The 140,191-nt window shown below is 51.1% G+C and overlaps 4 protein-coding genes across 5 annotated transcripts in view; 3 read left to right on the top strand and 1 right to left on the bottom strand.

Annotated features, from left to right (window-relative positions):
• The first annotated feature begins 3,582 nt into the window (after window positions 1-3,582).
• Window positions 3,583-45,931, top strand: TMEM94 (transmembrane protein 94). Of its 2 annotated transcripts, none has more exons than XM_054393805.1 (31): window positions 3,583-3,636; window positions 12,880-12,999; window positions 14,080-14,207; window positions 16,081-16,217; window positions 16,879-17,075; window positions 18,414-18,565; window positions 19,177-19,279; window positions 19,591-19,677; window positions 20,193-20,309; window positions 24,523-24,579; window positions 26,790-26,894; window positions 27,483-27,647; window positions 27,897-28,106; window positions 28,271-28,586; window positions 29,296-29,469; window positions 32,633-32,735; window positions 33,966-34,183; window positions 35,437-35,618; window positions 36,303-36,441; window positions 37,034-37,149; window positions 38,066-38,165; window positions 39,622-39,730; window positions 40,651-40,840; window positions 41,386-41,463; window positions 41,841-41,926; window positions 42,484-42,565; window positions 42,868-43,022; window positions 43,392-43,486; window positions 44,600-44,693; window positions 44,812-44,982; window positions 45,859-45,931. In XM_054393805.1, exons 1-31 carry the CDS (start codon window positions 3,583-3,585, stop codon window positions 45,929-45,931), a joined length of 4,113 nt encoding a protein of 1,370 aa, XP_054249780.1. The 2 variants fall into 2 exon arrangements, with proteins under 2 accessions (XP_054249780.1, XP_054249781.1); XM_054393806.1 differs by having other exon boundaries at window positions 35,440-35,618.
• A 4,785-nt stretch (window positions 45,932-50,716) lies between these two features.
• On the bottom strand, window positions 50,717-80,871 carry CASKIN2 (CASK interacting protein 2). The gene is given in 21 exon segments (XM_054394034.1): window positions 50,717-51,682; window positions 51,932-52,269; window positions 52,466-52,520; window positions 52,522-54,760; window positions 55,113-55,251; window positions 55,470-55,571; window positions 55,694-55,804; window positions 56,019-56,113; window positions 56,224-56,305; window positions 56,715-56,836; window positions 57,269-57,451; window positions 57,692-57,809; window positions 57,890-57,984; window positions 58,291-58,399; window positions 58,542-58,650; window positions 58,865-58,995; window positions 59,854-59,949; window positions 60,102-60,247; window positions 60,354-60,451; window positions 62,365-62,416; window positions 80,590-80,871. Coding segments are annotated over 21 exon segments (4,611 nt in total). The 5' UTR covers window positions 80,684-80,871; the 3' UTR covers window positions 50,717-51,585.
• A 16,386-nt stretch (window positions 80,872-97,257) lies between these two features.
• LOC128976664 (melanin-concentrating hormone receptor 1-like) lies at window positions 97,258-101,915 on the top strand. Its single transcript, XM_054393982.1, has 2 exons — window positions 97,258-97,315; window positions 100,867-101,915. Exons 1-2 carry the CDS (start codon window positions 97,258-97,260, stop codon window positions 101,913-101,915), a joined length of 1,107 nt encoding a protein of 368 aa, XP_054249957.1.
• Window positions 101,916-129,071: 27,156 nt separating this feature from the next.
• TSEN54 (tRNA splicing endonuclease subunit 54) overlaps window positions 129,072-140,191 on the top strand; it is a 15,397-nt gene continuing 4,277 nt past the window's right edge. Inside the window, exons 1-9 of the mRNA XM_054394054.1 lie at window positions 129,072-129,168; window positions 134,160-134,377; window positions 134,485-134,660; window positions 135,479-135,542; window positions 135,687-135,770; window positions 137,661-137,759; window positions 138,051-138,103; window positions 138,457-138,555; window positions 139,648-140,191. The exon at window positions 139,648-140,191 is cut by the window's right edge and continues 91 nt beyond it. Of these exons, the coding sequence (XP_054250029.1) occupies window positions 129,072-129,168; window positions 134,160-134,377; window positions 134,485-134,660; window positions 135,479-135,542; window positions 135,687-135,770; window positions 137,661-137,759; window positions 138,051-138,103; window positions 138,457-138,555; window positions 139,648-140,191 (1,434 nt within the window). The remainder of the gene's footprint in view (window positions 129,169-134,159; window positions 134,378-134,484; window positions 134,661-135,478; window positions 135,543-135,686; window positions 135,771-137,660; window positions 137,760-138,050; window positions 138,104-138,456; window positions 138,556-139,647) is intronic.

Consider the following 140,191-nt stretch of genomic DNA (forward strand, 5'->3'; position numbering starts at 1 on the left):
TGTCACTACAATGCCTTGTAAAAAGTCCCTCCCCAACTCTCTTGTAGCCCCCTTCAGATTCTGGAAGGCTGCTCTAAGGTCTTCCTGGAGCCTTCTTTCTCCAGGCTGAATAGCCCAAACTCTCTTAGCCTGTCCCCATTGGTACACACAAATGTATTTTACAACTTGCTTTGGCTTCTGAGGAAAGTCCATGGTTTATTGTTGCTAGCAGTGTATCACTTGGTGTTAAGGAGTTTGCTCCATTTTTTTGTGTGTTTTGTTTTTAAATACTGCAGATCTTTATTTCATCCCTTTTAAGGTAGAACTCATCTTCATTGGCAAAGTGCTGATAAAGAACCAAATGAACTTGCTGTGTAACCTCAGTAATAAATTTGATGTGCTAAGGATTATTTTAAAATGCCAAAACCAAAATGAATCCAAGCGAAAACAGCAGTCCCAAATCTAGCTGAAAGCAATCTCTTTGCTCTGATATATGTGTGTGATGAAGAGTTAGCACTCCTGGAACAGAAGATGTGCTCAGGGCACTGCTGCAGCACAGACACCTGTCACTCAGAAGATGAGACCCCTGTCCTCTGGCTCCAGTCAGATAATGCAGCTCTGCTGTCAAAAATGCCTGAGGGTCAGAATTTCTCAGGTGTAATGTAGGCTGTCTTCCAATTTTTGCCAGAAGCCAGACACTGCAGAGAAAGGCAGAGAGTATTTTAGGAATGGTGCCAAAACCTCCTTAAATTGAATGTGCTGATATCTTGTTCTTCCTCATCTTCTCCTGACTTTTTTAATTTTCTCTGTGTTTCTGAAGTGAAATTAATACCTGTGAAAGGTGCCAGAAGCTTTTGCTCTGCGCCCACTCAGCATATACCAAGGCAGACAGCAGCACTGATTGCCACCAGACAGTGTGAGGCTCATAATTTTGAGTTTTTTTAGATGCAGGCTGTATTTGCAGCAAAACAACTATTAAATCTTCTTGACATCATCCATGCCACAGTAGTTACCCATAACAACTGAGCAGTGTAATTGCTGCAGCCTTGGATACAGCCCTGTGCCTCCGGGCCAGAGCCCGGAAATGTGCTCAGGGTGCCTGTGCTGTGCTCCACATTGCTCCAGCTACAGCACTGCTGCTTCCAAGCTATCTTCTCCCAGGATATCTAACAAGAGCTGCAGTCATACCTTTGGACTGAAAAGCAGCCCAAGTCCTTTGCCTCTTCTCATTTGGACAGTAGTTGTGTCTCTTTGTTTTTATTCCCTGCTCTTCTCTAACACCTCATCTCTTCTTCCAAGGGCTTTTCACAAACTGGTCCTTTTTCCACAGAAATCTTTATGCTATAGTTTTTGTATGGGTCTTAGTCTCTGCCTTTATACTCAGCCTTTTATTTCAAGCCCCAGTTTTATCTTCAGATCTCAAGTTTACAGCTTCTGCTCTTTCATTCTGTTATTTGATGCACAAATGTACGTCCAGATGCAATTTTTGGTACCAGTTGGTGTGAGAAGGAATCTACATAGTACAGATCACTGCCCTGCACAAAGCACTTCAGAGCAAGGTCTCTTAACAGTGGAGTAAACAAGAAGAGACAATTTGATTCATTTCCATTTATGTTCACAACCAAAGCTTTACTTCATGAGCTGGAAGAAAGCTGTGTTAGGACTTCTCAACTGCATGAGGCACAAGGGTTAGTCCTGGTGTTGCACTCTCACCAGCAAGTTGTTTTGTTCACATTCATTCAAGTCTCTAGTAGGTGCAAAGCCATGGGAAACAGATCTGGGGGGGAAACAAAGATCTGCCATGGGAAACAAACAAAGCACTGTGGTAGGAGGAGAGTGTTACATGTGTGTTGTGTTGAGGGTCTGTCCATTCTTACCACATGCTGTTGTTGTTGATCCTTTTTTTTTTTTTTTTTTTATTTCTCCTTACTTTTTCCTTTATGTTGAAGCAAGGACGTGAGTAGTTTCCTAGCAGGAAAAGAGGAAGGAAGGAAGAATTGTGCCATTAGGACATTTTGTTCCTCTCTGCAGTTTAACATTGTTGTCTAGGAAACACAATGCCCTGCAAAAGGATGAAGGATGTCTTGCCTCTTTCTCCCCCTGCTTTCTCCTGAAAGCAAATGCAGTGTGTGCTCACCTTCAGCTTTAGCTTTAAGAGCTTTGTGAGGTTACACACCAGTGTGTAACTCTGTGCCAACTAAGAGGTGATAACTAGACCCTGCCTTGGGTTTATTGTAAATAGTGAAAGCTCTTTTAATCTCTGCACTTCCAGCTTTAAACACAGAATATGGGCTGTGCCTCTTTAGGCATCTGAATCTCAGGGAAGGAAAGGAAGTGAAGAGCTTGGCCAGGGAGCTTAGGTGAGTCCTGACACCTTTATGTGGTCTTCAGAGCTCTGAGATGTGCTGAGACTGGAAGCCTTCGCAGTGCCTGTCTGTCAGTTCTGTGCTGGCCAGCTGTAATCCTTGGCAAGCTATGGATGTGGCGCTTGGCAGGGCCAGTTCTTTGCCCTTGTCTATGTGGAATGAAAGCAATTGGTTTAGTGATTGCTCTGCAGAACTGGGAAGCCCCAGACAGAATTGGGACAGCACTGAAGCAGGAGCTATATAAAAACTCACTTATAAAGGTGCTCTCTTGTAACAAGGAGAAAGCATTCCTGTAATAGATGAGAGGGAAGGCTCGTTCCTTCCTCAGCTCCAAAGGCCTTTTTATCCCATTACCTCTCGTTCTACCCAGCCCTTCCCTGTCTGCATTAATCCTTTGCACTCTCTGTGCCACTGCCCAGGTGTCAGTAAATGGTCCCCCTGGCACAGCACATGGCTGTGAAGAATTTATGTGCACCTTTCTCTTTAATTGTGTGCCTCTGGGTATATGCATACTGGATGCCAAGAGGGGCTTTTGCTGCTTTCTTCATCAACAAGAGAAGGAAGGAACACTTCAGACTGACCTGTAACCATCTCAACTTGCCTAAATAGCAAATGCTTATATTTTTAAACTGAGCTTTGATCCAAAGCTGTGGAATCACCTGAAAGACTATCCTAGATTGATGTAGGGGAGTTAGTATTGCTAGGTCTCTCTGTCTCAATTTAGTCTTTTCCCTTGCCCTGCTCAGGTGTTCCTTCCCCTGTAGTGTACTTGATAGCACTTTGTCCTGACTGATTTGCCATCTGCTTTTCCACAGCCCCCTGTCTGTCAGCACCAACCTTTGCTGTGCATGCATATGCAACTCTGCAGGCAGGGAACCCAGGGATTCTGGCTGTGTCAGCTCCATCTGATGAATGAACCATTCTTACAGGCATCTGCTGCTATCCTGGGCAAACTTTCTTCTCTCTCTGCCTTTTTCCTCTTCCCCCCCCTCTCCTCCTCTTTCTCATCCTCATCCCCCACCCCCATCCACCGCCTCCTTGCTGGATCTGCAGCGTGACTGGGAACAGGCTGAATTAATCAGCAGCCTGGTGCTTCACTCTGCTGCTTCTGTCTCACTCTCTGCAGCGCTGTGCTCTGCACAGTCTTGCTCTCTCTCTCTGCCTCTTTGCTCTCTCATTTTTTGGAGGGCAGCAGCACTGCAAGTTGCTGGGGAAGTTGCACAGGATTTTAGCCCAGATGCTCTTCAAGCAGGCTGATCTCTGGATCCCCCGCCAAGGCAAATGCTGCAAAGTAAGTTTCTCTTCCTTAGCACCTGCATTCAAAATGGCTTTCCCTCTCTCCCTCCCCAGCCTGCATCCTGCCTGATGTGATGGTGTGTGAACAGCTTTGAGGTTTTGGGCAAAGAGGTTATGGTAGGACATGAGGCAGTGAATAATGGTTTTAGCTAGGGAATGGCCTGGTGTTGGAGGTGGTGGGGAAAGAAAGAAAGAAAGAAGGTCTGCTTTAAAGTGCAGATTTAACCCTAGAACCAACAGGAGAGGCCAAACATGATTTTAGCTTCTGACTTCTGCTTTGCTGCCCCTCTGCCTCATGACTTGAATTTGTTTGTTTCTCCTAGGGGCTTTGATCTGTGGCTGTGAAAGCTCCTTATCCCCTTAAAACGTGTCACACAGTACACCTGCTAGTCTGTGTCGTAATTTTAGTCCCCAAAGTCTTCAGCTAAGTGGGGATAAGAAAGAAGCTAACAGGGTTTTGAAAGATGTGCTGAAGTTCTGTGGATTTCTGAGCATTGCTGGCCTCTGGGAGGGGATTAGCATCCTCTGGAGTGAGTTCTGCATTGGCATAAAGCAACATGCTGTGTGCTGAAGCCAGAATAAGTACAGACCCCTAACTGCTCTCTGAACTTGGAGGAATAATGTAACTGGATAAATTACAGTAATTAAAGCTTGGTAATTACATAGTACAGGTGAGCTTCAAAGCACTGCATAAACACTGCCTCATCCTGCCAGCAGCCTGGTGGGGCAGGTAACTATGGTTGGGGATTTGCTGCTGCAGACAGGACCAAAGAGACAGACTGAGGAATGTACAATGCAGACCTTGCTGTTACCTGGGGAGCTGTCGTCTCTCTCTCTGCTGTTGAGCTGCTGCTAGCTGAGGGAGAAGCAAAGTGCTGGGCTTTGCATTACCCATGTAGAAAGGTTCGTTGTGCCCTCTTCTCATCTTACTTTGTGCTTTATTTGGATGTCATTGGATGAAAATGGACCCTGCTCACACCAAAATGCAGTGGTGAGTCAGTTGGCTGATTAGTGTTGCTTTGGCCCAGTCTCAGAGATCTGTGCTCTTTCAGCCATGTAAGTCTGAAGGGCCTCTTAGTGAGGAGCTGCTGGGAGCCTCAAAACCAGTGTCCAGACTGGAGTCCCCACAGGCACTCAGTTATGCAACTGCAGGAGCTTTTTTGTCCAGGGGCAGGGGGAGGTCTGGGCTGCCTTTCATACTGTGGCTGCAGATGGAGGAAGGAGACAGCTGTTAACTGTTGCTCTGTCTATTAATTTGGGCACTGCTGTGCTGAAGGCTTTGCTTGTTTCATTTGATTAGAGACCACCAACAGCTGAGCTGTGGCTGCCAAGCTCATGTCAGGTGGCATTTAAACCAAGTTTGCTATCTGTGTTCATTGTATTTTCTGTACCTTTCCTGGCACATCCAGTTTTAAAGACTGTGATCCCCACAGAGCCATGACCTGCTTGATGGAGCTGCCTGAACGGTGCAGCTACAGACTGATACCTTCATTTCTTTCTTCTGTGCTTTCCAGTAGTGTTCAGATGAATATTGTAATCCTCACAACAACTACACTTGGTAGCCCCATTATAGAGGTGAGAAATTAGGGTGCAGAGGAGCATCCAGATTGCACACTGTCATGCAGAAATCTGTGACAGAAGGAAAACCAGAATCCAGCTGTCCTGACAGTTAGTCCAGAGTCTTAATCAAAAGATCATCCTGTGGAGCAGGAATGTGTCAGGGTGAAGGCCTGGGTCATTAGAGAAGCACTCTTGCTAGGAGTCAGACCTCTTTTCAAAAGGAACCAGGTGAATACTAGGGAAGGCAAAAAGCATAATCAGGACCAAGGCTGTAGGTGGTAAAGGGAAACTTTTGCTCAGAGTGGCCTATCCATGAGCTTTGCTGGCCACATCTGGATCATTCTGTAGCACAGATATGGCATTTCAGTCAGTCTGAGCACCAGCTCAGCAGCTGTGGTTGGACAGAGCTGTAGCATACTGATGTATGATTTGCTTTAGAAGAATAAATCCCTCTCTTGCACCTGCCTGCTAAGAAATACTGCTCCAAGGAATTGTGTACTGTCATGCATATGATCACAGAATGTTAGGGGTTGGAAAGGACCTCTAGAGATCATTGAGTCCAACCCCCCAGCTAAAGCAGGATCATCGAAGGCAGGTCACACAGCAACACATCCAGGTGGGTTCTGTACATCTCCAGAGGAGACTCCATAACCACTCTGGGCAGCCTGCTCCAGGGCTCTGTCACCATCACAGGAAAGAATTTTCTCCTCATGTTGAGGTGGAACCTCTTGTGTTCCTGTTGGTACCTATTGGTCCTTGTCCTGTCACTGGTTGGTACCCATTGGTCCTGTCCTGTCACCACCAAAAAGAGCCTGGCACCTTCACCTTGACACCCACCCCTCAGATACTTATAGACATTGATAAGATCTCCTCTCAGCCTTCTCTTCTCCAGACTAAACAGCCCCAGCTCTCTCAGTTTTTCTTCACAGGAGAAAGTGTTCAAGTCCATCATCCTTGTAGCCTTTGTTGGACTCTCTCCAGCAGATCCCTGTCTCTCTTGAATTGGGAAGCTCAAAACTGGGCACAATATTCCAGGTGTGGTCTCACCAGGGCAGAGTAGAGAGCTCTGCCATCCTCTCCGATGAGACTCCAAACCCCCCACTTATTCTTATCCTAAGCAAGAATCTGCCTTACCACACTAAATGCAAATATATTCGGTGGAGTCACTCCTTCTCACCTTTTTTTTTTTTTTCTTTTAAGTTGTGAATAATTCCTACATTTCAGGAGGTGCAGTACCTGAAGTAGATTAATAGCCAGCCAAATGTCGTTGTCAAAGGAGAAACTGCCTGCTTTTCCTGCTAAGGAATGCAAAGTAGCTCTCAGAAAAGGGAAGAACGTTCTGCTGCCCAGCTTCCCACCTCCAACTCTTTAAACCTGAAAAGCAATTGAGTAAAGGTGTTCAAAAAGGGCCCTAGTGAGTGCAGCCTGGAGAGAGGGAAACAATCTGACAGCTGCCTCTTAGGGGCTTTCCATACCATGGAATCAGAGGGGTGGATCTGCAGTCTAGGGAAATTGAAGCTTCTAGCACACCTTCTCTTATTTGCTTAAACAATCTTTGTAAAGACAATTAGATTTAAGTGTACAGCAGTCTGGGTGAGGAGCCTTTACTCTGCAGCAGACTGAATCCACAGAGGATGATTCAACTCACGTTGGTCTGTAAAGCAAAGAACATATTTGTGCTCCAGTATTATTTAAAAAAGAAAATAATCCTTGGCACCTGTGATATAGCAGCACATGTTATATCAACATTGACTGCTATAGCAAACAAATAGGCTGCTGGAGATGTGTAAAGGCTGCTTGAAAATCATGGAATCACAGAAACATTCAGGTTGGTAAAGACCCTCAGGATCACCAAGTCCAACCCAGAACCCTACTCTACAAGGTTCACCCCTAGACCATAACCCTGAGCATCACATCTAAATGACCTCTAAGCACATCCAGGGTTGGTGACTCAACCATCTCCCTGGGCAGCACATTCCAATCTCTGACCAGTCTTGCTGGGAAAAAATGTTTCCTAATGTCCAGTCTAAACCTACCCAGTCATAGCTTGAGGCCATTGCTCTCTTGTTCTATCACTAATTACCTGTGAGAAGAGACCAGCACCAGCCTCTCTACAACACCCTTTCAGGTATTTGTAGACAGCAATGAGGTCTCCCCTCAGCCTCCTCTGTTTCAAACTGACCATCCCCAGCTCCCTCAGTCGCTCCTTACAACATTTATTCTCCAGGCCCTTCACAGCTTCCTCGCCCTCTGTGCTGGCTCCAGCCACCTCCACATCTCTCTGCTATTGAGGTTTCCAAAACTGAACCCAGTACTTGAGGTGTGGCCTCACAAGAGCTGAGTACTAGGGGACAATCACCTCCTTACTCCTGCTGGACACAGCATTTCTAATCCCAGCCAGGATGCCACTGGCTTTCTTGGCCACCTGGGCACACTGCTTGCTCATACTCAGCTGCTTGTCTGTTAGAACCCTCAGGTCCCTTTCTGCTAGACAGCTTTCCTGCTAGACACTACAAGAGGATGTAGTTATGCTAATGTGTTGCAAATGTCTGTTTAGGGACCAATATTAAGACTTGGATTTATCTGTCATTGTGTACATGCATGTCACCTTAGTGTTTGTTAAAGGGTATATGGTGTAGTATCATCTATTAATGTAAAGTCAAGCCCTTGTGCCTCCTTTCTTAAGGTTTTCCTTTAAATTTCACATAGCTGGAAATTTCCTTTTTCCAGCATAATCAAGTATTGTGGAGATCAGCAACTCGCTTTAGTAAATACTCCTTAAAATGTCTGTGTTAAAACTTTACTCCCACTGCTCCAGATATATCCAAACAAGTCCAACAGGCTTCAGACCTCAGACTTGGAGCATGGGAGAAATTTACATTCCTTCCTCTTTCAATGTGACAAGGCATGGTGACAATCTGATTACATCACGACCCTTTGCCAGGGGATGCAGGAGAAAGAATAGCCTTGCTGTGTCCTATGCACTTAAACCTAAACAGAAACTGGTACAGTGATAAAACCTTCCTTGAACCCTCCTGGGTGTTTAAGCCTCTTCTTGGTGTGGAGATTGTCAGTAAGATTGCTGCAAACCAATGCACTGCTGAGGCAGAGCAGGCTTAGGCTGGGTCTTAGGAAGAAGCTCTTCAGTACGAGGATGGTGAGACTCTGGAGTAGGTTGCCCGGAGAGGTTGTGGATGCCTCCTCCCTGGGGGTGTTCTCAGCCATGTTGGATGAGGTCTTGAGTAGCCAAGTCTGGTTGAGAGGTGTCCCTGCCCATGGTGGGGAGGTTGGAGATGATCTTTAAGGTCCCTTCCAACCTAACCATTCTATGATTCAAATGTTTTGTGTCTGTTTCTGACCTGTACACATTTTGACCTCTGTTTGTTTGTTGCTTTTGAAGGGAGGAGCAAGACCTCTGTCTGTTATCAGATAGCAGAAAGTGTGGGAAGAGCTGATAACCTTGTAAGATATCCTTGAGTGATTCTAAGTGTAAAAGGACAGGTTGGGAATTTCAGAAGAGATCAGGAACCAGTGGTGATTTCGTAAGGATGTGTAGCCAGTGGTGAGTTGTGTAAGGGTGAAGGTGGGCTGCAGAGCATCACCTACATGAGTAGGTGATACTCAGGAACAACTTCACATTATGGGAGGAAAAATCAGAAGACAACAGTTCTTTACCTCTGCAACCCATGAGGAAGATGACAGAAACATTTTCTCTGTCACTCAGCATTTAAAGAGGCTTCTAGATCACTGGACATTTGCCCACTGATTTCCTACTGTCAAACCAGGGAGGGCAAAGAAAAGTCCACAGATTCTGTGGCTCTCTGTCGTTTAGCTCTGAGCAGCTTCTTGTCTCCTTCCTGAGGAGCCAAACTGGCTCCTAAACGTGGGTGTTTGCTAGATCTAGTTCAGGTTCCCTTTCCTGAACGTTTGCAGGCCAGCTAAGCAGTCATTTAACACACAGGATATTTACTGAAAGTGAAGAAATTCACTCATCTTTTCAGCTTCCCGTGCAATCCACACCTCCCTCTAGAAGACAAAATCACACAGACAAACAAACCCTCCTGCACTGGGTGGTTTTTCTGCAGATTACAGCTCTTGAGGGCTGTGGTGTTGTCCTCAGTGCAGAGAGTTGCAACCATCCTGTGTTTACCTGGCTATCATCACGCCTCTCAGCCCAAGGCTGTGATAGCCAGGGCAGGGGTCAGCTCCAGAGGAGACCTAAGTGCACTTAAGAGACTCACCAGCCTCAGGGCACAGGAAAAAGCAACTGCTCATTTTCTCCTCAGGACTTTCTCCCTTTAGGCACAGGCAAAAGGAAAGCAGAGCCTTTTAAAATGCTTCCTGAAACTCACCAGGGGTTTGCTTTCACTGTAACCTGGAATTTACTGTCTGTTTTCTTCTTCTATCTTTTCCTTTTTAATTTTTTTGTTCTTCAGAGGAAGTCCTCTGCTAAGGCAGCAGGGTGGGAAGGTGTCTCACTGCTTTTGTTTTGTCCTGAGAATTTGCAGATTACTCTTTGAAAGCAACTTTCAAAGCAAAGATGGCAATGCTGAGGGCTTTATTAATGAGCTGCCACCTGCTGTAAATGGTTTCTTCACCCTGGGGTGCTCACCTCCTGTTTTGTGGCAGGAAGAGCACTCGGAGCTGATGAAAGGCTGGACTGATCCCTCTGGGACAGCTTTTTTGCCATATACAAAGGTTTACTTTAGGGCATTTGAAAAATGCCTCATTAGCAGTTGCTGGCTTAGAAGGGCAGTTCTTGTAGCAACCACCTAGAGCTGCCCTTTGGCAGGAGCTCAGGGTGGCTCTTCTTCCCTGTCCCTTTCATTCCTTGGTTCCAAAGCCTTCCCCTGGATGCTCACCAGCAGCTGGTTATCCCAGTCAGCCTCTCATCCACATGACTGCAGTGTTTGTTTACCAGGCTGCCTCTTGCTTTGTCCAATACTCCACATTTTAGGTGTCAGGATGGGTGTTTAACAATCCCTGCTCTTCCTGCTCTTCTTCCCCAGCCTTGTCACACTCTGCACTTGTTCTTTCTCACTTGCTGTAGCCACCTTCCTCTGTGGCTGCTCTTGCCTGGACTAATCTATGGCAAAGCAGTAACTCCTGTGCAAAGATTGGAGCAGGTGTGCATGAATTTCAGGAACCTTTTTGATTTCCTCTGGATTTGCTGCCTGCTGTGATGTGGCAGTTCCTCTTTCCAGGCTCTGTGTGACTGTCCTAGATGTTGGCATTAATTGCAGCTTCCCTCTCATTTCTTCTGTAGCTCTTGATGTATCCATTGGAACCAGCTCAGTGCCCAAGCAGACTTTGCCTTTCAGTTAAAATCCCTCTTTCATTCCTCCTTTTTATTCTGTGGCTTTTATTTATCCATCTGCTTTCCCTGGGTTGGAGAGGAGGGGTGTTTTTGTGGGTGCTTTGCTATGCCCTAAACAGCCAAGCAGTCAAGAGAGAGAGAGAGAGAAACTTTCTTGTCCTTTGCTCTGTGTTGCTCTCAGACACTCCTGTTTGCAGCACTCCTGTGGTGCAGCAGCAGGTTTGTTCTGAGCTCTGCTGCCTGCCATCTTCTCTGCCATCTTCTCCTCTGGGAGTGCCTTTGAGAGACTCCTATGTTTAGTGCTGTGCTGATGTTACCTGGGCTGCTTCCAAGAACAACACAGAACTGCTTCCTCTATTCCTAAAACTGACACAGAGAATGAAAACTACAGCAGGATTATTTTTAGTTCTGTAAAAGTGCAGCTAAAGCAGCATTGTTGGACTCTGCCTGGCCAGAATTTGCTGTTTCAAATTGTCCCTGATAGGTGAGGAGTGTGTATAGCAGATGGTGGTTTAAAGAGCATCTGTCTTGCTACTCCTTGACTCTTACGGATTGGACCACCAGTGCAAATGAGTCTGAAGTCCAAGATGAGTTTCCAGTAAGCATTCATCATGAAACCACTCAGTTAAGGAACAGGAAGAAAAGTGCAGATGATAGCTGAGCTGCACTTGCAGAGCTGGGTGTGGGCATGCAGCTCCTGAAGCGCAGAACTGCTGCAGTTTGAGACCATGGTGGATTTGGCAGGGATGAGCTTTGCCTCCTGCCTGAGCTGTGTCACACTGATGGGGACCAGAGGGGAAAGCTTCCTGCCTGCTTTGTGTTCAGCAGTTCTGTGCAGAGTGTGATACATCTGAGCATTTCTAACCTGCAGGGTATCCCATGTGCTGGACACCCTCAGCATGGTTCTATTTAAACATGAAATGCAAATGAGAACTTCTCTTGACTAGTTTCCTGATATCTGCTGTAGACCTTTCATGAACACCTGCCACATCTGGAATATTGTGTCCAATTCTGGGCCCATCAGTTTAAGAAAGACCTCAGGGAACTGCTTTGAAGAATCCAGTACAGAGCCACAAAGATGCAGAAGGGAGTGGAACAGCTCTGTACTGAGGTAGCTGAGGCTCTTTAGCTTGGAGGAGCCTGAGAGGTGCCCTCATTCATGTTTAGAGTGTTGGGAGGATGGAGCCAGGCTCTGCTCAGTGATGTCCAATGACAGGAGGAGGGGCAATGGGTGCAAGCAGGAGCAGAGGAGGTTCCATGGGGACGTAAGGGAAAACTTTTTCACTGTGGGGTTGCCAGAGTCCTGGAGCAGGCTGCCTAGAGAGGTTGTGGAGTCTCCTCTGGAGATATTCAAGACCCACCTGGATGCATTCCTGTGTGACCTACTCTAGCTCTGGCAGAGGGGTTGGGTTGGATGATCTTTCAAGGTCCCTTCTAACCCCTAGCATTCTGTGATTCTGTGACACCTGCCAGCTTTTCCTTGTTGGTTCACTTTCAGAGATCTGGCAGCCAGGGTACCTGAAGAGTCTGTGATTTGAAAGCAAGGGAAGTGCTTGTGTTCTTGCCCCAGAAATGCAAGTGGTTACCCCACTACTTGTTACCAGCACCTTATGGCAGTGTTTTCCAGGTGGCAGCTCCTGGGTTATGTCCTTTCAGGCTGCTGCCTCTTGGCTGACCACAGAGGGAGCAGTGTTCTGGAGTCTGTGTGCTTCCTTCGAATCCAAATGCCTCCCTTGTATGCTCACACAATTCAGCACTTCAAATTCTAGTGCTTTCTCTTCTAAAGGAAGAGTTGATGCTGGAGTCAGGTCCCTTCCTCAACTGATCCATGGCCTACCACTTAAATTTGGGGGCTTTCAGTCAAAAGCAGCCACAGAGGTACTTGGTAAAAAGCAGCTGTGAGAATCAGATCCCTCTTGTTTAGAATTGCAAATTCTCTACTGCTGTTTGCATCCTGTGTCATTAAAATTCTGCTGTAACTGTGTTGAGTTGTCTCTACAAGCTGGTACCAGTTCCAGCCTGTGTAACCTTGGAGCTGAGCAGCGTCCCTGTCCCTTTGTATTGTCCTCAGCCTCTGCTGATTAGAATCTTGTTTCACAGAAGTGACTTGGTATTGTGCTTTGATAAAGTATTTATCCAGCACAGTCAGGACCTGTTTGTTTACCTGATATTATCTAAGTGCTCAAATTCCAGCCAGCAGTCTAAAGTTCACAGGAGGGAAGATGATTTCAGGAAAATGGAGAACCAGGCTGGTGGTGATGAGTGCAGGGCTTTCACAGCAGAGTGCTCAGTCAGCCACCAGGAAAAAGCCTAAAAAGAAATTAGGACAGCACTAACCACTTTGTTTTTCTGCCACCTCAGGATGAGATGACCTCAAGTTTGGGCCTTACCACAAAGAAAGCCCTCACGATCCTGAGAGACCAACTGTCAGCACTGCTGGAGGGGCATCAGAAGGAACGGAAAAAAGTGACTTCTTGGAAGGTGAGGCAGCAAACAGCACGAGGCTGGGCACTCAGTCTCCCTTTCTTAAAGGGAAGCTGAAGGTGGAACAAGGGTTGGTTGCATTCCCTCACAGACTGCTGCTGGAAAGTCAAGGCCAGGTTTGGTGAGGCCTTGAGCAGCCTGGTCTAGTGAAAGGTGTCCCTGCCCATGGTGAGGGGGTTGGAACTAGATGATCTTTAAGGTCTCTTCCAACCCAAACCATTCTATCGATCTATGAATTCCTAAAGTCCTTGGGATAAAGGCAAGGAATCTACCCAAGGATCAGCCTGGAGAAGAGAAGATTTCAGGAAGACCTTATAGCAGCCTTCCAGGATAGCTGGAGAGAGACATTTTACAAAGGCATGAAGTGACAGGACAAGAGGCAATGGCTTCAAACTGGAAGAAGCTCGAGTGAGATTAGACATTAAGAAGAAATTCTTCCCCATGAGGGTGGTGAAGCACTGGGACAAGTTGCTTAGAGAAGCTGTGGGTGCTCTAACCCTGGAAGAATTTAAAGCCAGGTTGAATGGGGCCTTGAGCAACCTGGTCTAGTAAGAGGTATCCCTTCCCATGGCAGGGGTGTTGGAGCTTGATGATCTTTAAGGTCCTTTCCAGCTCAAACAGCTCTGTGATTCTATGGGCTTCAAGAGCCATTAATGGCAGTGTGCCTAGCAGGGTCCATATCAGGTGGAGAGAACGCTGTGAGGCTCAGCAGTTCCCCTTGTCCCCCATGTTTTTCTGGTTTGCCTGTGTTGAATACAAAGTGCTGGTGTTTATGCACAGTATTTAAGAGTGTTCCTGGCTTGGATAAAAGGGGACAGCCTGGCACAGAAGCCTTTTTCTTCTTCCAAGCAAAAGTAAAGCAGAAAGCTTTCACCCAACCTCACCAGCTGGGCAACTATTAATGCTGTGGCATTCACATAACTAATCTAGGATGCTCTGTGTCATGTTCAAGGGTTTCACAAAGTTGTGCTCACCCTGAAATATCAACTGCTGCTTTCATCCTTTCTCCCTCTGCTTTCTCCAACGTCTGGCTCTGTGTTTGATGAATGCTGACTGACTGCTGCTCTCCTTTTGTAGGAGGTGTGGAGGAGCAGTTTTCTCTACCATGGTAACCGCTGCTCCTGTTTCCACTGGCCTGGTGCATCTCTGATGCTTCTGGCAGTGCTGTTGCTGCTGTGCTGCTATGGGAGCCAGCCACAGGGGAGGTAAGTAAACCATCCTGTGCTGGGTAACTGAAGCAAGGTGACAGCTTTATGTCATCTCACTACTGTCTGTGGCTGACATAACAGCATTGTCCCTCATGTTGTTTAGGTGTCTAAGCAGTAGCATACTCACACTGGTAATTCTGTCCCTGTCAGGCTCATACACAAAACTCAAGCCAACTTAATTCTACTTAAAATAGATCCATAGAGTGTACTATGAAGAGATTGAGTGGTTTGCCTTTTACAGCATTCCTAGACCTTCAAAAGTCCTAAGCCATTACCATAGTTAGGAACTGGAGAAGTTAGTGGTTGTCTACATTTATCCTGTATCTGGAGCTAAACTATAGTAGTTGCTCCATCACCTGTATCTGGAGCTAAACTATAGTAGTTGCTCCATCACCTGTATCTGGAGCTAAACTATAGTAGTTGCTCCATCACCTGTATCTGGAGCTAAACTATAGTAGTTGCTCCATCACCTGTATCTGGAGCGAAACTATAGTAGTTGCTCCATCACCTGTATCTGGAGCGAAACTATAGTAGTTGCTCCATCACCTGTATCTGGAGCTAAACTGTAGTAGTTGCTCCATCACCTGTATCTGGAGCTAAACTATAGTAGTTGCTCCATCACCTGTATCTGGAGCTAAACTATAGTAGTTGCTCCATCACCTGTATCTGGAGCGAAACTATAGTAGTTGCTCCATCACCTGTATCTGGAGCTAAACTATAGTAGCTGCTCCATCACCTGTATCTGGAGCTAAACTACTATAGTAGTTGCTCCATCACCTGTATCTGGAGCTAAACTATAGTAGTCTGCTCCATCACCTGTATCTGGAGCTAAACTATAGTAGCTGCTCCATCACCTGTATCTGGAGCTAAACTATAGTAGCTGCTCCATCACCTGTATCTGGAGCTAAACTATAGTAGCTGCTCCATCACCTGTATCTGGAGCTAAACTATAGTAGCTGCTCCATCACCTGTATCTGGAGCTAAACTATAGTAGTTGCTCCATCACCTGTATCTGGAGCTAAACTATAGTAGCTGCTCCATCACCTGTATCTGGAGCTAAACTATAGTAGCTGCTCCATCACCTGTATCTGGAGCTAAACTATAGTAGTTGCTCCATCACCTGTATCTGGAGCTAAACTATAGTAGTTGCTCCATCACCTGTATCTGGAGCTAAACTATAGTAGCTGCTCTATCACCTGTATCTGGAGCTAAACTATAGTAGTTGCTCCAACACCCAGGGAACCCCACCCCAAGCAAGGAAAGAGGGATCAGAAAAAGAGGAGAACCCACAGTTTGAAATGAAAACAGCTTTCATGAAACAGCCAAACTGATACCAATGTAAAGTGCACGAAGTTACACTCCCCTCAGTGAAGGTGCAGTGGTCACAATAAACAGACCAGTCCTCAAGAGCAGAATGGTAAGCAAACCCCTCCAGAGATCAGGAGGAGCTCCAACACTTACCAAACTTCCCCCTTTATATATATATTTATTTATATATATATATCTCTCTCCCCTTTATGGTCTGGGATACATCTGTAGCCAACTCAGGTCAGCTGCTCTGGCCAATTGAAACTGCTAATGCAGCCCACAGCTGACTGAGGATTCTATACCAACCTGACCAGGACAGTGGCTCACAGAAGAGACCCCATAAAGGGTATTTTTTTAACTGAGCTGAGTCCTTTCAGGGTTCTCTGGTGGCATTGATCTAAAGGAAAGGTGTGATTGTAGCTCCCCTGCTTTTCTTTTTTAGCCTGTGGGATGTAGGAATGAACAACTGAGCGGGTGTGCAGTTAGCTCTGTGGGTGGCTGGCAGTGTGTTCTGCTTGTTTACTCAAACCTCATCTGCTTTCTTCTGTTTTGCTGTGCAAAGCCAAGGTGCTGAGATTGTTAATGCACTGGCACTCTTCTTCCTTCTCCTCCTGGATCTCCTCATGATTGGGCGTCAAGAGAGACTGAAGTGCAGAGAGGTGGAGAGGAGGCTTCAGACCATCATTGATAAGATAAATGGTGAGGTCTCATTCATCTGTCTCTTGTTTACATTTGTGTTTTCCTCCCATTGGATTTTTCTCAAGGCTGATCACTTATGTTCCTAATGAAGCTTATTAGCCTTCCCCCGTGTAACACAGAAACAGGCTGGATTGTGTCCTACTCATGCCTGTCCTGCAGAGCAGTGATTCTGAGCTGCCTGTGGCCATGTGCTTCCAGTCTGTGTGTTGTCAGGTGGGCGTCTGTTATGGCTGTGCTTTGGAGTCATCCAAATCCTCAGCATCTCACAAAAATATCTGCCTTGTAGCAGATGATGAGAGGGGAATACGTGGGGTTGTACCACAACACACAACAGAAGGAAATCAATTGCGGTTGCCTGAGCGTTCTCTCAACAGGGGGTTTTAAACCTGAGGAGGCAGTTCAGCTCAGCCTGGCACTTTTAAGGACAGCCTTTAGCTTTTCTGTTGTACCAGTATGTATTTAAGATTATAAAATGACTATGTTTAGTTGTTAATACTGGGTGTAGAGAGAGGGGAAGGCCATCAGAAAGATGATAGAAGGTCGTGGGAATGGACTGAGCTTAGCGCTGGAGGAGCTATAGGCGCTACAGAATGTAAACTGCACTATGGTTGACCTCTCCAGAATTGTTGTCACTTGACTCTTTCACACTTTGTCCTTTCAGATACACTTGGCAAAGAGGTGAAATGGCCAGACTCCATGTACCCTGACCTTCACATGCCTTATGCCCCATCCTGGTCCCTCCACTGGGCCTACAGGGATGGTCATCTTGTCAACCTGCCTGTGAGCTTGTTAGTAGAAGGAGATGTCATTGCTTTGAGGCCAGGCCAGGAGTCATTTGCTTCTCTGAGAGGGATTAAGGTAACTTGCTTGTCTCGTTTCCCTAGCATATAACAATGTATTTCCCAGGATTTTCATGTTAATACTCCAATTCCCTGTGTACAGATTATTAGGAGTGTTTGATTTCTTCTGACCTTGAAAGTAGTTTGCCATTCCAGTTCAGTCAATGATGGTGCTTTGTTAGACTGCATCATCTCTGTGAACCCCCAAACCCTGTGTGCTAGTTTGAGGCCAGACAGAACGTCTCTTGCCCCAAAAGGGACAAAAGAATGACACTCACACAAATGGATTGGAGAGTGATGGAAAGTTTAAATGGAAAAGCGATTGGTGAAGCTACAAAAGACTACAAAGGATAGTGCCAAGAATATCCCAAAAGCGTACAGAGCCCCTCACAGAATTCCCAAAGCTTCCCAATCCTTCCCTTCTCCCACCTGAGGGTCTACCCAAACCCTCAGGGCTCTTTCTTCCCCCCTCCCGCTGCTAGGCAAGTCTCAGGCTGGCCAGGTCTGAGACTGCCCCCCCTCCATTCTCCTCCTGGCATTAGGCCTAGTCAGGCCTAAGAGGCCTTGAGGATACTCCCCCGGCATTACCCGATAAGAGAGGACATCTCCCGTGGGAGCAGAGAGGGAAGAAAGAGGAAGAGAATGACTCTGCAGATGGCTTTATAGGGCGCAGGATTTATGGGTAGAAATACGCCGTTTCCTGTGTCCACTCCTATTGGGTGAGCACCCAGGACACCAGAGGTGTATCTCATGTAGCAGTGGCAGGGGGCACCCAGCCCAAACTGCCACACCCTGTGGACAGGAGACCACTTGGTCTCAATGTGATACTAAAGGACAAAATTTCTGTCTCTTCCAGGTCAAGGGGAAATTGTAAAGTGCTGCTAAATAGAGGTGGAGTTAATCTATCCAGCAGGATGATATAACATACAAACCCCTAATTTATCCTGGGTTTTATGTGAAGGGAGAAATTTTGTCTGCTTTGACCTCCTTACTACTGTTTTATTATAAAAGAAGAGAGTATAAAACACCTGGGGTAGAAGTAAATTAACCAATCAGTTACAAGATCTGTGCAAAGATTTTGCTGCTTGAAGAATAGTAGAAGGACTGTAAAGCTGGAAATTCACCTTTGTTGGGTTTTGTTGTAACTTTCACTCCAAATGCCAATTTTTACAAAATAATCAGACCTGCCTCAACACAAGCATTTAATTTTAGCTAATTTAGCTAATGAGTTTTTGAGAGTTGAGAGGGAGAACTGTATCAAATAGGTATTGTGTCACTTGCAGTGGAGGGGATGCTGCTGGACTAAATGTCCAGTCCCTGACTGTGCAGCCTTTGAGCTCTCTGACTTTTTTCCTAGGATGATGAGCACATAGTTCTGGAGCCAGGAGATCTCTTTCCACCTTTCTCCCCTCCACCCTCCCCAAGGGGAGAAGTGAAGAAGGGACCTCAGAACCCTCAGCTGTATCGTCTCTTCCGTGTCTTGAAGACCCCAATAATTGATAATGTCAGGTGGGTTAAATGCAGTGCACAGTGCCTGCACAGCTTGTCTCTGTCCTTGTGTCTGCAAAGAATGAGACATGCCAGCCCAGGACAGGAATTTTCAGGTCTGCTGTGCTGTGTCTTCTCTGTTCTCTCAATGTTCTAAATCTTTTACTGTCTGTCTTCAGTTGTCCTCCTGAACTGGTCAGTTGGGCTAATATAAAAACCCCACATACACACTAAGCCTTACTCTTCAGCTCATTGCTTTCCAGCTGCAGTTGAACAGTGCAGGCAGGTCACAGACAATCATGCATTTGATGTTATCAGTGATATGACAGCCTTTGGTCAACTGGAGAAAGAGATACCTGACTGTCCTGTTGGGGTTTCAGTACGCACTGGGGCGATGGAGCCTTCCTGTGAATTGGATGAGGGGACCTGAGGAGGTTTGCTCAACAGCACTGCAGATTTACTATGGCAAGTGTAATGCTGTTGTAGAGCCTGGCTTCTCTTCTGAAGATCATCCCTTATAGCATAGGGTGAATGCAGTGTTCTAATCAGGTCTACCAGGAGGTTTATATCTGTGGAGTGTACAGGGTTAGGGCCTTTGTTGCTGAAATCTGAAGGTGTTTTCCATTTGGCAGGTGGTGTCTGGAAATGGCTTTGTCACGTCCTGTGACAGCCCTGGATAATGAGAGATTCACTGTACAGTCAGTGATGCTGAAATATGCTGTCCCTGTTGTACTGGTAAGTCTCATTTCAAGCCTTTGCTGGTGAATGTGGCCACAATGTCAATAAAGGTGAAGAATTTGCAGCCATCAACAGGAAATTGAGGCCAGACCCTAACTCATGCTGCTGACACCATGTGTACGTTGGGCAGTTCAGCAAAGCAAAGATGCTGAACCATCTAGCTGTGAGTGTGGAGGGAGGAAGTGCAGCAGCAGACCAAGGATATCTTCCAGTCTTTCCCAGGGCTGAGAATGTTACAAGGCAGTGAAAACTCCTTCCCTACCAGTACTAGCAGTTAGCTGACAGTGTCACCTCTGTTTGAATTGCAGGCTGGCTTCCTGATCACCAATGCTGTGCGCTTCATTTTCAAAGCTCCTGGAGTTGCTTCTTGGCAGTACACTCTTCTGCAGCTCCAGGTAAAAGGGAGCTTTGAACTTCACCATACCTCCTCCCCAGAGCACCACTGGGACTGAATCTCTCCCTCAACAGCTTGCTTCATCCTGTGACAACATCCTAGGCACACCTTTGTGCATGCTGGATCCAGGAGCTTTCGGTGGAGCAGGACATCAGCTCTACCCTGGCCATTCCTCCTAGGCTGCCCTTTAAGTTGTTTGCTCTCCCTCACTTGCCATGTGTGTTTACATACAGATATGGTATCCTCTGCCTTTAAACTTGTAAGAGTTTATGCCAAATTCAGCAAGAAAAACAGCTGTAAGTTGGAGTGGTTTATTCATGGCCTCCTTGATTACAAAGCCCTAAGGGGAGTGTGTGACCCCTCCTGTGCTTCTCCCTGTGTTGCACTGCTTCCAGTGCAGTTTCCTTCCTTCCTGCCATTGCCTTTTACCCGTCCTCTCACTGTGATGGAAGAGATATCATCTGGCTTCTTGTCTCTGAGCTTGCTGGTGATTACAGGGTGTTTTTTTTTTCCCAGGTGAATGGTGTCCTACCCATCCTTCCATTGCTCTTTCCTGTTCTGTGGGTTCTTGCTACAGCCTTTGGAGAAGCCAGAGTCTTGGCCCAGATGAGCATGGCCTCATCCACCTCACTGGTAGGTATCTCTCCCCATCAAATCATGGCAGAGAAAAAGGCAGGAGATGGGAAGAGCTCTGTGAAATGAGCACAAGGAATTCAGAAGATTTATCCATGTCACTTTAAAAGCTTTGGATCTTTGATTGTCCTGGCTGTGCCCTCTCCCTGGAGCACAGTGTGGTTTCTTCTTGAATAGATGTCTTAATTTTTCCAACCTGTCTACAGATATCCCAAGGTGATAGGAAGCTTCAGTGATTCCATAAATCTGTTGAGGGCATGTGCTTTCTATCAGCTAAACATAGTCTGTCAGAGAGCTCAAGAAGATAAATGCCCTGTGGTGGCTATTACTAGGGAACATCTAGCCACTGAGAAGGGAAGGGCTACATGAGATCCCCTGCAATCCTCTGTTTTAACACGTGGGCTGCCCAGCCCTTTCCTGTGGCTCTGGGGCTTTGTTTGCAGGCATGGCCTTTGCAGTGGATCAGGGAGTAAGAGGAGCTTCTGGTGGTTCTGCTGGTTTGAGAAATGGAGTTTGTAGCCTGATGGGAGTGTGGTCCTGAACTGGCTGTGCTGAGGGATGTCTGTTGTTATGTCTTGGTTGTAGTGTTGGTGAGATGCACTGTGCTGCGTTTGTGTTCTGTGCTAACTTCTCTTCTGCCTGTAATTAGAGAGAGTTTCTCCTTCTTGTCCTTCCTTGGCCTCTGTGATCCTAGGTCTGTGTTTTCTGTTCTTTTCCCTGTTGGCTGTACATGACTAAGCTGCCTGTGTCTTGGGAGGGAGGACCTGTTACCTCCCTCAGTGGTGTCTGCACCTTTAACATCTGTTTTCAGTGTTCTCTCCACTTTACCTTTCTCACCTATTCTCAGCATTACTCCATTTCTGTCTTTGCAACCTTCCTCTCTCCCTTCACACCTTGCTATTTGGCTGGGAAAAGCCAGAGCTCCTTGGCTTCCCTGCTTCATCATTCTCAACATACCCATTTGCCCTGTCACTCATACTTGCACCTTCCTTGTCTTCTTTCCTGTCTTCTCCTCTTTCTTGTCCAGGCAACTCACTCCACTCTTTCTGTGACATCTCAGACTTGATCCTCCAGCCTTGCTGCTGCAGAACAACCGTTGTGATGTGCCTTCATCATTCTCCCCCTTGCTTAGGGCAGTCTTCCTTTGGCCTCTCTATTTCACTCCTTCCTTCTCTCTGTTCAAAATGTAGCAGGTAAGACCCTCTTCATCTCCAATCAGTTGGCCTGTGTGACCCCGTTCTTCACCTTCTGTTCCCTCCCATTGTGTCCAAGTTGGTTGATTCCCAGTTTTTCAGTGCCACAGGTGACCCTCATGACTGGTTTAGTCAGGCATCCTACAGGACACAAACCAGTGCTCCCCCCCCCAACAAGCCCCTGCCTCAAGTTGCATTGCTACAGCTGGACTACAGCAACATTCCTTTTAGAAAGGAATTTGATGTTGGTTTGAAAACATTTGTGCTGCCTTTGATAGGTTTTTCAGTAATTATTTACCTTCACTGCTAAAAATGAGTGTTTTACATCAGTGGGAATTTTTGTAGTATTTGATTTCCAGCCCTTGGAACATTTACATCTTTTGTCTCCTAGATTTTTAGGGCATGTCAGCCAAATTTCTGGTCTGTTGTAGCTACTCCTATTCCCTTTTACCATCTCTTGGTTAGGTAAACAGTTGAAGCACTTTGAGTCACAATAAGCATATTTCCCAACCCTCTAATCTTTCTCTCGGCTTTCCCCTTAGCTTTCTCCAGTGCTTCAGGATCACTATGGAATTATGAGCCTCCAACACCTACAAAATACTCCAGTCACAGCTGTGCTAGTGCTAAATTTAAGAATAGTTTGGATTTCCTAGTTTTGTGTTCTCTTGTTAGTGCAACAAAGGATCATGTTAGATCTTTTAGCCACTGCTATAAATGGCCAAGCTTTGTTTAGCTGATAAACTACAGATTTCTAAGACAGGGTCCTCATCCTATAAGTCCAGCCTTTCTTTTTGCTCCTAGATGTGCAGCCTTAGCTTTGTGCCTGTTGGTTTTGCTCTTTTTTTGCTCATTTACCAAGCAGTGCATCCTGTTCTGTAAGAGAGAGGTCTGTTCTCTTTGTTGCTGGAACCTGCCCCAAACTTTCTGTAGGTTACAGTCTCTGTCAATAAATGTGATTTTAGTTTTCATTCAGGTTGTTAACAAAGTACTCAGAACTTGTCCCTGCTTGAACTAAGAACACATCCTACTGCAAATAATTCCTCAGTTTCTGTTCCATTTGGAGATAGTGGATTTCTGATCCATTTGAAATGGGCCCCATTTCTCTGGTATTCATAGAATCATAGAATTGTTTTGGTTGGAAGTGACCTTTAAGATCTTGGTGTCCAACCTTCAACCCAACACCACCATGGCCATTAAGCCATGTCCCAAAGTGCCATGGCCATACATTTCTTGAAAGTCCCCAGGGGTAGAGACTCCACCACCTCCCTGGGCAGCCTGTTCCAATCCCTAACCACTCATTTAGTAAAGGAAATTTTCCTAATCTCCAACCTAACTCTCCCCTGGCACAATTTCAGGCCATTTCCTCTCATTCTGTCACCTGATACTAGGGAGTAGAGGCCAACCCCCACCTCACTGCAACCTCCTTTCATGGAGTTATAGAGAGCAACGAGGTCTCCCCTCAGCCTCCTCCAGACTAAGCAATCCCAAACCCTCCCTATTGCTTCAGTTTTTGCTAGAAAACCAGTAAAGCATTTAGGATCAAGTCAAAGTAGCAAGTGGTGTGTCAGAAGCATTGCTTTTATCAGCCAAATTTGTTATTTTGTCAAAAAAGGTATCACAAGAGTTTAATGAAATTCGTTACTCCTCTACTTGTGGTGTTTGGCTCTGGCTGTGTTATTCCACTTCTTTTAATTGAGCCTCATATTAGCTGCTCTGTTATTCTGTCTGAAATCAAAGTCTGTCTGGGGTCCTGTGGTAACTTGGTTTTTCTCCTCACCCTTGTTAGGCATTGGCACCACATTAACTCTTCTGCCATTGCACTGGGACTTAAGCCATGGTTCAAGCCTTGTGCAAAATCAGCAGAAGCAGAAAGTTGTCCAGACCTGCTAATTTAAACCTTTTAACTTTCAGTAGCTAGTGTTAGAATGGAAACTATTTCATAGTTCTCACATGGTAGGATTGCACCACTGAGGAAGGAACAGCAATACTGCTGTAACACCTCTGCTTTGCCTGCAATGTCATTTGCACTTCCACTCTCCTCAACAAGCTGTGGACTGATTTTAATAACCTCCTGGTATGGTTTTTCTTAATTGTATGTTAATTTTCACTTTCATTTTTACTTCCACTCCAACCTGGACTTTCTTTATTTTTACTGTGGGATTGTTGCTTCTTGAAATGTTAATAAATTATCATTTAAACAGTTCCTAATTATCATAGAGTTGTTTTGGTTGGAAAAGACCTCTAAGATAATCAAGTCCAACCTAATACCACCACCCTTCATAGGCCTCAGTGTAAATAATTTCTGACACATTTCTCTTGGCTTTTCTCAGCTTTTTTAACCATTCCTTTTTTTAATGTGCCAGATAAATGCAGTATTATTTGGGGTGCCATTTCATTCACATACAAATGTAATCACCTCATTCACTTCTCAAGGTACTTAACATTTAAACTGTTTTTCAAAATGACAGCTGCTCTGGAATTCCTTTGTGCTGGATCCACAGCTTTTGAGTTAGTATCTTTCTCAGTGGAATTCCAAGAGCCTCGTGGTGGTGCCCTGAGAGAATTCCTTTGCATTTCCTACCCACATCCCACTCACTTCACCTCATTCCCATTGTGTTCCAAGCACCTGCTGTTAGCACCACTCTCCCAGCTCCCTGCTTCTGGCTGACCCATGTGGCTTAAAACCAGATCAGTCAATCCTGGCTCTTTCTGTCTAAAAATAACCACCCAGAAGGAGCCTCCTCAGGGTCTAATTGCTATTATTTTCTCTGTGACATTTAGGTAATGACTGTGTGTTCTTCTGTGATGTACAGCACCAAGCACTTTGTGCTTCAGAAGTAGATAAAGACAGAGTCCATTAAAGACTTAATTGCTTCGGTGAATGATTGCTCTGCCTGGGTGCAGCAGTGCCCTCGGAGCAGGACTCTTCCCTTCTCCTCTCCACAGCATTTAGGGAAGGATGTTCCTCATGCCACGTTTCTGAGCACAATTATAGTAACTGGTCTCTTCTCTTGCTGCAGCTTGCTAAGTTTTCAGAGGACACTCTCAGCAGCTACACAGAGATGGTGTCTTCTCAGGTACTATTATTATGAATTATTTTCTTCCATCTTCTCTGCAGAACTTCATGATACCCTTTCCCACCCTCTCTGATTTCCTGATTGTTCCTAGACCCTTTTTACTTGTCAGTTGTCCATTGTCACTTGTTTGCTGCTTTAATTTGCTATGCATGCAGGTTGCACATCTTTCCCCTACACCTCCCCATGTGAATGCTGCTCTGCTGACCAGAGATGGAAGTGACTTTGATACTGAGTCCAGCTGAGCTTTTCTGAGTATTGCAAATGGTTTGAAATCAACTTTTTTTTTTTTTTTTCTGTCCTGAAGAAAGTGCCTATTTCAAGTCCTCCTGTTGCAGGAGTAAACAAAACTTTTTATGGTGTGTATCAGAAAAAAGTATTTTGTCCATACCAGAAAAACCTTCATCAAGCCAAAACTAAAGAACAGAGGTAATGGTGATCAGCACCAGGACCATGGTGGGGGCACCATGGGGTGTTCAGGCTTTTAAAAAGTCTGATCCTGTTTCATAGGCTCCTTAACAAGCTTAAGCACATTACTAGTACATCCAAAGCTGGGGCAAGTAAACATTCAGAAGACCTTTTTCTGGGGGAGGAACTGCATCTGGCCACTCTATAAATTGCATCATCCAGATTAAACAGGTGGGTAGAGGAAAGATACTTTTCTGTCTAATCTGGCATTAAGATTCCCCTTCCCATAAGGAGGCAGATGGACTCCAGGAGCGATTAAAAATCCCTAGACTTTACCAGAATCACACATACTCCATACCTCCTTGCTCCCGTTCCCAGAATAATGCTCATGGATGCACACACACAGACACTTCCTTTGCTGAATACTTTGTTGTCTTTCTGTTCATCATTTAGCTGAGATGTTTTTCAGCTGGTTTGAGCTGACCTTCCTTGTTGAGAGGATCTGCTTCTTTCCTTTTGTACCTGTGTAAACATTTTTGCTTATGAGGAACTGGTTTAGCTAAGAAGTTTTTTTTCTTCCTGGTCATACTTTATGATTGGTTTCCAGTTGAGTTTATGGTTGTACTAACCCTTATCATAAAATCATAAAATTATAGGGACCCTTATCATAGTATGGAAGGGACCTCTGGAGATCATCTAGTCCAACCCCTCTGCTAATGTAGGTACACCCAGAGTAACACAGGAGGGTTTTGAAAGTCTCCAGAGAAGGAGACTCCACAACATCTCTGGGCAGCTTGTTCCAGTGCTCTACCACCTTCAAACTAAAGAAGTTTCTCCTTAAGTTGAAGTGTAAACCTCTGTGTTCTAATTTGTGCCCATTGCCCCTTGTCCTATCACTGGCCACCACTGAGAAGAGCCCAGACTCATCTTCTTACTCCTCCACCCTTTAGATACTGATCAGCATTGATAAGATCCCCTCTCAGGCTGCTGTTTTCCAGGCTAAGGAGCCTCAGGTCTCTCAGTCTTTCCTCATAAGAGAGATGCTCCAAGCCCCTAAGGAGTTTTGAGGGAAGTGCTCCGCAGTGACAGAATTCCAGAACAACAGCTAAAAAGCAATAAAATAACCCTGTCACTGAAGCCTGGTTTTGGTGGCTTTAGGAGTGCACAGAGCAAAGCATTACAGCTCTGGTGCTTGGATTGACTGCTGCCATCCAGACCCCTCTGAAACATTTTCATGTGGAATATGAAGGGTGCCAACTTGAGGTTTTAATGTTGCAAAATATCCCCTTCTTTCAGTTTGTTACCATCTTGGTTACAATTAATTAGTAATGCTGAAGTAGTCAGGGCTCCTTGGCTTTATTTCCTACATTGTCACTGCCTCAGTTAGTAGCCTTGGGCCAGGTCACCTCACCACAGTGGCTCCATTTGCAGCATGGTGATTGTGAGCATAAAGCCTCAAACTCTACAATCCAAGGGAATGGGAGTTACTTTAGGAAACAATACTAAGAGGTAGCAACTGATTGATTCCAAATGACATCTCTTCAGAAATCCTTCCTGTGTTCTTGGATAGACAAAGGTAGTTTCAGTGAATTCTGGCTGCTGGCATCCTCTGGAAGGGGGAAGAAATGCCATTCCCTTGGGAAATCAGTGCTGTATCAGTTAACAGGTTCCCGTGGAGACCAATGTTTAACTTACAGTGTTCAACCTGAAAGCAGGTAATGCCACACTCCCTTTTTTCCTCCTCTCCCCTCACCTTTCACTGAGTGGGACTTTAATTGTTTGATGTCCTCTGCTTCCCTTGGCAGGAAATGATTCGCTGTATCTGGAGCCACTTCCTCTGTGTTTTGAAAGGCAAATCCCCAACTCTGAGCTTCACTTCCAGCTTGCTCCATAGTCTGGGATCTGTCACTGTGAGTATTGCTGAGTTGTTAGAAGGAGCCAGAGGTGGATGTTTCATTTGCATTGTTCTTGGTGTCCTTCCCTGAGCACAGGCTGTTAGCAATCAGTTCACTGTGCTGGAATTAGAAACCCTTCAGGCACCTGCCCTTGTAGAAGAGTTTATAACTGTCTTGTCTTGTCCAAGCAAGCAGCACATTTATAGGCTAAACCAAGGGTTAGAGAGATACTCTGTGGCATCTGACAGGACTTCTGTGTTTCCCAGCTCTGGCTCTGGTCTCATAATCTTGACTCTTGTTCAAGTGTCAGCTGGTTCAGGTCCTAGTAATGTACTAGTTGGTAAAACAGGTTGAGTAGTTGCTTCCTTCTCATGGTCTTCCTACCTGGTTTTGTAATAGCCTGAGATAAAATAGGTGTTAAACAGCCCATCAATCCTGCTAAAGCAAGGAATCCTTGCTTTTCTTGGAGGGTTATTAGGTGTAGTTTCTTAAGACAGAAGGTTGACAGAGACTTGTGCATTTTCCCTTATGTTCACTGAACTTGTGATATTTGCAACTCTCACTGAGGTTTTGCTTTCTTGGGGGTGTTGTGGGATGTTCTAGGTGCTCTGCTGTGTAGACAAGCAGGGGATTCTTTCCTGGCCAAACCCCAGCCCAGAGACTGTTCTGTTCTTCAGTGGGAAGGTGGAGCCACCTCATGATAGCCATGAAGATCTGACTGATGAGCTCTCTACACGATCCTTCTGCCATCCTGAGATGGAAGATGAGGTGAGTGAATGTAATCCATAATGTACTGTGTTGGCTCTAATCATAGTCTGCCTGACACACACAAAATGGTATTACAGAGGGAATCCTTTGCTTGTAGAGAAGTCCTGTGACACAATTCCTTGCTGAAAAGATCAAGAAGCAGTGAGGATGAGATCCACTTCTACAGGGCTCTTCAAGCAGCAGGTGACTCAATAGTGGCTCCTCTTCAGCCACTGAATGACCACTGTTTATTTTGTGTGTCTCTTGCAGCCCCATGAAAGAGATGCTTTGCTGTCTGGCCCTCTGGCAGACACAGTCCACATGAGCAATGAGCAGGAGAGGAACAACTGGTCTAGTGACACTCCAAAGGCTCCCGATGCCCATGCCCACCGAAAGCCAAACAGCAGAAGCAAGCATCCCTCGGGGTCCAACGTGAGTTTTAGCAAGGACACAGAGGGTGGAGAGGAGGAGCATAATCAGGTAAGACATACTGAAGGGGCACAGGGGTAGTCTTGTGGAGCTATAAGACAGACTAAACCCATAGAGTCTCCTCTTTTGGGAATTTAAGAGGGAATTCCCTGTGAGATTCTAGACTTGGGCAGTATTCATTGTAACCACTAGAATTTCCCTGTCTGTTGGACCAGGTGGTTGGTGACAGTGAGGTGCTGGCTTGTGAGGCTGAAGACTTTGTGTGTGACTACCACCTTGAGATGCTTAGCCTGTCCCAAGACCAGCAGAACCCCTCCTGCATCCAGTTTGATGACTCCAACTGGCACATGCACTTGAATTCCCTCAAGCCTCTGGGCCTGAACGTGCTGCTCAACCTCTGCAACGCCAGCGTGACCGAGCGCCTGTGCCGCTTCTCCGACCACCTCTGCAACATTGCCCTCCAGGAGACTCACAACGCTGTGCTGCCTGTCCACATCCCCTGGGGCCTCTGTGAGCTTGCCAGGCTAATAGGTAAGGAGAAATTGGATGAGCAGAGACAGAGAAATCAGAGCTGTCAATAGACACTTAATCCTTAGAGAGCACAAGAGAAATAGGTCCTCAGTCCGGGCTGCTGGGAAGGTGGAATTACAGAGCCGAGTCTGTTGTTGTACAGTGGCCAAAAGAGTCTATTAAAGAGATTGCTTTTGGCAAGTTCTGACGTTGTATCAAAGAAACAAATGTCATCAAGGATATTTCCAGCCAGCCCTGGCTAGGCTTGGTATTCTTCTGGCTGGAGTTTGCCAGTCTCATCAGGAGACCAAGAATATGTGGCTAGTGGACAGACAGCTGCCCTGTCCTTAAAGAAACACTTTACCAGGAGTGATGTGGAGTACCTCAGATGATTTTATAGATGGGAAAGGCAAGGTGTGGAGGAGATAAGAGCTTAAAGGAAACACTAGAACTGAAATTCAGAAACCCTTGAACTCACTTCTCTGCCTGTCCTTCAATGTCACAGTTCCTCTCTTCAATGAACCAGAGGCTTGGAAGCTGTAATTACTAACATCTAATCCTTCTGAATGTTTTTCATCATAGATCTTGATCCATCTTGGTGTAGATGCACAGTGAGCACAGCTCAGCTGTTTGTTGCTGGGGACATGTCAGAACAAGCACAGGCAAACATGGTGACACAGAAGCAGGAGAGAGGACGCTGATTTTTCTTCTCCTTGTATTCATGTTTCAGGTTTCACACCAGGTGCTAAAGATCTTTTCAAGCAGGAGAACTATTTGGCCTTGTACCGCTTGCCAAGTGATGAGATGGTTAAGGAAACAATCCTGGGGAAGCTTTCTTCGATCACCAAGAGGAGACCACCCCTGAGCCACATGATTAACCTTTTTGTGAAGGACACCACTACCAGTAAGGCTGCCCCTTTCCTTGGGCATCCACTTGGGACAGGAATATCTTTTCTGCAGGAAGATACCAAACTGAAGTAGCCTGGAGTCCCTGTGGGGTGACAGCATTGCTTTGCTTGTGACCAGGACAGATACGCTCAGCAGCCCTGAATGATCAGCGCATTGACACACTGAAGAGGGGGAATTCTTCCCTGCCCTGGCTCACTCTAGGGTCATAAAGAACTCTTAAAATAGCACAGAGTAAACTTGTTTTCTGGGACCAAATGGCAGTGCAGAGCAGGGAGGGGGTTTTATTGGGTTTTAAATAGACTTCATTATGGCAGCGAAACTGATACTGCACAGGGCTGAATATTACTCAGGGTTTTAACTAGTGATTGCTCATCCTTCTTGATATGTTAAATACTTTATTTCTCTATTGCGTGCTAGTAAGACATCACAAAAATCCTGTGCAAAACTCATGGTGACCATGAATACAACACCTGAAGTTGTGCTGAATTCTCCACTCCTACCCCTCTCTATTCTACTAGGAACGGGCTATGATGGAAAGGATGTGCAGCTGGGCACCTCAAGTCTTAAGGCACCTCTGCAAAATTTAACAGCTTGCCTGTCAGAGCTCTTAGTCCCTTCATAATACCTTAAATTGACTAAACTTGGCTCTCTGGAGCTGACATATGTTCAATATTGAATCTGAAATATGATTATTTTGCTGGCCAGACATTTACCAGGTAAACTGCCTTCTCTTGCCAAGTTCTTCCTGAATTTGTATCTGAAGCTGAGGAAGGAGCTTTTTCACTTGTCCTGATTGCTGTTGTCTTCCCTTTGTGAGCAAGAATTTTTCTGATGCTGAGATTCTTAGTGTAGGGAAAAATCTTTAATGTTGCCTCATTTCAACTCCTTATCCTCGTTTTTAAACGGTTTAGTTCAGAGGCTGGAGCTCAGACGTGTGTACCCTGGATTATGCTGTCTAGAGTAAATTCTAAGAGGAATTTTACCAGTGGGAGTTAGTTAACCATTGGAACACCTCTCACCTTCTTGTTCCTTGACACTTTCTGAAGCATGTACAGCCAGAAATAATGGATTGTGCAGATAACATTGGGTGAAATCGAGTGGCTCTGTTTATGCAGAGGAGTCAAAGCAGATGCTCATACCTGACCTCTGTACATGACTTGTGAACAAATCTTTGAATCCACCCATTCCCATGACATGCTGAAGTCAAGGGGAGATACATAATAAATTCTCCAGCTGTAGCAGGAGGTAGCTCATCTGTATGTTCCATTGCTGTTCCATTGAAGTATGTGTCCTGCCATCTGGCAGTGTTCATCCCAAATCCATAGTAACCACATGGAAATGAGCTGCTCACCGGCATCTTCAGTGGAGTAAACTGGCTTGATATCACCTCTGTTTTCCTTTGCTGCACTCAGTTCCTTCTGCTCTGTCTCCCTGGCTCAGCTCTAGCAGTTTGGTTCTCCCTGATGAGTCCCAGCAGTCACGACTGGCTAGTCATACTCCCTGTCCTGTTCATTACTGCCAGAGAAATCCTGGCCTTCAAGTTCATGATTTAGGAAGGGAAGAGGCTGAGCTCACTTACTGGTAATGACAGCTGAATGCACTCCTTCCAGTTTATAGTGTGTGCTGTCACTGTCATTTACCCCTTGGAAGGACTGTTGGGTGGGATGCTGATGACACGGAATGGGAAGTGGATTGCAGTTGCTGTCAGGCACGAGCAAAGGTGTGGCTCTGCATGTGATCATCTGCAAGCTCTGCTCTTGCTCTGTGTCCAGGGCATAGGTTTTGCATGAATCAATAAACATTTCTCATTCCCTCTTTCCTAAGAAAGACTATTTGACCATAGCAGCAAGGTAGGGGAAGCATTAGGTGTTTATAGAATAAAATGACCCAGAGCTCTGCACAAGGACTCTTTGTGTCCCTCAGACAGGCTCCTTTCACACAGAGCTCCTATTCCTCTTGGAAGTTTGTTATGCTGATAAACTTGGCGTGTGATGACTATTTATAGCAGACAGCAGAGAGCTGCTGTGTTTTGGAAAATCCTCTGGTGCTCCTGAAGGTCCCTGCCTGGTTTGTGCCAGTGGATATTCTTGGCTCTTGGTTTCTCCAGCTAGTGTAAGCATTTGCAGTCAGCAGAGGTGCCCACAAGAAGCCTTTGGGCTCATTTTTCTTGGCAGTGATGTTTTTTTCATTAAATCAGCTTTGAAGCTGTTGGGGGCAAAGTCACAGAGCAGCTGGAGGAGGGAACCTAGACAGAGGAGTCGACGTGCATGCAATGCTGATGTAGCAGCATGAGTGAGAGGGAGCAGGACGTGTGGAGGGGGAGGCAGCTCTGCAGCCTTTAACCTGTGTCCTGTGCCTGGGACCTGCAGCAGCCAAGTGATATCAGGCACCTTTGAGAAATGCTTTTTAACACCTCTGTGCACAGGAGAGACTAAAAGATTCTAAATCTGTATTAAAGAGTAAAGCAGTGGAAGGAAAAAAAAAAAACAGAACAAGTTGTAGTGGCCATTGATTTTCAGTTCTTTCCTGACCATAACATGAGTTTCTTTTTTAGAGTCTGTTACATTGAACTTTTGACCCATCCTGATTGAAGATGTTTTCGGGACACTCTGTGAAAGAGGCTGCTCTCTGTGGGTCACACTGCTAAGTTGTCTTCTGCTACTTGAGTGGAAAGGATTCAAGGATAGCTCTTGCCTTTTAGATCCCTGCCTGGTCTAAAATCGAATGCACTTTCCAGTGCAGGCAGACTTTGATCCCTGTATGCTTCATCACTGGTGTTTGTGCTCTTGTGAGAAGCAGCATGTAGGGATATCTTCTCTTCTGCTCTGTTGGATAAAGGAGGAAGGTATTACCCCCTTCTGTAGGAGCAGGATTGCTACACGGTGTCAGGGGAGAATAGGAGCTGACTCCATGGCTCATGTTTTATCACAGTCTTGTATGAACTCACAGTTAGCCAAATAGCAGCTGAATAGTTGTCATCCCCTCTTGAAAGCTCAGTTTCTTGATGGAAGCTAAAGACTTTCCCCAGAGGACAGGGGGTGTCTGAAGTGCACCAAAGCAGTTTGTGGGACACTTCCTTTTAACAAATGAAGGTGTGATAGCCCTTCCCCCAGGAGCCTGCATGTGTGATGCTGATTCATTGTTCTCCTCCACTTCAGGCACTGAGCAGATGTTTTCTCATGGGACAGCCGACATCATCCTTGAGGCCTGCACAGACTTTTGGGACGGTACTGACATCTACCCCCTCTCTGGCTCAGACAGGTGAGCATCTTGGTCATTTGGTGCAGTCAAGAGCTGCAGATAAATTGAAGAGAGAAACTGATTGCCCTTTGTTAAAATTCCCTTTACTAATGCTTATTAAGCTGTTTAATAGAAACTCCAAGTAGGTTATGAACATGAGCCATCTCTGCTTATAATTAATTGTTCTCATTATAGCAGTGTAATAGATTAGATAGCAATAAGCAATCTGTTGGACTAAGACTAAGCCACTTCTCACTGTATCTGTTAATGTATTAGCTTCTTGTAAGTGGACTCTGACTGTACTGTGCAGTGGGACCATGAATGATAATCAGGGCATTTGCTGGTGGCGGGGAATGTAATTTGTTTTTTTCAAAACAACTGCCTCGTCTTACATGAAACACAGAGTGATCAATTCTGCCTGCTGTTGACAGCTTCAAACCAGTCCACCTCGATGCATCACACCCTTTTGGTCCCTGCTGCAATATCTGACAGCGTTTTCATCTACAGGCTGAATTGCTGCTCCTGCTAGCAGAGCAGACCAGTCATGCTTGCTTTCATTGACTAGCAGCAGCACATTGTTCTTCTAAGTCTGCTTATCATCAGGTATAAGAAAGCTCCCACTGGCCCTTGCTGGAATATTTATCATCTTAGAAAGCCAATGAAAAATCCCGTGTATGGTCTAACTTTTGACCTTTATGAGTCAACAGAAATAAGGAACTTTACACTATTCCAATGATTGGATATTGACTAAGTGGAGACTTCTCAGACAGCTCCTCTGACCCATACTCTGAAAAGGGACAGGAGAAAGGTCTGTTACTAACTGCCAGATACTACTAGCAGAGTTGTCAGTTCCCTCCTTGGTGTTTATCTCCCTCCAGATAAATTCTCTCTGATGAATTAAGCTCCTGCTGTCGTGCAGTGAACTTCCTTGGAGTCATCTGGCAGCCATGGAGCACGTTATGTTACTAGGAGCATGCAAAGCAGTGCTGTGTTCATCCACTTGAGTCTGAGCAAACACAAACCGTCACACTGCCACTGTTGCAATATGTGACTTTGTTGCCCTGTAGTGCCTGCAGCTTAGAGAAAGCAGAAGCGCTAAGGAAAGGCTTTTTCAGGGTCTCTGACCACTCCTCATGGGGTGCATTGTTCCAAACAGGCAGCTGGTGATTCCTGCATTGAGCCACAGTGCACCTTGTCGGAAACGCGGCACTGTGCAGCTGACTTTGTCTGGGTTTTGTCTCTTCCACGTAGGAAGAAGGTGTTAGATTTCTACCAACGAGCCTGCCTCTCAGGATACTGTTCTGCCTTTGCCTACAAGCCAATGCATTGTGCCTTGTCCTCCCAGCTCAATGGCAAGTGCATAGAACTGGTGCAGGTCCCCGGGCAGAGTGCGATCTTCACTTGCTGTGATCTCCCCGGGACCACCCCCATCAAACAGAGCAGCCGGAGGAATAGCTGGAGCTCAGATGGTATGTGTCTTCTGGGCTGCCTATAATAAGATCTGCTGCTGGGCCAGCTGCTTGCTCTCTGATGTCTAGAGCTGTAAGAACGTTGTTATTCAGAGTAGCAGATGGAAATTGAGCACTAAGGGTTTCTGAAGTGGATGAGTTTCCAGAGGAAGTAATGATGAAGCAGCTGGTAGGTGTGTTTCTAGTTAAGTTGCTGAAGCTTGCAGTGAAATTCCTCTACTTGTGGGAAGTCCATTTGTTAAATCAGGCAACTGAGAGTCAGGGCTAGTGGGTATTTTAGGAGTTGGTTTTCTAGTTGTCTAATTTTATGGAAATCACATATGGTGGGTTTTTCAGAGGAGTTAAATGGGTGGTGGTATGCAACTGTTCTCCCTTGATGGATTTTGTTGCTGTGCTGAAGGAACTGATTCCCACTGGATGAATTTTACATCTCCTCCAGAACAGCAATGGAAACTGGGAAATAAGCACATACCATTACTTAACTCCAGGAGGCTCTTTTGGAAAACCAGTTTTAATCCCTTTCTGCCTTGGTCTCCCATTCTGAATAATGATGTTTCCTGCAGCTGGAATGCAGCTGTGGCTGGATGTTCTCAAAACACTTTTCAGTCCCACCTGTGGCAAGCTTTGCAATGGTGTGAAGTGTTTTGGAACTTTGTTCCTCAATGCTGCATCCAGCTCCCATTCACCACAGGCTCATCTGGTGATGGTGAAGGAGCCCTGACAAAGAGCCTTTGCAAGCCCTTTGCGAGTGTCTGCAGTGTCACTGGAAGGACCTTATCCAGTTCCTTTCCATCAGCCCCTCCTGCTCTGACCCCACTCTGCCTCAGCTAGACTTGCCATGTTGTTTATGCACAGTGTGATGTGTTTAAAATGGACATGTGAACATCATGCAGCACACATCCTTTCCCTCCCTGCCCTGGTTCCTTCTGACGGATCCCTGTTTTCTCTTTTGTCTTTTTCCTTTCCATGCTCCCTGTTTCACACCCGTGTTCTTGGTCACATACATGGGGATGTCCTGAAACCGCGTCTGTGATTGGGTATGCTGGGCCAAATGGATCTCTTTTTATCTTCCTGGATATTCCTGGATGTTCCTTTGTTATCTTTTTATCCTCCTCTGTACCTGCATGGTTCTGTGTTACCTGGGTCCTGTGTCCTTGGGTGTTCTCTTGGTGGCCTCTCCCACCATGTGTACTTCGATGCACATGTGGCCCCTTGCGTCTCAACGTGATTGCGTGTTGTTTGCATGCCTGAAGAAGGGATTGGGGAAGTGATGGAGAAGGAAGACTGTATCCAGGCTCTGAGTGGACAGATCTTCATGGGAATGGTCTCATCTCAGTACCAGGCCCGCCTCGACATCGTGCGCCTCATTGATGGATTGGTCAATGCCTGCATCCGCTTTGTCTACTTCTCCCTGGAAGATGAGCTCAAAAGCAAGGTAAGCTCTTGGCTGAAGGCCCTGAACTTGCATGCCCCCTGCTTGTCTGACTGGAGAGTTAGCCCCAGTGCCACCTAAGGTTAAGCTGATCTAGCTAGCTGATGGGTCCAGAAGGTTCCTGCATTCCAATCTAGCATTGGACTGCAACAGTCTGGCCTGGACAGCAACACTTGAAGTCTTTATCTGCTCACCTATTACAAGAAAGATCTGGACATGGTAGAATGTGTCCCAAGAAGGGCCATGAGAATGATCAGAGGGCTGGAGCACCTCTCCTATGGAGACAGACTGAGAGATTTGGGGCTGTTCAGTCTGGAGAGGAGGTGGCTCCAAGGGGACCTTATTGTGGCCTTTCAGTATCTTAAGGGGGCTACAAGAAAGCTGGGGAGGGACTTCTTAGGGTGTCAGGGAGTGAGAGGACTAGGGGCAACGGAGCAAAACCAGAAGTGGGTAAATTCAGATTGGATGTTAGGAAGAAATTCTTCCCCATGAGGCTGGTGAGACACTGGAACAGGTTGCCCAGGGAGGTGGTGGAAGCCTCATCCCTGGAGGTTTGAAAGGCCAGGCTGGATGTGGCTGTGAGCAACCTGATCTAGTGAGAGGTGTCCCTGCCTATGGCAGGGGGGTTGGAACTGGAAAATCCTTGAGCTCCCTTCCAACCCTAACAATTCTGTGATTCACCTACAGGTGTTTGCTGAGAAGATGGGTCTTGAGACAGGCTGGAATTGCCACATCTCTTTAACACCTAATGGTGATGTGCCTGGCTCTGAGATCCCCCCCTCCAGCCCCAGCCACGCTGGCTCTCTGCACGATGACCTACATCAGGGTGAGAGAACTGCCCCTAAGCCACTTTGAATGCCACCCATTCATAGGTTCCTGTGTCCTCACCAGATAGCTGATCCTTCAGAGCTTTGAGCACATAACTGGATGTGCCTGAGGGGTGTGTGTGAGCCTTACACTTCCAACCTTCCTACCCAGGCAGTGCCACAGTTACCAGCAACAAACATCCTTGTGTGTGTCAGCTGCCAGGATTTTACAGCTGCTCAATGGTGCCTTGTTTCTTGCTGGGGCCCTGGTTAAGCTACTGAGGGCCTCTTACCTGTGCACTGCTCTTTGTTCTTACTTCAGGTGGGATTTCTTTACTCTTCTGCCCCTAGAAGAAGAAAGAGCAGGACAGATAAACTATCATGTCTCAAAAGAACAGCAGCTAGGTTCATGTATCCACCTCAGAGCAGATTAGTCATCTAAAAATACTGCATTTTAGATGACTGAGTGGGATCTAAGTGTTGCTAACCCAAAAAATCAGGCCTCACATTTCCTGGCTTCTGCAGTGCCACATGAATATACCATGTGGGTGGCACAGGGGTTGGCAGAGGCAGGTTTGTGCTTATTGTTTATGCTGCTTCTCTCTGCTGCAGTTTCTCGAGATGATGTGGAGGGGCTTCTGCTGATGGAAGAGGAAGGGCACTCGGATCTCATCAGCTTTCAGCCAACAGACAGTGATATCCCCAGCTTCCTGGAGGACTGTAACAGGGTGAGGCTCCCTGTCCCTACCCACGTCATGCTATGGTCAGCAGCATCACCTCATTATTCCCAGAGGGAATTCCTCTTTGAAGCAGATTGGTTGACTGGTTTGCACTGGGACTCCTAATATCCCTCACCTTCTTCCAGTGTGGTAGCTAGAGCCTGGGAAGTTTAGGATTCTCTCAGCTGATCATTTAGCTGACCAGGTCTGTTCTTTGGAGTTTAGGAATGGAGGTGACCACACATGGGGTATCCCTGAGAGCTGCATCCCTGTACATCTAGGTCCCCTTCCCATGTGCTGAACAGGGAGTGGGAACTTCCCCACCTTCCATGCAGACAGAAGAAACTTTGTCTCTCCTCCAGCTGTGTGCCATGTCTGATGCTGCCCAGCAGTCAGAGTGCAGGGTAAGCTCTTCCTGCCTCATCAAGAACTCAGACAGGCTCAGCAGAGTTATAGGAAGATTAAAAAAGAAAAAAAAAAAGTCTTAGGCCTGGTTTTAGAAAGCAAGAGCCCTTCCCTTGCTCCGTTGTTGTGTTGATGTGGCTGCAATTGAAATAGATCTGGTTGCTGGGAGACAGCACATAGTCTCTAACCAGATTCTCCACACAGGTAAAAGGTCTTTAGAAATCCTTGAGCACAGGTTTATCCTACTGACCTTACCTTGATCATACTGCCCTTAAAAACCCTGAGGACAAGACACAGCCAGCTTGGTGTATCTCTGTACAACTTCAGCAGTGTATCAGTGCAGAACTTTTTACAGTGGCTTGGGAAAGCCAGCTTCTGTCTGCAGGGACATCAATTTGTATCTGATCTTGAAGTTGCATAATTCTGGGAATCATCATTCTCATTTCAGCAGTTCTCTCTGAAGTCCCTCTCCCTTACACACACACAGTTCCCTGCTTAGTCTCTCTTTTCTCTTTTTCAGGCCAAACTTCCCCGGGGGATTCACCAGGTGAGACCTCACCTGCAGAACATAGACAATGTGCCTTTGCTGGTGCCCCTCTTCACAGACTGCACCCCAGAGAGTAAGTGGCAGAGAGCCCAGGTCTGTCCTGCTACTGCCCATGAATACCTTCCCCATCCATTTGCTCTGGCTCACCTGGGTGTAGAGATGGTTGAAGGGAAGGGATATAGCCCAGAAACAGAGAAGGGCATTTTGGTATTGATGACCCTCTGATGCTGCCTGTGGGAAGCCAGGTGTTAACTTCATGTTAATGCAGCTGTTTCCTAGCTACAGAACTGGGCTAAGAACCACTCCTCTGAATTTGCATTCGTAAGAGACACAAAAGCAAACATCCAAAATGCTGCTGCCTTCTATTAAATAAGCATTATCAGCATGCTGGGAGACTTTGATCTCTGCTCACTGCCTTATATAACTTGGAAATCTCTTCCCAGATGAATTTTCCTCTGGCAGTTGCTGTTAACACCTTCTGCTGCTGCTTTGCAGAGCTTTTGATTGCAGGCACCAGGAAGGACAACGTTTCTTCATCTCTCTGAGAGATGTTATTTTAGCTAAGAAAGGGGCTGAGTGCTCAGCTGGCCAATACTTGTCCAGCCTAGAGTAGAAGTGCTAAGCATCCTTATGATTTAGGTACCTCTGGGGACAGTTTCCAGAGTTCCAGTGAGAACCAGTTACAGCCCAGTCTGCCTAAAGAGTGAGTGCCCAGTAGATTTCCTCTCTTTGGCAGAAGTTCCCCACTTCACCTGGCTTTTCCCTGTGCTGTATATCTGAGGGCAGCATTTAGATTAGTTGTTTACACAGGAATCAGCAGAGGGTGGCTTTGGGTTGTGTTGTTTTGTTTTTTCCTGGAGCACTCTAGAATATTCATGCAGACAGAGAGCACTGTGCACTGAGCTACAGAAGGAAAATCAGATCAAACAGGAGCTTTGATTTAGAGGCCCTGGGAAGGTGCTGATAAAAAGATTGATGAAGGCTAGAGGTAGTGGTGGGAGTGCAGGAGCAGGGGCTGGCTCAGAGTGTGAGCTAAGTGCAGCACTGCTTTTGGAGTGGTTTGATACATTCCCTCTGTTCCTTTAGATCTGGAATGGTGGTGATGCACTGCTAGCAGAACTCCAAATTGTGTAGTTAGTTGAGGTTTGAATTATGTAGGTTTCTTTGATTTCTGCTGGTTTCTAACAAGACTGTTGGATGCTGGATCTGTGTTGTATATCCAGGCTATTCCTGCAAGTCTGGTCCAAAAGAGATGTGCTGGAGATGCAGATCTCTGGACCACAGTTCTGTGAAGCCAGCTCAGTTCCTGCAGGAGGCAGGTACACAGGGCACTTGGACTGCAATTAATTACCTGCCTAATTGTGCACTTCCACTTTAGATCTCACTGTAGATGGCTGACGAACATCATGTGGGGCAATTGTAAAAGATCAGACTGTTTGTTATCCAGCCTGGAAAGGGTGTGTGAAGCACTGCAGCTTTGTGTGCATAATGAGATAAGCAAATGTGTTTCTTCTTCTGTCCCTTGGCAGCCATGTGTGAGATGATCAAGATCATGCAGGAGTATGGGGAGGTGACCTGCTGCCTGGGAAGCTCTGCCAACCTGCGGAACAGCTGCCTCTTCCTGCAGAGTGACATCAGGTGGGGCAGGAGCCAGGCTCCTCCAGCTGCCTTTGCCTTCAGCTTAGTGAGTGCTCAGCCATGGGATTGTGCAGGGGGCTGCTCACAATTGTTCTGTCTGTTATTAGCAGTGTTTGTCACCTGAAGGGAGATTTAGGGTGGCACTGGGTGGGATCACTGCTTAGATCCTGTGACACACAGGGATGTTTCTCTTCATCATAGAAAGTTAGGGTTTGGAAGGGACCTTGAAAGATCGTCCAGTCCAACCCCCCTGCCAGAGCAGGATCACCCAGGGCAGGTCACACAGGAATGCATCCAGGCAGGTTTTGAATGTCTCCAGAGATGGAGGCTCCACAACTCTCTAGCCTGTTCCAGTGTTTTGTCACTCTCACAGTGACAAAAGAAGTTTTTCCTCATGTTCATATGGAACGTCCTCTACTGCCCTTTGTCCTGTCATTGGGCATCACAGAGCAGAGCCTGGCTCTGTCCTCCTGACACTGCCCTTCATGTCTTTATGAACACGAATGAGGTCACCCCTCAGGCTCCTCTGCTCCAAGCTAGAGACCCAGCTCCCTCAGCTTTTCCTCACAAGGGAAATGTTCCACTCCCTTAATCCATCTTTGCAAGGGAAGTGTTGCCCTTGCATGCTGAACCGTTGTGCACCTACTGGCATTCCAGATGCTTCTCATGGAGTGAAAGAGTGGAAATGGCCCTCTGGATCAGACAGTTTGTTGACCTTGAGCCACAAACCCAAATATGTTCATGATTTCTCTGGGAATAATTGAAAGTCTAGGGAGATTGACCCTAAATTCATGTCACAGCTCAGGACTTTTCTACCAGCAAGGCAGATAGAGGTGGTATGGCACAGCAGAGCATGACTTTACAAACTGGACTGCAGTGAGCTGAGGATTTCTGCTAATGCTCCTGTGTTGTCCTTGCAGTATAGCACTGGACCCACTCTACCCATCTCGCTGCTCCTGGGAGACTTTTGGCTATGCCACTAGCACCACCCTGACTCAAGCCTCTGATGAGCTAACCCCACTGCAGCTCTCAGGGCAGCTCAACAGCCTGCCTTGCTCCATGTCCTTCCGCCAAGAAGAGAGTACCAGCATCATCAGGCTCATAGAGCAGGTGAGTCAGAACTACTGACCTACTGCTCACTGGTGCTCCCCCCTCTGCCTGCAGCTCACACAGAGCAAGGCCAGGAGCTCTCCTGTGAGCATTCTTAGCTGCCCACAGTAAACTGCCAGCATTAGCTTTGCTCCTGTCTCCTGTCCTTTGTTCAGGAGGCACAACAGAGATACTCTTCCAGCCTGGCCCTTCTGGTGTAGGGGATAGTTTGGGAATGGTGCCTTGTGGCAACAGAACATGGATAATGTTCAGCTGGATAAGGATAAGCCTGCAGAGATCCCTGCTAAACTGCAGTGCTGGGGAGGAGAGTTACCCCAGGAAAGTCAGGAGGTTTAAACCAACTTACCCCTTGGCTAAATTCTGCCTTTCCTTCTCAACTTCTAGGCAGGAGCCCTTCCCCTTTTGCTTACAATGTCCCCCCAGATCCTCCTCCCTCCTACTTCCCCTGCAGGCCACATGTTCTGCCCCTGCCTGACAATAATTGCTCTTGGCTCATAGCTGCTCCCATCACAGAGAGGGCTCTGAGGATTTGTGCTTCCTTCCAGGCTAGGCATGCAACGTACGGGATCCGCAAGTGTTTCCTCTTCCTGCTGCAGTGCCAGCTGACCTTGGTTGTCATTCAGGTGAGTCCTGGCCTGGCTGGGGACAGCATTTAGCTCAGAGGACAGGAGTGCTAGCATGGGTATGTGTGGCTGCAGTGGGGCAGCCTTGTGGGAGAGGAAGGTGGCCTTCAATCAAGTTTACACAGCATGTTTGGAGAAATTACAGACAGAGGCTGTGGGATCTCAGCCCACATTGCCCCTTCTCCCTGGCCTTCTTACAGGGATTTCTCTTCAAACCCTTTTTCCCCTGAAGAAAGGCAACCCCAGCAGCCCTAGAACACATGAAGAGCCCAGTTACCAGAGCTCATACCAGTGTTTTGGGGGAGGACAGTGGCGTCCTGGGTAACAAGACTGTCCTAGCACTGCTGACACTTTTCACTCTGGATTGTTATGTCTAGTTCCTCTCCTGCCTGGTGCAGCTGCCTCCCATCCTCAGCACTACAGACATTGTGTGGCTCTCCTGCTTCTGCTACCCACTGCTCAGGTGAGTCTGCCACACAGGGTGGAATCTCCTGCCTCCCACCCATGGGGTGCACAGACCAGTCCCCAGATGTCATGTGTCCATGTTAAAAGAAAGCTGACCTCACCCACAGCGTGCTAAGAAGGCTTCAAGGAGTATTCCAGGCACCTGCTTTGACAAGGTGCTTGGAAACACAGATAGGAGGATGTGTGTACTGCTGAGTTAGCCCTGCCTGCTCCTAGACAGCAGTGGTTTTCTGGCTTCAACCTCCAGCTGAAAGTCATCTTCTAGTCCTGATACTGTTCCACTGGCTGGAGTGTGGTGGAGACCCTAGGATGTCAGGCAGAGGCCAGGGTACCATGGGTGGTTTTTCTTCCCATCACACATTTGGAAGTCACCTCTCTCTATGTCTGCACCTGCCATGAGTGACACCTTTTGCAACATAAGGCAGTGGCCAGATAAATGCCAATACTCCAGGTAGTCTGAGGAGGTTATTTAGGTGTAAATGTTAGACACAGACAAAACCCCAATAGCTCTGGTGTCTGAACTTGTTACCAAGAGACTAACTTACCTTCCTCCAGCATCTCGCTCCTGGGCAAGCCTCCCCACAGCTCCATCATGACCATGGCAACAGGAAAAAACTTGACTTCCATTCCCAAGAAGGTAGGTGCCCCCCACCAGATTAAAATTGTTCACACATTTTTCTCTTCTGCTTTGTCCCAGTGGGGATGTGGCCCTGTGCCTTCCCAGCTCGCTCGGTGCATCGATCCATGGCATGACTCATGCTATCCAAAAGCCTGGCACGGACAGGGAGGGAATCCCTTAGTGTCAGCATGCCCACAGGGCAGCATCTCATTTGTCCTACAGCTTGTCTTTTGCAGCCACTGATTCCTTGATGGTTCATGCAGAGGAGACTGGGCCAGTGACACGCCCACGTCATCCTCCTGCCTCTCCCTGCTTCACAGACTCAGCACTACTTCCTGTTCTGCTTCCTGCTGAAATTCAGCCTGACCATCTGCTCCTGCCTCATCTGCTTTGGCTTCACACTGCACGAGTCCTGCAGAGAGGTGAACACCACCAGCCTCAACCTCACAGCCTGCTCCTCCATCATGCTGCACAGGTGAGGAACTGAGCCTGGCACGCCTCCCCACACCCTGCAGGACCTGTTGCCCTTGCCCTCCCCAGGTAACACTGATTCCTCCCTAACAAGGTTCAGACTCCATGATGCAGCTCTAATGGTTGTTCAGAGGGCTGGGTGACAGTTGCATCTTTGCTCACTGTTGTTGCCTGGTACCAGCACAGCCTGACTCCAAGCTCACATTTAATTCTCTCAGCTATCAGAGGAGGACATAGTTTTGATTGGAAGAGACCTGTAAGATCCTCAAGTCCAATCATTAACCCATCACTGCCAAGACATAGCCCTGGTAGGAGCAGCTGAGGCTGTAAGTCCCCACTGTTGACTTCTTTCATGTGTCCTCTCATTTACCAGCAATGCTGATGGTGCTCCTGACTGGTTTGGGACATTTTCCAATGCTCTTCTTGTAGCCCAGAAGCTCACAGCTGGCCTGATTGTTTTACACACAGGTAAGTCCCTGTTCCTAGACTGCCATTCTGGGAGAAAATGTACATCCTTTGCCTCTTTGCCCCCCACACAAACTCCCTGGTAGAAACAGACACTGCAGTGGCCTCTCATCAGGCATGAAGCCCCTTGTCTTACTGAACATTGCCCTAACAGATTAAGGACATCACCTTCAGAGCTGATTCTGCTTCCTACCAGCCCAGTGAAGTGCTGGTCCTTTCCAGTCTCACCAGAGGAGCAGTGTCCCACTTTGTTTTCTTGCAAACCAGCTAGCAGCATCCTGCAGCTCTCCAAAAATACTCCCTGCCTCAAAAGCCCTTATATGCCTGCTGCCCTTTCATGAAGCACCCCACTTCCTTCCTCCACACAGCACTGGTGCAGCTGTGGCTGTGCTGGAGCTGGAGGCCTTTTTAAAGCCTCTGGAGGGGTGGCTTAACCTTCATCACCTGCACACCACTGCCTGGCAAAGTAGGTCCACCTGCTCTCTGACACCCTTAAAGGGTCTCTGCTCCCTTTCCACCCTGTCATGTGGTGCTGTGCCTTGGTGCCAGGCAGAGCATTGCACCTGGGGTGTGCAGGGTGTCCAGGTGAGCAGTAGCTCTTCCCAGTTAGAGAGGCAGCACTGCTTTGGAAAGATGTGGTGTGCATTACTGGTTTCTGTCCTTCAGACAACTGAGGCAGAGCTCTGCCTGGCAGGTGGGAAATGCTGTTTTGACCAAAAGCTGAGTAAATGCTCCATCCTCTCAGACAGCTCCGGGTCTCTAAGTGTTTCTCTGGGCTGGAGCTTTCCACTGGCTCAGGCCTGCAGTGACCCTGCACTCTGCCCCTGCTCCCTAGTTCTGATCCTTTGCCTGATCTCTTTTAGTATGCTAGACTGCAAACCAGCACACTGCCACAGTGAGTAATCCTGGCAGTGCCAGCACTGCATCCCCTCACTCTGCACATCTGGGCTCCTGGAATTGCTGTGGGGAGCCTGGTCTGAAAGGACCTTGAAGGAGAGGCTAGTTTCAGGGACATAAACCTCACATCCCTGTGGAGTAAGAGCTCTTGGTGTGTGTTGTAAAGTGTGGTATCTGTGTGTGATGCTGAGCAATTCCCTCTCCCACCTCTCCCTGCAGTGTTCATATCCATCACCCACGTCCACCGCACCAAGCCGCTCTGGAAGAAGAGTCCTCTCTCCAACCGGTGGTGGACACTCACTGTGGCTGTTGTGTGAGTAGCCCCAGGCCCTGAGGAGGCTCTCCAGTATGCTGGAGAGGAAGGAGGAGCTGCAGATCCTGGGAAGCTTGTTAGCTCTGCTGAGATTTGCTGTGTCTGTTTCTGATGTTAGATTGCTAGGACAAGTGGCACAGACGGTGCTGGACCTGAAGCTCTGGGAAAACCTCAGTTCGTCACTGACCTTTAACCACGTTTCCATCTCCCCAGTCTCATGGCTCCTGGGTTTTCTTTCCTTGGTCCTTGTGGTTATCATCAATGAGATTGTCAAGCTACATGAGATCAGGTATGGGTGTAGCAGGGAAGATCCTAGAATGGTTTGGGTTAGAAGGGACCTTAAAGATGGGAGGTAGTTCCAACGCCCCTGCCATGGGCAGGGACACTTTCCACTAGACCAGATTGCTTGAAGGGCTGGAACCTCACTGCAGCCTGGCCTTGAGCTGCAGAAAAATGATGGGAACAGGGTGGGGAATAAAAAGGAAAAGATGACTGCATTGTGTAAATCACCTGGCTGTTGTTCATGTTCCACTTCTAGGGGAGGAAAGAGGGTCAGGGAAGGGCAATGGCAGTGATTTGGAGCAGGAAGGGAGACCACAATTTCCTTATCTCAAACCAATGAGAGGGAGACAGCCAAGGTCCATGAAATGCTCAGTATGGAACTGGAGAGGGCTGTTCTCCCCCTCTGCTCCCATGAGGACAGAGGCATTGAGTCACAGCAGAGGAAATACATCCTCACAGTGCCTGTGCTGTGGGACTGGAGCTCAGGGGAAGCAGCCAAAGCCAGGAGTAGCAGCAGGCAGTGACTGGCTGTGCTTCCTAGCCTGGGGAGCAGAGCTAACCAGCAGTGCTTCAGGAAATGGGTGGTGAGGACAAGCAGCAGGGAGTGCAGGGAACTCTGATGGGGACAGAGCTGCTTGTGCCTTCATGGGAAGGATTTGTGGACATTTCTCTGCTGTGTTTGGTGGCCCTGGAGATGGGACTTGGCAGAATGGGGTAGGATTGAGACCATAGATTGCTCTCCAGCTTTGATTCCTCAAGGCCCCAGGCCAGGGGCTTCCCTGCTCTTGGGGCTGTGCAGCTCAGGAATTGCAGTGGGGCAGCAGTGCTGCTTACCTTTTACCTCTCCACATGCTCACTCTCTTCTTTCTTCTGCCTTCCCTAGGGTCCGGGTCCGTTACCAAAAGAGGCAGAAGTTGCAGTTTGAAACGAAGCTGGGGATGAATTCACCATTTTAAAGACTCCCAGCTCGAGTTCCCTGGGGCCAGGGCCACACAGCCACATCCTGCACTGGGAGAGTGATTGCACCAAAGGCTCTCAGGGGGTTTTCCCTCACACATGCCAACCAGCCAGCCTCCTTGCCAACTACTTTAGCACCTTCCAGGGGCCCCCAGGCAGGGCACTACTGTCAGGATGCCCCAGCAGGTATGCAGCCCCTCCCTAGCCTGCTAGGGTAGGTTCAGGGGGGCTTGCAAGCTCTGGTGGCTGTCTAGGCTGCTCTGACTTTATTTATTACTAGAGGTTTCTGTTAGTATCAAGGTGAAGCTGAAATGAAGTGACTCCTTCCCTCTGTGTGAGCAGTTGGGTTTCCTGGACCTGGCAGGAGAACCTGGGGCCAGCAGGGGGGACAGAGAGCTGCTGCAGCAAGAGATCTCTATTGAAACCCAGTTTGTTTTTCCATCTCAGCCTGCTCTCCTGGCTGATGTGTGTGTGCATGCCTGTGCCTGCCCTCACCCACTTCCCTGTCCCTGTGTCTTGGGGCAAAGCAGCCACCTCTTGCAGTGTCAGAAGTGCTGGGTGCCAGGTGAGGCCTGGAGCTCACATTCTCAAGAGGACACTGGGAGGGGTCTCTGGCAGGGTACTGGAGGAGCTCTGTGGTGGCCAGGCTGTGCCAGGCCTGCCCTCTAGCGTTGCTGCTGTAGCCATGTGCCAGCTGCTGAGTGCTGCAAGAGAGGAGATCGAGACAGGGCCTGCAGGAAAGCTGTCTGTCTGACCCTGGTGAGCTGGTGCAGAGGGAAGGAGGAGGGCAGCTCTGCCTGTCTGCAGGGAGTCAGCATGGCTCAGCTTCCACCAGCCCTGTTGAACCAGCTCTTACCTGCTTTGACAGCCCTCAGAGAGGTTTACAGCTGTCCTCAGTTCTGTGATTTCTGTTGCCCTTCTGCTTCAGCCAGCATCTGCTTGAGGGGGGAACCATAGCTAGGGATGAAACCTGAGCCCTGCCTGTCCTGCTGCGGAAGGAATTGTCTCTAACAGAGAGCTGGTGAATGGCTCCTTTCCCAGTCCTGGGCTTGTGCTGCATCCAGCAGGAGCTCTCCAAGGAACAGGGAAGCCCTCTCATTGAGTCTTTCTGTGATAGTGTTTGGAAGTCTCTCCTTTCCATGCTGCTGCCCTCACATCTGTTCCCTGGTTTTCTGGAGGTCTCCATTTGCCTTGGGGAATCCTTCCCCTGAGGGCTGCCACAAACCATGATTTGCCCCAATGTGGCACACATGCTCTTGAGCTCTGAGCAGACCCCAGCTGTACTGGGAACACTGGTGCTATTGTGGGCTGACAGTCCAGGACCACACAGGCTTGGCTACCAGAATGTCCCTTCTTGGTCCTAAAAGCTGGCTAGAGCTGGTAAATGCTGGCACTGGTTTTGCTCCTGCTATTCACACTACAGGGTATGGCTGTTCATTCCCCTTTGGTTCCCGACAGGCACTGGTGGCTGCTGGCCCTTCCCTAGCAGGCAGAGAGCTGGCTGGGACCCCCAAGCTCTGCCCTGCTGCCCCACCTTGTCTTCCTCACATTTCAGCATGACCAGAGAGCATGCACATTGCTGCCTGTCTCCAAGCAATACCCTTCTGAAGGAGACCAAGCAGGGGTACAGCCAAGCCTCTGTGCTCTGGGGCCAGACAGGGGCACCTGGGCCTGGTCAGAGGCCTAAACCTGGTTCCTGCAGCTGGACAGGGGATGTTTAGGCTCCATGCTGCTGTGGGATAGGGAGCTAGCAGCTCACTGGGGAAGAACTTGGGGCAGCTCTGCATTGCAGCAGCACCAGGCCCCTCCTGCCCCCCCTTTGCCAGCAAGGCTGAACTTTGCCTTCTCTCCTAAGGGGCCTGCAAAGCTGCATCTGCCTCAGTCTCACTTGGTTCACTAAATGCCAGCTGCAGGTCTGTCACCCCAGCACCTGAGAGTTCAGCTGAATGCCAGGTGCAGCATGGCCTCCTCTGTGGCCAAACTGAGTTGGAGCCAGGGGCAGCACCAAGCTGCTCCCTGCTGTTCCTACAGCACAGCTTCTCCCCCCCACACCTCAGCTCTTGGCCTATGCCACTAATAATTGTAGGTGAGAAAAAGCAGCAAACAGGGCTTCCTCCTGGCCACTCCTTCCTCTAGAGGAGGCACCTCTAAGGTGTTTTCTGGGTGATGAGAGATATTTATCTTCCTGCACCCTCCTCCTGCTAGACTTGGAGGGAGCTGAGGCATAGGAATGGAGCCTTGTGGATGGTCTTGCCAGTGCCACCCTTCTCTTGGCCATTGAGGTGTCCAAGGATCTGGGTGCACAGCTTCAGAAAGACATTTCCTACATCAAGATGTTTTTAAATGGTGTATATTTTATATTAAAATTTTTGGGATGTATGTTAAAAAAAAAAAAGCAGACTTGGTTTGTATTAAAACTTGGACATTGCATAAAAAGCAAAGCAAACTCCAGCCCCACACTCAGCCAAGGTATAAAGAACAGTAAAGGGTTGGCTTGGAGAGTGGTGAAGGGGTGGGGGTGGGGGGGTAGTTTGCAGCCAGCTAAAGGAGGAGGGAAAAGCTGTGACTGTTCATGTCATAGGGCCTGAATTACCTGCCTCAGCCATGGCAGGGACACAGCTCAAGAGCTTAATGCCCCTCTGACCCACTCCTGCCACTTTTTCCCCACCTCAGGCTCAGCTTTGGGCAACTCTGTCCAGCTCTGAGGGCCTCTTCTCATGGAATAAGAGCTTGCTTACCTCGTGGGCTGCTGGGTCCCAGGCACTGCTTCAGTGGTGGCTGCTGGCATGGTTCGAAGCTCTCCTGGATGAAAGGTCTGGGGCAAGCTGGAACGCACTGCAGAAAAGCAGCATGGGGAGAGGAGGAGGCCTGGGCTGCTGCTTCTGAGCAAAGCAGGACCTGGTGTCACTGTGGCTGCACGGACACCCCAGAGGGTGGCTGGCAGAGGTAGCTGAGGCTTCAGATGTGCCCAAGGCTGGGCAGCAGGGCAGTGGGAGGTGGTGTTGGTCCTCGGTGCTCTCACCACACGTTACTGCCTGGTTGGTGGGACTCAAAGTCCACATGAACCTCGCTGGAGGTGACAGCAGGACTCTTACCAGGGCAGATTGTCTGAGGAAACCCAGACCTTAAGCACTTGAGGAGCAGGCTAAGGCTGATCCTCGATGAACTTCAGAGTAGGAGCCAAGCTTGTGAGATCTGACACGAAGGACACAACGGAGCAAAAACTATCAAAAGGGTAAAATATGCCCCACAGTTTAATAGAATTTAGTCTCTATGGATGTTAGTGGTAAACAAAACACATGATTAACACAACCAGAGCAGATGGTTTAAAAATCTGTTGTCAGTCTGGTGATTACACAGGGGCTATTTTTTCCCCTCACTGTCTTGCTGCACGGAGCAGGTGCAGCTGGGGTCAGTTATTCCCAGTTGCAGTGTACACATAACTTACACACACCATACAGTAGCTTCAAAATAGAGATCTAGAGCTTAAAAAATAGGCATTCTTCTGCAAAAATCCCAGGTTTCAATTCCCTTATTGACAACGAGAGCAGCCTGGTGCTGCCCTCAGGTGGCTCAGACAGTGACAGCTCCACCACAGTGTCCTCCCTGACCCCCAGAGTACAGGACTTGCAGTTCTGGTTAGTAAATATATAATAAACCACATTTAAAATATATACATTGGCCTTTAAAAACAAAACAAAACAAACAAACCCAAACATTTACAGTTTATCCACATTGAAAAAAAACAAACCAACCAAACCAAAACTGGGCTCGACCCAGGTTGAGTCACAAGAGTAAAAATCAGCTTTAAAAGGTTTCTGCAAACCTTTTGATAAAGTGCCACTGGTTGTAGCTATCTGAGAACAGTGGGGCCCAGGACTTGACTGTCACATATGGTCCCTTCAGCACACTCACTGTGATAGAAGTCAGAGCAACCAACCAGTCAGGACAGAAGTGTCTTAACTGCCTCAAACTGACCTCAGCTCCTAGCCAACAATATGATTTCGTTCTTTTTCAGGGCTTTTATGTCTTTGGCCAGGCTGGCACCTCCAGCCCACCCAGCACCGGCAAGTGGAGACCCTCAGGAAGGTCCTGCTGGCAGGGGCTGCTCCCCTTCCCTGCAGAGGGGATGAGGGGCTGCAGACAGTTCTAGTTCAGGTGCAAACTCCCAGAAGGCTGGGAAGCTACTGCCCCTTCAGCCACCTCCCTTCCTGGTTCAGTTTTATGTCGGATTTTTTTTTAAAACAAGGAACATGTGGAATTTTCCCCCCACCCCTTTGTTTGGGATTTTTGGTAGGAAACAGCCCTTCAGTTACAATCTTGGGTTGCCTTCTGGCGCTCCGATGCTTTCATTTGCTTGGCATGCTGAGCGCAGGCCAAGTTTGGGGCTCTTGGACATATTTAGCCATGCACCACTAACCAGATCCTGCTGGAGAAATCTGTCTCCCAGCTATGCAGCCGCTTGGATGAGAGGAGCCACGGCTGCTGCTCCCCGGGGGCTGTGACCACAGCCTGCCCACGGGGGCGGGAGCTGCTGCCCAGCCTGGCTCAGCCAGAGCATGCAGGGTCACCGCTCCCCCTGGGCTCACCGCTCCCCGCTGGGCGCTGCGCTGCCAGGAAGCCTCTCGTGGAGTCCCAAACGCTGCTACTGTTCAACCGCTTCTGCCAGCAGCTCCCCGCAAGGCAGGGGGAGTGGGAAAAGGGATGTTTTCTCCCCCAAAAAAAGGGATTGGGGAGGGGAAAAAAAAAAAAAAAAACCACAAAAAAAAAATGGTGGGGGAAAAAAAAAAAAGCACTAAGCACGGTGCTTCTTCAGCCTGGAAGCGCTGGTGTGCCTAGGCTTGGTGTCGGCAGAGGGCAGTCAGCAGTTAGCAGCACGATCCAGCTGGACTGGCACAAACACACAGGCCTTCAGTGCTGCCATCACCATCCTCGTGGCTCCTGGGAAGGGGCAGGTAGACTCCCATGTCCAGCAGGTCCATAGCAGAGCATCTGCTGCTTTGCAGACTGTGCCAGCCCTGTCTCAAGGGCTTTGTGGGTCCCACCGGAGGGATTTGGATCCACTTGGATTACACGCTGCCTGACGCTGATGCGTTCGGAAAAGCAACAAATAAAGCAGAAAGGTTCCTTCTCGCCCTGCAAGCTGCCAATTTGTGACAGGCCCTGTCTTCTGTTAGCTGCTGTCAGGCCTTGCCGGGGCTGGGATCTGCTCAGTAAATAGCCAGCTCAGTGGCGGCTGCCCAGGGAGGTCTCTCCTTTGACACATTGTTGGCAGGGGATAAATAATAGGAGGCAGGACTGCGCTGGGGAAGAGAAAGGTCCCTTGTGGAGGCTCCTCGGCTCTGTGCAGGGGAGCGAGGGCTTCTCCATGGCCTCCAGGACCACATGTGCAGCCTCTCTGGGCTCTCGTCCTGATGCCAGTCTGGTGGGAAATGCCTGACCCCTCGGGAAGCAACCCATGCTGGCACATATGAGACAGAGCCAGGGGTGGGCACCAAGGGGCAGCTGCGTTCCCAGCCGCAGTGCAAAGTGAGGGGAGGGAGGTGGCTGGAGAGACCTGGAGGCACCGCTCAGTGCCGGATCCACACTCCCCCTGTCACGAGGGACACTGGCGGAGCAGCTGGACACGGGGAGGGGAAGAAGGGAGCAAGCCTCAGTCCAGCATTGCGTCCAGCTGGTCAGCCAGGTCGTCGAACATGTTGCTGATGTCCTCCAGGATGTTCTTGGCGGAGTGCATGGCCCCGGGGTGGCTGGGGAGGAAAGGCAGAGGGTCAAAACACTACCCAAAAGCTTGAGGTGCTGCTGGGGTAGGATTGGCCAGCCTGGTTCTGACTGTCCTGGTGGTAGCCAGAGCTCAGCATGCAGCCAGACTGGAGAATGTGCGAGCTGCTGGTGGCATGTGCCAGTGCACAGCCCTTCACTGCCCTCACTGGGGCCTTCCCACTTCTGCCCTGAGGGACGCAGCCCCAGCGTCACCCTTACCCCAAGCACTGCCTCACCTCTCTGCATCCTCTACTGTGATCTTCTTCTCGGCCACCTGCAGTGTAGTGGCCAGGGTGGAGTTGCTCTGCTCCAACCGCTGCTGGGCCAGGGTGGGCCCTGGGGCAGCTGCCAAAGGCTTCACCGACACCTTGCTGCCTGCCTCCAGTGTCAGGGAGCTGGGACCAGCCAGGGACCCAATCACATCTGGCACCAACTCGGTGGCTGCCCAGGGAGCAACAGTGTGGCGGGAGGGCTGCAGGACTTGCTGGTAGATGGTCTTGGGCCCAGAGAAGACTAGCTTGGTGGATGCCACAGAGGTGTGCTTGGCAGGGACATCTGCAAAGGAAAGGCACTCCTTAGATTGGATATTAGAAAAAGTTTCTTCACAGAGAGAGTTGTCAAGCCCTGGGCCAGGCTGCCCAGGGCAGTGGTGAAGTCCCCATCCTTGGAGGGGTTTCAAAGCTGTGTAAAGCGGTGCTGAGTGACACGGCTTAGCAGTGCTGGGTTAATGGTTGGACCTGATGATCTTAAAGGTCTTTTCCAACCAAAACGATTCTCTGATTCCGTGACTAATGGCAGGTGGTGGCACACATCCTCCTCACCTCCCATACCAACATGGGGGAGAGCCTTTGGCCCCACCAGTGCCTGAGAGGCAACCCCACAAACCCACATACCTGGAGCAGGCGTCCTCACCACGGTGGTGCCGAGCAGCTCTGTGGGGCTGGGGGCTTTGCTGGGGCTTGGTGCCTTCTTGATCCCCTTCTCCAACGACAAGATGCTTTTCTCTATCTCGGCGATCCTGAACTCCACACTGTCATCATCAAAGGCATCCCCAGCCAGCTCGGGCCGGGGGGCTGGTGCGGGTGCGGTGGGGCCCGCGATGCTCACGGCCTGGGACTGGGCATACTGGGGCACAGGGCTGGGCACCGCCTCCGCCTGCCCTGCCATGCTGAATGCCTTCAGCACCGCCTGCAGCGGCTCTCGCTCCCTGAAGCGGGGTCTGCGCTTCACCGTGTCTGACTCAGTGAGGTTAAACTCCAGCACGGGAGGCTCCTTGGTGGCAGTGGGTGCCACTGGCTCCTTCCCTGTGGAGCAGGGGGGCTCCACTGGCTGGGAGCTGGGCTCTGTGTCCGGCGTGGCCGTATCGGTTTTGGGGTGCCCAGTGGGCTTTGGCCGCTGCTTGATAGTTAAGTTGCCTTCCTCTGCAAAGGGGATGCACTCGCTAGAGCTGTTCTGGGAGGATGAGGAGGAGACCCCTGGCTTGGCCTCCTCCTCCGTGTCCGAGCAGGCATCCTCCCTCCCGCCCTGCGTGGCCACTTCTGTCATGGGAGCGCTGGGCTCGCTCACTGTCCGCCTCCGTGGCTTGCTGCTCTCGAAGGGATCCCTGCTGGCATCAGAAAGCGTGGTGCTGCTGCTGCTGTCGCCACCATCATAGGACTGTTTGTCCATGCCTGCTCTGGGGACACAGTCCTGAACCAAGTGCAGTGGTTTTGGAGCCAGAAGGGGCTTGGGTGGACTTGCTCCCGGTGACCCCTCCAGCGCAGCTGCCAGGCTCTTCACTGTCCTGCTGTGGCCATTGTCACCAGGGCTGGCACCTGCATCAGCCACATCCTGGGGAGCTGTGGGCTGCCGCTCGGGGTCGGGGGGCTGCTCACTGTCTGCCTCTGCAGCGAGGGCACTGGAGACGGAGCTGAGGCGCTTGGGAGGCGGCGGTGGAGGGCCCTTGCGCTTGGCCCGGATGGCGAAGGACTGGCTGCGGGTCACCTTGGCATCCGTCTGCAGACAGGTCCGTGGCATCTGGCTGCGGCCTGGTCGCCTTGTCAGTGTGGCATAGGAGCCCAGGGTGCTGGTGGGCACCCCCTCCTCCTCCTCGTGCTCCCCGTCTGACAGTGCATAGCGGTTCAGGCTGTGCGAACGCTTCTTGTGCTTGAAGCCTTCACCCCCACTGTGCTGCTCCCCAGCCTGCCAGGTGCCGGGGGCCACCCCTGCTGTGGGTGACGTGGCTGGTGGCTCTGCAGGGCCACACTGGCTGTGCAGGTAGGAGAAGGCTTTCTGGGCTGATGTCTGCAGGCTGCTCTTTTGTCCAGGGGAGACGGAGGAGTATGGGTGTGCCAGGGTCTTGGGCTGCTCTGCTCCCAGCACAGAGGGGACCGTTGGGGATTTCAAGGACACATGTGGGTACATGAAGACATTTGGGGCTGTCACTTTGCTGGGGGTCTGGGGAGGACTACAGGGGGTGACTGCTGGTGTCCCAGCACCTTTCTGAGCCACCGGCCAGGTGTATTGATCTGTGCCTTCAGGCAGGTTCCTCTCCTTGAGAGGGCTGCCCCCACCGTTGGCAAAGCCATTCAGGCCCTCAGGGGAGAAGACCTTCCCATAGGGCTCTGGACTGGGCCTCCCCGGCAGGCTGGCTGGACTCTCCTTGCTGCGGGGCACTGCACAGGACTGCCCACTGCTGCTGCTGCTCTCCCCACTGCCCAGACTCTCCTGTGAGGGGCTGGAGAGGTGCCTGGACAGCACATTGTCCTGTGAGTGCCCCGAGCCCCGCGACCGCACCCCGATGCTCTCCTGGCTCCGTGACATCCCCTGGCTGCTCTTGATGCTGAGTGTCTCGTGGCAGCTGTTGGACATGGCTGTCTGGAGCTCGTAGCTGAGCTCACTGTCCTGGAAGGTTGTCATTTTGGGGGTGTGTGGGGACTGGCACTCCCCGTTCTCCAGCGACTCGATGGTGACAATGTCCAGGGCTCCGGGGACTTTGCGTCTCGCCAGAGTTGCTTCTGCTTGGTTGAGGCTTTTGCGGAGGTCTCTGAGCTTCTTAACGGCCAACATGATCTTCTTCTGGTGGCCTGCAGGAAGGTTGCAACAGGAAAAGGCTGTTAGGTTGGCTCTGGCCCCCCAGGCCTTTGTTTCCTGGCCAAGAAGAGTCATGATCACGTCACCAACCAGGGCAAAGGCCTTCAGGTGATCTAAACTCAGCCTATGGGAGAAGGCAAACTACGGCCAGTGTCCACCTGGCCCAGCCCAGCTCCAGCCTGCCAAGGGAAGTCCTTGAAACAGCCCAAAGGACAGCCATGAACCGCCCTCTCCAGGTGCTGAGGACACATGTGCACCTCCCAGCTTGAGAGAGAATGGGGTGCGGGGACCTGGGTGGGAAACTTGGCTGTCCTGAGCCACTCCAGCACAGTGGCAGGGACTCACCAAGCTTGTTGATGCCAATCTCCTGCAGATCCTCCCAGGTCAGGTCCGTCACAATGGTGATGGAGTCGTAGCCGTTGTTCACCAGCTTTTTGTGGTACTGGGGCAACCCAATGGCACTGAGCCAGTCCATCAGGTCAGCCTGCAAAGTGCACAGAGATGCTGCCATGAGCAGCAAGACATGGGCAGCACCTTCACCCATCCCTTCCCTGCCTTTGGCCAGGAGACTGTGTCAGCACAGGCCACTGCAGAACGTATTCACCTACAGACCCTGCTACTGGCCTTCCTGGGGTGACAGTTCTGGGAAACGACCTTGGGAAAGTAGGGTGCTGGACCCAAGCCCCAGTGCCAGGGACTCACCGGGATGTAGTTGGGCAGCCACTCGGAGATGCTGAGCTGCCCAATCTCAGTGGAGATCTTTTTCCTGTGGCCCGGCTTGGTCACACCGATGGCTGTCAGATCCTAATGCAAACAGTGGGGCTGTGGTCAGCAGTGGCACAGCAGGGCACGGGGCAGTGGGGACCTGCTGCCAGCAGCTCAGGGGGTGCTGGATGCTGGCCAGGGTGGAGAAGGATCTGCCTCACCTCTGGGGTCATGCGGCTGATGGTGGGCACGTCATAACCAGCATTGAGGAAGTTGGCAGTGTACGACTCCAGCTGGAACTCACTCAGCCAGTTGTAAATGGCTTCTGCGTCCTGGGGAGAGGACAGGACACAGAGCAGTCCATGAGGGTGGCTGCAGGGGCTGGAAGGACCTGGCTATAGCAGTCAAGATGACAGGATCTTCTTGGGAAGCACCCATCTGTCCCCAGTACCCTCAAAACCCGGTCCCCTCTGACTCCAGTGTGGTGTGAGCTGGGCTGAGAGCCCCAGATGTGACCCTCTGACCCAGCACCCAGGTGCCCATTACCTTCCCCTCCAGGAGCTGCTCAGGCCGCAAGAACTGTTGGGAGAAGACCCTGTCTCCAGGGGGGCAGCTGCCTGGGGTCTGGTGGCTCTGTGGCCCTAGCACAGAGGAGAGAAGAACTGTCACAAGGGCATGTGAGCAGTGTGACACCCCCAGGACAGAGGAGACAGCTGTCCTGAAGGCCCCATTGGGCTGGGACATCCCTCACCTGCTGTGGAGGTCACCTGCCCATTGCGTGGCTCTGATCCCAAATGCTGTTGCTGGAGGTCATCACCAGTGGAGGGCAGTGGCTGGGTGAGAGAAGAAGTGAGTGGAGAAGGGACCCCCCCCCCTCCAGAGACAAGCTCTGTCACACCCCAGGAGCAGAGCCAGGGTCCCTGTACTGGGCTGCTGCAAACAGCTGGCCCCTCCTGATCTGGGCAGGATTTGGCCCAGGGCCATTTTTCTCCTCTCAGATTACACAGGACCATGGTGGAGATGCTGTGTGGTACCAGCCACAGCCCTCAGCTCCACTGGAAAAGGCCAACTGTGGTGTGGGGGAACAATGAGAATCCCCCCAGGAGCAGGACTCCCTAATGAGTCCTGGCAGCAAATGGGTGTTTGGTGGAAGACGCAGAGCTCCTTCACTAGGAGGTGTAGTGTGGGGACAGGGGAGGTGCTGGGGCTCCATCTCCAGCCTGGGGGAGCAGGGACACCTACCCTGGCATTCTCAATGAGGATGCTGGTGCTCTGCCCATTGGTGCCCTCGGTGCTCTGGCCGCTGCCTGCGCTGCGGATGCTGCCAATGCTGCCCTCGCTGCCCACACTGTTCCTGTCTCCTGCTGCTCAGGGCGGGGGAGAAGCTTGTCAGCAGTGCCCCAGGATTGAGGTGACACAGGACACAGAGAGCCCTGGCAGGGATCCATGTGCCAACACAGTGACACCAGTGAAAAACAGCCTCCCACGAAATCCCTCCTGGCCACAAACGATGCTTTGATCCCTCCCACCCCCCAACACACACCACACAGACAGGGTGACCTGGGGTGGCAAGGGACACACAAAAGGGATGTGGGGACACATCCTGGCCAAGGACACGGGGAGGGAAGGGGGCTGCTCTCTGGGCTCCCTTAAATTCCCTTTGCCTGTGCCTGCTCCCTTTCATCTGGCTGTTTCCCACCAGGAGGCAGAGTCTCCTGATGTGTCCCCCTGCACGGGCAGGGCTGGGACCAGCAGAAGGTCCCCAGTCCCTCTCCCTCCCCAGCTGCATCCCTGACCTGAGCTGTCAGGGCCTGGGGCCGTCCGGGTTAGGGTGAGGTGGCCATAGGCTGCTGGGACGCTCAGGGCTGCCTGCTGAGGACCCTCGTCGGGGAGGTGCTGCAGCCCACTGGGGGGCACTGGGAGGGCCCCAGGGGGACCCTGGCGCTGGTGCGTGGGTGGCACACGGGGGACAACCATGCCTGCATTCAAAGACAAAACACACATGGTCAGAGCTCATGCAGTATGCAGGGTGGGAGGATACCTGAGCCTCAGCGCCCAAACGGTCACCCCACTGATGGCACAACCTGCTGTGCCCACCCAAGTCCTCTTCCCCTCTAGCTAGCCAGGGCTGCAGGCACCTGTCCTACATGAGGCACCAGGAAGACCGGGCTGGTTTCACACGGGGCACTGTCCCTGGCATGCCCAGGGTGGCCACTGACCTGTTCGCTTGCTGATGACTTCAGCGATGGAGGGGGGGAAGTACCCAACCCGATCGGTGCCTTTCTGGGAGTCATGGATGTGCCCCTTCCATCGCCCATCCGGATGCTGCTCCAGGACCTGAGCACGGATGAAAGGGATGAAGTTAGCAGCCAGGGCCATAGCAGGGCAGGGGGATGGGGAGCTGGGAGCAGCCTCACCGTGATGACATCTCCTGCCCGCACATTGAGAGCTGTTGGATCGTGGAGGTTCCAAAAATCCTTCAAAGCTCGGACCTTCAGGATTCCTGATGCCTCTGAAGACAAGGGAGAGAGGGAAGAAAGAAGGTGCCAGAGCACAGGGAGGAAAGAGAGAGGTTCAGGGAAGGCAGAGGGAGAAAACGAGCAAGGAGAGGGGAGAAGAAAACATTAATACTGGAGCAGGAACTCCTGGGCACTGCCCACCTGGAGGGCATGTATGACATGGGACTGGGATGCTGATGTTCACAGCCAGGCTGGTTTAAACTGTTCAGGAGCACTGTGAACCCCAGGAATATCCCAGGGGGAAAAAAAGCCCCTCTCAGTGCCAGGCAGTGCCCAGCTGTGTGCCAGCCCCACCTCACCTCTTAGCAGCTGCTTGATGTCCTTGCTGGCATGCGAGGTGGTGAACTGGTTCACGATGTCCAGCGCTGTCTGGTTGTAGGTGTTCCTGATGTTCACATCAACACCGCCCTGCTTGGGAGATGATGTGGTCATGGCCAGACCCCACATCTGCCACTGAACCCACGGGAGATGGAGGGACCAAGAGGACAGGGGTGATAGCTGACCCTTGGGGCTTTGCTCCCCCAAGCAGCCCTGTCCCCACCACACTCACCTCCAGCAGCAGCCGCACCACCTCCGTCTTGCCGTAGAGCGCAGCCTCATGCAGGGCTGTGCCCGTCTTCGTCTGCTTGTTGATCTCAATCCCAGCCTTCAGCAGCTGCCTGGTAGGAAGGAGGGAGAGGCATGAAGAGCAGGACATGGACATCAGGGCCTGGTGATCAGCTGCTTTGTGATGGGAAGGGGACAACCCCTATGCTGCTCTAAGGATGAGGGACTCAGGCCCACAGCAGGGAAGCAGATTTAGGAGGAAGCAGGGCTGCAGCCATGAGGTGTGCTTCAGGGACAGGACAGTGCTCCAGGCTGGCAAAGTGTTACCTGATGATCTCCTTGTGCCCGTTCTTGGCTGCCAGGTGCAGTGGAGTGGTGTAGTTGGGGTCAGTGGCATCCTTGGACTGTCCCTCCAGGAGGGCGACACACAGATGACTGTTCAGCAGCAGCTGGGCCACCTGCAAAGGTCACAGGGGTGAGCAGTGAGTACCTGCACCCTCCCAGCAAGGGGCAAACCCTCAGGGCCAGCCCTCTGCTCCCCATCCCACTGCTACCCTCCATCTGCAGCCCCAGGGTTTGGTTGAAGCTGGCCAGTGCTTGGCAGGGGCACACTGTTGCAAGGGGCCATAAAAGGTCACAACAGCCAGAAATAGTCTTCCCATAATCAGGCTTTTCAGACCAAGCCCTAAAAACCTCCAGTCTCTCCAAGCCCAGAGCGACTCTCAGTGTCTCAGGGCAGCCCAGAGGCACAGAGGAGTTATTTTTGCTGCCCTGTTTATAGCTGCAGACATTATAGATACTCCAAAAATGGAAATGTCCCCCTGGTCCCCTCCCTGGTGGTGCACAGGATGGTCTGGCTGGCTGTGCTCCAGTCCAGCCCAGTGGTGTGGTGCTGGCTGGGTTGGGGTCTCCTAGAGCATGAGGAGTCCCTGTCCCAGTGAACCATGCTGAGGACTTCAGCCAGCTGGGCAGGACCAAGCATTGAGGGCTTGCAGGGATTAGCCAGCTCAGCCTTTCTGTGCTTAAAACGGGAGCAAAGCTGGAGTGGGCAGGGGAGGCTGCAGGAAAGCAGGAGCAAGGACTCCTGACTTGCCTCACAGCCTGAAGCGGCCCTGCTGCAAGCTCAGGAGCACAACCTGCAGCTCCTGGGTTCAGGATCCAGCCCTGCCTGGCCCTGGGAGGAGACAGGTGCTGCCTGCTGGGCTCTGAGGCTCGTGGCCAAGGGAGGGTGGTCATGGCCAGACCCAGTGCATTGCTCCTGGAGGAGCTGCCCCTGGAGAAGAGCCCAGTGCAGGGCAGAACCCCCTGGCACTCACCTTCAGCCGCCCAAACTCACAGGCCAGGTCCAGGGGGGTTTTCTTCGCCTTGTTGATGATGCAGGGGTTGGACTGGTGCTGGAGCAGCATCTCTGACTGTGGGGGAGCAACGCAGTGCAGGGGCTCAGCATCCTCCCACACCTCTGCCTCCCTCCTGCCCCGCACCATGGGGTTTGCCCCCACTTGCACACCTCCAAAGAGACCCAGGGTGGGGGTGGGGATATGGGTGGGGCTGGGCTCTCACTTACCACCTCGTAGTGGCCATACTGTGCTGAGAGGTGCAGTGGGATCTGCCCATCCAGCGAGGCCATGTTGACAGAGGCAGCAGCACGCAGCAGCACCCGCACAGGCTCCACGCGCCCCTGCCACGCTGCATAGTGCAGGGGACGCATCCCTGCGGGGGAACAGGGCTCAGCCGGGCTGGATGTGGCCCTGGCCTCGCTCAGAGGGCTGAGCCAGCTGCCAGAGGCATGGGGCTGTGGCAGGGGGTCCCTCCTTACCGTTGCTGTCCTTGATGTCCACGGTGGCCTGTGCCTCCAGCAGCAGTGAGATGAGGTCCAGGCTGCCGCCCAGGGCTGCGTGATGCAGTGCCGAGAACCTGTGACACGAGGCAGGGCTCAGCCTGGCCTGTCCCCACTGTGCCACCCCTATAGCCCCCACCTGCAGAGGGACTTGGACCAAGGGCTGGAACGGTCACCAGTGCCTCAGTTTCCCCAGAGCAAAGCAGAGATAAATCCTCTCATGCTGCCTGTGACCCAGAGCTCAGGGAAGAATGCAGGGACCCTGAGCACCCCATGAGAACCCTGGGTCCCATAAGCCCTGGGCAAGCAGACAGGATGGAGAGAGATACATCCTCCCTCTCTGCAGTATAGCCAGGCAGCCAGAAGCTATGGGCAAACACACTGGCCCAGAGGCTACTCCTGGCCCCTCCACCAGCCACTCCCTCCCCATGCCAGTAGGGATGCTGGGAGCCCACAGCACAGAGCGGGAGGCCGCTGGTAATGAAAGAGCTCTGTGTCCTGGGGCTGTGAAAGGGGCCTGTCTGCCTGGCACTTGCCCTGTGCTGTCACGTGAAGGGCCATGACCAAGTGAGGGGTCTCTGTGCTGCTGGGGATCAGCCCTGTGCCACTCCAAAGGGAATGGAGGGCTCCAGACAGCACCAGCCCAGGGCTCTGATGGACTCAGCAGCATCCCAGCCCAGTGCTGGGGACACAGTTTGGCCAGGATAGCTCTTCCTCCTAATGGCAGTCCCACAGCACCCCCAAATTCCTGCAGTCTGAGTGTTGCAGGTGGGATGTTAACCCCAGCAGAGAGAGCTGCTCGCCATGACACAGCCACCACATCCCTGAGCCCAACCAAAGCCTTTGCCTCAAGGCAAGAATGCAGGAGGTACACAATCCCCCCAAGCCAGCACTGTGGGATCCCTGCAGGGCCAGCTCTGCCCTGAGAAAACTGCATAAACCCACACTTGCCTGCCCCCATCATCTCCAAGCCACAAGCAAGGTGATGCTGAGGACACTGCCAGCAGCATGGCTCATCCAGGAGGGTACAGGCTGCTATCCCCATCCACAGGTCTCACCTCCCTGCTGTCCTCTTCCTGTATCCCAGCAAAACCCAACACACTGCCCACGCTGTTTACACCACACACATGTCCCTCTCACAGGGAATGGACCCTTTACCCTCTTCCCCATCAGCAGTCCTCTCAGTGCCACCCAAGCACAAGCCCCTTGCCTTATCAGAATCAGATTCATTGCTTCTTTTATTACTTTTCCCCCCTCTTAAGCTCCATCTGCACAGTATTATTTTAAGACAGAGCCATCCTGCACATTTTCACCCCCCCACTGGCCTGTAAGAACTCATCACAGACACCTCCTCCTCCTACAGAGTCCTCCAAAAGAAAACATGTAGAAATTAGGTACCACACCAGTACATAAAACAATGCTAATAACTCACAGGGCAGAGTTAATTCAATAAGAGTAACTTGCTTATTTATTTTAAGGGCCTTCGTGGTTTCTTTAACTCCCAGCACCCAGCTTATTAAGTGCTTGGATTTTGGAAGTGATGAGCTACACAAATATGCTGTGGTCACTTGGCAACCTCATCTTTTCTTTCTCTAACTCCCCCAAACAAAGGGGTTTTGCTTTTGGGATATTAGACACAAGCACAAACACGTGCAGGCATCGGGGCTGGCTGGGTGCTCCTCTGTGTTTCAACCAGCAGATGGGACACAGGGCACCAGCTGGACACACTGCAGCCCCTCTTCACCCCCAGCCCAACAGAGATCCTTTACAAAAGATTTTGCAGGATGGTCTGAGCACAGCCCTCAGCTCGGATCTGGACAGGTATTGGGTTTGCCTCTGCAGGGCTTGCCCTGGCTTCAGGATGCTCTTGTGTTCTCTAGGGCTCAGCATCTACCCTTGAAAGCTTTATGCCACCCACAGCGGCAGAAATGACTGAGGAGAGCAAGCCCACCCAGGCTGGCATCCAGCACCCTGCCAGGGGAGCACTCACCCGTCTGCATCCTGGTAGTTCACATTCAGGCGCTTGGCAGATCCCAGGAGCTCTGCAGGGAGAAGAGGTGAAGGTCAGGGCAGGCGGCAAGGCTCACACCATTCCACACGGCCCCTGGGACCCTGCATGAACCCCATGCTGCAACCACACCGACCTCCCAGCGCACAGAACAGCGCCTGGCCCATCCCGGTGGCCTTCCTCTCCTTCTCACTCCACGATCACCTCCACGAACCCTCCATGGGCTGACCCAGCTCAGGCTCAAACCCTTTCGTCCCTCTGTCTCTCCTGTCGCATCTCTGCATGGCCCCGGGACGGGTCAGACACCACAGCTCCTGTCACCCCGGCTCGGAGGGACGGTGCATTCCTCCCCTTTATAGGCAGCAACACCCCAAAACTGCTGAGCGGGGCCCTTTCGCCCCCCACTCGCTCCCTGTGCCCGCCGAGGGCTGGCCCACAGACCGCATGGTTGGCATTTTTATGGCTGGGGCAGAGGCTGAAGACTCTGCTGGTGAATGCGAGGATTGTGCCACCTCGGACATCCCCATCCCCCTGCCTGTCCCTCCCTCCTTTTCAGGGACCACTGAGCAGCGGACGGTGCTCACCCCACCCTCGGCACAGCCTCACACACACACCCCCCCCCCCCGCTCCCTGCTCCTTCCCGCAATTAATTCGAATAAATTCCTTCCTCCCACACAGAGAGGACGTTTTATTCTTCACCGAGAGGCTGAGAGCGGATTAACATCTCTGGAATTCATCCGCCGAGTCAAAAGGGGAAGAAAGGAGAAGGTATGCGGGGGGCAAGAAATGCCACCGCTCCTCCTCTGCCCTTCCAGGCAGCCCCATCGCCGAGCCCAGGAGGATTAAACGCTCTGTAAGGTTTCTGCACTCTTTCCTCTGCAAAATCAAAGCCCGAAAGCCAGGCTCCAAGCTCAGGGTGAAATGGCTGCTCAAACCCCACAGACACACGGTGGGGTCCCGGGGAAGGAGCCTCCCCCCTCTCTCCCTCCTCCCTCGGGACCGGGTAGATCTCCAGCGCTGCAGCTTCCTCTCCTCTTCCTCCTCCGTTCCCTTCTCCTTCCCTCTTCTCCCAGGGTCTCTGCCTGCCTCACACGGCAGACCCCAAGCACATCCCCTCTGTGGAAGGGAGAGCTGAAGAGGGGCCCAGCTCATTCACTATGCAAATGAATAATTAAAGGAAACCAAGGACCGGTGTGTTCATTACTGCAATTTGCAGTGTTTTGTAAACAGCCTAATTAATGCAAAACGGGCTTGGAGTGGCTGCTGGTGAAGGACTCGTGACTTGTGGCCACAGCTGAAGGGATCAGGACAGGATCACCCTAATTACCTCTTCCAGGGGCTGTTCATCTTCAGAGTGGCTCCATCAACCCAGAAAGCCCTTCCTAAAGAAATCAGCCCTCAAAGCCATTGCTCAGCAGAGATCTTACTTTTCCCTCCCACCCCTTATTGCCCAAGAGCTCAGGATCCAGGGTCTCCACTAAGGATAAGCCCCGACCAGCCAGGAAAAACTAACATTTTACTTGTGCATTGGCCACTTGTGATCTAAGTGATGGAGCAAAGGCAACCATCAGGCTCTGTGGTATCACTTTTCACTGAGCCAGGAACAAGGCTGGCTGTGAGTGGGCAAAGCCCTCATCCTGCCCCTCCAAAAGTCTTGGGACAGATTCTGCAACTAGGGAGCAGGAAGGGCTGAGAAGCATTTGATGCTGAGGGATTTCAAAAGGATGCAGTCAATATAAAATAAATGAAGAGTTCCACTAAGCTGTGAGTGATGCCCCTGAAGCCATCACCTCCTGCTCCCTCCAATGACCACCCCTCCCTACCCCCAAGCCTTTTTTTTTTTAAAGGATGCTCTGTAGGGTAACCAAAGGCAGGTTTGCTTCCATCAGCTGCAGGTGAAAATTGCCACCAGGTTTTGCTGCTGAGAAAGGGTGGGAAGGAAGAGGAGGAGGGGCAGGAGAGGCAGAGCTGGGCAGGCAGTGTTGGGAAGAGAAGGGCTGGATGGAGATGCCCACTGAGCACAAGCATGTCCAAAAGAGGCAGAAACATCCTGCAGCCCCCAGGTCCTGGAGATGAGCAATGCCTGCTATCTGAAGAGTGAGAGCTCACCCCAAAATCCCATCCCTGATCCCTAAGAGGGAACCAGGCTGCCCGCTGGGGTCCTGCAAGCAGGGCTGGGATGTAGTGAGTGTCCCAGGACATGGAGGGTGTCCCTGCCTGCTCCCTGCACCCAGGAGGCAGCTGTCAGCATCTCCATGGCATAATGCCCGTGTCTTTACTCCTCTCCCCAAGCAACATTCCTCAAATTACTTCCCTGCTCCAGCAGCCCAGCAAGGTCAGTTCATGGGGCAGGACCATGTGGAAAGCAGCAGGTCCCAAAGGCAGAGCAGGGAGCAGCATCCCGTTTGGGGCTCTTCCCAAATGTGAAGGCAGTAACGCTGGTACCCACCTCGGGCAGGAAGGGAAACAGCTTGCCCCCAGTTTTTAACTGGGTAAATCTCTGGTTAGAGAGCTGGAGGATTCGCAGCCAGGCTGGAAGTTAAAACAGGGCTAGGAAAGAGGCCAAGCACCCTGGCACCATGGGTACAAAGGCACAAGCAGAGAAGATGGTCAGAGAGATGGAGAAGAAAACAGATCACAGACAGGCTGCCAGGACCCATTCACCAGCACAGAATACCTTCAACATCTGCAGCTAGAGGAGCTTGTTCACAGACCTGGCAACCTGACCTGGAATGGCTCCAGGGATGGAGTATCTCCCACCTCTCTAGGCAACCTGGGCCAGGGTCTCACCACCCTCGGTGTAACACATTTCTTCCTTCTCTCCAGTCTGAATCTCCCTCTTTTAGTTTCAAACCTTCATCCCTCATCCTGTCACAACAGGCTCTGCCTGACGCACCCCGAGGGTTAACTGAGGGTTAACTCCGGCCGTGGGTTCCCCCTGCTCGGCCCCACTCCCCAACACAACCCTTCCAAGGGGTCCCACCGGGCCCCCACCCCGCTTCGCCTTGCAGCCTCCAGCGCGGTGCCTGCCCAGGCAGGATGAGCTCAAGCTGAGCGAGGCCTCGAGGGAGCCAGGGAGCTTCTGTGCGGCGCTGGGCTGCCAAGCGGCAGGCGGGGAGCGGCCCCGGCGCGCTCCGGCAAATTGCTTACGAATGTCGGCCCCGTGTGCTCCGCTGGACGGCGGCCGTGCCGAAGGCAGCGCGGCCGCACCGCTCACCGCACGGGGCCCAGACCCTCGTCCCTGGCACACTCTAGCACCAGCCCTCAGCCTTTTGGATCCCGGCGGGTAGCAGAGATCAAGATGATGCAGCCCCGCACGGCGTGTTTCCAACGAGCTCCCCCAGCCCGGCAGCCTCTCTGCCCTGCGGTGCCCGGTGCCTCAGTTTCCCCATAGGGCTGCACTGCATCTCCATGGTTTAATGCCAGGCTGGTCATCTGTGGGGTGTGGGGGGCATCCAGGGAGCAGCTGGTCAGGACTGGTGCCTCACCCGCACCGCTGGCAGCCGGCCCGGCACCAACTCATATTTACCCCCCTGGGGCACTTGCCTGGTGCCGGCTGTGCCAGCTGCATGGAGCCGGGTGTGCCCATGCCCTGCCCAGCTGGTACCCCTTGTGCCAGCACACCAAGCACTCTGTGTCACCCTATACCCTTCCCTGGAGACCTTGTCCCCATGAGCTTTGCCCCAAGGTCTCAGAGATGGGCACAACCCCTCCAAAGCAGTGAACCACTCACCACTTGCTGGGAAGGAGCCACACACCTTGCCTGGGTTCGGCTGGGGAAGGAAATGCCCAAATGTCCTGTGGATGTCCCAAAATGTCCCTTCAAGACTCCTGCCCTGACTCTCACAGGGAGAGCCAGGCTCCAGAAAGCAGAGCTTTTGCTGTGGTCCCCCCAGTTTTATCCACCTAGTATGGCCACAGCAGAGCTCCTTCACTACAAGCTCTAGTCTCTGTGTGGGACAGACAGACCTACAACTGGAGATCCACCTCCTTGCCAGAGACACCTTGAAAAAATTCACCTTCCTGCTGGTGCTGCTCACAGACTTTAATCCCTTCCCCTTGCCCTGGGAAATCTCATTCCCACACTGCTGGCTGCATGTATCCCCATGCCATGAGCCCTCTCCATGCTGCAGGACTGAGCATCCCTGTATCATGAGCACCCTTCAAGATCCAGCCCAAGTGCCTCTGCACCATGAGCATCCCTGAACATCCAGCCATGAGCTGCGCTGATGGCCATGAGTACCCTGCAGGCAGGGATGCTCCATCTGAGCTCTGCAGGAACACCATCCTGCTGCCCTGGGTGGGGGGAGAAGGACCATGTGCTCTGGACACACCAAAGACATGCCCATACCCTCTTGGGAAAATAAAATCCACCTGAGGACTGTCACCACTGAGCCATAAACCAGCTGAAGAAGCTAATCAGCTGTGATCCTGAAGAGCACCAGCCATCTCTGATGGTGGTGACAGCCTCCTGGGGCTGGAGGTGGCAGCTTCACCTGCCCTGCCCTGCCTGCCCTTGACCTGCACCGATGGCCTCAGGTGGCCCTGCCTCGGCATGTGGTGGGTTTGCCCTGGGGCTCAGGAGCGACTCAAGGTCTCACCCAAAATCCAGACCCAAAGCAGTGATGTCCATCCCTCTCCTTGCAGGAATCACCCTTCCCTGTCTCTTCGCCATCCACAGGCACGTCCGCTGCGGTCACCCACAGCCAGCTCCTCCCAGCGCAGCCTCCCAGCGAACCAGCTGCTTCAGCTGCAGTTTCCCAACAGGCTCAGAAGAGATTCCCCTGCTTCGATAGGGAAGGAGCTGGGCCACACAGACATTAAGAAACTCAACCCAAGTTGCTCAGCAAGCTTGGGATGGAGGTTGGGTGACAGCCAAGGGCTCCTGACCCTGGCTGCCTGCTGCAGCCACCAGTCCACACCCCAAACACCAAGCCCAGCACTGTGCCCAGCTCCCTGGGCCCCCATGATTATGGTGAGTGAATTTGGCTGCCAAGCTGCTGCCACCTGGGATACCCAGCTGAGCTGGTACCTACATCCAAATGTCACTGGTGCCCAAATGCCACGATTGATTTCCTGCCCACAAGTGGCTCTGCCAGGGTTTGATGCTTCATAGCAACCCTGAAAATGGGCTCCCCACCAAAGCCAACAAACAAGTCCTCCACCAAAGGCAGGCACTGTGGGGTGGGTCTGAATGGGGCAAGCCACTGGGTTAACTGGCAGGGATGGGGAGGCTGCAATCAAGGAAGCAGATTGGCAAATGGCAGCAAATGGCAGCAATGGAAGCGTGCAACATGGCAGGGAACCCCTTATCTTTCCCTACACCAGTGTCTAGCAACTCCTTGAGAATAATTGGTGTCTTCCTCCCCTGAGAAACCCACCAAACCCAGGGATGAGACACACAGGACCCTCCCTTCTTTGATGCTTCCCAGGGTGTGTGTGTGACAGCTGTCACACCCAAGCCCTACTTCTGGGTCCAGCTGAAACATTCCCAGTTGTTGCAGCAACCTGCCAGGAGCTTCTCACAGCATCCCAAGGGCTGGGCACAGCATCCCTGCACTGTGAGCATCCTCATGCCAAAATACAGCCTGCTTGTCTCTAATCTCAGCAGCCTCCACCATTTACCCTGGCTTGAGCCCCAAACCTTAGGGCTTAAGGCCATGCAGAACCCAAGCTGTCACTGCCTCCAAGCTGCCTCTGTCTCCTCTGGCAGCTCAGCTCCAATCCTCACCTGTGCCTTCTCCTCTAAGCTCTCCTGTCCTGCATTCAGATACGGTGGTGGATGCTGGTGAAGGTAGGCAATGGCAAAGGCAGAAGAGTTTGAGCAGCCCAAGGCATTTGCCTTCCTCCCTTGGGCTGGACTGGGACACACAACAAGCAAAGGGGAGGGTCTGCAGCCATGTCCGCAGACCCACAGAGTCAGCTGGGAGTTTTTTCCCTTCTCTGGGAAAGGCTGGCAGCTTTTTTCCCAAGGAATATCCAACAATTAAGTTTTTCAGAGTTGGCAGCAGGAGGGAGCAGGGGAAGCATCCCTGCTCAGCACAGGCATTGATTGCTCATGCCCCAGGACCCCCAACCAGATCCTCAGTTTCCCCCCAAGACACTTCCCCCACAAGAAAAGCAGGAAAAAACAGGCAGCTTGTTCAAAGAGAAGGCTCCCAGAACAATGAAAGGAAAAGCAGAGTCGGAAACCCTGTCCCCATCCACACAGCTGGGAAGAAGGTGCAGCTCTTGCCTCTCACCCCCTGAGGTTTGGTGGCCACAGCAGGGATGGAGGGAGCAAACACCAAGGGGAGGAAAACAGCCCCCCCAGGAGCCCTTTGGGGCTGGATACACCCCTTGGAAAAGCCAAACTTGATCCTCTGAGTTTCAGGCCCCACGAAGGGTCTCAGCTGTGTGGTGGGATGAACAGTGCTCACCCCCCTTCCCTGCAGTAATTTGGGGGTTCACATCACACCAGAGTGATGCACCCCAGCACAGCTCCCCCAGCAAGGGGAAGCAGTAACACCCCTTCCCCACGGAACCAAAATCACATCCCCCCAGCCCCAACCACAATGGAAACAGCTGGGAAAGGCTTCGGGTGGGGGAAGCCAGGCAGCTTCTTCAGAGATACAAGGGCTGGCCGGGGAAACGCGTTACCGGGAGGTGAAGTCACCATCCCTGCTGGGACCTGGCTATTCCGCTCTCCAGGATATGAACTCAGAGGAGTTGTATTTGCCCAGGGAAGAGGTGGAGCCTTTTCCATTTCCCCCATCCTTCCGAAAGGACAGGACGCCTCCTGAGCGGGAAGAGATGGGGCGATAGCGGCAGGGGCCAGCAGCCAAGTGCGAGCTCTGCCCTCACCCACAGTGCATCACTGGGCATGCCACGGGGCCCTGAGCCACCCTTGGGCTGCAGGACATGGGGACCAGCAGAGAATCTGGTCCAGCATTAACGATGCACCTTGACTCCCATTCAGCTGGTGCCATGCTGGTTCCATACTGGGAACCAGAGAAGGGACTGAAGGGCTCCAGTGCCCCACAGGTACTCAGGCTGCACCCACAGCCACCCCACTGCCCTTCCCATTAATGTGATACCAGCAAACAGCACATGAATATAATCTGTGGATAATGCTCAACAGATCGACAAGGGCAGAAATAACACAATAGGGACTTAGAGAGATTAGGAGAACAAACCCAGGCAGATTCAACCTGGGAAAATTGCAGGCTGCAGCATCTGGGGAAAAATAATCCGACCGGCAGACGGTGAATGGGAGGAAGAAAGAGGGGAAGCAGGATGTGGGGGGGACGGGGAGAGCAGTGTGAGTGTGGGCATGGAGAGAGCTGCTGGTGAGGAAAACAACCTCAGTAGCCCTGCACAGAGGGACGCTGCTTCCTGGGTACCATCTTCCATCCTGTGCCTGGGGCTGTGAACATGATCCAGGCTCACAGGGCACATGAGAGGCTTTGGGGGATGTGAGAGGTGAGCAGCAGGAGCCAGAAGCTGAAGGGCTTGCCTTGCACAGGAAGAGTAGGGCAGGTCACTAAGTATGGATTTGCTGAGCAACAGTTAATTAGGGAGGGCAGGCAGGGACGCAGCAACCCACCTACACCTGGAGGGTTCTGACGCTCTGCAGGAGCAGGTAGCTATTTATTTTATGGTTCTGACAACAAGCCCCAGATAAAAACTAGAGCAACCAAGACTGGCCAGCAAAACCCCAGGAGCTCAAGGAAGTGAAAGGAGAATCCAGCCCTCCACTGTTGCTTGGATGGCTGCAGCAAATCGTGCAGCTCCTGACAACAGGGCAAGGCTGAGGCTGGGGTACAGGGCTGCTATGGCCTTATGTCACTCTGTCTCCATCACTGCCAGGCTGGTACCCACTGTGGCAGCCAGCATCTAGTAGCTGCTCCAGCCAGTGGAACCAGTACTTGAAGCATCCTTGTGGGAAACCCTGTGACATCTTCCCCTTTGGCCCCAGGGGAGCTGCTGTGTGCCCGGAGCAGAGTGGCTGTCCCCACCCTGGATGCTCTAATCTAGGCAAGACACACACAGGATGGGAGGGGAGGCACCGGGAGGTGAAGCTGTTCACTCGAGGTCACCCAGAAGGTCAATGGTTCAAGTGCTGTCACTCCTTCCTGAGGCCCTGGATGACTGGGAACTGAATTTTCCTCAAAGCCTGCCCTTCCACCAGCCCATGGGGATCAACCTTTGGCATTCGAGGGCTAACCTCAGACCACTGCTGGCAGCTGCATGACTGGGGTTTGCAGTCACCCATGGTTAAAAATACCTTGTGGATGCCTTTCCTCAGCCCTGACCCCACAAGCCAAGCTGGTGCTGCTGCCAGCCCTGCTCAGGGACATGTCAGCAGGGTCCCCTGGGACGTGCACAGCCCAGTTTGTGCAAGGATGGGGCAGACACTGCCTAGGGTGTGGATTTTCCTCCCTATGAATCAAGGTCTTCCACTTGTGGGGGGCTGCTGCCTCTACTCTCTATTGCCAAAGTGAGAGGCTCTTTGCAAGCGATGCGTGGGGCTTGTCCAGCTCCATGTGAACTGTGGCGTGGATCTGAGCAGCTTGAGCAAATCATTTCCTTCCCCCCTGAACAGAGCTGAAACATGGGCTCTGGCTCCTGGGATGGTCCCAAGAGATGCTAGAGGGGTGACTGCTCCAGCAGATGCCATGGCACTGCAGCGATTTGTGGCATTTGCACTGGGAAAGAGCAAGAGGATCTCACCCAGCAGTGACTGCTTGGTGCTCCCAAGCCATGAGGGATGGGAGGGAGTCTTCTCCAAGTCCTCTCTCTAGCAGTGGCAAGGGTGCAGAGGGCACTCATCTCTTCTTGCTGCTCCCATCCTTGCTGCAAGGTCATCTACCAAAGAAAGCAGGAATTGCTTGGCTGCTCCACATTGCTACCAGTGAGAAAGGAGAGGGACAAATCCATCCCCAGTGGGAACAGGCCAAGCTCCTTCCAGCCTGGGACAAGCAGCCTAAGAGAAACAAGCCTGCTGCTGCTCTCTCCTCTCCCTGCCAAGGCCAGGCAAAGCCCTGCTGCCCTCCCTGCCAAGGCCAGGGAGGGCAGCAGGGCTTTGCCTGTGCCCAGTGTGAGGTCTCTTTGCCAGCCAGGTCAGATCCTCTGGCAGCCCACCCAGCTTTCCAGCTTGCTAGGCAATGACATGAAGTGAGAGAAGCTGTCACCAAAAATCCAACAGAGCCTCTGGCTGGTGGCATTTTCCTCGTGCCTTGGCTGGGATGTTTTCACCCAGCTGCAGCACCTAAGGATTCCCCCAGGACCTTAGTCTGCAACAGGACTCATTTGCAGGGGACAGGCCACGGACATGACAGCTACATCTCCACAATGCCCTGCACCACCCAGGTGGAAGCAGCCTCGAACTGATGAACTCACTTAGCAGCTGGTGACTCTGTTATGTCCCAGGAGAGGCATCTCCCTGTCCCTGGGGTGGAAGCAGGAACCCACATCAGGACCCCACGCCTGTCTCGCCATCCCCTTGGGAGCCTTGGTGGCTGCTGAGTTATTTTGGGAGCCATGTTCCTGCCCCCCTCCCCTTGTCCCAGCTGCTCCAGGGCCAGCAGGGAGGGCAGTGGGTTGCTCCCGTTGCCCAGCCCAGGCGCCGGAGTCGTCCAGCAGCTGCTCAGGGACCAGCTGGGGACAAGGGCAACAGAGAGTAGCCCTGTCCCTACCATGTACCACGGGAGGGACAAGAGCTGATTTACAGCAAGGTCAAAGGCATCAGAATACAAACACAGTGGATAAGGAGTAATGGGTCTGAGGACTCCCACCCACAGCTGAGCTCTGGTTGGCAGTTTCCCAAGTGGGGTTAGGGAAGGGGGTTCTGAGGCAGCACATCAACACCTCCAAGCCCCTGAAGAACAGCCTCACCTCAGCACCAGAGGTAAACTGAGGCAGGGGCAGCACCACTCACCCCTCATCAAGCCAGGGTCATGCCCAGCTTCCCGCCGGGACCTTGCCGCCTGCAGGATCCCCATCCCCACGCCAGTCCCCTCCATTCCATGCCCCAGCCTCGGTGCTCCCCGCAGCCCGGCCCGACGGAGCGGTGGTGGGACACAAGCCAAGGCCTGCCCGCTCCCTGGACCCCTGCCGGCAACCCGATCTGTTTATGCCTTCGCAGCACGGCGGGTGCGTGTCGGGAACGGCCCCGGCAAGCCCGAGTTGGCGGCCGAGGCAAGACGTGGGAGCCGAGCACTGAAACCCCCGCCCGCTGCCTCGCAGCATTCCAGGGGGATGGCAGGGAGAAAAAGGAGGGTGCAGAGGGTGAAAAAGGGTTCCCTCACCCCCTCATCTCCTTTTTGTAGGAAAAGGCACTCCTATTTGCACTCTGCCACCCACCCTGCAGCACCCCACATCCCCCAGCCCCAGGCGGAGCTGAAGGTACATGGGGGCTCAGTGGGCTGCTGGCCATATGTTGGTCTCTGTGCCAGTGCCCAGGTTGTCCCTGGGTGGTGTTGAGCAGAGCCACCCACCTGTACTCCTCCTGGGAGACGTTTACCCAGGACAACATTTGTGGGTGATGGTGACACTGACACCTGGTGTGAATTCAGCCCCACAAAGCCACAGGTGTTCAGAGCAGGCTGCACTGGGCCAGAGCAAAACAATAACTTTGGAGGCTCAGAGCTGGTCCCCTCCATGTCCACACCAGGCTTGGAGAGAATAGAGAAGCAGCTCCAGGACATCCATGTGCAGCCCAGCACACGGTGCTAAATATAACCAGTGGGACAGATGCTCCAAGACAGAGAGCTGCCTGAGCCCCAGCACCACTGAGGAGGAAGCAGAGGGATCCTCCGAGGCTTGAGCAGCCCTCTGGGTTTGGAAACACAGAGCATGGTCAGAGGCAGCTCCCCTTTCTGTGCAGGAACCTCTTCAAAGCCCTGAAAGGAGGAGTGTTTCTCTTCTTTTTAACCCAGCAGGATTAGCAAATGCTCATTCAGGGAAGCCAGGAAGGTTCATGCAGCCCTTCCCACCAGCGTCAGCTCCATAAAACCAAACCTGAGGTGCTTCAGGCCAACCAGAGCAGCCTGGGTTGCAGCCCAGAGCAATCTCAACTGCTGTGGCTCTGCCAGCCCCCACGCTGCCAGCTGGGCTTGCCATGCACCTGCATAGGCAATGATTAGCTACCAGGGAGGACTCTGGCCCTTTTTAGAGGCCAATGAAGCAAGAGGTGCTTATGTGGCCTTGCCATGCTGAGGATGCAACCAGGGAGGTCCCTGAGGGGCTGCACAAACTGTGAGTTGGGTGTTCCTGCCCAGGGAGAGAGGACACCCACAGAAGGGGAATGTCCATGGCACTCCCTGTCCACAGTCTCCCTATTGCTGTCTGCACCCAGTTCAGCTCCAGCTGGAAAATCCCCTTCAGGCTTAGCCATGCCCATCCTAGCAAAGAAACAAGACGATGCCCCAAGATGGGCTCCTCAAGGGGGAGAAGTGAGGGCCGACCATCAGCCAGACCCTGACACTCCGTGGGGGCAAGAGGCACCTATGAAGCAAGCAGGAGAGCCTGGGAGAGCCTGAGGTAGCCTGGCTGCCAGGCTCACCCACGTGCCAGGCACTAGATGCCTGCAGCGTGCTCGCTGACTCCCTTCACCAGCAGACAGGGCACCTTACACAACCAGCCCTGCCCGCGGCCGGCCTTACGAAATCCTGGGAGTTTTCACCCCTCACAGCACAGCCGCCCACCAAGGTTGGCCAATACAGGCTCTGGCTCCTGGGACAGCACCCGGTGGAGGCTGAAGTGGGGGTCTGGGCACAGTGGCAGCCCCGGGAGCCACACGCTCTCTGCACAGCCTTGGCTGGGGCCCGGCGAGGGAGCGGCGCTGGCAGGGCTTGGCGGAAGCACAGCCGGACGTGTTGCACCAGGCCTGGGATGCTGTGGGAGCTGCATACCTGCCGTGCACGCAGGTTTTCCCTGCTCCCTTATCTCCCCATCGAAGCTGGGCTCAGTTGTAGCTCTGGCCTCTCTCCCCTGAGGTAGCAAACAGCTCAGGGTGCCTAACGCACCCACCCCAGGCACAGCCTGCGACAGCCTTGGGTGTCCCATAGGAAAAAGGGATAGACAAAAGTATCCAGACCTTCTGCAGGAGGGTAAAGATCACCCAGGCAGAGCCATTTCCAAGCAGTTTTGGGCATCTCCAGACAGGTCCATGACTCACCAGGACACCTCAGCAAGGCTCCGATGATGTTGCACCTCCAAGGTTCACGCACGTCCCTCCCTCTCCATCCCAGGCGTGATTTTTTTCCTTTTTTTTTTTTTTTCGGGGTGGGGGGAAGCCAGGATGGGATTTGTGGGAAACTTGGAATGCACACCACAACTCCTCCCCCACCCCCTTCTTTCCCCTTTGCTAGAAGAGCCAGAAACACACACACACAAAAAAAGGTGGGTTATTGTTATTTAGTTTCTGCCCCTTTCATACTCCTTTGCTGAAGGTTTTTTGCCAGCGGCAGGGCCCCAGCTCTGGCTGGGGGCCAGGAGCACCGAGGAGCTTTTAAAAACAAAGCAGGGCGCGTGCATGCACACACACACGCACGGCCTCCAGCCCTTCTTTTAACTCTTACTGGGGCAATAATGCATGGAAGATGGTTTCCAGCCGGCCGGGAGCGCGCAGCTGCGCGCTCCCGGCCGGCTGGAAACCATCTTCCATGCAGGATGCTGTTGCTTGCCACTGGGATCCAATAATTCGCTCCTCTCCTTCCCACCATCCTGATTAGAAGGTATCAGGACTGATGTTGGTGAGGTTGTTGTGGTCCATGGGGACTCAACTTGGTCCCAAACAGGGACGATTTGCAAGCCATTTCTAGGTCGTAGTGAAGATCTTCAGACCCAACAGCTCTGTAGGGGAAAGAGGAGGAGGAGGAGGAGGAAGAGCACAATGATGTTTTCACCTAAAAGAAGCTCCCAGGAAGTCTTTATTCACCAGCTCCATCCTGCCTGCAAACAGTTCTGTGCATTCAGCATGTCCATGGTCCCAGCTGGAGGATGGGAAGCCTGTGCTGATGGTGTCCTTGCCACATCCTCTTGTCCCCTGTCTGGGTGCAGCCCTGGGGAGCACCGTCCCCATTACGGCACCTGTGTGCCACCAGCAGCTAGGTACACGCTGTTCCATGGCTGGGGGCTGCCCTCCCTGTCTGCCTTCAAGCTGGGTGTCATCCAAATTGTCCCATGTTTCTGGGTCAGACAGCCCAAACAGGCCCTGCAGCCCTTGGGAAGGGGGAGCTGAGCCCCCTGCTTTGGACTGAGTCACCAGGAAGTGCCCGAAGTATGGAAATCCCCCTCCTGCCTGTGGCACCAGGGATGGCTTCCAGCCATCCATAGCCCTAAGGGAACTCTACATCCTCCTGGGATACCCCAGTGCTGCCCAGCCATCCCCAAGGGATGGCAGCGTATCCCAGAGTAGACAGGAACAGACCCCACACTTGTCCCCTTCCCCAAAACCTTCTTTTCCCCCCAACTTTCTCACCCAGGCGAGGAAAAGGTAGCTGCAGGTGGCCCAGGCTGAGGGCAAAGAGCCACAAGGCTGTCCTGCTATTGAGCTTTCAAAGGCTAGGGACAGAAACACAGACCTGGGACAGGGGGAGAGTGGAGGTGTGAACACAGGGAGGTGAAATGCAAGGGGGCATGGGGCTGGGCACCCTGAGGAGGCTGTGCCCACTGGAGCGGGTGATGGCCAGCACAGGCTCCTGCCTTATCTCCCATGCTCAGCACAGTGACGCTTTGCCCAGCTCTGGGTGCACTGGTGGCAGCTGGGCTCCTTTCCAAACTCAACACCTGTTAGAGGCTAGATTTGAAAAGCAAGAGCCTGTTCCCTCCTTCAGCCATCACTGCCTGCACAGGGCCGTTCCTTCCTGGAGAAAGACCTGGAAAGAAAAGGGCTAAACCTCCCAAAAGCTGGGACAAGCAGGAATGCGGATGGCAAAACCCACCAGGCTGTTGGAGGAGACCTCCATCCTGGGGGAGGTCGGGAGGAGACGGATGGACCCCCTCGCTGTGCTACAACAGCTGCAGCCGTCGCGCTCGCCGGAGCCTTTGAAGCCAATTTTCTCCCCCTCGCACCAGCCACCCACGGCGGGCTGGTTCAAAAGCAGGTTTCAGCAGGCTGCGGGGCGGTGGGGTCCCCAGCACGGGGCCGACGCCAGCCAGGCTCCCCTGGGCACGGCGCCTCGCCCCGCTCCTGGCTCGGTGTCGGCGGCAGAGGGAGTTTTGCCCGTTTCGGCAGAGTTTCTCGGCGTCTCTCCGCAGGCGTGCCCACAGCTTTTCCAAGCCGGCGTGCGGCTGCGGAGCCGGTCCAGCCCGTCAGACCTACAGCGCGGGGAGAGGAGGGGAGGACACGGCCGAGGACGCTTGGGTACATTGTCCTCGAAACTTGGGCTTCCAGGGACACGGCCAGGGCCTCGCTGGTGCTCAGTAGCAGGGCCGGGTCCAGCCGCCTGCACTGCCCAGGGTAGGATTGGAGTGGGCAGGGTGCCCAGATATCCCTGTGCCACTGCCAGCAGGGAAAGCCATAGGGTGTAACAGAGCCTGAAATGATAAGGATCCTGCCCAAGGCTGGTCCTAGCTCTTCACTGCAGCCAAGCCAAGCAGAGCAGCTGGAGCACCCAGGGACAGAGCTTCCTTGGGAGCAGAAGTGAAGAGGAAGATGGTCCTCCTCAGTGAGGGGTGATGGTATGCTGGGCTTGCCAAGTGGTACAAAAGTGCATCTAACATCACTGCAAAATGACCTCCAAACTGCAAAAAGAAACAACTTCTCCCCCAAACAACTATGGACCCACTGCCACTGAGAGAAGGAAAGAGCCTAGCAGGGCATGGCAGGAGGGAAGGTGTTTGTGCAGAGGACAGGGGGAGAGCATGGGTGGCAAAGGCTAAAAAATCACAGGAGTGATATTAAACCTCACGCTTCAGGGCTTAAGCTGAAATAGCTACTAGGGATTAGGAGGAAATTTAAGGGGGAGGGAGGGAGGGAGTTATCCCACATCTGCCTGCCGCAGTCTTGCAGCACGTGGAACGGCATCGTCCCTCTCCTGCCCAGCCAGATGGATGACAGCAGCATCCCAGGGCCAGCACTGCTCTTGAGAAAACCTTGCTGTGCTTTGTGCTGCCAGGATGCAGCAATGAGGGGCAGCAGCCCAGGCGTGGGGAATAAAGCCAGGCCCCTCTGCAAGCTTCACTAGCATTTAACAACTTGCTAGGTCACAACCCTGTCACAGCTGAGTCCCAGGCTCCCTCTCCTTGATATATTCAAGATCTGGAAAACCCTAATATAGTGGGTGAAATAGGGCAAATGGCTGAACCTCCCTAAGGCTGTGACTGAACCCCAGCAGCGCTTTGCTCCCTGTCCTTGGGAGTTTAACACCAGTTTGCTCAGCTGCTGCCCTTTCTTTGCACTTTGCACACGTTTAAACAAAAACCTTCACCACTCCCTCCAGGAAGGCAAACAGTGAGTCCAGCTCCCATCATCTTCCACAGCTCCTCCAGCCCCTGGCTGTTGTAGGGGCATCGCACACAGCCCCAGCATCACCCCATCCTCTACCCTTTATCCCTGCACGGCCAGGGATGGAGACACTCAAACCTTACTGAGTATCATCCGTCTCCAGAAGCCATCACCCTTCCCAGGCACAAGAGCCATGGGCAGGGAGCTCTGCTTCTCACCTCCCCTGGGAGCCCCAGCCCCTCGGTGCCGCAGCAGCCGCCCCGGCCCGGCCAACTGCTGCATTGTTGGCGAGCGCGGCCAACGCGGGGACGTGATTGATCGACGAGGAGAAAGGCCAAAGCCGTGACGGGTCGTTTAACAATTTCAATTAAACTCTGCAGAGCTCCGACGCAGAGGGGAGGAGGGGGAAGAGGGAGAGAAGGAAATTAAAAAGCAGGACGAAGCGGGACGTTTCTGTTTGTGCGCCGGGGAACCTCAGCAAAGCGCGGTAGCTCGGCAGGAGCCGCCGGTTCTCCCCAAGGACATTCCCCCCTTTCCCGGATGATGAAGCAACCACGGCATCGTCCCGGCATCGTCCCAACGTCCCCTTCTCGCAAGGCAGGACGCCAGCCCTTCCCCTCCCGCCTGCAAAAAACTTTCTCCCTGCCCGCCCCACCGCCTTATAATAATGGGTGCCGTGACCCACTTGCGCGGCAGCGCTTGCGCCGGGAGGAGGCTGCGCACGGTGAATATTAAACAACGTGTCCCTGAAGTTCCCGCTGCCGGGACTGCCTCTTGATTTTTTTTTTTTTTTTTGCTTACGTGCAGTGACTTTTTTAGGCACAGGAAGCCCCAGAGGGCTGATCACAGCGACCGAGCTCCCAATCCACTGAGACAGAAGAAGGACTCTTAGAGGGATTTTATAAAAAAACAAAACAAAACAAAACAAAAAAACCAACAACAAACAAACCAACCAACCAACAACAACAACAACAAAAAAAAAAAACAAACCCACCAAAATCCATACAAATAATCAGCATCTCAAGCTGTCATATGGGAAAGGCGCTTTAATGAGCAGCAAATGCTCAGCTCACATGGCATCGGCCAGAGAAAAGAGAGGGACCCATAAGGCATGGGGAGCAGTGATGCCCTCCATGCTGGGGACAAGCCCCTGGAACAAGGCAAGCCACCCCCCCACCAGAAGGTCCAGTGTGGAAGCCCCACCAAAGGCTTGCAGGGTGGCCTTGCAGAGGTCTGGGCTTTTTGCCCCCCCTCTGCCTTATAAAGGAATAAAGTGAAAATAAGCAGAAGGAACTGCTGACACTGCTGCAGCAGGGGAGTAAAACACATGTTCATGTGGGTGCCCCATGGCTGGAGGGAGGAGAAGATGCCAGAGAGAAAACACAGACTGGGTTTAACTGGGAGGGAGAAGAAGAAACAAGTGTAACTTCACCCCTCCGGGTGCGCAGGACGAGGAGAGCCACAGGCACCCCAGCCTGCCCACACGCCCCAGCCATGGGACACCAGCTCAGGGGAGTGTGGTTGTGTTGGTCAGCAGGACACTCAGGTCCTGACTGTTACTTATTGCCTTCAGAATGTCCTTCAGCCTGCCTGTTCCAGCTCAGGGACCCTGGATAGGTGCAATCCCTGAACTGCTAGTGGAGGCAATGGCCCCCAGTACCTTCACCCCAGAGGGGGCATCAGGTACTCCCTGTTCTAGGGAGGAAATGTGCTGCAGCCTTCCTGCAGGCCCAGCATTCAAAATTTGGCAAGTTTTGGTCCTCACTGAAGCTTTCCAGTAGCTGACCCAGGGCAGATGATCCCCTTCTCACACTTATAATCCTCAGCCTAACTCATATTTCTCAACACCAGCCTCTCTGCCTGAGGCGCTCCTAAGAAGCCTTAAAGCTGCTTCTCCTGACTGCGTTTCCCCCCTCTCCCTCCCCAGGGCAGGTTTTCCCCTTCCAACTTTCCCTCATACACTCACAAGACTCCCCATGATGAGCAGATCTGGCAGGGGGGCCCCATACCCATGCACCTTCCCCTGGCAAACACTGTACTCAGAGCCTTTTTATTCACTTTTCCCAGTTGCCTTCTCTTGGTAGGTCATGAGAAGTAACCAGGAACTCAGCTCTCTACAAGGGCACCATGACACCAGGCATAAGCTGCTCCTCCACCTCCCCAACCCCCCCACCCCCATCTCCTCCAGATGCTGTGTGGTGCCTGCAGGATTCTGGTGCCCTTGGGGACCCCATGAGCCAGACGCTCGCTCTGAGCCACGTTTGCCACTGACCTTTCTGAGAACACATGCAAGAGAACAGCCCTGCTGAAGGGTTAAACATTACCAGACTGAAATTCAAGGCTTGACGATTGGTTCCAGTCGACTAGCTGGGATGATAATTTTTCACAAGATAAATACGGCCAGGAGCGAGCAGCAATCATCACAGAACCCTTAGAGCAGTGTCCCCCAACAAGTGGCTTCACTTCCCCCCCACCTCTGCCATTTCCCTTCACCCATCCCTGCTCAGTGGCCCACACTTCAGGTCCACTAGCCTGGAGTCCAGGGGGAGCCCCAGCCCTGTAGGGCAGATGGCTTACAGCCTGGTCACTCATCCTCACAGGCTGTGCTTGTGCTCCTGCCTGCAGCTGCACCATAACTGCTGTGTGGGGTTCAGAGGCAGCACTTGCACCCCAGCTCAGCTGCACCGAGCCTGCTGCTGGGACTCACACCCCGGGACAGGCAGTGGAGCCCGGCCAGAGAGAGGGAACCTGCAACTCTGTGCCCAGGTACTCACTGCTCTTGGATGCCTTGATCTTGGCCACCAGTTTCTGCACACTGGGTACGTCCCCGTTCTTCACGGCCTGGATCAGCTCCTGCTCTCGCCCCATCGCAGACAGGTGGGCACAGAGGTGGTTTGGAAGGCAGAAACCCTCAGTTCCCAGTGGTTTATAAAGCCATGAGAATAAGACTGTAATTCCTCAAAACATGCTTTGATAGGAGACCAAATCCAACAAGAAAGATGCTTTACAATCCCACGGGACATAAAAGCCAAAAAGAAGTCTTTCTGTTAAGGGCAGAAGTCCTTTTCCACGTTGGGAGGAGCAGGACCTGGATGGGGCTTGGCTGGAGAACATGCAATCAATTAAAACAAGAAATAGTTCAGTGCTCAGGGACAGGCTCCCAGCAGCAGCAGGGCTTCATGGGACAAAGCCAGGTGGCTTGGGACAAGGCGGCCGGCACAGTCAGCATTGGGATGCCCTTGGCCTCTCACAGTACTCCTGAAGCTGGAGGTGGTGTGTTTTGCTCCCCTCGCTGCAATGATGAGTCCCTAATTCTTCCCAAAGGGATTACGGGCTCCTTGCCATCTGGAAGTTATAGATCCTCCCTCTCTGGTGCTCATTAGCCCCTTCGTTTTGGCATTCCTCTTGGCAACAGCGCTGCAGCCACGCTGGGGAGCCCTGCACACAGCCGAGCCCCGGCGCGGCAGCCCGGGACCTGCGGAGAGGAAGAGCAGAGTCAGCCCTCGAAGGCCATTTACCTTCCGGCTCCGTCGCGACAGCTTTTGTATCCGCGCCGAAGAACAAATACTTTGACTATATTTAGTCCTGGTGGGACTTGGCTCATCATCACGTTAAATGGAGAGGGAAGAACCTGCAGAGGAAAACTCCCCAGGGTGCTGTCAGGAGGTGGACAAGGAGCAGGAGGACAGGGACACAGCACCCTCCCCCCGGGACCGTGCGCGCCATCCCCTTCCTAAAGGCAGCGCGTGTAGCTCGGGACAGCACTTTCCTCTCCCTTCCTAGGGGCAGCACCCAAGGGATGGAGGCTTAGCCAGAGTCCTCTGCAGCCCATGGGAGCAGGTCAGCCTGCCCAGCACCCTTCTACTCCTGTGCAGGAGGAAAACCCCCACCCTCCAAATTACCCATGAAACTCAGTGCCCCGGGGCGCAAGACACGGTTTAACCAGCACATGAGCTCTCTCTGGCCCAAGTAAGGAGCTGGGTGCAGTTCAACAGCACAACCATACTCAGAAGAGGATCAAGCCCATGTCCTGGCCAGCTGAGGTATCCCAGAGAGACCACCAGGTCCTGCAGCAGCAGTTCACAGCTCCCAGCCCATGCTCTCACGCTGCGCCTCAGCTGCCCAAACTGGGCGGTGAGAAAATCCCTCCTGGTTAAAGGCTGTGAATCTGGCAGGCTGCTCCAGCACTCGGGGAGGAGTGTGCGTGCAGGAGGGCAGGGAGCTCATGCTGTGCCAGCTGCAAGGCCATTGCAAGATCACCCCACAACTCCCTTGTGCCGGTCTGGGTCATATCAGAACTGGCTCTGATTCCCCTAGCCATGGCCCAGACCTGCCACCTCCCTTCCCAGAGCACTCGCCCTCAGCCGTTTATATAATAGGGGGTGTCGTTTCCTCTGAGCAATCGAGGTCACTGTTTTGAGAATGAAAATCACAGGGGAGAGAAGGCAACAGCGGGAAGAGTGGTCCTGCCTGCATCGGGGGTGGGGGTCAAAGCCAGAAGTGTGTTCCATGACACAGCATCGCTCAGCCCACCCGCAGTAAAGCTTGAAGCTGCCACGAGCATGGACCCCCCCATGGGCTCCTTGTGCTCCAGCCCTCCCCGCGGTGCAGCAGAATTCAGGGCAGCTGGAGAGGTGATGCCCTAGTGCTGGCTTAGCTTCTGGGAAAAGGGGCTGCTGAGATTCCCCCCACCCAAGCTGGGGGTTCATTGCTCCCCTGGAGCCCATGGGTCCTTCAGCCGGTGAGCCTGTTGTCCCCAGGGCTGCTCGGGGGTTTGGTGCTGGGCACTGAGACCACCACCCGCTGTCACCTCCCCGCATCCTGGGGCGCCCGCACCATCTTATCCGCGTTACACAAAGTTTCAGCCACTTGACTCAGGCTAACCCTGCCGCAAACAAATCTCCTCCCGAAACCTCTTTCACACCAGCTTCAGAGCTATTTCATTTAACCCTCTGCCCTGCATCCAACTTACGTGCTCTGTGTGCTCTTCAAAAGCGCTCACAAAAAGTGAGTCTGAGGGTACCGAATTTATTTATTCTTTTATTTAAGAAGTCAGCACGGCCTCGCTGGGAACACTAGGCACTTTGCCCACCTCTCCCGGAGCCAGAGAGGCTCAAAGAGTTACTTGGAGGTACCGAGAGCTCCAAATACCGATCTCCACCTCTTCAGCCTCCTGAGAGGGGAGCAGCAGCAAAAGTAAAAAGTCGAGAAACGCACAAAGCTGGAAAAGCAACAGCAAACATCCCTCCCACTCGAGCGGAGCTCAGTCTCCAGCCCAGGAATCCACCTGGAGAACCAAAGTATCCCAAACGTTCTAGCAGCCAACAGCAGAGCCGAGAAAAAAGGAGGGAGAGAAGGAAAAAAAAAAACCAAACAAAACAAAAACCACCCAACCCAAACAAACCCAAACCAATTACGTAAGTGGAGAAGGAAAGATGCAAAAGAGCAGTAGGCACCGAGGCTGGGTTCCGAAGGGGCAGGGCGGAGAAGGAGGGGAGGCAGCTCGTCTCCCCCGGGAGGCCCCCAGGAAGCTCCGCGCTGCCCGGGGAAACGCCAAGGGGCAGGCGGGGAGTGGGAACCAGTCGGGTCACCGAGACCCCCGGGACCCTCCTCTTTGGGGAGGGCTTGGGGAATATTTTTGCCTCCCCCCCCGCCGAGACGAGTCGCTCCGCTGCTCCCGAGAGCGGCCCGAGCGGCTCCACTCACCTGGCCCCGCACCGGGGCGAACCGAGCCGAGCGGAACCGTGCCGGACCGAGCCACACTGAGAAGTACAGAGCCGAACCGAGGAGCGCCGAACCGAGCTGGGACAAGCCCAGGAGCAACTTGCCGAGCTGTACGGAGCAGGACCGGGTCCGGTACCGGGAGCGGACCGGAGAGTGCGGCACGATCCCGGCTGCCCGGCTAACAGGGCGCCTCGGAGCTCGGCAAAGTCCCGCTCAGGCTGGCCCCGTCCCGGCAGGAAATCCCTCCCCGGCCCGGCCTGATTGGAAAAGCCAGTCGGGTTGTGCGGGCTGGGCAGGGCCGGGGCCGCTGTCACTCACCGTGATGCGCCGGCAGATTTGGGCAGGGGCAGGACCCCGGCAGCCGCCGCACCAGCACCGCTCCCGCCTCGCTTCGCACCGAGGGATGCCCCTGAGGCTCCCGGGCAGCGAGTCGCTTGGTACGGGGTCCGGCTGGAGACCCAGCGCGGGCCGGGACCGGCTTCGGGGGGCGGGACCAACATGGTACGGGACCGGCCCTGGTGGGAGGTCCTCCACGCTCGGGCTGGGACCGACCACGGGAGGCGATCCCCACTATGAGACCCGGGGTCAGCACAGTGGGGACTGTGGGACTGGCCTCGGGAGGCGATCCCAAATCCTCGGCCCGGGACCGACCCGGTGTTCAGGGACCCGCACTGGTGGGAGGTCCCCCATCCTCAAACTGGAACCAGTTCCGGTGAGAGGTCCCCCATCCTGAACCCAGGACTGACCTGGTGGTCCGGCACCAGCCCCTGGGGACCACCTTCAGCCCTAGCCCGACCCGGTCAGCCCTTTGCCCCCTCCACCACCACTCACCCAGGCAGAGGGGCTGCACAGAGCTGCTGATGGCACCCACGGGACCCAAGTGCACCGATGCCCAGGTGTCCAAGCCCTGCATTAATTCTACTCTCACAGAGCACTAAAACCACCCAAAAAATCATCCATTTCTGCCAGTCCTCAAGAGAAACGCCAGAGCCAAATGCTCCCCTGAGCAGAGTTCTCTTAAACAAGTGACTGCCTAATAAAGCTGGACAGCTTTTGCTGCATGATACCACTGGATTACCATCAACTAATCAGATTAAAACCACACGAAGGCTTGGATTTTATTCACTAACTGCCCAGACCACTCCTCCCTTGCAAAGATCCAGCACCTCTTCGAACCAGGTCCAGAGGTATTTCACCAAGTGATGGTTTTGTGAGCAATCCCAATCAGGGGTGGGGGGGGGGAGGGGGAATCGTTGGCGAGGAGGAACCAACGTTTCGAGACACACCCTGTCTTTTCAGTTCGGGAATAAAGAGATTATTATGCACATCTAATTATAAATGTCATCATTTTACAGCTTCTATGTCAAAGCACAAAGCTCTAAGTAACCCTGCTAGGAAGGGCTGCAAAGTGAAAGGTCTTCTTGTTCCTCCTGTGAGTTTTGCCAGAGCTTGTAAAGCGCAGTGACATTTATAATAATCCCTTGAATTTATGTAGCACCTTTTGTTCTTTCAAGGATCTTAATTGAGCTTTGCATCTCCCCTAGCACAGGCTAAACTCACTTTGCAGAAGAGGAGCCCAGGCCCTGCTTTGTGCTGTGTGCTGTTTCAGGCAGAGGCAGGACTTTTCCACCTCAATGACATCCAGCAGCTCACCATCACATCACAGCAAGGGCAGACTGCACCAACATTCCCACCCAAAGGTTATGCTGCTTCAGATACACTCATGTGGTTTAATCTGGGTAGTTTAAGCCTTAATTTCTGGTGTCATGTGATCCTTTTGAATGGAGGGTGCCACTGGAGGCTTTACCCCAATTTACTAGAACTCCACAATTTGTAGCACAGCTTTTGAACATCAAGCCACTTCTTAGTGCTTCCCACTCCACCCTGAAGCCTGACACCCTTGCTTTGTGGCCCTCCTGCAGGCAGCAGCCCCCACTTCTATCACCTATCTCAGCTTTCCATCCACTCTCAGAGGCTGAACAGCTGGTGGGTGGTCGCAGCACAAAGACCACCAGCAATGTCCACCTTGCCGAGCTGACAGACCCACTGTGACATCTTGTCCCTTGTGTCCGCAGAGCAGGTGCTGAGAGCATCGATTGTGTTTCCACTGCAGTGAAACCCCTTTGACATTTTGGTCGTGCAAGATGTTTGCAGTATGGGGCAGGGGGGAAGGGTGAGGGGAGTGGGTATCGGGGTGCAGACACCCTCGGGTGGCCGGCCCTGTCCTCAGCCCCTGCAGAAAGATGCCCAAGGCAGCACCTATTCGTGTTCCCCACTCTGGGTCAAGGGCCTGGGGGCTCCCTCCCGGCTCGGTCTGCTCGGGTCCTGCGGAGCCCCTGCTCCTGATCGCAGCTCTTCAGGTCGATGTTGCCATCTAGAGGCTCACGTTACAACGTTCGGATCCTTCCAAAGCAATGGGGAGGAGGTTTTTTTAGTTCAATGCAACATTTCACAGCAGCTTTTTTGGGTTAGGGGCTGAGGGGGAGGAGCAGCAGAGTTGCTCCTACAGATGATGTGGTTTTACTCAAAATGTCACTGCACAACACTTTGCCAGCTCTCCCCAGACCATGTCTTGCATAGCTGATTGATGGCCACAGCCCACCCTGGCTCCTTTTGCAGCCCCAGCAGCTGTGCAACCCCCTCCCCTCTGCTCCTAGATTATTTGGAGGATGGGGCAAAAATCTCAGTCTGATGCCTTTGCTGAGACAGAAGCAACTCACTGGCAGGAGTGATGCAGACAGCAGCACCTGACAGCAGCTCCACAGTGTGGGCTGCAGGTGAGGCCAGGACAGACATGGCTTCAAGACTGGAGAGTGCAAGGCTCTCACTCCAAAGTCTCACCCGGGAAAGCCAAGAGCTTGGAAAGTCATGGCCTTCTCATGCCCTCTGAGCAGGTAGGAGGTCTGCAAAGGCCCATACCAGACATCCAAAACATCTGAGGTATGTTACAAACCAGTTGGATGAAAAGAAAGTTCTCTCAGCTGTGGCTCAGGCTCCTCTTTTTGCTGCTGTTTAAAAATCATAGGAACATGCTCAGCTCGACCTGAGGACTTGCTGCTGCTATCCCAGAGTTACCTCTGGCAGGCAGGCAGGGGGAGGCTCAGGATAACGTGGGAGGGTAGGCAGGAAGGCAGGCAGAGGAGGATTCCCACAGGCAGACAGGGTTGCTTTCCCTGTGTGTGTGTGCAGACACCACTGCCCAGATACTCCTAGTTCAGGGTCAGAGCAGGGCTGGACTCTGGTATCTGCCCACCCACGAGGGCAACACCAGCATGGGGGAGGCTGTAGGACTCCACATTGGCACCACAGTATCTGTCCTGCAAGGAAGAAGGTGCAGGTTGAGGACCAAGTAGGGTGCGGAAGAGCCTCTGCTGCATGGAATGAGACTGTGGCAGAAAGCAGGTTATTGTTCAGGTTTAAAGCCACCCCAGGAGCCCTTCCTACGTTCATTCCCACAGCTTCTGACGTTCATTCCCACAGTGCCTGGCTCACTAAGCACCAAAAGGCAATTGGAGCCCCACTGCTGGGATTTGGTCCTGTCTGTAAGCAGCCCAGCAAGTCCCAGTCTCATTCCTGGTGCTCAGCAGTCATGTCCCATCCCAAGGGACCTTTTGCTGTGCAGATATCTGTGCTCTCCCACATTACTTCCAGGAGAGGCATTTCCCACCTGGTCCCAATGGACCTTGATGGCTGCAATGTCAAGGGCAAAACTACAAAAGAAGAGGAGACCCAGATACAAAAAGTGCTTATGTATGACTCCATCACCTCTTATAAACTCTGCTGGAAATAACTGCTACGGGAAGAAGTCCAAGGAGAAAAATAAGGAGGTGTTGATCAAGAGGGAGATGCACTGCTCACAAGGAGGAGGAGGATGCTGTGCCCCTGGGCTCTGGCAGAGAAGCGTTTGGGTTGCTTTGGCCTCAGACACCTCCAGCCCCCACACCACATGCAGCACAGCTGCCGCTTGCAGTCTCTGGCCAGGCACTGCTCTTAGGAGAGCCTTGATGTCAAGACGCATCCCAGCCTCAGGACAGAACCTGGACACAGCTCCATGTGCAAGTGCCCTGTGAAGCTGGGCATCAGCTGTAAGATGAAAAACAGCAGTGACTGCTGTTAGCAGAGCTGGTGGTACCTGCTAATGGCAGATAGCAATATAAACCACACCAAGAGTTGGCTCTCCCACAGGTAATAGGGCTTTGGAGGCCGTCTAGGAAGCTCTGCTCAGCCACAGTCCTTCACAGCAAAGACATCACACACGTACATGTGACCTCAGCCCTCGGTTACATCATTCTGCTGGAGTTCAGCTCCAAGCTCCCTCCAAAAGCAGCTCCACAGCCTCAGCTCAGACACGTGCAAGCTGGGAGTTACAGCCTGCACCAGCCTCTGCCCTGCCGTGGCAAACCCTAGGCACAATCCCTTCCCCTGCATCTGCCTGTGAGCTTGGGCAGGTGCTGGCATGGGGCTCTGGCAGGAGCAGTCCATCCCATGTGCCAGAATCACCTCTTCAGGCACACGTGCGCTGCTGCTCACACTATTGTCCTGTCAACCTGCTTTCCTCCTCCTCCACCAGCCTCCCTGTGCTCCCTTCTGGTCCTGTGCCTTTCTTTTCTCCTGTCTCCCTTGCTCAGTCCCTCAACTCAGGAAATTAAAGATAATCCTCCCTTTTTCTTCACTGCCGGATCCCCTGTTTAACATTCGCTGCGTGTGCTTGCACTGATTCAAAACGGGATTAGACTTTCTGTTGCTTTGATGTCACTTGGGCTTTGCACTTAAGGCAGAGGGGAAAACAGAAAATGTCTGTCAACAAACCTCTTTGGCTCTGCCCATTCACTTGCACCCATCCTGGAAATGAAGGTCAGGCACATTTACCTGCAGAAACCAAGTCCCCTTCCAGGATCAACCTGGGGACGCTAGGCTGACCCACAGCCCCAGGACCAGAGCTGGGTGTTATTCTCTGGAAACGCCCAGTTTCCACCCTGACTCCACTATCATCCAGCAGCGTGGAGGCTGAATGGCTCTTGTGAGGGAGGGAGTTGTCATTAATCATCAGAAACCCACAACTCGTTGGCTGTCAGTGAATATTGCAACCTCCAGCTGCCGCGCGGCAGGGAGCATGTGGGCCACCAGCATCGCCTCAATGGAGATGGGGGCTCAGGGCTCCCCACTGGGAATACCCACAGCAGCTCATTTCTAAGGGAGAAGCAGGTGCTGAGATGGAAAACCGTACCCTGCTCCCTGTGGTGTGACACTTGTGCTGCAGCACAGGCCAGGAATCAGGCATTTCACTTTGCTTCCTCAGGCCTGAGCTTGTCCCTTTAGAGGACAAGAACTCGAGGGTATTTTCACTGGCTAGTATCTCCAAGCACCAGTCTGAAGCTGATAAAGAGCATTTTTCTCATGCTACCTGCAACAGGCTTGCTTTGCCTTTGAGACACCACTCCTCAAATCTGTGATGTCCTAAGCAGCCCACAGCTCCAGTACAGAGCAGGGGCTGATATCCTGTGGAGATGCACCTGGAACCATCCCAGAAGCTTCTGGAGGTTGTTTGGGAAAGTGGCTCCACAGCTGAGTACAGTCCAGCCATGGTCAAGATCCACTTCTCAACCTGGTCCCCAGAGAGAGGCACAGCCAGTGCCTGTAGGGCAGAAGCAAGGACACACCTAAGCTCTCCCTGGGATCTGTAATTCCTGTCACCCATTTCACACCATTGAGCTGCAGCCTCAGCTGGCACTGCCACCACGTCAGGGGCATCCTCCAGGACTGCCCACGGACTGGAGGAGCACCTCATCCCCCAGCACAGTTGCCTGTGTTGATCAATTTTGCCTGGTCCATGCACACGGACTTGATTAATGCCTGCAATGAGCTCCATCCATCATCGGGGAGCAAAAGAGATTAACTGCGAGCGCCTGCCTCGCGCTGATCCCATTCTCCAGGCCTCCTGATTAATGGTGAGACTGCCTTATCTGCCAGGCCAGGAAACACGAGGATCCGGGCTGACTGGGCATGAAGGGAAACTGAGGGCGCTCAGGCAGCAGGCAGGGCACTGCCGGCCCGGCCATGGCTGGCTCTGCCATCAGGGCTGTGCCGACATTCTTCTGCTCCCCATGCTGGAGCCCTGTACCCCATTCCTGTCGCTCCCTGCCTCTCTGCACCCAGCACTTCCCTGTCGTGCTGGCAGGGATGGCTGGAGGGAGAGCAGCAGCTGGAGCACCTCTACATCCCTGCAGAAATGCAATACCAACCCCCAAAGTCTGGGGCTCCATTTCCCCTCCTTGGTCAGCAGCAAAGTCGCCACTCCCCATCCGTGGAGGGAATTTGGGTGAGCCAATTTGGAGGCCTGGAGTAACCCAGGCAAATCCCCTCCTGGGGCAATGGGGGAGGCTGCAGCTGACCAGTGCTGCAGAGGGCGGCTGCTCAGCCAGGCTCTTCCCGGTGTGTGAAGTGGATGCAGGGAATTAGCAGTGCCATCTGGACGGGCTCCAGCTCCTGCCCCTGGCTTGCCACTGATGCTTCATTAACAGCTCCCTCTTTTCAGCTCCCTTCTCCTTGGCTTCTGCTGCGATCAGCTGGGCTGGAGTTTTGTTGTCTTGGTTTTTTTCCAAGTGGAAATTATTTCTCATTTCTTTTTAACAATCAGGACACAGAGAAAGAGACAGGAGAGGAAGGAATTTCCAGGAGATGAAAGGGCAGGATTAAGGACATGGCTCTCGCTTTGTTATCCCTCTAGTGTGGCTAAGAAATTCCTTTTAGGAGAAGGCTTTAATTAACTCTGTTTTTCTGACAGGAAAGAAAACTGGACCTAGAGATAGGTTTGGTTTCTTGGGTCTGCTGACAAGCCCAGCTGTGACCTCAGCAGCCCAGATTCGCACACACACATGTTCCTACACAAAACTTAGCACAGTACACTTCTATTTGCTTTACAAAGGCCTTGACTGTCACCCCAGCCTGGAAAATAAGGCATAGAGGGCAAAAAAAAAACCCAAACAAACAAACAGGCAAGAGCAAGGCTACCATGCACAGAGCCAGCAGGAAGAGGATCCGAGTGCACTGAACCACAGGGCTACAGTGGCTCAAGATGTCAGAAGGGGCCTTTGTGAGAGGAATAACCCAGGGCAGGAGGCAGCAGGAAGATCTCTGTTGCCTTGTAGACCAACAACCCTTCTCACACAGCAGGAAAGAGTCAGAGGGAGAGGAGAGAAAGAGGCCTGGTGGCAAACTGGGACGTTTAGAAACATTGCGCTGATGTATCTGCATCCTCCACTGCTGCAAAACCCTCCAGGAACTGGGTCAATCTAAAACAACATTTGGGGCTGATTTTTATCCAGATGAACTCTCTCCAAACATTTTAAGGCAACCAGCAAAATGACCAACTTCTGGCTTGTTTAACCCTTCTTCCTGAAACCTGCATCCAGTCTGAAAGAAGGCACCACCTCAGCAAACATCTTGTTCTGTGAGTCTGACCTGCAAAACTGGACATGGGACTGGGTTTGCCCATCCCCAGCACCACCTCAGTCATCCTCCCTGTGCCCTGACTCTGCCCTGACCTGCTTAGTCTTTCTGCAGCTTGACTTTCTGGGTAAACCTGGACACAGAAGACCAAAAATCCATGCAGGTCTCCAGAGGAAGCCTCACCCCCACCATCCACCACAACAGTAACTCCTACCAGGGAACTATCTCACCTGGTTCCTCCGAGAACTGCATTTGCCTTTTTTTGAGCCACGTTAAACCAGGAGCTCACACCAACCCATGTCTTGCTCCTCTCCTGTCTTTCCAGCTAATGAACTCCCAGATGATAACAAATGCTGATTGCTGCTGCTGAAACGTCTGTCTCTGCCCTTGGCATTTCACAGCCCACGGGGCTAAATGGTTTGCCAATTATTGTTTTCATAATTGAGCATCATTTTACTTTTTCATTAACGTTTTAAAAGGTTTCCACCTCTCCCAGTGCCCTCAGCCACTGCTTCCTACCCCAGCAGATGTCTCTGTACCCAGGGGCAGCACAAGGACACATCTGGCTGATCTGCTGGGGAGGAAGAAGAGAGGAAAGCAACATCCGGCTGCTCCAGCAACCCAACAGTTGGAGCGAGCAGAGCTTTTCCTGGGGCCTGCAGATCCATGATCCATATCAGGAGGTTTTCCCATCCTGTGTTACTGCCACTAACAGCCCCCCCTTCTCAACACAAGATTTCAGTCTCCCTTGTGATTTAATTTCTTATTCATTTTACAGGCCTTGTGCTTCTCCAAGTCTTCTCCAACATCAGAATTTCCTGGGAGAAGCCATATCAAACACTCTGTTGGACTTTAGGTATATGTACTGCAGCTCAAAAATCAGCTATTGCTGCTTCTCTCCCTGCTGCCCCTGTTCAGCATCAGGCAGCAGGATTGCAGTTTCTGGTTATAAAACACCATCTCTCTCTATGTATATATTTCTTTCTTTCTTTTTTTTTTTCATTAGCTTTGTCATAAATCCTCATGCTCGGATTTGCAATTTCATGTGACAGCTCTTTCCAGGCACTGTCTGGAGTTTATCTCGTCTCCTTGGCTTGAACCTCTCAGGATTTTTTAGTTTTGCTTCATCCAGATCTGTAATTTCCATTTCCAAGTTCAACATCGCCATGCTCATTGAAAGGGGTGGCAGAGTGCTCATTTTGCGTTGAGCAGACCTCTGTTCTTGGTCGCCAGCCCCCCTGCATCACTTTTCCTCTGCCTCCACTTGAGCCCTGTGCACAGTTATCCACGAGCTACAGATCTGAGCCAAAACTTTTTTTTTTTTTTTCCCTCCCTGTTCAGACTCAAGAGGAATTCAGGTTACAGCTGCCTCCTCCTCGTGCTAGTGCCTGTTCTTGTGAAAGGGAAGCGCAGTGACTAACACCCTGTGGCAGGATCTGCCTCCCTGGGGGCTCCTGGCTGTTTCTCTTCAACACCAAGAGCTGCCAGCAGCTTCTTATCGCCGACGACTGGATCTGCCCATTTCATCCAGCGTGCATCCGCATCCCTGACCTCAGCACATGGAGCCCGCCAGCCTCTCAGCTCCCTTGTCACAGGGCAAGCCCTGCTTGGCCCCTGCTTGTTATTTTTGGCTCTGCTTTTGTCTCTGGGATCCTCTAACCTTTAGCAATGAAAACAAAACCACAAGGCTGCTGCCTTGGCCTTTGGCTCGCTGCGAGCAACTGGGATGGACAGAGGCTGAAGGCTACAACCGCAAATTAGCAGCATGGGACTGGAACGAGCCAGGAGTGACCACGCAGCTTGGCTTGGTCACTTTGAGGGCAGGAAGGCTGTGGGGGGAGAGCTGCTCCTCTGGTTTCAGATAAATTTCCATTTTCTGCTATTAAATTAGAAATCCAGTGTGGGTAACAGGAGGGTTTAGATGATGGTTTAGCTGTGTTCCTGCAGAGCCCTTTGTAGCTACTGGGCAGCTGAGAAGGGGATTCACCCTGCTGCATTCAGGAGAGACAGAGCTAGGAGAAAATACAGATTGGGAGCTGAGAAATCAGGGCTTTGCTCATGGCTCAAGTCTCAAGCCATGACTCCATGGGCAGTAACACCAGCTCAAGGCAGTATTGGCTCACATGGTAGCACTGATCTGAATCAAAGCAGGCATCAAAACACAACAGCAACTTCTTCCCAGTCTGCCCGACCTGACACACAGCATGTGACCAGATCGATGACAGCAGTGCCTGAGTCACCATCCAGTTGCTACTCCTTCAAACCTTTGGGCCTTTTGTGTGTGTTCGTTGATTGTTTAGTTGTTTTGTTTTGCTTTAATCAAATGATTACATTCAGCAGACATCCCTCTGTGAGGATACAAACACTTGCACTGGGATAATCATTATAGGAAGATGGATAAGATGCTGCCTGAGCCAGTGCTGCTGTGGAGAGAATTACTGTCAATTTTTGACCTCAAGCTCAGCATGTAGCTTTGGGGAAATTATTTAACTTTACTACATGACATTTTCTTTCCCTGTAGGTGAGAAGTGATAGCAAAGACTCAATTTCCAGAATCAAGTAGGCAAAATGGTTGGAAACTACCTTAAGCAATCTTGCCTGAAAAGGTGTGAGACTGACACGCAGCTATTGAACAGAGACAACAACATTCAAGTACTCAGCCAGTATGGAGAAGTGATGCACCATGTCTAACATCCTGAATGAAATCATCCCTACCTCTAAGTCCACCATCAGGGTGAAACTTCACCCATTGGGCTATTTGATCAACACAAACAAAGGCATTGAGCTAAGCAATAAAAATGCAGAGGCCCACTCTATGTATCTGGAATTATGAATAAGGAGACCAGTGTGTGAGAGAGGAGGACTCACAACTTGGCTCTTAGAAAAGCCTCCTCTCTCCAGAATGCAAACCAGAGTAGTAGCTAGGTGCTAAATAAATATTTAGAGACGGAGAAAGTTTCCATTTAATGAGAAAGGATTTGGTGAAACGAGCTGGGGAAATGGTTTCAGTAGCGCAGTAACAGAAGCCGGTGCTGCGCTCTGCCCCGTGGGATGCTGTGGTTCTACTCGTGTTGCGTAAGACAGGATCTCCAGCTGGGACAGAGGCAGGAAATAGAACTCATTATTGAAATGCAAGAGCCTTTCAGGGTTAAACCACTGTTAGACCAGCCAGATTCATTCCCTAGTCACAGAATTTGCCTAGCAGCAGGTTTGGAAGATTACGATCTATCTCCATAACCGTGATGTTGCAGACAGGATAAGGGTAATGGTGATGTCAGGTTTGTAGGAAGAGGTAATTTATTTTCTTTTATGTTGAAGGGTTGAGCTCTATTTCCTTACCTTTATCTACATCATTAGGCTGTCGAGATGGCAGTTCCCTGCTTAAATGTTAATTACTCTCTCTCTCTTTCAAGATGTGTTTTCAAGGGGCTAGTGCCTCCATCTTCCTTATAATTACATGGAGTGGTTAGTACAACTCCTTGGCTATTTCCCCATGTCCCTCTAGAGCTCATCCCTGCTTCAGTTTCCAGTGGATGAGCACTCACAGAGTGAGCCCTTCAGAGAGCTGCTGTCTTCAAGTGTTCAGCCAGATAATGAGCTGATTGCTGTGCCTGCTCCTTCCCTTGATGGTGAGCTCTGTGTGTGGACAGGTTGCATCACCAGCTGCTGTGGTTAATATTCCTCTCCTCTCTATGCCTTCAACCTAGGGGGGGGCTGGTTTTACCAAGTCCTCTTTAGGGCAAGAGCTTCTATAGATTATTGACATATAGATTATTGGGTAGTTTCAGATTGGATGTTAGGAAGAAGTTCTTCCCCATGAGGCTGGTGAGACACTGGAACAGGTTGTTCAGGGAGGTGGTGGAAGCCTCATCCCTAGAGGTTTTGAAGGCCAGGCTGGGTGTGGCTCTGAGCAACCTCACATAGTGTGAGTTGTCCCTACTCATGGCAGGGGGGTTGGAACTGGATGATCCCTGAGGTCCCTTCCAACCCTAGCAATTCTATGATTCTATGACATAACAGGAAGGGAGACTCCAACCTTATCAAAGTCTGACTATGAAAACAGTCACACAGCCAGGCTGCTGAGGTGAATCTCGAGTGCTGAGCACAGCTTTGTCCTTGCAGGGGTGACATGTGCACCAGGGCTGTGGTTTACTGTGCCCCTACAGCTGAGCAGAAGGAATTACAGCTTCCTCAAACGCAAGGCTGTTTCTAAGTGAACAGCAATGTTTGAGACTGCAGATTAGAAATAAACCTGTGTTTTGGAAACTGCTAAATTGAAATGTCAAGGTTCTTTATCTGAAAGCTCTGAGATAGCTCTTTCCTCTCCAGAGAACGCGAGTAAGAGGTGGTCTGCGCAGGGTAAGTGGAGTAGCAGCTGCCCACCAGTTTGTCATGCAAACACTCACACTCTGCACTTTGAGTGCATGCAGGCACTCACTGCAGAGGACAACACTGTCCTCACAATAGCTCTTCTGCCTTAGCTCCATCATCCCAACACACAAACTGTGTCTTGTCATACAGTAGTAACTCCATAGAGATGAATGCAAACACTTGCCCAAGATGTGAAGGAAAAAAAATACGAAGTAACTGAGAAATATCACTTTATCACAAGCTGTGCAGGTTCAGAACTGTCTCATATACAGCAGAGAGCTGCCAGGGAAAAACCTCTTGGGCAAATCACTGACTGAGGCAACTCAGCAAAAATCTCACAGCGTAGCAGACAAATTAGCCCCAGCCTGTTTTCAGTTCTGAAGAGCTATAATGCCTGGGTGAAGCAAGCTCCAGATTTCTGTCTGCTGTTGGTCCACTAGAGGACAACCTAATAATGATGAGCTCCTTTGGCTTCCGCAGTAAAAGGCCCATACTGAAAATACTGCTGCCAAATCCAGCCTACAAGCTGTGCTGGGTTTGTTGGAGGTATATGTATTGGGCCTTATTTTTGATGGTACAGATTAGTTATAGTCCTGATTGATACAGCCTTGCAAAGCTCAAAAGAAAACAAACAATCAAACAAACAAGGCCCCTATGGTTGATGCCAGCCCTTGCAATTATAGAGAAAGAGACTGAAACAAGGCAGGTTTCCAGAGACACAGATGTGGTTTTCATAAAGCAAACTAAATCCTCCACACCACATTCTATCACAGAAAAAAGGTGCCTGTTGCTGTTGCTGTTTCCTGCAGACTTCTGACATGACAGCATACTGCTTTTTTTTTTTTTTATGGTGGAGGAATTTGTTCAGTGGTACAAGAATGATCCCTTTTGCCCTGGTAGCCTGTGGTTTATCAAACCGTAATGGGGGAACCCAACTCAGGTCTAAACAGTGGTGGGAAGCAAAAAATATCGTCAGCTCAAAGCCACAGAAAAGAGCAGGCTGCAGCTCTGGCATGGCATAGAAAAAGGGCAAAGCAGTTTCTCAAAACCCAAAGGAGTTCTTGTCTAGTATTTCTAAGGCCAAAAAATGTAGGGCAAGTAGCATCTGAGCTAGCAACAGGGCTAATTGCTGGAGCTAGGAAGGAAATGAGCTGTGGAACAGCAGAAAATAGCAACGAATTAATTACTAGTGAAGTGTCTCAGATTGGAATTAGGGTTAGAGGGCTAAGAGTGTCAAAGCAGCAGAGATTTCAGTGGGCAATTTGGTGCCTTGACATGCTTCAGCCCCACCACTGGGGATGTGCCTGTGACTCAGGGGTGAAAAGTGCATGTGTCTCCGTAAGGGAGGAAAATCCACGCTGAAGGCAGGAGATCAGAGCTGGTGTAAAAGGCAAAGTCTGATACTTCTACTGCCGATAGCAGGCTGGCTGTAATTGGGAGGGCGCAGATCCTAGTCATCCCTTCGGGGGCGGCACTGGCAAACCATGTGAAGGAGCTCTCGTCGCCTGCCCCCGTCCGGGAGTCGGCCCCCTTCCGCTCCCCGCCGGCGGGAGGAGGGTAGCTGCCCCCGACCCCGCTCAGCACCGGCACTCCCTCCCACCCGATGGCGTGGAGGAAGGGATGCTCTCAGACGGCGTGGCTGACAGAGTCAGCTGCTCTTTGATGTCAGTACCTGCTCCCAGCTCGGCAGGGAGGGAGTGGGCGAGCGGAGCGGAGCGCAGCCGAGCCGCAGCCTCTGCTCCCCGGCTGCAGGAGGGCTCTGCCCCCTAGCCTCTACCCGGCCTCCGTCCGCCACGGCGGGGAAAGCCGAGTGGGGGGACCCCCGGCCCGTCGGCACCGCAGATCCACCAGGGGAACTTGCCCAACTTTCTCCATCCCTAGCACCGGGAGTCACAGCCATGGCCCCCGCCAACTCCTCCCGCAACTTCTCCGCGCCAGAGGCTCGGAACAGCTCAGGTGAGCAGGGGCTGCGCGGGGCAGAGGGCACCTCCCCGCCGGGACGCCCGCACCGGGGCCGGGGCACGGGAACATTTCCGGGGTACAGCCTCGGGCACATGGCTCTTGAGCTGCCCTGCAGCCCTCAGCCCGGCTATATCTGTCCTCGGCGGGACTAACCGGTCCCCCATGAGGTGGGAGAGGACGAGCCTAGGGATCTGCCCCACCCAGCACCTCACCCCCGGGATGCGGACCGGACCGGCTGCCTTCAGCACTCACGGGCGGACAGCGCCGGGCCCCGAGCCGCGCGGGTGGCACCGACCCCTCCCGGGGCTGCGGAGGGTCCCGGGCTCCCTCCGGGAACACTGCACCGATATAAAGTCCAACCACCGTCGCTGGCTTCAGGGAGACTTGAAGCGATTCGCTGCCTCTTGGCTGTGAGATAGTAACAACGCCAGGAGCCTGCTGGTCTGGGATGCGGAGAGGAGAAGAACCAGCCCAGTGCGGCAGGGAGGGGAACGAGGTACAGATAAGAGGAGACAGAGCAAGAGAGGGGAGCAAAGTTCCTTATCAGTCTGTTTTCTCCACACGGCTACTGTTCCCAAAACGTTTAGTGTCAGGCAGGCCAGTTTCTGGTGATGTAAGTTGGCAAAACTCTTCAATCGACCAATATGTGGTCTTTGACCCTCTCTCCATCAGGAGGTCCTTTATAAACTGCACGTGTGCCTTAGGTTTGGCTAGGAGAGCGTTAATTTCACCCCCCTTCCCTTTCTTAGTACCTCTACTGCTCCAGTTTTCTCTCCCACTCCTCAGGGCAGGAGGAGGAGGTGGGTGAGTGAGGAGCTGTGTGGTGTTTGGCTATTTGGGATCAAACCACAACACTTCTGAAATGTAGTAAAGATATTCTCTTATGTATCTGGGCATGGCTGAACACAAAAATCGCCTTAGAGAAAAAAATTTGAAACATTGAGGCCAGTCTTCATTCAGTTCACATAGCACAGCCCCCTTTGGGACTCCTCAAAAGAGCAACAGGGCAGCCACAGACCTACAAGCAAAGACAAATCATTGCATGAAGTATTTTACTTTTTTTTGGTTTGTTTTCAGTAAACAAAGTACAGCCACTTGCATGTGCACAGAAGCAGCATTGAAAATTCAGATTCAATGATTTCTAAAGCCTCTTTAATCTTGAGATAACAGATAGCTTTTGAATCTTTGATAGTCATGCACCTCTGACTCCAGCCTCTAAGACACACATCAAGTATGGCTTCACACCAGCTTCCAGCTAACAATGCTTGAAAGTCCTGCCCATACATCCACCAACAGCAGGAGAGAAGCTACAGCACTACACAGATTGCCTTTCACACAGTGCCTTTGGGCAGTGCCTTTAAGGCCAGCTGAGCTCATTCCAAATGTTACAGGATCACCAGAAGCACTGTATCAGTTCTACTGCAGCAAATGGACATTCTGTCCCAGTTTCTAGCCAGCCAAGTGGCCTTGGTTTCACTCACACAATCCCTTTCCACCACATTCATAACAAAGTTGGAGGCTGAAAGAGAGGAGAGCAGAACTTATGTGCAGAACAGCAGGATCACAACCATCTTCCAACTTCTAGTCTGCCACCTTTGATCATGAAGTTAGTCTGAGATCCACTGGGATGTTCAGGGGTTCCACAGTTTGGATGTTGAAGAGCAAGTACCAGGTCTCAATAGGGTGCTGCTGACAGTTTATCTGCCAAAAGCTACATAACATGGGGCGTTTCCTGGCAGTAGTGAGCACCAAAAGGAAGAGGGATCATTTAAATTCCCATGATAAAAGCCCAAAGAACTTTTTTGGGGGTCTTATTAAACAAGCTCAGCTTCCATATTGAGGCCCTGCTAGTTCTCCTGTGCCCCAGCAGCTCTGCTGGATTCTGATCTTGGTCTTGCTTACACCTAACCTGGCTGCTTCCTTGTGCCAGAAAGACTGAAGCAGTGGCAGCTCATTATTTCCCACTTCTCAGAGCACCATATTCCGTACAGTTGATATGGCAAACACTTTTCCAGTACAGACCAGGCCAGCAGTGCAGCCCAGGCTTTCTTGCCAATTCAGCCAAGCTTCTCTGTCAAAGTAACTCTGTACTCAGGAATTGTAGAGCTCCAAGTTAGCAGATACCACCTTGGCAAACTGACACTGCATGGGCAGAACCAACACCTTATGAATGTCTTTATTTCACTTAAAATGGTTGAAAAGATTTGCCTAGGTTCTGGTGGAGGAGATTTCCCCTTTACAGGCATGGGCTGCTAAGGAGGTGGAATAGCACAGTGACTGAACACATTTCCAGTCAGCACCACATTGACTCATCTGCAATTCAATGGAAGACACACACAGCCTAGGCTTCAGGGCTATCATGAGTGTCTCTGCCACAGTCACACAAAGCCTTCTCCTACAGAACAAAAAAAAAAACAACCAGCAGGTCCTATAGGAGGGGAGTAATGAGATGAAATGAGATTTGCCTCATCTGAGAAGGGTGGTTTCAGCCTCCATCACACAATGCACATGGCAGTCTTGCAGAACAGAGAGCACCACAGTCAGTGCCTTTGACAGGATCTCCTGTGCCCAAGAGCAGAAATCCCTGTTGGTTGGCACTGAGGGCTCGTGGCTTCAAAACGTGACTTTAAAGATAGATTAGGGACAGGGCAAAATGTGAACCTGATTATGGGTGGACCTCCCACCCCAAAGAGCAACAGTTAAGCAACAGTGCTGATAAGTGTTATGAAGCAAGAATTTTTGCCTTGGAAAGCCATCTACAACCAGAACTCAGAGACAGATGGGTTTAAGACATATTTTTTTTCCATGTAGAATGAGGGCATTCCCTTTGAAACCTGGTCCCAAATCTCTGTCTGCCTACACACCTGGCTTCCCTTCTAGAGAAGAAAACAGAGGCAGGGAGAAGGGGAGGGAAGGAAGCTGGAAAAGAGTGTGTGCTCCAGCCTGAGAGAGCTGGGACATGGCTAGGGTACAGTCCTAGATCTCCCAGTACAGGTAAGAGTTAGTTGCCTGCTTGCATGGCCAAGGAACTCGGTCTCATACTGTACAACAGACTGGCTGAAGCTTTCTGACAGCTGCTTGAGCATTGACTGCACCTAGATTTTGGCACCCATGTAGAGGCTTTACTTCTCTGATGTGCAGAGCACCAGCTGTTTCACCCAGAGCTTTCAAGAATGGCTGGACATCCAGCCCACCACCACCCTGTAAGAAAAGTTACTACCAACCCTACCAGCCACTGGTGAGTACAGAGGAAACACCAGCCTGATGTTAACCCTCAAAAAAGAGAGCTGGAGAGATTCAGGGCAGGACAAGTACACCAGGAGAGCTGATGCCTACACATGGCCAGATTTGGGTAGTGTCCTGCAAGTACTGAGTGGCAGAGAGGCATCAAACCCTCAGCTAAGCCTCTCCAAGTACTGAAGAGGGCTTTGAACATCATTCCAGGCTGCATCTTTGAAGGGGATCCAGCTGCAGGACAGGGCAAACACAGAGATGTAAAGAAGTTGTCTTTGTGTTGCACTCACTGCTTTGGTTTGTTTTAGCAGTAGCAGAGAAGCCAGCACCCTACACCAACGTGATCATGCCCAGTCTCTTCAGCATCATCTGTTTCCTGGGCATCGTGGGGAACCTCATTGTCATTTACACTATCGTCAAGAAGAAGAAGCTGAGATGCAAACAGACCGTGCCTGATATTTTCATCTTCAACCTCTCCATTGTGGACCTCCTCTTCCTCTTGGGCATGCCCTTCCTCATCCACCAGCTCCTAGGCAATGGCTCATGGTACTTTGGAGCCCCCCTGTGCACCATCATCACTGCCCTGGACACAAACAGCCAGATCACCAGCACCAACATCCTTACTGTGATGACACTGGACCGTTACCTGGCAACTGTCTACCCTCTAAAGTCTACCTATGTGCGGACCCCATGCGTGGCAGCTCTAGTTATCTGCTTGGTGTGGCTCCTGTCCTTCCTGACCATCATTCCCGTGTGGATGTATGCAGGCCTTATGCCTCTGGAGGATGGCACCGTCCGCTGTGCTCTCTTGCTTCCCAACCCAGAGACTGATATCTACTGGTTCACCCTCTATCAGTTCATGCTGGCATTTGCTGTGCCACTGACTGTGATCTGTGTGGTCTATTTCAAGATTCTCCAGCACATGGCCACCACTGTGGTCCCATTGCCCCAGAGGAGCCTCCAGGTCCGTACAAAGAAAGTCACCCGCATGGCAGTTGCCATCTGCTCTGCCTTTTTTATTTGCTGGGCTCCCTTCTACATCCTCCAGCTGGTTCACCTTGGCATCGACACACCATCCATGTCCTTCTTCTATGCCTACAACTTTGCCATTAGCTTGGGCTATGCCAACAGTTGCCTCAACCCCTTCCTCTACATTGCCCTCAGCGAGAACTTCAAGCGCCAGTTCCTAGTGGCCATCCGCCCTGCCAAAGAGCCAGGCCGCAACAGCAGCTCCGTCAACAACAACAGCATGACAGAGGCCAGCGTGTGTCTCAAACTGGCACCAGAATCCACCCAGCAGACTCAGTTTCTGGAGGACTTTTCCCCACGTTCACTGCCTGTGACAGTGGCTGTTCACTAGGGCACTCTGAAGAGATCACAGCAGAAAGCCTTCAGATCTAGAAGTTGCTGGAGAAGCAGCAGCTTCAGGCAGTTCTTGGTGAAGCATATGAGCCACCAGATTCCACCTCCAAGAGTCCAGGTGCTCCCTTTTTCATTGCAGGACTCTGCTCCTACACTGCCCTTGGCCAAGGGGATGCTGCAGACTGCTGCTTCATTCCACTGCTGCACAGCAGGACTCTGTCACACAAGGTAACTGAGTCCCCAAAGAGGGTGAATAGAAGAGAGAGAAAGGACCAGGAAGAGGATTTCAGTGGAGAATGTTCATGCTGGAAGACTAAAACCTCTACCAACATCATTGGCTGATGGTTGCTCACCTGCTGATGTGACCAAGGTTCCTAAGCAGCATGTCAATAGAGATCTGCTTGGTTCAAAACTTGAACCTTTGAAACATGCTAGCATACTGCAGGTCACTGACCTGCAAGCTTGGATGGCTGTACTCATGTTCTAGAAACAAACAGCAGAGAAACCTTGAGGCCAGAAGTCTCTTGTCACTTGGCCTTTTGGTCCAGCCCTGTCTGCCCTCCATGGACTGGGTTGTTTGGCAGCCATGACATTCTCAAGAACTGGCTACATTTTCATGCTAACCCTAAAGATTTTGAGCAAAACCGGGCAGATAACAACTCACACTGCTTCAAAGGACTGCAAGCAGTTCTCAAACTCCCTGCTGCTGACACACCAGCTTTGTGGCTTTTCATGCCAACGAGCAGCTTTTCCCACTGCTGGTTCCTCAGGCTGCCCTTGTGCCTCGCAGCCTGCACAGCCATCAGGGGAACACCCCAGGCAGAGGGGGTTTTAAACACGACTGAAAAAAAAAAACAAAAAACACATTGTGCAGAGATCCGTGGGGTGAGGAGCTGTAAAAAAGGCAGCTGAGAGGAAGCAGAGTTGCTTATGCAGCTTCCTCAAAACAACAAATGCTTTACAGAGTGAAAAGAGGGAAAATTAAACGCCTGGGGTTTGCATAGACGGCTTTGACGCTCAGAGGTTAGGAGACAGCTTTGCTGGTGACAAAGACGAGAGAACAGACAGCACAGATCAGCTAAACCTGGGGATTACACTGACTGCCTGCTCTGGGCTCCCAGGGGACCGTGCAGGCTTTGTTCCCACTTTGTCAAACACGGAGAAAGTGGTTACTGTAGATGAATTATATATAAAGATGAATTAAACCCATCAAACAGCACAAAAGAATCGGTTGCCACCTTTATGGTTTCATGCCACCAGCCACTGACAGGACATCCAGAACAGGAATTCAGCCTCACACAGCCAAACTGTGTCATCTCACAGGATGGTCTAAGCCACATCTAGGCTTAGAGGTGCACCAAACACCCCCTACACACACACAGAGGTGTTTTCAAGTACAGACAACACTTCAGTCTACACCCTGTAGAGAGCACACAGCCCTTCACTCACCTCTGGCAATCAAAGCAGGCTGCTGTGCAACACCAACACTTTAGATATCAGGGTGCAGCACCTTGCTTTTCAACTCCCTGAACAAACCTCCACACAGGGTCTCTCTGTACCTTCATCCCAGGCTCTGTCATCCTGCCCCCACTGCAGCAGCACATCCACACCGTGGCTGTAGGGTACCTGCCCAGCTTTTGGCTTCAGTTCATCTAGGCACTAAGGTCAGACAGACACATATGGAGCTTTCAACATTTATGACTTTAAAAATCTTTGCTCCATTTTAACCACCAGGAATTTTCACCTGATGGTTTACATGCAGCTGCCTTGCTCTTTGGTCAGTACTCTCCCTGAAGGGGTGGAGACTGAAGGTCGACGATATGCTGTGCCAAGCCAGACTTCCCTCAGGACAAGAGAAGCTATTGTGTTACCTTTCTCCCGTAAGTAAATAAAAGGGGAGGACTGACACTTCTCCATGAAAGAAGGTGGCAATGGCTGGGTGGAGATTTTTACTCCTTTAATACCAGCAATACAGAAATATGAGGGAGGTGAAAACATCTGAAATGTCAGAGCTCCCAGAGCACAGCAGGACTGAAGATATTATCTTGCTTAGACAGTAAAGGTGTTTATGGCTGGAGTCAAGTCAGTCTGACCCAGGGTGGCCAAGCCACATGCTAAAAACCATGGGGCCAATATGGGTCAACCAAGAAGGGAGACCAGCACCAGCAGGTGTAATACTCAGAAAGGTCTTTGTGAACTTTTCCAGCTCTCATCACTTTGAAGTCGAGGCACAGTACCCTTCCCAGGCTAAGGTCCTTTTAGATCTCTTCTATGTGAGGTAGAAAACCATTCTAGAGAGACCTGGTCCCAACACCACGGAAAAGCCTTCCCATTTAGCCAGTGTCCCAGCAGAGGCACCTGCCCCTTCACACCACCCTGCAAAGGCTTGTGGTTTCCATTCACTCATGTGCCTCCTGCTTGTCCCTGAGGTGATTCCCAGTCCAGATGTCTAAATACTAGCTGTGGAGTCACTCCATGTACATCCATAAAATCTGTGGCAAACATGCCTCAGGAAGACAGGGTGTGAATACCTGTGGATATGCTGTGAGGCTGGAAAGAAAGGTACAAAGGAAGATACAAAACAGACTAGGAAAAGACACAGGCAGAACACAGCTTTTTGCCTTCTTGCCTAAATTCCCCCATAGCACAGGGCAAGATAAGTCTCTGTTCAACACAAACCTTTTGATCAAAGGCCTTCAGAGGTGTCCCCTTACCTAAGATAAAGACTCCCAGGAGCTAAACCCTCTGTGCACCTTGGTCTCACCTACTCCACACATTCTACCCCTTTTTCCTCTTTTTTTTCATACCTGGCTTAGGTCAGAGAAGCTGCTGATGTTCTGATTTGTGTTCAGCTTTACCTCTTCCCTCAGCATTTATTATGTGATACCTCATCTCGGTGCCTCAGTCGCTGATGGCAGAGCCTGACTCAAAGCCTGGCTAAGCGGAAAAGGACACAGCTACTCGTACAGAGACAGGCAGCTGAAGTGCTGCGAGCTGTCTGGAAGGGGTGGTGAGAAGGGCAGGGAGATAAGGCAGAGTGCTTCCCTGCAGCCCTGCCTCCCAGACGCAGCCCTTTGTCTCTCTCGTTTGAGAAAAACCGAAGGAAATCTGCTGAAGAACCAGAGGGGAAAACCACACCCCTCCAAGCCCAAAGGGTGATAGGAAGAATCTATTCAATCTGGTTGTGCAGATCAACAGGCAGCTCTGCGGGATGAGGCACATTTCCTTGGCTCTTTTTGCCAGCACTTTCCCTGTCTGTTCCCGAGCTGCCTTGTCAGACAGCAGGGAGACAGATGGGTTCACTTTCCACCCCCTTCTCTTCTCCTCCTTGTCCTCAGAGGTGTGACTGAAGCCACATGGCACAGCTCTGCTCATCATAAGTTCCCACAAGGTGTAGATGGTCCAGTTACTTTTACTCCTACTTTCCCAGCTAGTGGCAGAGCCCTCCCTGGCTAGTCACAGCAGGGTTCAGTCTCTGGTTCATGCTTCTCAGGTACTTTACCACTATTTACATCCTTGTGTCCACATCAGGCAGTAAAATACCCTCCTGCCTTCCCCACAGTCCCCACTGTGCCAAGCCAGCCCTAAGGACATAGCAAAGCTGAGATCCCCAAAGCCCTGTTAGGCAGCAAACTGGGGACATCCTTCCCCAGGCACTCTTCACCTGAGCTTCCTGCACAGCTAAATCTGCCCAGGAGCAAACTGCAGTGGGGATGGAGAGCAAGCACAATGCTGGTGGCTGCTGTGTGGGGAGGAGGAAAAGTTAGGGTGACTCACTGGCCCCTGGGACACAGACACAACCTGACTAATGCTGTTCATCAGTCGTCCTGGGCTGCTAATTGGATGCATTTCATTCAACAGACTCGCTGGTGGGAGAGGAACTGTGCAGCAGGTACAGATGTGTCCTCAGCCCACTTGCTTCACATTAATCCTGCCAGATGCAGGGACACCACAGCGATGCCCTTTCTTGCTCCCCTTCCATTAGCAAAACCAACACCACTGAATCCATACACCCCCCTGCAGCCTTTCCACCTAACTCCATATCCCTGCTGCAGGGATGAGGATGAGTAGCACGCAGAAAAGTCTCAGCAACAATAGAGAAATAAAGGGTGGGGAGATGTCTCATCTGCAGCCCCCCATCTTCTACTGGAGAGCTGTTTCAGCAGATGGGTGCCCTTCAGTGCCTCCAGGCAATAGCAGATCTGCTTTGAAACTGTATGTACAGGGCAGCATTGGAACAGAGAACTCCCTGCACTGGAAGGAAAAGTTTTAAGAGGTGGAGACACCAATTGCAGGAGGGTACAAGATGTGATACCTGCTCTTAAAGCCTTTGTGCCCTACCCATAACCCATTTGGGAAACAGCTCCTGCAATCATACAACACCCAATAGTTATTCCTCTCACCCCATGTTTTTACCAGTACAGTTGTGTTAGCTATGGAAATTATCACTCCTGATCTTCCTGTCTGGCTCATGGGAGAGCAGCAGGCACTGGCTTCTGAAGGGTAGAGCTGGGCTGCAGCCAGTGCAAAGGTACACTCAAGAACAGGCTTCCTTCAGTATGAGACATGATGGTGCACAGAGTAGTGCCTTCATAAGCACTTCTGGATGTGCTGAGGACAAATATGTTGGAAAAGTGTCCAGGACTGTCAGCTCAGTACCTTTCATCATTTCTAAATGCTGCAGCCTGATGAAGCCATGACAGTGCTCCTAGATGCAAGGCTTAGAAGGATTCTTCCTCCAAAGCAAATGCAGACTGCATCAGCATTGCTCTTCTCAAGAGCAACCTCTGAACAGCACAAGCACCACTGAAGCCTCAAGGTCCTGTCCTGCAGATCCATATAGAGCTCATCCCCTGGAAATGAGAGCCAAGTTCTGCTGCCCATCACAGCAGGGTAAGTTTGAGTTTAGACCACAGCAGTTGGTGGGTTTGCAGTACAAGAGGGAGCAGACTCTGCCCCAGGCACTGTGCACATCATCATTCAGCACTGCATGAGAACAGAGATCCAGAGAGTCTGGCTCCACAGCAACACCTTTGAGGAAGCAAAATCTCCAAGCTCCAGTTAAAAGGACACACATAGGTTCTGGTTTAAGCTTTAAACTTATTTAATTTAAAACCAAGTTAACAGATGAGTCAGCCCTTCCCTTTAACCTGTGCTTCTTCCATCCCCTGCAGGCCTCCCCCCACAGGGTGGGCAGGCTGGTGGTATTGTAATTATTCTGGTGTTTGGTAATTATTAAATTGCCTTTGCTAAGGCTGAAGGAGCTCCTACGGTTCTCTTTCTACACATGCTGCTGGAAGTACAGCAGCCTGGCAACACCAGGCTGCCATGCCCTACTCCACCAGGCACTTCAGAGGAGAAAGAGCTCTCCTTAGGCAGGCATAGCAAGAAGACTTCTGCCTCATCCAGAAGCAGTTCTGCTTCTCACACCTACATCCCACTGCAGGCTCAGGGAGGCAGTCAGGTAACTTTTTGTCCCATGGAAGATGACCACAGAAAACCAAACACTGACATTTTGTCATGGAGCACTCAGGAAGGGCAAACATGGTGATGGAAATAGTCACTGAAGTTAGCACTGGTGAGAGCTGCTTAAAACTTTTCCTGACTTATTCCTTCAGGAGAGGTTGGTTCTTGGAGGTGCATCTCCCTCCAGCAGCAAGGTCCCTCCCATTGAGAAATGGAATAGGTTTTGAAAGGAACAGACTGTTTTTGTCAGAACAACCTGTCCTCTTTCCTGCCTGCTCATAAAGGAAGACTTAGTGTTTCAACTTGGACAAAGCATTTTAAAAATTTAACTCTCCCCTGCCTTTCTTTTAAAGGTCAAGTCATTGTAACCTCCTCCCCCATAATCCCCATCTTAGATCTCCAAGTGCCCTAGCAATGTAAATTTGTTGTGTTTTCAATGGAGGAAACCATTTCAGAAGGGAAAAAAAGGTTGAACTTCACTTCTCAGAGTGAGAACAAGCTGCCTGTCCTTTACTTTTATTCAAGCCCAGATGCCTTTCCCCAGCCAACCTCTGCCACTGAAGAAAGCACATTGACATTTGCTCCTGGGCTGAGACTCCTTGTGCCAAGCCACAGCCCCCAGCCACTAGTGACACAATCTGTAGGTTTAAGAACACAACCCCAGGCAGCTTGATGAGAAGGGACCCATTTGCTGCAATTAATATTCAGTCTTTCTCCAGCATGGGAAAGATCAATTGTTTGTTGTGAAATAAATTACACCTCTTTCTTGGGGGGAATTTTAATGAGACCTCCTTCCTTTTCTACTGACATTCTCAGACTCAGGGTAAAAGACACACACACAAAAAGAGGGAAACCAGCATTCCAGCATCTCCCCATCCACCCCTGCAGCATAATGGTGCAATCAGGGTAATTAGAATGTCTCCTTCAAGCTCAGAGAAGCTTTACCCAGCTAACCTAGCTCAATGTTCATTGTAGTACCACAGCAGAGCTAATTACTCCTGGGTTTAGAGGGAAGGGGAGCAGCCCAGCTCTGTATGCAGCTGGGAGAAGGGCTGAGTGCAGCCAGGTTTTGGCTTTACCTCCGGTCCTGCCAGATCTCCTGGTGTGTGGAGTGCCACAAGATGGGAGAAGAGGCTGGTCTGGGTAGCTGGTTCTTAGAACTACCAGCATGAGGACCAGCTGACCATGTTCAACTGCTGTTCACATGGAAGCCTGCTCCACTTGGGCACCTGCATGAGGTGGCACAGGTGGCAGCTGAAACCCAGGGCCCAGAACTACCCTGGGGAAAGATGAGGAGCAGGCAGGAGCATGTCCTGTCACCTGCCCATCTCCAGCACTCAGATGCCAGCTGCAGGTAGAAGAGGAAGAAGTATTTAGTGCCCTGCTGGCAGTGCCAGGTGGGGCCCCAGAGATGGCAGCTTGCCCTGAGCAATGTCCAGAGGGAGCAGAGCAGGAGACACAGGAGGGATGGGTGCCAGGCATTCAGCAGCTGTCCTGAGAACATTGTGCTGCCAGCAGCCATTCAAGCAGCCCATGGCTGACTCTTGCTTGGTGCTTTATTAAATTCAACATGATGATAGGTAGATGAGTAAAGTTGACCAATTTCTTCCAGTTCATCTTGGTCCATCTTAGGAGCAGAGGGGAGGAGGCTGTCATAAGACTCCCATGGTGCAGCCACAATCTCCTATCCACATTCAGGCTGGCAGCCTGGAGCCTCTCTGCCATCAGGCTATGGAGCCCCAGTAGGGATCTCATCACTCAGAGAGGTGCTCTGGGAGCATCTGTAGCCCAGTTCTCAGCAACCCTAACACATCAGCTGCTCGAAGCCCACAGCTCCACACCAGCAGCCTGGTTTATCATCTTTCCTGTTCATGCTCAAGCTCAGGCTTGTGAGCAATGGATTAGAGCTCCACTGCTGATATCTTATTCTCTAACCTCCAGATTTGGCTAAAGCACAGAGCTGAAGTGTTGGTGTGCAGATGCAAGATGAGGAGGACACAACTGTGGTCTCCACCAAGGCTGCACTGAGTTGTCCACACAGCTGCACGTTGAGATTTGGCCCAGTTTACATCAGTGCCTGCTTATTTCTTTACAACAGTTTCCAGACAGGCCTAGAGATAGACTCAGTCCCTTGTTTTGTGGCTGTCAGCCCTTTCCATAGAATCATAGCAACACCCAGGTTGGAAGGGACCTCCACAAGTCATCTAGTCCAACCCACCTGCAGTAGGCAGGGACATCCTCACCTACATCAAGTCACTCAGAGCTCTGTCAAGCCTCACCTTGAAGCCTCATCCTCACCTCTCCAGGGATGGAGCCTCAACCACCTCTCTGGGCAACCTGTTCCAGTTCTCAGCTGCCCTCATTGCAAAGAACTTTTTCCTAACATCCATTCTAAACCATTTCCACCTTGCTGCCTTAGCTTCCTCAAGCCTAGAGAAGTTTCTTGAGCAGCAATAATTCCCAAATCACGTTCAGGAAACTTCATGAGTTATCATCTGTGCTTGGAGAAAAAAGGCTGGAAAGAAACAGTGGGGGTGAGGTGGGATATAAACCGTGATCTAAATGGAAAGCTATGACATTGCTGAGGAGGGGCAGAATCAGGGCAGCTATGGAGCAGACACCAAGTGCTCAGCTGGGGTTTCCATACCATATCACCCTTCTGCACACCCACAGTCTAACTCACCCCTAGTTAACCAAGGAGCCTGCCTTGAAGAGCCAAGCATGACTAGTGACCAAGCTGACCTTGCAAAGGGGTGTGAGCACCCAGCCTCAGCACCCATGTTCAGACAGCTACTTAATCCCTTCCAAAACAGGACAGCTCCCTACACATCACACAGACATGCAAGAGGTTAACACTCATCAGGCAATTGCAGGCACTCAACAGCCTGTGCTCACACATGAAAACAGGCACAGGCAGCCTCAGACCCTCTTTACTGCTCAGCCACAGAAGGAAATCCAGAGTCTGCTCTCACATCACTGCCTCCATTGAAATTAATGACATGGGATTAGAGAAAAGCCAAGAAAAACAAGGTCTGAGTCATGCCAAAAGCTTCTTCCGTGCTGCACAAGAGCAGGGTTTGACATCTTGGGGCTCTGATTTCACCACCAAACCAAACTGCCAAGAAGAAAAGCTGACATGCTGCTGTCTGCTAACTCCTTGGGTCTAATAATTTCAAACTGGAGCAGGCTGCCCAAGGGGGTTGTGAAATCTCCCTCTCTGGAGATATCCAAAATCCACCTGGATGTGTTCCTGTCTGACCTGCTCTAGGTGATCCTACTCTGGCAGTGGGGTTGGACTGGATGATCTTTCAAGGTCCCTTCCAACCCCTAATATTCTATGATTCTGTGAAATGCTTTATAATTATGAACAACCCAAACCTCAGCTGATGGCTGTCGACAGGAGAACATTGATGACCATTTTATCCTTGGAAAAATGTAGGCTGTCACTACAGATAAAAATCTCCAGTCTCACTGTATATCAGAGGTTGGAAGGGACCTCAAGAGATCATCAGATCCAACCCCCCTGCCAGAGCAGCATCACTTAGGGTAGTCCACACAGGAATGCATCCAGGTGGGTTTTGAAAGCCTTCAGAGAAGGAGGCTTCACAACCCCCCTCTGGGCAGCCTGTTCCAGGGCTCTGTCACCCTCACTGTAAAGAAGTTTCTCCTCATGTTGAGGTGAAATTTTCTATGTTCAAGTTTGAACCCATTGTTCCTTGGCTTATCACTGTGCACCACCCAAAAGAGCCTGGCCCCCTCCCCTTGACACCCACCCCTCAGATGTTTATAGACATTGATCAGATCCCCTCTCAGTCTCCTCTTGTCAAGAATAAACAGTCTCAGGGATCTCAGTCTCTCTTCATAGGGGGGAGTACTACTGAGAAAATCAACTGCTTATCTCAACTGTCCTTCAGCACAGGAAAGGAAACCAGAAAAGTGTAGTGGGTGACTGAAGGAAAGACCAAAGTTACCAGAAACACTTGTCTGCAGCATTACAAGTGACAGATGAAAGCTGCAGCTCTGACAAGCCTGCCAGCAGCAGGGATCAGGCAGATCAGCTCAGCCATCTTCTGTTAGAGCCAGGACACCACCTCCATTTCTTTAATCTCCCCCCGATCACCTCATTGTATTAATTCTTGAAACTGTGCTTAACTCAAATAGCTGCAAAGATATCAGATACCTCTCCCATGGGCTGGGAGAGCGTGGTGGTTTGAAAGACTGTGTCTGGCATTTTAATTCCCACAAAGTTCAAGCAGAGAAAGTGAAAGAATGGAAATCAATCACTATCGGGTGTAAGGAAGGAAAATGATGATTATTCTAAAGAAGGGGGCTGGGTTGTGGCTTTTTGTTGGTTGTACCTACTTGTCAGTGTTGGGAACAGTGGATACTTGCACACATTCACTGCATTTCAGCATAGATGGTAGTTCTGCCTCTAAACACAACGTCCTTGGCTTCCAGACTGAGCTAGCCTGGTTATTGTCAGTGTGGGAGGGGGATTCCAGCTCTCACACTGTAACAGAGAGATGAGAGCCAGCAGTGAGAGTGTTGCTTCAGATGAGTGTGAGGGTGGCTGAGTGACACGCAGCTGCAGTCCAGCCTTACCAGCAGGAAAGCAAAACAAGCTCCCTGCAACCAGTAACAAGCTGCAGTACAGCAGGTCTGCCAGGAGTGTTATTCAGGAGTGTTTCATCTCTTCCTTAAAGAGGAATCATCAATGCTAACGAACTGCCATTGTGACAGCTCAGTGCAGAAGCTCAGATTTTAAGTCTTGTATCTGACTTGTGGTAAAGGGACAAGAGTGCAGGAGGACTGGGGAGGAATTCTTCACAGGACCACTTTGGTTGGAAAAGACCTTTAAAAGACTGAGTCCAGCCATGATCTAACTTCAGCAAGTCTGGTGCTAAACCATATCCCTCAGCACATCTCAGCAGCTTCTCAACACCTCCAGGGATGGGGATTCAGCCATCTCCAGAACTTGGGTGACTGAACTGAGCAAAGACTCATTATTTATTCCTGGATGTTGGAGAGGTCCCTGTCCTCACACATATCCACCTGAAAGCAGCTGCCAGGCTTTGCTGGGCTGAGCCTGAGACCATCCCAGCAGGCTGATGGGATCTGCATCTGAGAAAGGCAGCAGCATTCTATAAGCATCCAGCCCAGGCAGAGTCCCCAGGGCTGGCACATGCCAGGCTGTGCCTTCAGATTCACATAGGTTTGTTTCCATAACCACCTCCCAGGGTATTACAGTGACAATTTTTTTCAGCAAAACCCTTTCTTTCTGGGTTTTTTTTGTTGATGTTACTATGGTTCCCATCATCATCTCAGGCTTTAAAAGTAAAGAGCACTGCTGGGTGCAGATTGAGGGAATTTTCCAGCTGCAAACTCATGGTGCCAGGGGCCAGCAGGTCAGGTACAAAAGTCCCTTGTTTTTGTTGATCCCACTTGAGTGGAGGGACAAGTCCTCACTGTGCTGACACAGCCCTAGCATCAGCAGTGCTTCAAGCACAGTTAGTCCACAGACCCTTAAGTTAAAAGGTGAAAGAATTTCAGCTGATCAACTGACCTGCCCACATTTTCTCCTTTTTATAGAACCATAATGGCAGGGGTTGGAAGGGACCTCTGGAGATCATCTGGTCCAACCCCCCCTGCTAATAATGCCTAGATCAAGTGTCTCAGTAACACATCCAAGGGGTTTTGAAAGCCTCCAGAGGAGGAGATTCCATAACCTCTCTGTGCAACCTGTTCCAGTGCTCTGGTACCCTCAAGGTAGTTTTTCTTTAAGTGGCACCTTCTGTGTTCTAGTCTGTACATGTTGCCTCTTGTCCTATCACTGGCCACCACTGAGTAATGCCCAGAAACATCCTCACCACCTCCCACCCTTCAGATGTTTACATGCATTGATAAGATCCCCTCCAGTCTGCTCTCTTCCAGCCTCAGGTCTCCCAGCCTCTCCTCATGAAAGAGATGCTCCAGACCCCTAATCATTTTCATGGACTCTCTCCTGTAGTTTCCTGTCCCTCTTGAACTGGGAAGTCCAGAACTGGACACAATACTCCAGGTGTGGTCTCACCAGGGCAGAGTAGAAAGGGAGAAGAACCTCCTTTGCCCTGATGGCCACACTCTTCTTCATGCACCCTAGAACACAGACCAAGGTTGTACAACTGTTTTTTAAAAGGCAGCTCCCACATTTGATTTTCTTTGCAGTCAGAAACAGCCTTCAGCCTGTCCTGTTGTACAGAAACAGACCCAGGGCTGACTGAATCAATAGCCAGCAGTGTGCCCAGGTGCCCAAGAGTATCCTGGCTTGGATCAGGGACAGTGTGGCCAGCAGGACCAGGGAAGTGACTGTGCTCCTGTATTGGGCACAGTGAAGCCATACCTTCAATATTTGGTGAAGTTTTGGGCCTCACACTCCAAGAAGGACATTGAGGTGCTGGAAGGGGTCCACAGAAGGGCAATAGAGCTGGTGAGCATCTGGAGAACAGGTCTGATGAGGAGCAGCTGAGGGAACTGGGGTTGCTTACTCTGGAAAAAAGAAGGCTGAAGGGAGACCTCACTGCTCTCTACCACTCCCTGGGAGGAGGTTGGAGTGAAGTGGGGGTTGGCTTCTCTGGTATCAAGTGAGAGACGAAGAAGAAATGGCCACAAGTTGCACCAGGGGAGGTTTAGGTTGGACACAAGGAAAGATTTCTTTCCTGCAAGAGTGGTCAGGCATTGGAACAGGCTGCCCAAGGAGGTGGTAGAGTCATTGTCCCTGGAGGTATTGAAGAAACCTATGGCCATGGCTCTTTGGGGCATGGTGGTGTTAGGTCAAGGGTTGGACTCGATCTCAGTGATCTTTTCCAATCTGATTCTCTGATATCTGTGAATGGATTTCCCTGCAGCTGTGCTCACACCTTTGTTTACTTCCTGCCAAATGCTGGGCACATGTATTTCACTTGGATAAGCTGGAGCTTGAGCTTATTCTTCTGGATGTGTGCCTAAGAACCATCCTGGCTGTTCATGCATGGCTGAGTCAATAGAAGAGAAGGATTAAACCTCAAGGTTTCATTATGAGCACAACTGTGCCCACATGGGCCTGTGGCACAAGGCATTTAACAAACCAGAGAGGCATGCAGAGCTGCTAGCAATGCAGTGATTATTCAGATAGTCACAGATAGGGCAGCCACACAGGGGAGGCAGATCTGAATAGCCACAGCACAATTAGAGCCCTGCCATCACGCTGGATAATTTCCTAGCAGACACACAGGCCTCCCAACCCCCCCCTCCAGCACACAACACAGCCTTTCAGCCAAAGATCCATAAGCCAATTTACATGGAAAATTAGGAGGCGTCAGAAAAGGCAGAACTAGACAGGTCTCAAGGATATTAATTTCTGCTGCCTTTAGCCTTGGGCTGTCAAGGTATCATTAAGTTAAGATTGTTGATGTTAGCCTTTCGTCAAAGCCATGGAAAGAGGAAATACTTCACTTGCACTCTGCTTGAGCTGGTTGAAGATAAACCAGGCACAGAACCAGTTTGTATGAGGAAGCTAAAGCCCTTCAGGCTCAGCCACACCAAGACCCTCACTCACACCAAGACAGAGCTATAGCTCACTCTCGACTCTGCCCTGCCACAGGGCTCGCCCCAGCTCACAGCACTTCCCTGCATCATAGACCCCAACTGCCAGCAGCAGTGGAGAGATGACAAAGGACACTAAGCTACCTCCACAAAGAGCTTTTAACTCCAAAGGTTACCCTCTTCCTCTTTTCATCTCCTCTCAAGCTCCTTGGCAAAGCCTGTAGGCACCCAGGGCAGTGATGGCTTTGCTCTGGAGCATACTTCCCTCCCTCCCAGCACTATAAGCTGTTAATCAACTTGACACAGAGGGCTGTAGATGACACCCAGCACCCTGCCAATCTAGTCTACCATCTATGAATTTATGGTAGATCTGCAAGCAGTTTGCTCTGGACCAACAAAGCAGCAGCCAATTAATTTGCAGCTGGCTGCAGTCACATCAATAGCAAAGTGGGTAAGGGATGCAAACTAGTAGTGCCTGCTACAAGCAAATGAACTGTCCATTTAGGCAGAGCAGCACAGGGTAATGAGCTGATAGCCATGAGTGAGTCATTGGAGGAGAGGCTAGAGCTCCTGCTCGATGCTGTTACCTAGTTCTAGCTCTTGCCAGAAGCTAGAGCTTTGCATGGAGGCAGGGCACAGAAGGCCATTTCCACCAGGTTTCACAAATACAGCTGTGAGATGCTGAACTTTGGCCATGCTGCTTCTCACAGGGCCTCCAGCCCATAGCTCCCCAGGGCTGGTGCTGCATCTCCTGCCATTGATGTCCTGTGTGCATCCAGACAGCAAGAGAGGGCTCACCTTCAGCGACTCCAGGAGGCAGCTCAGCTCACCAAGGGGAGCAAACTCACAGCACCAAGTGCCTCCTGCCCTGCTCATCAGCACACAGCAGCCTCTGCATATTTGCTGGTTTGAATGTGGTGTTCAAGAAACATGGGGACATGGCACCTGGGGATATGGTTTAATGGCCATGGTGGTCCTAGATTGATGGTTGGGCTTGATCTTAGAGGTCTTTTCCAAACCAAACAATTCCATGATTTTATGAATACAGGTTTCTGAGGATTTTGGCTGGTTGGTTTTGGTTTTTTTGGGGGGGATTGTGGTGGATTTTTTTTTTCCCCTCTCTTCCTTTCCTCCAGCAGCAAAAGCTGGAAGCCCAAAGGATCAATATGACTTATTGTGTCTGACACAGCAACTCCTATCCTAGATCTCCAAGTCCAGTCTTTTGGGCATGGTTGCAACAAAACACCTGCAGTGCAGCCTCCAAGAATTCAGGACCATCAGACTTAACACCATTTGTAACCCAGTTACATGGGCAGCACCCTTCCTTCTCCAAGGCTCTCCCCACAGCACACACAAACAGCCTTTCCAGGGCTACAAGGAAAGACAGCAGCAGGTTTCTCAGCTCTCCAAATACCTGGAGGGTGCCTGTAAGAGGTGCATGTGAGCTCTGTGCCACCCTACAGCCACAAGTCATTTTGGGTTCTTATCCTTGACTGTTGGTGCTTAATGTGAGAGGACTCTAACCTCCTGGTGTTTTGACTCTCCCATAACAGGGTCAGCAGCAGTGGGGTATGTGCTGGGTGTGACAAATCTCTGCCTAGGATCACAGAGAATTTCCTCCACTTGGAGAAGGAAGCTGCCTCTGAAGGAAAGGGCAGCAGCAGTAAAAAAATAAAAATAAAAAAATCATCAATCCAGACAGCAAGGCTGGGACTAGGAACACCACCACCATGCACATTGCTGCTGTAGGCAGTGCTGCTCCTGCTGCCTTCACACTGAATTCACATCCTACCTTCAGAGACAGGCCATGGAATTATGCTAAATTCAATGGAAAACCAAGACCAAGGCTATCACAGGGGAGGCACTCCTCTTCCTCCCAGGAGTCTGAATGCATTTTCATTCAGACCTAAAAGAAATGGTCAGGACAAGAGCTACATTTTCTCATTAGCATTTCCCCACTTCTCAAAGGAAACACCAAGCAACAGCTCCAGAAATTCATTCCTCTTATGAGTTAAAGTGGTAGAGAAGCAACCAGGCAGCACTACTGGGGACCAGGAAAGCAGAGAGGTGGCCTTGACAGCCACTCCAGTTTTATGGCTGGAAAAAAAAAAAAAAAAACAAACAGACCCTGCCCAGATACAGCTGCTGCTTCTCATCCAATTTTAACCCTGAAAGAAGGCAGCTGAGCTCTGGCCTCTTCATAGACACCCCAAACCCTGGGCTGCAGCCTGCCAAACCTGCTGCCCCTGCAGCAGGGCACCTTCTCCTTCCACGTCTCTACTACTACCTGCAGCTTTTTCCAAGAGATTTAAGTTCCTTTAATGCCACAATTAAAGCTCAGCCTTTTATGTTCTTTATCCTTAAAGAGCTGCAAAACCAGAAAATCCTTCACATCTGAGCAGGGCCAGGTCATCCTACATAAAAGATGGGGCAACAGAGCTGCATTTGTGGCAGCAGTTAACAGCTCAGGATTAATTAGCATGCACTCAACCCCACCCAGGCCAGTCCCTAGTTTGCTAAGCAGCCACACAAAGGAGAAGCTGGACATCTTTCAACAGCCAGCAGCTGCTGAGACCTTTGTGGAAGGACATCCTTGACTGCAATGGATTTAAATTTTAGAGCTCAGGTCAGTCCTCTCCCCTTGCTCCAACTGGTGGGAGGGAAAGTTGGGGGGGAACACGGACACAAAACTTCCCTCCAGTCAAAGGACCCATGACTCAGCTATGAATCACCAGCCAGCCTCTTCATCTCACCCACCCAGCACCAAACATTGCACAGGGACACTCAGAGTGATGGATTGTCATGCTAAGCAGCCTGCTGGGCCCCACCAGCTTCCTCCATTCACTGTCTGGGTTGCAGGGGCAGAGGTATTTTTAGTGCTTTAAAACAAGAAAGGGCAATGGCACCTCTCTGGCTGATTTAGTGGTGGTGGCTGTGCAGTTGCTGCTTGCCTCTAACCAGAGGAGAGGAGCAGGAGTGATGAGATGCAAAGCCCAAGAGGATGAATCAGGCAAAGCAGCAAGGCTCAGGGCAGCTTTAGGCTGAAGTTGTCAGAGCAATGTACATCTTCAGAGATGTCTGTTGTAGGTCAGCCCAGGTCTGTGTGCTGCATGCTCCAGAGGAGACCCTCCTGGTGCTCCAGCTGCAAGCTGAGTGACATCTGCTCACAAGAGCTCACTTCACTCATTCACGTTGAGCTGGAGGCTCAGCTTATGCCTGCTGAGAATTAAACTGGCAAAGCACAAACCCAAGAGGCTTAGGGACAAGGGAAAAAGTCAGCAGTGCTCTTCCCAGCAGTTGTGCAGGCAGAAAGTGGCTCCACATAGAATGACAAAAGTGTTGAGGTAGAAGAGACCTTCCCCATCTGAAGTCCAACTGCTCACCTAGAGCTCACAATCCCATCACTACTACTAAACCACGTCCCTCAGCACCACACATCTCTTAAATCCCTCCAGGGATGGTGACTCCACCACCTCCCTGGGCAGTCTGTTCCAACGCTTGAGAATCCTTGCTGAAGAAATTTTTCCTAATATTCAACTCCAACCTCACTTGGCACAACCTGAGGCTGTTTCCTCTTGTCCCATTCACTTGTTGCATGCAAGAAGCCAACTCCCACCTCACTACATTGCCTTCTACAACTCCCTAAAAGGAGGGTGAAGTCTTCCCTCAGCCTCCTCTTCTGAAGGCTAAACCACCCCAGTTTCCTCAGCTGTTCCTCACAAGACAAGGCCCTTCACATGCTGCAGACACCCATTTGAGGGGTATCAGAGCAGCTTTACCTCCGTGGAGGGTTGAGGCTGCAGCATGAGCACATCACCCACACTGGTGCAGGACAGGATTCAGAAGGTCTTTGCTCTCTGGCACTGTAGTAGGTGAATCTTTCCCTGGCAGGCAGAATTATCCACTGCTCCAAGCACACTGGGGGATGGCTGAGGCATGGTGAAGGACTGCCAGCACTGGGTAACAATACCCTTTATCCTATTGAGGTAAGTTATATCCTACAGGAAAAGTCACAGCACTCCTTCCCTTGGATGGAGGTGAAAGGGCTCATCCAATGCAAAAACCAAAGCAAAGACTCCTAAAGCTCACTTTCCAAATAATTAATTCTCTCTATTCCCCTCCAGAAAGTGATACTAACCAAACCCTGTCAGTCACACATGAAACAATTTCTGCTTTGTAGGCTGCTCAAGAGCAGTTTTGTGAGCTGATGACATTTGAGATGGAGGATGTTTTAGTTCTTCTTGCCAAGTGCAAGATATCATTTGGTTTCCAGGACAAAAACATTTTTATTTCAGGAGACAGGTAAGTAGTTTCTAGAGTTCATTACTCAAGATTTTCTGACAGCAAATGCAGCTGGTGAGTCTTCAAGATGGAAAAGAAGCCTCTTACATGAGATAGGAACAAGACATTCAAGGATCTGCTCAACTTTAAACAGAGACACTTCAGAACACAGCTCCCACTTCCAGAGCACCTGAAACACTTGAGCAGGACAATGTCTCTGAAAACTGGGAAACTTAGGTTTGGAGAATCACTTAATGGGCTGCAGCAGCTAAATCTCATGTTCACATCCCTCCTGGGACAACTTATTGCATTTTACTTCTGTAGGGGGGAAAAAAAAAAGATCAGCCTCCAATCACCTATAGGCAAAGCAAGTTCCCCCAACCTTCTTCCATCACCCATGTCAGCAGCCTGGCTGCTGGAGGTCCCTTGTGCCCAGGCAACCATCTCCAGAACAGACCAGGAGTTGAGGCTCACACTCACCCTGCAGTGGTAGCTGCAGGCCCATTCTCCACACACACTCTGCCCCAGCCCAGCTCTGATGGGAAGCTGCTCAGCTCCACTGGTTTTCAGGTACTTTTTGTCTGTAATCAAAGTTGTTTCTCCAAAGTTCCAGGCAGAGCTTACAATTTCCCATCATAAGACAAGCTGAAAAGGGATCCAAGAGGACAAGGGTGCCATGCCTGTGGGAGGGGAGCAGGCTCTGCCCCCTCCCCTAAGATGCCAGGGCTCTCTGTGCACACACAGCCAGGAAAAGGGTCCCTGTCCTTCCTAGCAGGCAAATTTACAACCACAGGAACCCACCAGCCCAGCACCTTCACTGAGCACAGTCTGAAAGAAGTGTTGCAGCAGTGGCCATGCTGCAAGGCAGAAGCCACACAGCAACTTTGCAGTCCTCAAAAGACTGAAGAAAAAAAAAGAAAAAAACCAACCAGCAAACGTCTTTGCTTTAATCATGCTTACTGGAGGCCAGAGAAGCACATAAGTACACCATTAAAACTGATTCATCTGCCCTGGAAAATTCATCTGATCTCCTTTTTGGGAGGGAGGCAGAGGGAGAGTGTGATACAAAAGGAAGAGGGATGGGTTCCCTCCCATTGTTCCTGCTCAGCACCAAAGCTTCCACTCCATTATAAGAGACCTCCAGCTCATCTGCACCCAGGCACAGCTCAAAGAGAATAAACAATTTAAATGGACTGCCTTTTATTCCCAAAGAGAAGAGGATTCCCTGTTTGTTCTCAGGATGGCAATTTCTCCCCATGCTGCAGAGGAGATGAACAAATGAGCAGGGAATGAAAGGGATTAATGAATGAATGAGTGGGACCTGGGCTCCCAGCTGCAGGAGGAAAGGGGAAGGCAGCCACAATGCAGGGGCTGCCAGAGCAGGGTAGCCCAACATGGCTTTTGTTTTGCATCACCAAGGGCACCCCCCCTACACACACACACTGTTCAGATGGGGATGAATTAACAAAGATCTCTAAAAGGGTTCAGTTGAGGGGAAATCAAACAAAGAGAAAGGTAGGAAGGGTTTAGAGTTTAGACCAACCACATATTGCACAGGAAAGGTTGGTTTGGAGAGATGCTGAACTTCTGCCTGCTGACACCATTTAGATCCCAGCAGCTTTTGTCCTCCCTGAGAGAGACCTGTGTGAGGCTAGCTTCCTCCCAAAGCCTTACAAACTCCAGGAAACCAAAGGCATTTGCTATTTGCTGAGGTATTTACACCAAGCACTGCTCATTTAAGACCTATTGACTCTCCTGGCTGGACCAGGGAGCTGTAGCCCTGTGGAAGCTGCAAAACAAGCAAAATTTAAACCTTCTTTTTCCTTTATTCTGGAGCTATATTAAGTTAAGTCCAACATCAGAGGGTTAGAGGCAAAATTTGGGATTAGGATTCCTTTTCAGCCTGGTGAGGGAGCTGGTCTGATTGTCATGGCAGTTCCTGGTACTGCTGGCTTCCAAAACATGGCATCACTGCACCCTTTGCTCTCACTGCCTCAAGATTCATCTCTGTTTCACTTGAGAATAAGAAGACACATGAAAGCCACAGTGAAGCCACCACAGTTTGAGTGAGAGAAGCAAGTACCACCACCCTACACCTAAGAGTTAGGAGTTAACCACCAGGCTGCTGTAATGCAGGCCTTGATGTAAAAGCAGGTTTAATTTCCAGATTAATTATTATAGCCTGACTGGATGAGCTTGCAATAAATCACTGGAGTGTGAAATTGCACAGCAATTACCTGGTTGTACATTAAGCATGTAAATGTTGGTGAAGAGGTGTCACCTAATGCAGAGGGATGTTGAGGAACTGCAGGCTACAGCCAGCAGGAAAGAAGCCGCAGTGCAAAGCAGGTCAAGGGAGTAGGTGGCAAAACAAGAGAAGAGATCAAAATGTTCAGTACCATTCAAACCAGCCTCCAGGGGCAACATGCAAAACCAGTGAAGGGTTTTCAGGGAACAGCAAATCATGATGGAAGTTGCTGGAATTTCTCCCAGGCAGCAGCTGGGACAGCAGACTTAAGAGGTGAGGCAGTGGTCAGGACAGCTCCAGCCTCACCAGCTTAGTGAGAAGCAGCACAGACAGATCTGAAGGGGGGTAGGATCCAGCCAACAGTAAGGGTGCAGCAGATGACAACTTTTATGAGTGTCACAAGCCTGGATTTCAGAAGCATCATCCACCCATGGACAGCTCATCCCTGTGAAGCTATTCTCTTACAGCAGCTCTTCCCTTACAATATCTTTTGAGTGCAGTAGATCCTCAGCCTGGGGCAGAGTATGTGCCCAGGGGACCTTTGAGTACAGAGAAGACTCCATAGCCAAGTCCCCCCCTGGCCAGGGCACAGCTGGGTTTCTCTCATGAACGCTAACACCCAACACACCTCTCACCCTGCCCAAGGAAGCTCTGAGACAGGCTGTTTCCAGGTGGCACCTGCCTGGTATGGCAGCCAGAGCATGAACACAGCTGGCTGGCTTTGGTGTGACTCACACAAGCCCATGTGGGAATTCCATGCTTGCTTTTGGCTGGCTGCAGTCCCACTGCTCAGCAGGGCCAGGCTCTGGTTCTGCCTGGGACTCCCTTTTTGAGAAACCAGCTTTTCAGCTTTGATTTTATCTCAGCCCAAGGCCATTGGGCACCCAAGACCAGAAACAGCTTTAAAATAGCAGGCCTGAGTGTGCTATCTTCTCTAAGACAGGACAAACTGGAAACAAGGCAAGTTTAGTGTTTGGTTGGTTGTTTGGGGTTTTTTTTTTTTCACCTCAGCAGGGTTTAAGCTTTGGACAGCAGTTCTTCCCCCTCATGATCCACCTGAATGATGTCCAGGTGACCTCTCCCCCTCCACAGCACCACCACTCTCAACCCATGACACGTTGCCTTGGCAGCCCAAGCACACACTGCCAGCACAGCACCAGCACTGCCAGGTCAGGCAGTCTGAAAGGCAGAGGCAAAACCTCTCACCTCCCTGGAGGAGATCCCAAAATGGACAAGTGGCATTGCCAAGGAAAAGTGGGACAGTCCTGCAGAGCTGGAGGAAGCCAGGAGGGAGCTGAGCAGCCCAGTCCATCAACAGTAACACCAGCTGTAGCCTCCCAGGTGAGATTCAATTTCCTAGAGGAGCTGGGATTGATTGCCATGATCAGAGCACCAGGAACAAATGCTAACACCACTGGGTGGAAGCTGTGAACACTACAGCATCACAAACACTCATCCAGGGCTCCAGTTAAGAGGAACAGCTGAACCAGGCTGCAATCTGCATCCAGGGCCAGGACCCTGATTAGAGCCAGCAGGAGATGTGGATCCTTCTCTAATTCACAACCCCCTCCCTCACTGCAGGCCCACAGGGTTGCTCAGCAACACAAGGGCTGATAGTGCCAATTTATCCAGAGCAAGCCCTCAGGCTCCCAAGAGGAGATGCTCTTACCTGAGACTGTGTGTAAACTGTGTTTGTACGCAGCCATGGTGAGCTGCTGGGGAAAACCAGCAGCCCCCAGCACCCCTGAGGTAAGGAGGACACCACCCAGGGCTGTGACCCTGCCTGCATTAGATGCATCAAGCAAAAAAAGCTTCACATCCCCATGGAATAGCTGCCTGCAGGCCTCCATTAACACATCCCATTCCAGCAAACAGGATCCTGGCACCAGCTCCAGTTATCCAAACCAAGTTGCAAGAGGGCAAGATCCATCCAACATTGATGCTTGGCTGTTTCCCAGCAAGCTCTTGACATGAGGCAGACCTTGCAGGAAGGCAGAGGAAGCACAGACCTACAGCTGCCTCTAACACTGTGTTCACAGCCACAGACATGCAGCACAATCCTTCTTCAGGATGAAAATAGGTCACCATTGAATCTTTGCAGCCACAACTGCAGAATTTCCTTCATGCTTCTACCCTTCAACTCCCAAATGCAGCTTTCTGGCAGCAGCAGGCCCCTTGATGCACAGGATGCTCCTGGAACAGGGTTTGCTGGCCCCTCCACCAGTGTTTGTCCAAAGCCCCACAAGCAGCAGCAGCTGACAGCATCCAGAGATCTTGACTTCTCCTTAACCCAAAGGGCTCTTGCCCAGCAAACCAAAAAAGCCCCACCTGCAGCCCTAGCTACTTCCCAACACTAAGCTAATACATAAATAAAGGAAATATGGAAATCCTGAGCCGTGTCTTCTGCTGACATCACAATTAGCAATGCTGTCAGGGGGGGAGCTGAGATAAACTGTTCCTCCAGCCCCTGGAGAGCCCCATGAGCCATGCCTGGAAGGACTGAAGAAAGCAGGGTGGGGGGAAAAAAAAAAATCATTCTTCAGTAGGAAATAAAAGTTTCATGAGGAATGAAATGATGACAAAAGCTGCTTTGCTGTTGCAGAGCTCCCAGGGAAATGGGGCCAATTACAAAACCTGCCTGTGATTTAGCAGACAGCTGCTGGGAAGCATTCAATTTGAATGGAGAAGGAGAAATTAGGTTGGAGAATTATTAGTGATAAAGGAGAGGAGCTTTGCATGCTCCTCACCCAAAGCCAAAGCAAGTGTCAGTAGCACTTAATCCTTATCAACATCTGGTTGTACAGCTGGAGCTACAGGCCCAGCACCCTAGGGAGCACCCAAGTGAATGCCTGGGGCTCAAGCCCACTTCCCCATCCTGCTGTGAGTCATTTCAGCCTCATCTTCCAACAGGGAAGCCTTTGCCTCTTCCACCCATGACTATCTGAGCTCCCCTGCTCTTTCACACCACACACAGTGGAAAAGTTTGTTTTGTTTTTCAGCTGTGTGCAATTTTTGACATGAAGGGTGGAGAGGATGGGTCACAGGTTTTACTCCATGCAATAGCAAAGTTGCTGCTCTGCTACACCAACTCCCAGCAACATTCAGTGCTGAACAGGAGGCCCCAGTTCTGCCCCTGGGTCCCCAACACCTCTCCAAACTGGCTCCATTCACCCCTGGGAGGTGTCACCCTTTGGGTCAACACGTCCAGTTTGTTTATTTGCTTGCCCGGGAGCTGGTAATCTTGCTGCTAGATAGCCACTTCCCCACAAGAAAGGAAATGCAACTTTGGTGTCCCTAAGAAGCAAGGGCATCTCTGGAAGGTCTGAGTCTTCATTAGTCTCCAGACAGTTTTCCATCCACAGCAGAGAGGTTTCATTATGAACAAGGGAGCCATTCCCCAAGCAAGACAGCAGCTAACAAAGGGAATCACTCAAAGTCATCTCCCAACACATACAACTTAATTAAGCAAGGATTCCTTCTCAAAGGCACCATCAGATTGCTGGAGCCATGTGACAGCTGAGAGAAGAACCAAGCTGCCTACAGCCCCCAGGGCTGTGCCAGCACATCACATTTCCAACGCCAGAGAAAGCCACTCCATTTTCTTGCAAATGAAGCTCATCAAGAGCAATGGGTCCCTGAAGGCTTCCCATCCCTGAGTGCCCCAGTGCTGCACCATCCCACGGGCATCCCTACACACAGGGCTCAGACCTGGTGTCTCTCCAGCATTAGGGCAAGTAGAGAGGGAGCAGCATTTTAGGTGGACTTTTTAGGCTATCAGGTAGTGATAGGACTGGGGGGAATGGAATAAAGCTGGAAGTGGGGAGATTCAGGCTGGATATGAGGAAGAAGTTCTTCACCAGAAAAGTGGTGAGACCCTGGAATGGGTTGTGCAGGGAGGTGGTTGAGGCCTCATCCCTGGAGGTGTTTGCAGCCAGGCTGGATGAGGCTCTGGCCAGCCTGATCCAGTGTGAGGTGTCCCTGCCCATGGCAGGGGGGTTGGAACTGGCTGATCCTTGTGGTCCCTTCCAACCCTGACTGATTCTATGATTTCCATGCTCCTGCATCCTCCTTCATAGAGCTGTTGTCTCCTCTCAGCTGGCAACAGGAGATCTGCTGGACCCCCACACCTTTGATCTCCAGTTCCTAACGACAATAAAATGTTATTTTATCAGGTGTCCTAAACCTGGTGCTCCATTTCTTTCTACACCACCAGGCAGACCCACCAGCAGCATTTCCATCTGCAGAGATGTCATTTAAATGGAATTATGCCAGCAGCAGGGATCATGCTGTTCCTGTTCTGTAGCCATGCTTTGGAAATGGATGCACATATCAAATTCTGACTTCCCTCAGATCTGTCAGCACAGCTCCCTTGGCTTCAGCACATCTGAAGTGCTGGGTGCAACTGAAATCAAGATCTAGCGCTCTGGAGTGATTAGCAGTGCATGAATGATCTGGATGCAACGTCCTTTTTAATGCCAACAGTGGTGATAAAAGTGCAATGATGGAGCCAGCAGAAGTCATTTTTCTGCTCACAAATGAGCACAGCTTGCTTTCCACCCACACTGCCCCTGGCGAGCTCCGCACTAGGGAGGACCACGTCTGCCTGTGGCTCATTGAACATGCTCTGGACGTCAGAGTTCGTGGCCAAGACAGGACCATCATCCCATGGCTGCCCTGTCATGGCCAGGACAGAGGTTGGCCAGATGTCTGAGCCAGCCTTTGGACTGACAAGAGGACCTGTTCCTCATATCCCAGGATGGGGAATACCTCCTCTTGCCCATCTGACCACTGGAATCGCTCTCACCTCGTTCACCAAATGAGGTGCTTGGTTTAGCCAAGATGCAAGAGAAGGCTGGCCAAGTCATGCCATCCTATCAGGAGACAAAGCTTCCTCCTTGGGGTGGAAGTCTTTAGCAGACTGCCCAGTATTTCTGGCTTCAACTGGTCTGATTTTATCCTTCAGACACAGGCCCTCATTGTGCCTTTTTTTTTTTTGCCTTTTTTTTTTCTTCAAGATTAAAGTCCTCTTTATCTGGGAAAGTACTTACAGTGTAATTAAGTCACCCAGTCCTTGATTTGATAAGGACTGAGCAGACTGAGTTCCCTCCCTCCAAGGCATCTCCTTCCACAGGGCTTCCAAGCCTTCATCAGCCATTGAAGGACCCCCCTGCAGAGGCCTTGGGGTGATTTTAGTATCTTTGTCTTTGCCACTGCCCAAAGGGGGAAGAGATCATCTCCCTGACCTTGCCCTCTACCCTGCAATCATTCCTCCATCCCACCCAGCAGCAAGAAGCAGGGAGAGAACTTTCCCCATCCTCCAGCTGCTTGGAGGCTCCTGCATTTCACCTATTTGATAGCAGTGCTGCACATCAGTAACATCAGCCTGCTGCAGGCATCTGTTACAGCATTGCACACTGATGACAGGAGGAGTTCTGTCTCTAGGGTTACCTGTGGATTTGTAAGTATAATCAAAGAGCTTAACCTTGCCTCTTCCCACCCCAGATCCTGCTAGGCTGGGCAGGATTATTGCTAACCCACATAGAAGATGGTTTCCAACAATACTCCTTCCCTCCTGATGCTGTTCCCTGTATCTGCATAGCTTGCTAGCAGGTATTTCAGTCAGCTTAGGGAGAAGCATAAATTAAAGTTCATTTATGCTGAGTGCACCAAGCAGTCTCTCTAGATGCAATGGGATAAAGTTGAACCTGGTCACATTGATGCTCCACTACCATTTCTGCTGGAACAGCTTATTGCTCACCTCTACCCCACCCCTACATCTACCTACAGCTCTCAGCAACAGCTGGAACTCCTGAAAGAAGGAAAATGAGGCTTTCAGGAGAAAAAAATAAAACATCCCTGTCCACTTCAGGGGCACTTCCCTCACTTTTCTGAGTACCTTGTTCAGAGCACTATGTACAACGATTACATCCCAGGCTGTTTCCCAAGTCCAGCCCAAGAACACCTTTTAGATTTGAAAGCCTCAGAGATGGACAAGGGAGATCCCTAATGCCAGTTCTCGCTGCTCCCAGCCGCAGGACATGAAGTAGAAGCTGTTGATTTAGCTGCACAGTAATGGGAACCACTCAAGCCACGTGCAAGGCAGAGCACAGCCCAGGCGTCTGCAGGGTCACATCAAGAGGCACAGCAGCACAGAGCAAGGGAGCAGCTGGCACAGAAGCCAAAAAGCCAATCCAGGATCAAACAAAGCTGCAGAAGGTCCAATTCCATCATACCCTCAATTCCCCATTGCAGAGAGACACTGAACTATTAACTCTGTTAAAGACAGATATATACATATAGGTAGCTTTTCCTCCTGCAAGACATGTTAAGGCTACACCTTTCATACTGAAGTCTCACTTCTGGTGTTTGAAGACAGAAACTATTCCCCAAAGCATCCAGGAGCTCCCCTGGCTGCCCTCCCAGGCAAGCAGAGGCACCAGAGCCCAACATATGTGCAGGCTACCAATTTTTTTTTTTTAGCAAACTCCTTTATGGGAGGAAAGAGGGAAAGCAGCTTGGTTATTTGGGACAGATTTCAGGGACAATCCCTGTCTCTGTGGCAGGAGCTGCCCCATACTATACTCATCTGGATGCCCCAGGAGGCACATGGATGGACTCCATGCCTGCCCAAAGTGCTCCACCTAACTTAGCTGCTCCCAACATGATTTAGGTGACTGAAAACCACCTTTACAAAGTAAGGTGAAAATTACTCTAGCATAGAGCCTGGTTGAAGAGTAAAAACCAGGGAAGTGGCTTTACAAGCTGGACCCAGACCTATGTGTGATTGGTAGAAGAAAACTACCCTGAGGCACTGAGTGTTTTTCCACTTACACAGCCCTTTCAGTGCAGAAAAGAACCACTTCTACCAACCTGCCTTTTTAGTCCAAATGGAACCCAATCACCTAAAATACTATGCACACAATTGAGAGAAAGATCTTACTTGGCAAGTCTGAAACAAAAGGGAGCTACAGCTACAAAATGGCCTTGATGTAGGCTCTGAAAGTTGTGTATGACTTGGAATGCAAGAATCACCTCTTGGTTGGGAAATGGCCTAAGTCAAGGTCAGCCCTATGTAAGGGTGGCAAGAAGTCATCCAGAGCCTTTAACATCTAAGGTTCACCCTGCAGGATCCCACAAGTAGCGGGACACTTAGGATTAAAGATCCTCTGGGCATCTCACCAAACTCACCAGAATCCCAGCTTGGCTCCTAAAGCCAAGGAGGGAGGTAGGGAGACCCAAGAGGATATTAAGAAGGGGTTGCAAGTGTTGTATTTTTGCAAACGTCCCAGCATTCAAGAGATGCTCAGGAGGAAGAGCTGGGCACCCAGCAGCTGGGAGCAGTGCAGAAACACAGGAGTTGGCAGGAAGAGAAGCAAAGTAGTAGCTGGAAACTTATCCTTGGCAATTTGCTACCCACAAGCAAAAAGGAAAGCAAGCAACACCCTTTTTAGCCCTTCATACAGAGGACAAATCACTGAAGAGGTCTTTACCTGTCACTATCACAGTGCTTTAGAGGGAACTCTGTGTTCAGAAGGCTGATTTGTTTGTTGGAGTTGTCAAAATATCTTCATTGTTCCAACCTCTTGCTGTAGCGCTGGAATGAAACTGAAGAGCTCGGATGAGCACACATCAGTGTTGCAACTAACCAGTGCAAAGACCTTTGACACACAGGCAGCAACACAGAAGAAAGCTGATGGTACAGACAGTGAGCAGCTCTTCAGTCTTCCACAGCACCTTAACCACCCCCTGCTCCCAGCCTTGCTGTGGTTGTGGACTCAGCAACACAGAACAAATTGTTTATCCCCTTTGTTTTGAAGCTTGGGGTGCTCAGAGCAGGTAAGGAACAGCCTGGAGCTCCACAAAGTAATGAGACACTGCAGAGCAGGTCCTTGATCTCCCAGTTCCTTGCCTTACACAATATTTCCCTCTCTTCAGTCCCCAGCACAAGCCAAGGACACGCTGGGAGTCCTGACTCAGCCACTTGTTTCTGACCCAAAGGCACATCACTACCAGGTATCTCCTTTCATATAAAGCCCAGCAGTGTCTGAAGTGCTTCTCCAGACCGAAGCCCAGGGAACACATCTCAAAGTGAATACAAACACCTTGCAGGGAAAGTCATGAAACTTGGAGCAAGGAGCTAATCTATAGCCTTGAAATTGAAATCATGAGGCTTCGTTCTCCTGAGGTAGGCATCCCAGGGTAAATCTCCAGTCCCATCAAGTGAATCATGAGCAGGATGCCAAGGCAAATGGGGGAAATAAGATAAGCTCCAGCCATTCTCTCCAGGTGGAAATAACTCAGCATTTCTCCCAGCCTAGAGCTCTGCATCATTGAGGCAAGAAAGGCTTCTGACTTTTAAATCAATCTTGCTGGATTTGGCCTATGGTTCCTTGGCTTTTCACACCTAATTAACAATGGGCAGCTTCCAGTAAATGATTTCAAATAAATCTTTAGACAGCTAACAGAGAGCAGCTCTAGAAATTCACACAGTGCTGTTTGGAAGCCTCGATTCAGCTCATGATCTGAAGCCTTAGAGCTGGCTCCTGGTACACCATAAGCCTGCTTAATGACACTACATCAATCTCCCTGCTGCAAAGCAGAACCCCAAGCATTGTGCTGTAGTCCATGGACAGTCACACCAGAGCAACTTCTGCCACAAACTCAGCAGAAGAGAGAAGGTGAAATTTAAGAATCTCCATCTCTCAGCCATCAGAAGGCAGCAGCAGATGCCAGGCAACCACATCTTAACACACTGATCATGCAGACATATTAACCATCCAATCCCCAAAGTCCTGTACTCAAAGACAGGCTCCTTTTTTTAAATTTGTTTTGTTTTTTCTTCTCCTAAAATTAATGACAATAAAAATCTTCTCCTTCTACGTCCCATGCCCAGCCCTGAGAAATGACAACAGCAGCTCACCCCTGAAACTTCTCAGTAGCCTCACTTTGGGGCAAAAACATTTTCCTATTGCCCTGCTCAAAGTCCCAGCTGTAGCATGCTGGAGGAACTAACACAAGCATCACAAGCTTGCCAAACCAGGAAGGAATTCACCCAAACCTCCAGGTCGAGGCCAGAAAACACAGAGGTCCCACACCTCTCAGACAAGCTGTAACACCTGACACAGTTATCTCCTTTTCCTCCCAACCCAAGCATTTTACTGTTTATCTGAAGACCTGCCAAACCCTGAAGTTGATTGCCCAACCCTTCTTATACTGTAAGTTGTCTATGTGATGGTCCAGAAGCTCAGAGTGGAGATATTTTCCACTAGAAGATAACAAAGTGCAATGATAATAATTAAACAGCTGTGTGCTGACCTACAGCTAACCTGTGATAACAGACTCCTTGAACAGCAGTGACATGAGCACAGCTCAGAGCTATGCCACTATGATACCACCACAGGTATTGCAACACACACAGGCATTAAAGCAATCTCCAGTTACAGGGAGCTTGCAACAGCCTTTTCCATCCCAAATCACATAAAAGCCATCTCCACACAAAACCTCCTGGTACCAGGACGTGCTCCATGGCTTGCAATGAAGTCAGGCTGGATGGGGCAGTAGTATCTGTCTCACATTGTTTTCCAAGTGTTCCCATTTGCTGACAAATAGAGAAAGTCTGAGCCACAAGCAGCTGTGGCAGAGATGGTCTCTGCAGAGTTACTAAAATATTTCCAAACACCATGCCAAGAACCACAGGAACTACAGCAGGTAGCCCCACACCTGGCAGTGCTGCTTAGCTCAGGCATAAGGCACATGATTCCCACCTGGCTGTGCCTTGCATGCTACATGAAGCTACAAAAACAACCCCAAGGCCACACTTTCTCTTGTTTTCTCCCCAAATACCGAATCTGTTTACACCAAATTCATCTAGGAGTTACCCACAAGGAACTCGTGTTTACAGGCACCACACAAACACAACTTGGACGCAACAGCAAAGAACTGAAAGGACTCAAACCTGTTGCTTTGCACCACAGTTCTGCTCCATTCTACTCAGAGCACCAGGGGTCAGCAGTAGGAGGGACAGTCAGGAGCTGGTTACCCCACTCAGAAGGGGCCACCAGTCCATATATTCAATCTTCACACTGCATTTACACTTTATCAACATGTTTTCTATCCCCAAAAGAAAAAAACCCAAACCCCCAAACAAAACAGGCAAACCCACCAGACTTACCTGCTCTGAAAGCCCATGGTCCTGGGGCCATGCTGGTACATTCAGTGCTGTGTTTCTCTGATCAAATCAAGCCTGTTTTCCCTTGGAGAGAGGGCAGCATCCCACAGGAACTTGAGAGAGCAGCCTGGGTTCCCATCAATAACTTCCACCATGCCTCCTCCACAACTGCGTGGGCCACCTAGATGATGAGAGCTGGATCCTGCTCTGCTACCTGCTGCCACACGCTTGTACTCTTCCCTCTTGGTAGCCTCCAGACTCACAGTCCCATATTCATCCTTATTTCAGCTCACAGGACATCCTGAGCAGACCATTCCCTCGCAAAGCCAAGTTTTGCCACTGCTCAGCCCAATTACCATCATTTTAGTTCAAAGAGGAACATCTTACAGCTGTCCACCTTCTCACAACCCTACTGAAGAGTCACTACAGAAAACCCATGATGGGCTCCATCAACACTGTAGTTACAATTTCAAGACTAGGGCACAGAAACATCACGTTAAAACGCTCAACTTAAACCCACAAAAAGGAACTAAGGAAAAGGAAGGGAGAAAAAGCCCACCTCACCCTCCATTTGTAAATGAGGAAAGAGAGTGTAGCCCCCTCAAGGTCCACCCACACCCAGCTGACAACCCTCACGCTGTTAGGGCTGCTAAGAGGCTTCAGCTGGGAGAACCTTAGCGAGCTCCACCAGGGGTAAGGCTCTGCTGGTGCCTCTGTGTGGAACAAGACAACCCCCAACCCCTGCCCTGTGACAGCTAAAATCCCAGTATTTGAAAGAAATGTGAACTAAGATTAGTCTTGACATTTCTGGGTCTTATAATCACAGTGGGTGACAAAAGCAAATTCTGGATCGGAGCCTTTCCCCGAGCGATTTAAACATCTATTTTAAGGAAAGCCTGAGTTAAACAAAGGGGTGACAGCCCACAAGCTGAGAGCTGCAGGATGTGGTGTCCTGGGATTATGTTCTAATCAGGCGGCCCGAGTAGCCTCCAAAAGAGATGGGGGTTGGCAATCAGGAGGCAAAAGCGCTGCCACCACCTGCCTGCTGCCCCACACGCTGCCTGCAGCTCTGTGTCCTGACACCAGCCATGACCGAAATCACTTGACCCCTCTATGGGATGGAAGTTTAGCTCAGAAGGAGGAAATAATCAGGCAGGGAGTGAAAAATTAAACTATTCAGCGGAAAATGTAGGGGAATGGTTTTTGCATTCATCTGCCTATGCTGGCATCTTGTCAAAGGACTGTTATTGGGAAACCGCAGTGGAACCAAGGACTCCGCTGAGGGGGAAGCTGTGTTTTTCCTGCTTGAGGCTCAGTGGCTCCTGCCAGCTGCCCTGCAGCAGCAGGAGGTGGGCTTGAGGTGAAACTTGAACTTTTGGTGTGTTTCCCCATCAGGCCCATTCATGTCCCCCCTGGCAGCAAATCCAGCCGTGTCAGCAGAGACACGAAGCTGAGTTCCAGGGAGGTTTCCTGTTTCCAGCCCAGTCAGATCACTGCGTGCTCCACACAGCCTGGTGGCACTGGTACTGGCACCGTGCTGGTCATTGCTGAAGCTGAGCTACGAGAAAATGTGACACCCACTGAAGGGAGAAACCTCCTCCCCCAGCACCACTGCTTCTGCTCCAGGGGCTGCAGCATCTGCCTGAGTGTGCACAGCACCAGCTGTGGAAGCTGCAGGGGCTCTGGAGGAACCCTGGAGGTGTTCAGGAAACGTGTAGACATGGACAGGGTTTAGTGGGCATAATGGTATTGAGTTGATGGTTGGACTCGATGACCTTAGAGATGTTTTCAAATCTTAATGATTTTATGATTCTATGAGGGGATACAGCTGCCCTGTGCTGGTTGTTTTCAGGTGGCTCCAATGGACCCATCACAGAGCACAGCTGAGCCTGCCAGTGCTGTGATAGAACAAGAAGAAATAGCCTTAAGTTGCACCAGGAGAGGTTTAGGTTGAACATGAGGAACATTTTTTTTCCCCTAAAGGGTTGTTAAGCCCTTATCTTGGCTGCCCAGGGCACTGGTGGAGTCCCCACCCTTAAAGGGGTTTCAAAGCCATGTAGTCCTGAGAGACATGGTTTAGGGGTGACTGCTCAGTGATGGGTTGGTGGTTGGACTAGGTGCTCTCAGAGGTCTTTTCCAGCCTAGATGATTCTGTGATTCCATGCTGGTGCACAGCTCAGTGCCTGGCCCCGGTGCAGCACACAGCCCAGTGTGCAGCTCAGCATGTTGTCCCCAAAGTGATTTCCTCATACAGTGTGCAGAGTCCAACCCACACACAGAGACAAGATATCGAGTTTATTAAGATCATGATCAGGAGTGGATGCTAGCAGGGTGATGTCGAGAAGCTAACACATCTTCTAGGTCATAAACTGCATCTTAAACACAAAATGGCAAGGAAGTCACTTCGCTGGTCCTAAATTCACACACGAAGACAGAAATCCACCACTCCTCTGTTAACTTTCTGCTTCCTTCAGGCTTTATCTTGTGAAGCATCTTAGTCAACTGTCCAACAATTACAGCTCGATGCTGGGGCCAGGTGCAGCACACAGCCCAGCCCAGCGCCCAGCCCGGGCGTACTCCACGGCGAGCCTCTTGCAGCTCCCGTGCTCGATCCCCGCCGCTCGCAGTCCTCCGAGCCCCCAGGGGGCGCATTAAGGGCTGCGACGCTCTGGCAGGCTGGGCGGAAGGAGGCTTCCCGTGGCGCGCCCATGGAGCCCGGCGGCTCGCGCCGCCCCAGGTAGGGCCGGGCGGGGCAGGGGGGTCCCGGGGGCTGCCCGCGGCACAGGGAGCTTGTGGCCGGGCCGGGAGGCTATGAGGGGGTGCTGGGGTCCTCTCCCCTCACAGTGCCTCACTTTCTCGCCCCGCAGCGCGGCGGAGCGGCGGGCGGCACGCAAGGCCCTGCAGCGGCCTCATGGCCCGAAGGATTTCATCCCCGACGGCTCGGCCGAGCAGGCGGAGAAGCTGCGGCTGTGCCAGGAGGAGCAGTGGGAGATCCTCTCCGAGGAGCGGGTGGAGCGGCTGTGAGTTCCCGGGGCTGGGTTCGCAGGGTGTCCAGAGCCAGAGGGTTGTAAATGCCCTTTTCCGCCGGGAGGGATGGTGTGTGGGGGCAGAGCAGGGCTCTGTCTGTGCTGCTGTTGTTAGAAGCAGAGCTGTAGGTGTTAGCACGGTAAGTTCCCTTGGCCCTTCCTTCAGCAAACCTCTGCCCAGCTCCCTGGTTGGGGCAGCTCAGCCTCGCTGTGTCCTCATTAGCAGAGGGTCACCCTGGCACACCAGTGGCTTCGGTGTGGGTGTTCAGAAACTCCCTCCAAGGCCCTTCGGTTCTCCTAGGAGTGTGCATAATCCTGTAGCATTTGCACATAGCAGCCATTGCCTTCTTGGGCATGGCCTGTGTTACAAACCCCCTTGTTGATGCTTACATGTGGCCTTCTGCAAATTCGGCCAACCCTGTGTCCCTGGCTTACCACTTTTGGTGGTTTCAACAGCACTGCCAGTCTCTGGAGCTTGTAATTTTTGGGGAGCTTTTCATACACTGCCTCTTAGCACACACTTGCCCTGGTTGATCTGCTGTTGTCTGGTAACAGTTTCTCTGTCTGCAGTGATCAGTAGCAGCAGAAACTATCCATGTTAAATCACTGGGGACTCTTAACTGTTTAGTGATGATAAAATCTTGAGCTGGCATTGCTAGGTCCAGAGGTTGGTGTCTTTCTAAGGCCTTACCCTGTAAAAATGCTACCTGGAAGTTTGCTGCCTTTTGATAGCATCCTGAGCTTGTGTTGCTACCCTAAGAGTTGATTGTGGGGCATGCCAGTAATAACAAACTACTCTGTAACCTTCTCAGGGGGAATCTGGTCAAAGCTGAGTGGAAGCCAGGACAAGGCATCGTAGAGCTGCAGTCCCCCGCGGTGAGTCTGCTGCAGAGTGTGCTTAGTGCCATCATCTCCTGCTGGCCTTTGCAGACTCCTTAATTTGCTGCTTGAAATGGGAGAAAGCCTGGCTGACATCAGAGAACAGCCAGAGCCCATCAGGGACTTGTGCTTCTGTTCCAGGGGAAGTTCTGGCACACCATGGGATTCTCCAAACATGGCAAACAGTACCTGCTGCCTGAGGAAGCTCTGTACCTGCTGGAGTGTGTAAGTAGGATATCTGTGTGTAGGTGGGGCATTGGGTCCTTCCCAAATGACTGGAGGAGCTGTAGCAGCTTTACACTGAACTCTGAAATCTCTCTTGATTTGTGTTGGTCACTGTTGCAGTTTGAGCAGCCAGCAAGCACCCAGTTCTCCAGCAGTTGTCTCTTTCAGCCTGTTGCTGATGGAGCTGTTTGCTTCCACACCATGGGTTCAGGTGTACTCCAGAGCAGCCTGTGCCATTGGCACTGTGTGTTAGTTGGGTTGGTGGCCAGTTTATTCAGCTGCTATTGTGTTTAGCCCACTCCCCTGTCAAATAGGAGAGGGGAGGGTTTGAGCTGATCCAGATTTCTGTTAGTGTAGCTAGTAAGTCAGCTCTGTTCTCAGAATGAGAGAAGCAAGAGGAGCATGGGACAAAGTTTCCTATTGAGATCTCTGCTTTCTTGCCCTGGGAGGGAGGAAACACATTTATGTACCACTGACTTCTTTACTGAAATCTGTAGGCATAGGGACTGAACTTCAGTTCAGGAAAACTGACTGTCCTGGGAATTCCTGAAGATCAAACCATTGCATTTTGTTCCTTGCAGGAGTTAGTTGGAGTAAAAGGTTTGATTCTGAGAAATCCTTTTCCTCAGAACTGGTGTATAGTTAATGAGGACACCTGAGACTGGTCAGTGCCTTCTCTGTCTAGCTGACTTCTTCTCTTGTCCCCTTGTATATTTTGCAGTGGCAGGGTTCATAAGTTCATTAGCACAGTTCTTCCATGCTTCTCTAAGAAGCTGGCAGGAATTAGTGAAACTCTCCAGCTTGGTAGGGCCACATTTAGGCACTAAATCAGCTCTTTCTGTGTGAAGGGTGCTGGTGTGGGAGGCAGTTCTAGAGCAGCCAGTGCTGGACCTGCTTTACACTTCAGCAGAGATCTTGGGGCTGCTACTTGGCATCTCTTCCCAGGATTTATAGCAGAAGGAAATTCAAACGTGGCAGACAGGGGAATGAGATCAGGTTGCTTTCAGTGCTCTTCTGCTTGCAGAGTGCTGGTTAGGGCTCAGTTGCATTTCTTTGCTGTAGGGAGGGTTTGTTTGGGTTGTTTTTTTTTTTTTTTGCCTCTCCACCAAAGCCTTATACCAATACAAGAGATGCACTGATCTAAAGGGAAACTTTTTTCTCCATAGCAAAAGCTGACCTGCAGAGGTCAGGCTTTTTTTTTTTTTTTTACCTCTGGTGTTTTGGCAAACAATAGATTGCAAACAAATTGATGAAAATAAAATTGTTTAGTTGGTTGCTGAGTACAAAGTCTCACCCCAGAAGCAGAAAAGACCAGTTAGATGCCTTCAGCCTATCCCATGGGAGAGGTGTGTTTCTTAGTGTTTTGTTTTCCTGGTTTATGAGTAGACACATTCTGAAGAGGGAAAATAAGGAGAAAAAAGAGAGGCACAACCTAAAACTGCCTTCTGGAGGTTAGTTGCTGTGGCCTGGGGAATCTACCTATGGGATCACTGGGGCTGCAGTAAAGCTTCTGAGGAGCCACTATCAGTTCCTCTGTTTCATCTCCCTGTTGTGCTGGTCCTAAATGTTTTTTTGTAGTTGAGCTGTGTCCTGAATCACTGAGATCACCCAAGTTCAAGAAAACTGTCTCCCAAAGCAGTGATCAGTTGAGTATTGTGCCCCCAGTTGCATCCTCTGAACAGATGCAGTGGTGAAGCAGTGGGTGGGAACTTCTTACCTGGCTGCTAAAACCTAGGTGTGGGAGAGGGACTGTAAGCAATCCAGGTGGTGTATGAGGAGGTGTGGATGTCATGGCAAGGAGAGTGCTGAGACCAGTGGGGAGAGGCTGGTGGGAGCTTTCATGGATCTGTTCCCCATGATTCTCTAAAAAACCAAGTTTCTGCCCTGCAGGGCTCTGTTCAACTCTTTTACAGGGATCTGCCCTTGTCAATCCAGGAAGCCTATGAGATCCTGCTGTCCCAGGAGGCAGTGAGCCTGCCACATTACCAGGTGTGTTGGAAGGATGAAGGCAGAGAGCCCAGCCTCTGCCACATAACCTTCTTGCAGTGGCTGAGAGCAGAGTAGGAGAATTAGGGAAGGAAGGGAAGTCCTTGTCAGCTTTTCCTGCTCACCTTCTTCCAGATGATCAGTTCCTGTTTCCCCACCTTTGCTTTGGGTCTTAATCCTGGTGTTTTCTCCTCTGCCAGTGGCACACTGTGTTTACCCAGTTGTAGCAGAACTGAAGTAAATGGTTTGGGTTTAGGGTAGTCATTTAACCCTCTTGCTTTCCTTTGCTCTAAGGTGTTCAGCCACTTGAAGCAGCTGGGTTATATTGTACTGAGATTCGACCCCAGGTAACCAGCTTTTTCTTTCCATGCTGCTTTCTGCTTTCTGAAGACTCTGAGCAGCTCTGTGCCCACTGCATGGCCCCAGTGGAACGGCAGAGAAGAGGACTTTGACACCCTGCATTCCATCTCTTGGGAGGATTAAAGGCTAAAAGTGGCACTCTACCCTTCCTTGCTCCTCTCTCTTGAGGAGGTGATTGGGAACATGACATAGGGCATGAACTGGTGACCATCCTGGTCTTGCTTGTGGATTTTCTGTGCCTGGAAGAAAAAAGTTTTGTGGCTGTATGCTGGGGGCTGAGCAGGAGGGTAGTTTGCTGCCCCACTCTGCTGTCAGCCTCTGTGTTGGTGTCTCCCTACAGCACTCTCCCATCTCCCTACGAGAGGCAACTGAACCTGGAAAGCCACTGCCAGAGCTCTGGGAAACACCATCGCAAAAGGAGGGGCAGTCCCAGCCCTGGGTAAGGATGTGGCCCAAAGCCTTCTTCCATCTTCAGCCAGGCTCTGCAACTTGGGAACAGTATCCTCAGCCCTTTGTGCTGTGCTCAGCTGCTCTCAGCTCTCACCAGGCAGTGCAGTGCTTTTCCTGAAAGCTTTGCAGCACCCTTTGTCACATCTGTACTTCATGCAGGGCTATGGCTAAACTGCAACTGAGCCTCCAACTGCAGCGAGGAGATGCCAGAATAGAAGGGCAGAGAGGCCAGTGCAGAAGAAACACATGGCAGATGTCTCCCCTTGCTCTTGGTTAGAGGAGCTCAGGCACCTCAGTGCACATCTTGTGTTTGTTCAGCCCCTCAGTGTAGCTTTTGTTCTAGGACTGTGCAGCTGAGAGCATAGTTGGATCCTTCCTTGCACACAGCCTCTAGATGTTGCCAGAATGCAAAGAGGTGGTGACATAATTAGTAATTTTGCTAATAATTATGACAGTTTCCAGTAGGTGGCATCATCCTTTAAGAAACAGAGGAGACTCGTCTGCAAGTCCTGTCCTGTTAACAAGTAACCCAGTGCCTGAGGAGTTGTGAAATTTTAGGAGCTGGGAGATAAAACTGTTGGTTTAAGACCTGTCCCATCTTCTCTGGGACCAGAGACTTGAATCTCATACCATTTAAGGGTGCTGACAGGGAGGTTTCTGCCTGGTCTGTGCTGGTTTGGCTGCAGTCCATTCTGTTTGCAGGGAGGTGTTTGGGTCAGTGTATGGGGGTGTGGAGGCTGCATAGTGGGTTGGGAATGTGTCTGTGCAAATCCAAGATGGGATTCTCCTCAGTGGTGAAGTCAAACCTGACGCAGGACTGCTGAGGAGTTTACTCTGCCTTGGACATTCACTGCTTGTTTTGGCCTGCTTTTTGCCCTTATTATTATCTTGTTACACAAGCAAACACCCTCCTTACAGCCAAGAAGTTGTTGTCAAGGGTTTGCAGACCTCTCTGAGGATTCCTGCCACCTTTGCTGTGCTTCCTTCAGGCTTTACAGGCTACATTCTTCCTGGTAGCAAGGAAGAGGCAGGGCTCAAATGGAATAAAGTTCTACCTCATGTTTTCCCTATCTGTTTTTAGGTCATGTGAGAAGAAACTCAAGATATCTGAGAACCTTCCAGAAGCTGAAGGGGCTTCTGAAAAAGCTGGAGGTGACTGTGGAGGCTCCAACTGCCTTCCCATGGATGAAGAGCCCTTGTCAGAGCAGCCAAAGGAATCGGATGCTGGCAGTGGAGAGGGGGAGTCAAACCCTCTGCCTCTTGATACAGGACAAAAGGACTTCCTGAGCCCCTCCAGGAGCCGAGCTGGAGATCACAAAGGAGGCAGCACTGGTACCCATGCACCCCACTGGGATTTTACCACCATCATCTTGCCAAATGTGGCCTCAGACCAGCCATGCACACATCTGCCCTTACCTGAGAAGGAGCTGCTGCCAGAGAACGTGCCCGGGAGGGAGGTGGACGCAGCCGGCTGGTGCGCACGCATCAACCAGAAACAGGAGAGGCTGTCACGGAAGGAGAGGGAGCAGAGAGACAGGGAGAGCAGGTACAAGAGCAGTGTCAATGCTGACCAGGAGGTGAGGCGCTGCTCCAACTGGCAGGAGTACAAAGCCCTCTTGGAGAAG

This window comes from Indicator indicator, chromosome 29 (genome assembly GCF_027791375.1).
Source record: "Indicator indicator isolate 239-I01 chromosome 29, UM_Iind_1.1, whole genome shotgun sequence".
Lineage (NCBI taxonomy): Eukaryota > Metazoa > Chordata > Aves > Piciformes > Indicatoridae > Indicator > Indicator indicator.

What these genes read in the sequence shown, in the direction of transcription:
- LOC128976664 (XM_054393982.1), top strand. Translation starts at nt 97,258, where the DNA reads ATGGCCCCCGCCAACTCCTCCCGCAACTTCTCCGCGCCAGAGGCTCGG. An exon ending in AGAGGCTCGGAACAGCTCAG is followed by an intron (nt 97,316 to 100,866) that starts GTGAGCAGGGGC and finishes TTGTTTTAGCAG; the next exon opens with TAGCAGAGAAGCCAGCACCC.
- TMEM94 (XM_054393805.1), top strand. Translation starts at nt 3,583, where the DNA reads ATGCTCTTCAAGCAGGCTGATCTCTGGATCCCCCGCCAAGGCAAATGC. An exon ending in TTCTGCTACCCACTGCTCAG is followed by an intron (nt 41,927 to 42,483) that starts GTGAGTCTGCCA and finishes ACCTTCCTCCAG; the next exon opens with CATCTCGCTCCTGGGCAAGC. An exon ending in ACACTCACTGTGGCTGTTGT is followed by an intron (nt 44,694 to 44,811) that starts GTGAGTAGCCCC and finishes TTCTGATGTTAG; the next exon opens with ATTGCTAGGACAAGTGGCAC.